At 45.7% G+C, this 144179-nt stretch overlaps 2 protein-coding genes across 4 annotated transcripts; both read left to right on the forward strand.

Annotated features, from left to right (window-relative positions):
• Positions 1–18306: 18306 nt before the first annotated feature.
• LOC147011453 (uncharacterized) lies at positions 18307–105206 on the forward strand. Of its 3 annotated transcripts, XM_085857467.1 has the most exons (4): positions 18307–18606; positions 81787–81991; positions 87507–87559; positions 104649–105206. In XM_085857467.1, the coding sequence occupies exons 1-4, from the start codon at positions 18532–18534 to the stop codon at positions 104814–104816; spliced, it is 501 nt and encodes a 166-aa protein (XP_085713593.1). In that variant the 5' UTR covers positions 18307–18531; the 3' UTR covers positions 104817–105206. The 3 variants fall into 3 exon arrangements, 1 of the variants encoding a protein (XP_085713593.1); XR_015051772.1 differs by lacking the exon at positions 87507–87559; XR_015051773.1 differs by lacking the exons at positions 87507–87559; positions 104649–105206 and adding an exon at positions 85669–86530.
• A 25663-nt stretch (positions 105207–130869) lies between these two features.
• LOC147011454 (uncharacterized) lies at positions 130870–141943 on the forward strand. Its single transcript, XM_085857878.1, has 2 exons — positions 130870–131995; positions 141885–141943. The coding sequence occupies exons 1-2, from the start codon at positions 130870–130872 to the stop codon at positions 141941–141943; spliced, it is 1185 nt and encodes a 394-aa protein (XP_085714004.1).
• The last annotated feature ends 2236 nt before the right edge of the window (positions 141944–144179 follow it).

Here is a 144179-nt window from a genome sequence, read left to right on the forward strand (position 1 = left end):
TTTTGGGCTTTTGGGGCTTGAGTCAGTAAGTTTTTCCATTTTCCCCCATTCATTTGAATGGTTGCCTCAGAAACCCCATTTATCCTCTACTGGCAGGGTGCCAGACTGTGTCTAAAGCATGCGATATGTTGAGGGATATGGCTCTGATTTCATGTCTACCAACAAGTACCTCCATCCATTGTTGGGAGAGCAGAAGCATATCCAGGGGAGAGTGACCTGGTCTGAAACCAAATTGATGATCGGAAATCAAGCCATTGGAGAAAGGGAAGGATTTAATGTCTGAAATGATGGTGAATTCCATAACTTTGCTGATGATTGGGAGAAGGCTGATTGGTCTGTAGTTGCAGAGATCTGTTTTTGCACCTTTTTTATGCAGAGCAGTAATGTTTGCTGATTTACAAGCAGATGGTAGATGGCCTTGATAAAATGAGAGGGTGAAAAGAACTGAAAGAGGGTGAGCAAGAGCAGAGGAGCAGGTTTTAAGGACACGTGGGCTGATGCCGTCTGGACCGGGTGCAGAATCTGAGTCGAGGCTTGACAGAAAACTCTCCACCTGGTCAGGAGAAAAAGACACAGAGTCGAGTTGGGTGCGACTGGGTAAGGTGGGTACAGAAAGCAATGGGTTTCAGACACAAGATTTTGAAGCTAACACAGAGTTTTGGCATTCAGCCTTTTCACGTGCGGTATCAGCAGTGCGGCCATTTGAGGTAAGGGAGGGGATGGAGTGGTAACATTCACCAGAAACAGATTTGATTAGATGCCACCGGGATTTGGAGGAGGGAGAGAGGTTTGAGAGTTCAGACTTGAGATTAGAAAGATGTTGTTTTCTGGCTCTCCTGAGGGTGGACACACACTTGTTCCAAGCTTTATGGAAGGACTGAGATTACCCTCAGTTGTGTTTGTTTTCCATGAGGTTAAGGTGAGTTGTTTCAGGACAACTGCCTCGCCACAAGCTTCAGTGAACCAAGGGCGGGAGGAAGGGTAGGACAACTGAAGACGAGAGGGGATACATCTGTGCATGAGAGAGAGCAAGCTTCTTTGAAAGAATTCCCAGGATGAGTTGATGTTGGAGAAAGTAGCGATGGGACACCAGTATAAAAGTTTGATGGCTGCTTGGAGACCCTGCCAGTCGGCTTGAGTGAAATGCCAGACTCGACTGCACTGAGGTGGTTCTCTGACAACAGCCAGAGAGATGTCCACTTTGACAAGCACGTGGTCAGAAGAACCGAGTTTCTCTTTGTGAGTTTCAAAGCAAATATATGTTTGATACAATCCAATTTTTAAGCCTTTTGCCATATTTACTAGTTTTCTTCATTACCGAGGCAATTTTTTTTTCCATCCATTACACGCAGCTGTTTATAAAGATTAATATTTGTGAACATCTCGTTGAAAAGTCTATTTCACTGTAATGTTGTTTTTCGGTGAAAGCTGGTTTCTGGGTTGTTTTCAGTACATACTGCAGTCAGTAATCACACTGACTCCTAACTGCCGATTCCCGAAAAATTGCCTTTATCGGCCAAGTGTGTGTGTGTGTGTGTGTGTGTGTGTGTGTGTGTGTGTGTGTGTGTGTGTGTGTGTGTGTGTGTGTGTGTGTGTGTGTGTGTGTGTGTGTGTGTGTGTGTGTGTGTGTGTGTGTGTGTGTGTGTGTTTTTGTGTGTGTGTCTTGTTCATAAAAAGCATAACATATTCTCTCTGCTAACTCTCCTTCTCTCTTTCTCTCTCTGTCCCACCCTCGCTCTACCCATTCCCAAGACAGTGCAGCACCCTCCTCCCACACCTCTCTCACTCTCCTCTCCCCCCCCCCCCACCCCATTCTCTACCCCCCTCTCTCTTTCTCTCTCTCCCGACATATGACGTATCCGGATGGTGGTTATCTCCATACATGTCTGAATGGATGTTACGTCTGGGCGGTCTCTGGACTGTGTATGTCTCTGGACTGTGTATATCTCTGGACATGCCCGGACTGTGTTTATCTCCAGACATGTCCGGGCGGTGTTTGTCTCTAGGTGGTATTTATTGTCTGGCCGGGAGAAAAGAGATTTCAGACATTATTTTGTTTCCATCTTCACTGTTAGTCTCTGCAGGATAAGATTAATGAGATGGTAGGAATCCTAATTAACACTCCATCGCATGTCTGCCTTCCCTTCCCCCACCCCTCACTCCCACATGCATCCTTGCTCCCCCTCGCTCCTCTCTCTTTCCTCCTCCACCTTCTCACTATCTCCCCTCTTTCTCTCCCCCACCACTCTCTTCCACCTCTTTTTCTCCCCCCTCTCAGTATTTCTAGAGAGAGAGAGAGAGAGAGAGAGAGAGAGACCTTTCTTGCAGCAATGGCAATGGCTGATGAGATTGGCTGAACGTGCTAATTTGTTCCCACTGATCACACCCCATTGTCGATTAAAAGCCTGGTGCTGGCTTGGGATCTTCGAGTCCCGAGTCTGAGCCTTGTTGGCCACTGAATTCACAGCAGGTGGGATTGACTCAGCCTGTCACCTTTTCGAGGTCAGCGAAATGAGTACCAGTGTACTGGTATAGAGGCACAGCATCAGCAGCAGAGTCGTGCACTTGTGCCCCAACAAAATGATAGCTACCCAGCATTTGCAAGAAGAAGAAGAATGTCCATTACATCCCATGCTTCTTGTCCCTTCATTGGAGGAATTCAAACATTCAGCTGGTCATCAGGTCATGTCAATTCAGCCTGTGACGTGGAAATTGGCCCTTTTGAAGCACGTGGTTCAGTCTTTAGAGAACATTGTACTTTACGGTAATTCTACATATCGACGGTCCCCTGGGCCAGTGCGCATGCGCAGCCTGACCCGGAGCCAGGGATGTTGTGGGTGTTTCAACCTGTTCAATACTTGTTTGATTATTGTCGTTCCACGCTAATAAAGTGGTCGAACAAATTGAACTCTGTTCTTATTTATAATCAAACAACTTGATGCAGTCGAGTAAAGATCGTCGGTGCTGAGGAGGACACGACTGGGTGAAAACGGACCACGAGAACGTCGACAGTGAGTTTGGATTTCTCGGGTTCTGTACCCAATCTTCGCCCCCAGGACACTGTACACACGTGTGCATCACCGAAAATAGAACGTTTACTCCAGAATAGCTGTTCCTATGGCGCCGGTGGAAGCAGAGTGCCCGATCGAGGGTTGTGACTATATGGCTACACACGCAGAGGCGGCAGTGGTGGCCGCCATGTTGAGTATACACGCCACTGTGCACGTCGCCGCCCCCAGGGCGGCGAGCTCGAATGCCAAGATGGAGAAACTCAAGCGTCCCTCCATAGCACTGGCCGGAACGGGCGAGGCCTGGTCGTACTTCATAACCCGCTGGGGCGAATACAAAACAGGTACTAAGCTTGTCGGACCTGACATAGTCGCGCAGCTACTGGAGTGCTGTGAGGAGGAGCTGAGAAAGGACCTCACTCGCGCGGCGGGTCGGAGCCTCGTGGGCAGCGATGAAGAAGACGTCCTCGCCGCCATGAAGGCGCTCGCCGTCCGGACGGAGAACACGATGGTGGCTCGAGTGGCCCTGTCTAACATGCGGCAGGGACACGAGGAGCCCGTCCGGTCGTTCCACGCCCGCATCAAGGGGCAGGCGGACACGTGCAAGTATGAAATGAAGTGCACCAAGGCGGGGTGCGATCAGGTCAACGACTTCACCGAAGAGATATTGCGCAACGTGGTTGCCCGTGGCATCGCGGACCAAGCAATACAACTTGACCTACTCGGTGAGAAGAACCAGGACATGCCATTAAAGGACATGATAGAGTATATCGAGGCCAAAGAGTCTGGAAAACGCTCGGCATCGCGCCTGCTTGACACTCAGAGCACGGACGCGATCAGTAGTTCGTATCGGCGGGGAAAGCGACAGGACGTCCGCGCCAAAGTAGGAGCCAGGCCGGAAAAACGGAAGGCCAAGCCCGAAGGAGTATGCATCTACTGCGGCGAGGTGGGCCACGGCAAAACGCCTCAATGGCGCGCCAGACGCGCCGAGTGCCCCGGATACGGTAAAAAGTGCCGGAAGTGTGACCGCCAGAATCACCTCGACAAGGCGTGCCTGGGCGGCCGATCGGCAAGACCCCCATCTAAGGAGACCGACGGGATGTACGACGAGCAGACGGCAGCCTTCGTCGAGCTATGCACGGTCACCATGGCCAGCACAGAGGACGAAATGCGCACGCTTCCCCTCGCTCACCACCTGTACGATGATATGTGCGATAAGTGGATGAAACGCATATCCGACCCGCAGCCATACGTCAACCTCACTCTCACCAACAAGCGCGAGGATTACAAAGCGCTGGGTTTTAACCTCCTGAAACACACCCGCGCGGTAACCCTACCCGCTATGGCAGACACGGGGTGCCAGAGCTGCCTGATCGGCATTAAAGTCGTCCAACAAATGGGCCTGAGTACCGAGGACCTCATACCTGTATCCATGACCATGAAGGCCGCAAACAACAGAGGAATTCGTATCCTCGGAGCCGTGGTAGTCAGATTCGCCGGTAACAGTGACGACGCTCGGAGATTGGAGACGCGCCAAATCGCGTATGTGACGGACTCTTCAGACCGCATATTCCTCTCCCGCGCGGCCTGCATGGACCTGGGAATGATCTCGGACAGATTCCCGACACTCGGAGAGGTGAATCTGACGACCTCGGAATTGTGCGACTGCCCGCGACGCGCGGAGCCGCCGACCAAGCCGACCGCACTCCCCATGCCAGCGACCGAGGCCAACAGAGAGGCACTACAGTCACATTTACTCAGGATGTATGCTCAGAGCACATTCAACACGTGCCCACACCAGCCACTACCGAGAATGACCGGCCCGCCACTACGTCTTATGCTCAGTGAGAACGCGACACCGGTTGCCCATCACACTCCCATCTCCGTGGCCATACATTGGCAAGATGAGGTAAAAGCAGGCCTCGACCAGGACGTTCGGCTCGGCGTGTTGGAGGAAGTACCCGTCGGCACGCCGGTGACATGGTGTCACCGCATGGTAATTTGCGCGAAAAAGAATGGCAAGCCGCGACGCACCGTCGACTTTCAGGCCTTGAACAAGCATGCGTTCCGCGAGACCCACCACACCCAATCCCCGTTCCACCAGGCGAGACGCGTACCTAACAGGAAGCGCAAGACAGTATTCGACGCATGGAACGGTTACCATAGCGTCCGCCTACACGAGGACGACCGCCACAAGACGACCTTCATCACTCCATGGGGCCGCTACCGGTACCTATCTGCCCCACAAGGGTATATGGCATCGGGGGACGGTTACTCACGACGATACGATGAGATCGTCGCGGACATTGGTAACAAGACCAAGTGCGTAGATGACACGCTCCTATGGTCAGACACGATTGAGGGGAGCTACTTCCAGGCGGTCCAATGGCTGGATATATGCGGCCGGAATGGAATCATCCTCAACCCGGAGAAGTTTGTCTTCAGCGCACCCACGGTGGACTTCGCGGGCTTCACCATCACCATGACCGACGTGCGACCGTGCAGCCGCTACCTGGAAGCAATCCACGATTTCCCACAACCGCGTAACATCACCGACGTCAGATCGTGGTTCGGGCTTGTCAACCAGGTGGCATACGCCTTTAGTATGGCCGAACGAATGCAGCCATTCCGGAAGCTCCTGAAAAGTGGAGAACGCTTCCAGTGGTCCATGGAGTTAGAGGACATATTCCGCGAGTCGAAAGACGTGATCGTACAAGAAATCGAACACGGTGTCCGCATATTTGACAAAACTAAGCCAACATGCATCGCCACGGACTGGTCGAAGGAGGGAATCGGATTCTGGTTGCTTCAAAAGCACTGCCGATGCGTGCCAGTTAGACCATTCTGCTGCACTGATGGATGGAAAATAACCCTGGTCGGCAGCAGATTTACACACGCGGCAGAATCCAGATACGCGCCCATAGAGGGCGAGGCTCTCGCAGTCGCGGACGCCTTGGACAAAGCGCGCTACTTCGTACTGGGCTGCGAGAACCTGATCGTTGCGGTAGACCACAAACCACTGCTGAAACTCCTTTCGGACAGAGCACTTGACGACATACCCAACCCCCGCCTCAGGAACCTCAAGGAGAAGACCCTGCGTTATCGCTTCCGCATCATACATATCCCGGGAATGAAGAACAAGGCGGCAGATGCCATGTCGCGCAGGCCAGTTGGCACCACGCGACCTCCACTCATGAACCTTCCAGATGACAATGCCACCATAGCGACCCACCTCCAACCAAGCACGCACACCGACGTCCTGTCCCTCCTACGCCAAACTGAGCCGGAGTATGACGACGACGTCGAGGACAACCTGGCATGGTGTGCCGCGGGCCTCGAATCATTGCGATCAGTAACATGGGATCGCGTCAGGGAAGCCACCAGCAGCGATGGCGATATGCACATATTGGAGGGAATGACAATGAACGGCATCCCCGACTCAAAAATCGAGATGCCAGAGACAATTCGCGACTATCACCAGTACCGCGAGAACATTACATCGACAGATGGAGTGATCCTATACAAGGACCGAGTAGTCATACCACCCTCACTCCGCGGCGATGTGCTGAGCGCCCTACATGCTGCCCACCAGGGCGTATCAATGATGACCGCCCGCGCAGAATCCTCTGTATTCTGGCCAGGCATGTCGGCCGACATCAGCGCCACTCGGAAAAACTGCGAACACTGCCACCGGATGGCACCATCACAGCCTGGAGCGCCACCAACTCCACCTATTCCGGTCGTTTACCCCTTTCAGGCAGTGTGCTCGGACTTCTTTGTACACAGGGGTGCACACTACCTTGTGACGGTGGACAGATACTCGAACTGGCCGATCATCTCAAAGTCGACGGGTGGCGCCGCCGGACTCATAAACCACTTACGTCGCGCCTTTGTGACGTACGGGACACCAGAAGAGCTCGCGTCGGATGGGGGACCGGAGTTCACCTCCACCGAGACCAGGTCATTCCTGCACAGATGGGGCGTACACCACCGCTTGTCATCGGTGGCCTTCCCTCACAGCAACTGTCGCGCGGAGATTGGAGTTAAGACAATGAAACGACTTATCACGGACAACACCAGCCCGCAGGGAGAACTTGACACTGACGCTGTGCAGAGAGCGATACTACAATATCGCAACACGCCTGACCCTGACACGAAGATCTCCCCGGCAATGTGTGTCTTCGGCCGCCCGATACGCGATTTCATCCCAATTATCCCCGGGAAGTACAGACCGCACGACACTTGGCATGAGACCCTGAAAGCGAGGGAGGAGGCCCTCCGCAAACGTCATATCCGCACAGCCGACACCTGGGCAGAACACACCAAACGCCTTCCGCCACTTGCTGTAGGGGACCAAGTCCGCGTACAGAACCAGACAGGATTCCACCCAAAAAATGGGACAAGACAGGCAGTATCGTGGAGGTACGCCAACACGACCAATACGTGATCAAGATCGATGGCTCGGGCAGAGTCACACTTCGGAACAGGAAATTCCTGCGCAAGTTTAGCCCAGTTCGCAATGACCAGCTGCCACCCCGGTCTATCTATGATGATCTAGCAACCCGAATCACTGTACCTGCACCCGTTGTAACACCGCAACTGCCTGACCTCGACAGCGAACCCGTGACATCTGCGACGCCAACGGGGCCCACGCCGGCACTGACGTCAGTATGCACACCCCGGCGCAAGACGACACCCGTTTTAGACACGCCAGCAGCACCAGGACGAGGCACACCGAGGCGCGCGATCCTTCAGACGCCACCATCGGCCCCTGAAACCCCGAGAGCCCCATCCCCACTGGGGCCCGATGTGACACCACCAGCACCAGCGATAGGTCAACGCCGATCCACCAGAGCGACCAGCGTGCCTGCCTGGCACAAGGACTACTCCATGGAATAGTCACACGATGGGCGATATAAACTTTTGTTCATTCATTAAACTTAATATTTTCTCAGCCTTTATCTATTAACATAATAAAGACTCGGAGGGAGATAGAGAACATTGTACTTTACGGTAATTCTACATATCGACGGTCCCCTGGGCCAGTGCGCATGCGCAGCCTGACCCGGAGCCAGGGATGTTGTGGGTGTTTCAACCTGTTCAATACTTGTTTGATTATTGTCGTTCCACGCTAATAAAGTGGTCGAACAAATTGAACTCTGTTCTTATTTAGTCTTTGCCCCACCTCTTGCTGTATGGACTTGATCCACAAGCGTTTGGAAGAGTCGCGAAGGTCATGAGCAATGTTTCCATCCTAATTTGCTTCCTGACCTGCACTTTCACCCAAAGAGCATTCCTATTTGTGAGTGTGGGAAAGGGGGGGGCATAGATTTATCATGTGTGCACAGGGGATTGGAGGAGGGGGTGGGGTGTAAATAGAGAAAAGGAAGAATGATAGCAAAGATTAAAAAAAAACAAAAGGATAAGGAAGTCAATGATGAAAGGAGGGAAAGAAGGGTCATAGAAAACCGCAGTGAATGAGGTTGTGTGGATAGTGCGGTATGAGTTGGTGGTGAGGGGTGTAACAAAGTTCCATCACATTTGTGTACTCATTAAGTGGATAGTCCTACTTTTCTTTAGTATGTTCAATCATGCAAGCAAGTGGAGAACCATGCAGAAACGAACAAGTTGGCACCAACACAGACCATGGTAAAGCTTCAGCACACACCACCATGCTTTGACGACCCTCCATATCGGGTAAACGTTACCAACCAACCTTCTACCCGTACCCTTTAATGGAGTGAACTGCGATTAACACCACCCAAAACCGATTTCATCCACCTGCATTCGTTATGTGGAACTTTCAGCAAAGGTAAGGTAGGCCTCCTGGCCTGTTGAGCCTGTGCACCATATAAACTGGACCCTCGAACATCCGCCTCCAGTCCACAGTTGTTCCTGTACCTGAGCCATCGAGATTTAGGACGAGTGGTGGTTCGAGAGCGGTTCCGTAGCTCCAACTGCGGAGTTGCTTAAAATACCCAGCTCCTTCATGAGCCTCGACTTTCTTTACAAAAAATGGGGACACGCATCTTCCAAAATGGCAACACCATTTCCTTTGACTTTAAACATGGCTTTTCTGCCAATTAATCCAAAAATCCTATTTGCCTTCCTTCCTTTATCTCCTGAAATGATGCTCATGGCTTTTCCCTTCCCTCCACGGTATTACATAAATCCTCTTCCACTGAACCACCATAAAAGCTTTACTTATTCTACACACACTACTATTTATTTTAATTATTACTATTTCAGCCAAAGCCTACAGTTTAACATTTATCTGCGTTTAACCCCGAAGGCAATCCTTCGATAAATCCTCCGAAAATGTCAAAACTTTTTGCTTCAACCGGTAATTCCTTGTTCCAGGATTTTGTGGCTGTCGTATAAACAACCACAATCCTCAAGACGTATGGCCTGAATTATTGTGACAAAGCTGACCATTTTGACGTCACTGCCTCAACATTAGATCGGTTGAAAACCACTCTTTTTGGTTTACCACCTCTCCTCCTAACTCGGTCCCTCCGCTCTCTCGAACCTCCAACCCTCCCAACCGGATACAAGACACACCTGTTCTTCCAGTAACCACTTCCTGGTTAAACCCCCACAATCCAGGCTTAACCACACACCTCCAATCCTTTGTACCTCTTTTATCCTGTTTATGGAACTGCCTTCATAAGGCTGCTCAATCCCACTCTTCCCTCCAGGACATCAAGAAGGCAGTGCACTACCATCTCATGTCATCCCCCATCCCTATCCACAATCTTTATTACTCCCATTGACCCTTCCCCAAACGCAACTCTCGTACTTGCATGTTTTGCCTGTTTCGCATGCTTTTTTTTACTTTCTCACCTCTTTCTTCCTTTCCTCTTCGTTAATTCTTGACTTTTTGTGTCCACTTGTTGCTCCACTACCCCAATTCCAGTTCATAGCCTACATCACCTTGTTCTTACATGAGCCTCGATCTTGGAAAGAAATAAAGATAACACCTTGGAAGCAAAGCCCACATCTTGTCACTCTGATGTCGGTATCTTTGCGGTGCTTCTACTCTATCCAGTAGTGCTAAAGAGTTTCCATCTACCTGTTTGCTGCCTGTATGTACTTCTCTTAAAGCAGAGACACAGATGTGACAAAAGGTCATTGTGCCCATCCCACCTGTGTTACTTCCTTTCATGTTTCATCCGTTGGCAGAATCTCGTCGTTGACCGTGGCAGTCAGCTGTCTTTGGGAAAATCGCGTCAGTTGCCTTCTTGCCCACAGTCTTGGATAGCCATGGTCATGATCTTGCGTAAGCCTCTTGTGAAATTTCCATTGTTGTTACTGTATGGGATGGGGTTGAGAAGATGGCTAAGATAAACGCACCCTCGCCTTTAAGCTGTCTCGCCTGGGTTCGAATCCAGACCCAGCTATAAACTGTCCTGGTGTTTCACTGGAAGGGCGATTCATCAATCATGAACAAATTATTGCCATGACATATTGGGGGAACTGCGTCGGTGACAGCCACATCCTCAGCCGCTGAGGCAAACCCGCAGCCTTGTGCTGCATATGAACAAACAAAGAAGATAGTATGGGATTCAGTGGTGTAATGGATACCACTGGGGAACATACCTGGTAGACCCCAAAGTGAAACGAGAATTGTTTTTGGAGTGTATCTTTGGAAACGTTTGTAAAATGTAATCTTGGGTCGAGTGAATCATGAGTTTGAACAAAACAGTGACAGACATCTCGGCCGTCTAACGCGAGGCAGGATGGAATTAGGAGGAACTTGAAAGGGTGGGTCAATAATAACCCCCTCGCCCCTTTCCCCATAATCCTGTCAACACTGACCAAACCGATAGCCATACTCGCTCGGCAAACCAAAAGCACCGATTCCCTGATGACCACTCATTCCTACTTTCCACATCGTCCTGTCATCCTCTGTTTTGGGGTTTTATGACCCTGGCTCAAGGGTATTTGACCATCAGGATCTATTCCAGTTCTATAAGTACCCAGTTCGATGCCAAGAGGATTTAAAATCCAAATACCTGGCTGTCGTCTTTCTGTCTGCCCAAAATCCCTGAGTCTCTAATTCTATACCAATGAAGCTCTGCTCACGGACTATGAAGATCCCGAGGTAGTTCCACACAGCTTTGCCTTTAAAACTTGGAAGCAAAGACAAATGTGATCCAGCCATGAAAGTGACCTTTCCTCGACGTTGAAAGTTCCTCGATCACATAATCTACCCGATGAACCCGTAAAGGTCTCCGACTTCGGAAGTGTACTCACGCCTGAATCGGACGTCCATTACCACACACCGGGCGATTCCTTCCAAGGCACAGTTTGGTCTCGGTGAACCTGCCTCGGCCTGTCCACACCACTGAAGTGCTCAAACAGTACCTGCTATTGAAAGGTGTCGTAATGAACACACTTGTTCCTGCTGGTCATGGCACTGGCCATTAAGATCACCGGGCCATGTTGGAAGGAGAGTCTTCCTGACAGCAGGGCAGGCATTAGGGTTTACAGTTCTTCCGCAGAGTGAAAACATGTTTGAAACGTTATTGTAGGTGGCATGTGTAAGCCGGGTGTTGCCTCAGTGGTTAGGGTGGCGGCTTGGGATCCTCGGGTCTTGAGTTCAAGCCCCGTCAGCCGCTGAATTAATACACCAGGGGGTTGACAGCCTGTCATCCTTCCGAGGTCGGCGAAATGAGTACCAGTTCCAGTGTGTGTACTGGTAGAGAGGCACTGCATCAGCGACACAGTCGCACTTCAAGAAATGATAGCTACCCCGGCAGCTGAGCTGCCATACGACCACCACCATCACCACCAGGTGGCAAGTTGTCTGGGTCTGGGACAGAAGGTAATGACCAAGGCAGGGTGTTCACTTCCATGATCAAGACCTTTGCACCATGCACTCTCTCTGCGGTGAAGTAACGTTTCGGATTTCACAAAACCTCGCAGGTTTCAACAGAACTTCCATTTCGACTTCAATCCCTGGATGATGATGGTCTTCGGTGTCCGTGGCGGAGATTACATGTGGTGGTGCTCGTTTTCGCAGACCCTTCCGATTTCTGACAATTGGCGCACGTGGATTCGGTGAACATATCCTCATCCCTCATGGGGGAGTGGGTTGGTAGCGGATGACTGGTTCACTGGTCACCTGGTTATTTGTTGGTCGTCACCAAGCTCGGCACATTTCACCGGAGATTTGAGTCCCAGCCGAGTCGATGCGGGTTATAAATTCCCAGAATTCATGCGCCATTACTCGAACGCTCCGGGAGCAAAATGGCCTCATGCTTTAATTGCGCTCGATGCGAATTCGGAGACCGGTTTGATCTACCTCGCGTACCTGTGAGTGACCAGGTGCTACGCCGAGCCATTCATCGTTCCCCCTCAGTCTCCAAATCCATTTGTGCGCTTGGTTCACGGAACGCTGCACTATACAGCTCATGGCATCGTAAATGTCCGATGATCCATGAGGTCCGCCTACAGAAAATGTCCCAATATTATAGTTCCCTTCGGGAAATCCTTACAGCTTATCAATTGAGGGAAACATTTATTAATCTGGGGATCGTTATCACTCTGCGCATTGGCATCTAAAATGGTGATGCCTTTCACCGGCCTATGAAGTTCCCCTTCGCAATACAAATGGCTGGCCGGTTCACCCTCTTCTGGATGTACCAGGGCGGCGATGTGGCGGGTCATTGTGAGAAAATGAGAAACAGAGGCCACCTTGGGAGATATTTACTCACTTACCTCCCGTGGGCCATGGTGGGATGAAGAAGATCGCAAACACGAAACGTGATCTATCTTCCCAATTTGGAGAGCCGGTATTCATCTTCTCGGGATTGAGTGTGGACATGACCCAAAAGTGTGGAGGAGTTGTACTTTACTTCACTTCTGTTTCATACTTTTTGTGGGTTTTTTTACTCAAATTACTCCTGTGGATCTTCCTTGGAGATTAACGGCTTGCCATTGGAATCTTAATTTGTCCGCAAGCCATCTTGTGCTGTCTACCTTGAGCGTACAAAGTCTCTGCCTCTGAAACCATAAATTACTTGTCCAAGCAGAACTTGGAGGAAACAGAAACTGAGACGGAACGTCGTTGAAAGGGAAAGGGTTTTGAGACTATGAGGTAGTCCACGGACCATCACTCCAATCAAGAAGGGGGTACACAATGAAGAATGACTAATCACGTGTATGCAGCACCTGGATGCTGGTTGCATCATTTATGGTGGCATCGATGGGCCACTGATACAGTTCCCCCCATATAGATTATTTATGTTGTTGGAACTTGGAATATGGTGAGGGTACCGCCACGTGATGGCCTAGTTTTATCTAGAAAGGCCCAACTCTCTTGCAGGTCACACGTGATCTGCACCTGGCTGCCCTCTCCTAAGGCCATCCTGGGTGCTCACTTACCTTCCTTTATCACAATTTACTCTTGGCCCAGGAGCCAACCCTCTATGGCAGTTGTCTCATGCGCTTCACTCTAGTTTTTCCAAGGTCATAATGCACCACCTTGTGCTTTCTCCCACAAAGGAAACCCCGATCTCTCCCACTGACCCTCATAACCCCTCCTCTGTACATTTTTTAATCTGTCTGTGTCCTTCTGTTCATTTTTCCACCATCTGTCATTTTGCTCCTATCTGAGCCTCAATTTCCATATAAATTTCCTCTGCTCTCCATGCTCTGCCCTCCCCCAACCCCCAGGTTTCTGCAGGGAAAACAAGGTCGCCAACAACCCCCTTCTGGTGAAAATTCCCAAATCTCGGATCGCTGTTCACCTCCACTCATTTGTTCCTCCTTTATTCCACCTGTAGAACCAACTTCCACATTCTCTTCAATCTCATTCTTCCCTCCAGGTTTTCAAGACAGCTGTTCACCACCATCTCAGATCATCCCCAATCTCAAACCATGATCTTTTCTCCACTCGTTAACCCCACCACGCAAGCTCACCTACTTCCAAGTTTCCAGTTTTTCCTTCCTGAGAGTTTCCTTCTGTATCCATCTTCGCTACCCTGTGCGTCCTCCCCGAGTCCTCATTCTTCCCCACATGCCTTATCTTTGAAGTCTCTTTCTGTTACGCCCCTCAACCCTTCTGTTGTGTGTTTACCCCCCTCTTTCTGCTGTTCACTTTGTTCTGTTGTGTCCTGATCCATTCTAGGTCACAGCTCTTCCATGAGCCTCGATTCTTTTTATTTCTTTTTTTTCAAACAATGATGGGATCTTCAACATCCACCAGCAAGTGCTCGCAGTAGAGACAGCTGTCTTCATATCCTTCTGAAGAGCGTTTATCCACTGATGAAACGGGCTGCTCGAGATCGAAGCACCAGGATGTAGTTTCGAGTCGGACTGGGAATCGAACCCAGGTTAGATAGATAAAGTTAAGGGTAATACCGACTACCTCGGAGCCATCAGGTTACCAGCAACGTGGAGGTGATGCGAATAAATGGGCACAAACCGTCACGCATCCCTCTTCCTTACCTGGCTTTCCTTGAGCTTATTCCATGCACACGAAGATAAACGTAAAGAGGAATCAATCATCTCAGAATCTCTCAGGAGTCTTAGTGACTGCTCAGACAAGCTACGTGTACACCCGGACATCGATAGAGGCTTTCGCATCCTCAGGTGACACCAGGCGACAGGTGGTGACTGCTTTGGAAGAGAGATTACAAATTCGTCCGAGTCCGAGGCACTTCATGCCGTTGGATTGACGTTCCATCGATTTCTGCGCGCACCGTCCACAGGTATCCCACCTCGTCTCTTCCTCAGCATTCACACGTCAGTTCCTCCCGGAGATCTGCGATCGAAATGCCTTGCGGTAACGAAGGGTGCTCAGCTCGTGATCCAGAAAGTCAATAACGGTATCCTAAAGTGTTTGTTCATGCTCATGCCCTTGCACATCGAAGGGAAAAACTCCATGACGTCACAATGATTGCTTCGTTGGTGAATTCGATGCGTGACACAAGTCTCTGTCCCAGGGAACTCACAACCCTCTCGTAATTATGACTGCAATCATTTGTTGTTACTCCCACCAGCAAGATGGGCCGAGGTTATGTTTTCATTCCTGTCTGTGTGTTTGTTTGTTTGTGAACAGGATATCTCAAAAAGTTGTCGATGGATTCGGACAAAACTCGGTGGACGAGTTGGGTAGGTGACAAGAACAAGCCGATTCGATTTGGGTTCAGCTCCGAATCCAGATCCAGCCTATCAGTGGGATACTAAACGTAAACTGTTCAACCTGGTGGAGGTGTGCACTCCACCGAGTGCCGTTGTAGTTATTGGTGCTGTTCACAAGAGACGTAAGAATGTTTATTTTGTTCATTAAAAAAATCCTCGTGTTAATATATTGTTGTGGTCACCAAATTCGCAAACCACCATTCAGGTCCCTTAGGTGAGGTATCTCGGTAAGTACATGTGTAGTTAGGCCCAAACCCGTTGTCTAGTGGGAATACATGTCATTTATGCGTGCTGCGACTCTTCAGGATAGCCGTTTTTCTTTTGCTATCTTTATTTTGGACCAACCGCCATGATTACCACCACAACCACAACATCAACCACCACCAACGCCGCTTCACCACAACCGCCACGACCTTCCCGTCACACCTCGCAACCGTCGCATCGCCACCGTTCTTGCCCCGCTTGTGGGTACCGGTGTTGGACTCGTGCAGGGCGCGCGCCGAACAGCGTGTACAAAATCACGGATTTTGTGCTTCAAAAACGGATCAAAAACGACACACGCCCACTTTTTGCCGTCCAATCGGTGAGCGAGGGGCGAATTGGCCCCACCCCCAGGGCGATCGATATATGCAAATTTATGGATCAAAAAGCCTTCACGCCCACTTTTTCTCGGGCCAATGGGGAGCGAGGTGAAAGGTCGAAGGGAGGGGGTCAAAGATGAGAGGGCGAAGCTACGGGGCGGATAAAAGGACCGTGTTCGTCAGTCCAGGAGAGTCCAGAGGCGGAGAGTAGGAGAGTAGGAGAGTCGGAAACAGAGAGTCAAGACTTCGCGGGCGGTGGAGCTGCTCGTCGTGTGCGTTGGAGTCGGAACGGAGGGGACGGAGCTGTGGAAAGGCGGCGACACCAGACGAGGGGGTGCTCGCGTCGTGCAGGAAGCTGCACCCGAGGGAGGCCGACAGCGCGACCTGGCCGAGGTGGAGACGCTCGTCGCGGGATAATAAAGATCCTCTATACCCCGAGCATCAGCAACCCCCTCCTGTTTCCCCCCGCGCTGAGATAGTGCGACCAAGGGGGCCCCTTTCCCACCCCCTACCAGACACTGTCCGCGAGGCCCGCGGAGTTGAGGCGCCATCGCCGCTCCGCGTCTCATCACCAGACGGGTAGGCCGACCCGGTCTCGGCCTCAGGCCCGCCTCATCCTTGAGGGTATTTCTTTTCCTTGGTTTTGGGTATGTGTTGTCGGCGCCGTCTGTGAAGTAAAATTGTATAAGTGTTGCCGTGTGCTCGGTAGTCGGTATTAGCTCTGCATTGTGTTTTCGCTTTTATATTTGCTTTTTGTGTAAATGGAATTGTGTTTTTCTTTTCTGTGTGCTTTTGGTGGAATTGAATATGTGTGCTTCCCGTGTGCCGCGAATAAATGTGCTTTGTGTTGAACTGTTTCCCGCTTCGCTTCGTCATTTCTCCCATTGAATCCTCATCTTGCTTCACGTAAAGGGTTGGTAGTGGGCTGAATACGCCCGATAATTAATCGAACCGTCGAGGTCGACGATAACACCGCTCGGTTATTCTGATAGTACGGAACGGGTCGCTTAAGTGGCCCGTGTCCGAAGTCGACCTGCGGCGAGGTGCGATCGCCCGGTCTACCCTCCGCGTGGGTACTTAGGTAGGTCGAATTTGGCGAGCAACCCTATCCCACGCGGGGGCTGATTGGCTCGATCGCGGTGAGACCGAAAGGTCCACCCGTGACTGGTTCCCGGCTTTAGTCCAAGAGGGTCACGACTGGATTGTCCGTCCGGTGGGCGACGTGCCGCGATTCGAGTTACGTGGCCCCCAGCACGCCGGCGGGCGCGGAATCCGCAACAATATTAATAATAGTTTATTACTTATATTTTTAATCCATACGATGAGAGCCATGTATGTGTGTGTGTGTGTGTTGTGTGTGTGTGTGTGTGTGTGTGTGTGTGTGTGTGTGTGTGTGTGTGTGTGTGTGTGTGTGTGTGTGTGTGTGTGTGTGTGTGTGTGTGTGTGTGTGTGTGTGTGTGTGTGTGTGTGTGTGTGTGTGTGATGTGTGTCATGTCATCATTTTTATCAGAGTTGGTTGAACGGATCTTCATTAAACTTTAAGAGATTCATCAGTGAGTGCCAGGGAGTGTTTTGGGGGGAAATTTAAAGTTTTTATTTTTTTATTATTACAGCGCGTGCGCTGTATACAATTGCACCGAGTTTGAAATGTCCCCGGTGTCTACCACGTCTCCGGTGTCCCCCCCCCCCATCCCCAGGTGCCTCAAGTGAGCCAATGACAGCCGTCCGGTAGATGGCAGTGCGTAACCTTGACGGAAATGGTGACAATTGACGGAAATACCCGAGTATTTCAATGGAAATTTGTGAAACTGTGTTACATATGTGAATACCATTGAATTTATTGCTTGACGGAAAAAAAAAAACCAAGAAAAGCTCCCCTCTCATGTACAAACGAACGAAAGACGTCATTTCCACACACACCATGGCATTTCGCGCCGAACGCAAAAAGCTGTTCTTCTTATGCCATCATTCTCTTTAATATTAGCCATAAACAAGTGTTTCGTCATGTATTAGTAGTTGAAATTTACTTACAACAAGAACGACAAAATAATCTCCTCAGATTCAACAAGAACGAAAAAAAAACCCGAAAACATCACGTGCAGGACAAGACCAATCGAGCTGAAGGAAACGATACTGTAACTGCACTGCTCCTGATTGGTCAAAAGACACCACGTGTGTTGTGTAGGCGGTGTTATGCACGAGGATTCCAGGCTAAGTTCTTATGCCATCATTCTCTTTAATATTAGCCATAAACAAGTGTTTCGTCATGCATTAGTAGTTGAAATTTACTGACAACAAGAACGAAAAAATAATCTCCTCACAGATTCAACAAGATCGAAAAAATAATCTCCTCACAGATCCAACAAGATCGAAAAAATAATCTCCTCACAGATTCAACAAGATCGAAAAAATAATCTCCTCACAGATTCAACAAGATCGAAAAAAAAAAACCCGAAAACATCACGAGCAGGACAAGACCAATCGAGCTGAAGGAAACGATACTGGAACTGCACTGCTCCTGATTGGTCAGAGGACACCACGTGTGTTTTGTGGGCGGTGTGATGCACGAGGATTCCAGCACAAACAGGACTGGACCAATCATGTTCGTGATGTACCTCATGCTGCATCGCCAATCCTCGACGGCACGTGATACCATTGGACCAATCACGTTCGGCGATGTATCTCGTGCTGCATTCTGACGAGCTCTGGATCGGAGCGAGCTTTGATTGGTCAAAGTAGTGGAGAGGCGGCGATAACCTCTGACAGAAGGTAATGACCAATGAGGAAAGGCGATGCGTCGTTTTGATTGGTTGAAACGTGGAGGAACTGAAGGAATTCTTCTCCTCGGATCCACTTGCAACACACAGGTATCTGTTTCATAACCTGAATCACTTCACTGCGTCATTAATAATAATATTTTTCTCCTTATTTTAATTTGTACGATTTTCTTTTTTTGATCAACGTTAAAAAGCTTCAGTGACGGATTTCGACATTTTCTTCATCCGCGGAGTCTTCATCGATATTTGTGAAAATTTGATTTCTGTGGTAATGTGATCTCACTGTGAACGGCCGTCCTGGTTTTACATCATTGTTTTGCGGCCCCCTGGCCCTGCCACGCTTTCTCGAACGATTTCATTCCTTCTGTTGTGTATATATAAAAGGTGCTTATCACAATAATAAGATTTTTACATTTCAAATATTAAGTACGCTTTTTAATTGTCTTTCAACTGAAAAAGCGTAAATTCAATATTTTAACATTAGTGCACTCATTTTCTTCACCACACGCGCTGTAATGAAGGATTTCACTTGTTATATTTTTACCTCTCTATTGTGCCTAAGCCTTTGTAGTTATATGAAAGGTAATTATTATATGATCCCCAACTCCATTCCTTCGGAGATGTAGGGAAAGGTTTTCAAACCCCACAAAAAAAAACAAAAAAACATTTATTTCTTCATAATGCCAACAGGGATAGAACAGCACCGAGCAACATCGAGTACCCATTGGGCAATGTCCGGTACCCACCAGGCAACGTCGGGTACCCACCGAGCAAAGTCGGCTACCCACGGGGTAACGTTGGGTACCCAAGGGGCAACGTCTGGTATCCACGGGGCAACTTCGGGTACCCACCGGGCAATGACGAGTACCCATGGGGCAATGTCGGGTACCCACCGGGCAACGTCGGGTACCCACTGAGCAACGTCGGGTACCCCTGCGAGTACAGCGACAAAAACACAAACAGCAACAAATCGTAACAAGTAATCTTTTTTTCATGACATTTAAAAATAATTAATACACTTATGGAAAAGCAGTTAAAATCCCATCCATGCCTCCCGCAGTCTTTTACCGTACGGTACGGTGCTGTGCTGCCCACATGATTCATTACCCATCTGTTAGTCGTCACGTGATCACACGATGTGCGAGTTGATGGAGTGTAAACCGGCGATTACTAACGGCACAGTCTTTCTCTTACACCAAGTTACATTCATTGGTGAAAAATAATTATCAAATACTTACATCCCCAAAACGAGCATGTATGTTTGATTCACGGTATGTCTCCAGAGCAACACGATTAATGAGTCCAGACTTGATAAAAGAGGACACTAGTGATGGTGGTGGTGACCTGGTACACAGATATTTCATTAACACCTCTTCTATGTCGATATTAAGGTCCCTCTGAAGTTATCCGCAATAAACCGGGACACTTGTTAATGAGAAACACCCAGCCGGTCCGAGAATTGCTTTCGTCTGTAATGACGTCACCTTCGAGCAAAATCAGGCTGGAAAACCGGAGCCGTCGCACGAACCATTGATCGGCATGACGAGTCCTTCAGTCCTCGGAGGAATGAGGTTCCCCGAGTAATTGAAATCAGTAAGTTACACGACAGTTGGTTTGGTTGTTTGGTTTCGTGAATTGAAGAGGAAAAACCAGGAACCAATTAAACCAAACGAGTCGCTTCAACGTCATCATGGATCAAAACTTCGAGATCAACACCAGACGAGCTCAACACGCACCCAAACACCAGGTCCAGCGTGCGTCACACACACACACACACACACAAACGTCCAGCATCCCGAGAACGTCCGACGGTCTTCACACACCTGTTCTGATGTCTCAACTCGAAGTTCGAAAGTACCTGCGTGGAGGTGATCGAGCGTTTATGTTTACCTTGGTGTGACAAGCTCCTTCACAACACACCTGAGCACGCCGCAGGTGAAGGTTTGTCCCTGTTAGATGGAATCCCATCGTGTACCCGCATCCTCACAACAGGTACAACCGCGAATATTTGATCCCACCAGGTGAGCGGTGCACGAACAATGAGATGCTGCACGTGGTTCGAGTTCAAGTTCCTTCGTTTTCCGATTTGTTGGAAGATTGTTAATTCGTTTCGGTGGGAAAAGATGGGGTTTGATGATCAACGTTGTTCGGTTTCGTGGGATGAAGTGAGGGTTGCAGGTTCGAATCCTGTATTTTTTACCGATTAATTAAAGATTGCAAAATATTTGATTGTTAATTAATTAATTTGAGTAAATGAGGTTGGTTGAGTGGGTTCAACACTCCTGACTGCTGAAGGTTGAGTTCGAATCCGGTCCTTTTGATCCTTTATTTAATTATGCGAAGGTATATGGTTGATTAAGAAACAAAAATAATAACTTGCCGTGAACGGAATTGGTTTGAGTGTTTCAAGACTTCGTTCTTCACTCGAAGAACGTGGGTTCGAATCCCACGGCTGTTCCTTTGATGGTTGGTCTTGCACGTCTAACTTAGTTCGTTCCTTAACCTGCCCGATAATTATTTAAGGGGATGGCTTGTGGCTCTGTGCAGGCTCTTCTAAGCTTTCATGACCTCCTTTGTGTCGTTGGAGGAAGTGTTTGCTCCGCTTATCTAAATGACTTACAACATTTGATCAGCGTGGAAGATAAGTATGAACAACTTGCAGTTGCAGATATTTCTCCAACCATCACGTGACGTCATCTCCAACGGACTGCGTGCTCCCAGATGCAGCGCCTATTTTCGTGTAATATTTTAACATCAGGAGCAATTTGCGCACAGCACGGGAGGAGGGCCTGTGCTCCTCTGGAGGGACACTTGGTCTGTTGCTCGATTCGACGGGCAAGTGTTATTGTAATGAGAATAATTGTTATCACCATAATATGCGCAAATTGTCCGGAGAGTTACCGATGGAGAGCGCAGTATTTTCCATGATCAAAGCTCGCCATCTCAACATGCTCGAGCATGCAGTGCGAGGTCTTTGCACACAATGCGCTACCAACACCCCCCCTCCCCCAATCCCCTCTCTCCCCTTGCGATGGCACGTTAATTGCTCGACGACCGGATTTGCTTCGGAACGAGGCTCGAATGGCCTCGGTGCAGATGAGATAGCGATGCTGGGCTTACGAGGATGGGATAGAATGGGATGGGGTGGGGTGGGGGGACGAACCCACTGGGGGAAGATGGAGAAACACGGAGAAGGACAGCTGTTGACGCAGAAACACATCCACCCTTTAATTATCGAAGGTCCCGTCGGATCCATCGGTGCGCCGTTCTCATACCCGGGGGGGAGACCCTGAGTCTGTCGGAACCGCTGAGTTATAATGAGGGGATTAGCTGGGCATGTGTGTGCGAGGCTGAGTGTGCCCCTCATTTAAACTCACTCATGCTGTCAATTTCGAACCCGAGGATGAGTGTGCCCAACATTAAAACTCACTCATACTCTCCATTTCAAACCCAAGAATGAGTGTGCCCCCCATTTAAACTCATTCGTGTAGTTCAGTTTGAACCCGAGGTTGAGTGTGCCCCCCATTTCAACTCACTCGTTCATGCAGTTTAGTTTGAACCCGTGCTTGAGTGTACCCAGTGCCCCCCAATTACACTTACTCACATAGTTCAGCTTGACCCCGAATCTACCTGTCACTCCAAATATCACAAGACTTGAGGACCTCACTACGAAACCCAAAAGTACATTTTCTCCTCGTACTTGCAACAGGTGCGGTTAGGATGGCACCAATACGCAGAGCTGGAACTATGCTCCGCATATCCACGATCTTGTTTGGAGAAAACTAGAAAGTTGAATTTGGCAGAAAATTCGTCAATCGATATTTGCCTTTGCCCACGTCAAATGTCAACCCACTGTTGTGTTTAACCTCAATTAAAGGGGCCATGAAAAATGAAAGGTCTCTTGAGGGAGACGGAGGGATAAGAGATATAGATTATAGTTTTTGGATGTAAACATAACCATCTTTATACTTGATGATGTAAACGTAACGAATATTGCACTTATTGGACGTAAATATAACTGCTATTAAACTTATTGGATGTAAATATAACTACTATTATAGTTCTTAGAAGAAAACATAACTACTATTATCCTTATTGGATGTAAATACAACTACTATAATAGTTCTTGGATGTAAACATAACTACTATTATACCCATTGGATGGAAACACAACGACTACAATACTCATTGGATGTAAATATAACTACTATTATAGTTCTTGGATGTAAACATAACTACTATTATCCTTATTGGATGTAAATATAACTACTATTATAGTTCTTAGACGTAAACATAACTGCTATTATCCTTATTGGATGTAAATATAAGTACTATTATAGTTCATAGATGTAAACATCACTACTATTATCCTTATTGGATGTAAATATAACTACTATTAGAGTTATTCGATGTAAACATAACGACTATTATACCCATTGGATGGAAACATAACGACAACAACACGCATTGGATTTAAATATAACTACTATTATAGTTCATGGATGTAAACATAACTACTATTATCCTCATTGGATGTAAATATAACTACTATTATAGTTCTTAGATGTAAACATAACTACTATTATCCTCATTGGATGTAAATATAACTACTATTATACGTATTGGATGTAAACATAACCACTATAATACGTATTGGATGTAAACATAACTACTATTATACTCGTTGATGTAAACATAATGACTATTTTACTTACTGTAAGTAAACATAACTACTATTATACTCATTAGATGGAAACATAACTATGATTATACTTATTGGAAGGAAACAAAATTACGATTACACTCATTGGATGTAAACATAACTACTATTAAACTTATTGGATGTAAACATAACTACTATTAAACATATTGGATGTAAACCTAACTACTATTAAACTTATTGGATGTAAATATAACTGCTATTATAGTTCTTGGATGTAAACATAACTACTATTATCCTTATTGGATGTAAATATAAGTACTATTATCATTTGTGGATGTAAACATAACTACTATTATCCTTATTGGATGTAAATATAACTACTATTATAGTTCTTGGATGTAAACGTAACTACGATTATCCTTATTGGATGTAAATTCAAGTACTATTATAGTTCGTGGATGTAAACATAACTACTATTCTCCTTTTTGGAATAAATATAACTACTGTTATAGTTCTTGGATGTAAACATAACTACTATTATCCTCATTGGATGTAAACATAACTACTATTATTATACTTATTGGATGTAACCATAACTATCATTATACTTATTGGATGTAAACATAACTTCTATTATACTTATTGGATGTAAACCTCACTTCTATTATACTTATTGGATCTAAACATAACTTCTATTATACTTATTGGATCTAAACATAACTACTATAGCTCTCGTTGGATGGAAACATCACAGCTATTCTCTTGGATGTAAACATAATTACAATTATACTCATTGGATGTAAACGTAACTACGATTATGCCTAGTGTTGGCTTCAGGTTAGGGTTGTGGGCTTGGGATCCTTGGATCATGAGTTCAAATCCCACTAGGCTGTTGAATTAATTCCAGGTGGGGTAGAGTCTGCCTGTCATCCTTCCGAAGTCGGCAAAGATGAGTGCCAGCTCGCTGGTATCCTGTGTCGGAGTGGCGACCTGTCCAGGATTGTGTCCAATAGCCAAGGAGACTGCTTAGGCAGCACCAATGTTCTGCACATAGTATGGTCCCAATGGATGAATAACTACTATTATACTTGTTGGATTGGGGGATGCATGTCAGGAATGTGGAGGTGAGGTGAGTGCTAAAGAGTTGAGGAATGTGGAGGTTAGGTGAGAGATTAGGTGGAATGGGGTCTAATTATTGCAGATGTGCATGTAAGGTGGGTGCTGCGGAGTTTTGAAATGAATTGGGATGGGGGCTGAGGGAGTTGAGTCGGGGATGGAGAGGGATTTCGGGTTACACCTGCACTCAAATCTCTGGAGAACGTGTTTTCGCTGTGGAAAGTAGATTATCATCGCAGAGGTGAAGCCTGCCAATGAAAGATGTGATGGATGTGTGGTAGTCATCTGAGTAAGTTCTGTGTCGGGTCGATTGATACAATGCTTCCAAGAAATGTGAAGGCTCTGCGGGAAGTGGGTTGGGTGGGGGGTAGTGGTCAGGCAGATGAAGAACTTAATAAAAGTGTTTCATCGCCGGTGGTGATAACCAAATCAATCCACAGACTAAACGTCCATCCTCCTTCACGTATTTCAGGATGTCGTCAAAATACGAATAGTCACTATCTCCTAGTCTAGTCATGCTGATTTGTACACATTAAGAAATTTATCAAGAAAAATATCCAATAATAGAAGGTCGATGGTGTCCATGTACAGTCTGCAGACTGAATGCTGTGTAGTGTACACCATGCATTGGTGCAATCATCCTGTTTTTTTGTAATTGTTCAACTTTCTTGCCTCGTGATTGGTGGAAATTCCCTCGAGCATGTCCAGTAAGTCCAGTCGGTCTGGGTACTCAGAAGAAATGGACCACAAAAGTGGAAATATGTTTCAGAAACGAAGAAACGAGGCGGATTCAATTCCATGGCTGAACTCCTTTGAATGCAGCATCCTTTCCCATCACGTGAATCACTTGCCTTCATGTGGCGCTGCTGGGATGTCACGGAAACTCAAATCCAACTCCAAGCACAAAACTCTGAAAGCACCACATTTTGCCTCTTATATGACACTCTGCTGTAACTCCTTGGAAATACGATGTGCATGACAGAAGGAAGAACCATTTGAAAGGTGTTACACTCTGTGGACTCTATGATGCAAGGAAAAATACTGGAAAGATGTAAAAGAGCACTCATACAGAATTCCTGGGGAAAGGTTCCTGTGGCAGCCATCTTGACAGGCACTTGGGATGAATGTTAAAGATTCCATGTTGTCTTTCACGAAGAGTAGGCGAGTTATCGTCGGAACCCTGACCAAATGAAAAATTCCTGCCTAAAGTACCTTTGGCCGAATGTCAGGCCTGCTCACCAGCTGACTCGTGAAAGACTTAGGCCAAAATCTTTCTCCTTCCTCTCCTACAAGAAGGTGGGAATGTTGGGTCCTTTAATGTAATGGTAGTGGGAGTAGTAGTTGTTGTCGTAGTAGTAGTAGTGGTGGTGGTGGCAGTCGTACTTTTGATAGAATAAGAGAATGGCTGCAAAGGTTTGTGCTCAGGCAAGCACAAGTTTTCTGTTTAGTCTCACTCGACAATTAATATCACTTGGCATCCCCATATTCTGCGAGTCCATGGTTAGATCTGCAGTGCGTGCGTATAGGTCATGATTTTGCATGCGTGGTTGTGCACGCGCACACACACACACACACACACACACACACACACACACACACACACACACACACACACACACACACACACACACACACACACACACTAATGGAGGTGGATACTCTGAGACCTGATATATCTCTGTTCCACGTCCTGAAACCCACCCATGTGTGGAGATAGCAGCCAACAACAGCAGCTTGTACACACACACACACACACACACACACACACACACACACACACACACACACACACACACACTCCTAAAATAGAAACACCCTGGTTAGTCTGCGGAAACACCCCAACTGTGTCTGCAGACATCCTCCTGCAGTTGGGTTACTTCTTATTTGGAGGGTGGTGGCAGGATTTGCACTTCGGCAACCGTGAAACACTTCATTCTGCAAAACACTGTCAAAGTAGAACAAAAAAATCTGAAACCCACTCCGTGGGAGTACCTCCTGTGCAGCTTCCCTTCACAGGGCAGCTCACTGGATGACGGGATTTGGGCAAAGCCTTCGGGACCCCCAATCTTTGATGATAGGAGGGAAACCACGGGGTAACATTGCCAGGTCAGATTGCGGGAGAGTGTGTCGGAGTGGTGCTGAGGTGTCGTCCACCAGACGGTGGTCTCCTTGGGTTAACCTGAGGCGGTCCCTTCGGGTGGGTGCCTGGAATGTCCTATCCCTAAGAGAAGATGATCACCTGTCTCTGTTATCATCTGAGTTCAAGCATTTGGACATCAGTATTGCAGCACTCTCTGCGGTTCGGAAACCAGATTGCGGCAAGATCATGGCGGGTGGTTTCACTTACTGTTGGTCTGGTCACTCTGATGGTTACCATGCCCAAGGAGTTGCTGAAGCTCTGTCCAATAAGCTGACTCCAATGATAATTGAGGTAAGACTGGTCAACGAGCGTATTATGAGACTAAGGATTCGTCACTCCTTGGGTGTCGTTTCCCTGGTCTCTGTTTATGCTCCGACTGAGGTAAGTGATCTCACCGTAAAGGACACATTCTATGCCACGCTCGAATCTGTGGTTGATCAGTGCCCCCAGGTGAGATACACTTCTTGTCTTGGGGGATTTCAGTGCATCGACTGGAACTGATAGGGATGCTATGAGACATGTATTGGTCCTCTTGGGTCTGGAACTGTGAACCAGAATAGCACTAAGTTCCTTGATTTTGCAAGAAGTCATAGACTTAGGGTGGCTGGTTCATGGTTTCAGCACCCAGAAGCTCATCTCTGGACTTGGTATTCCATCGCTGGCAGTGTGGCAAAGGAGATTGACCATGTGCTCGTTAATGGTCGCTGGAGGATGATCCAGAACTGCAGGTTCCACCGGAGTGCAAAGTTCCTCAATACTGGCCACAGGCTTATTGTAGCAACTCTTAAGTTGCACCTTAAATTCAGGAGAATGATACCATCCCAGCCTCGGCTGGATGTTGGCAAGCTCATGGATGAGAGGGTAGCCGAAGAGTTTGCGAACAGGTTGAGTGGAGATTTGGGAGGTCTGGGTGCTTTGGGAGATCCTGAATAGTTGTGGATTGCCTTCATGACCACCATCCTTGATGTTTCCAGTGGATGTCTTGGAACTCACCATCAGGCGAAGAAGAATTTTATCTCTCAAGGGACACACTGGATACCATTTACCAGAGTCGCAGGGCCAGGCTGAGTGGCAGAGCTGAGCTGTTCAGGGAGCTGAGGCATAAAACTGTACGTGCACTAAGGGTGGACAAGGAGGCTGATGTGCGAGGAATCTGTGAGGGGGTAGAGCATCACCTGTGGACAGGTGATTCTCCTCCGGCTTTCAGGGGAATTTGCGCATTGCATTCATCAAAGCCCATCCCTCGGTGTACTGCAGTTAGAGTGGAGGGTGGTGAGCTCTTGACAGTTTAGTCCCGAAGTGAAGGCCCGCTGGGTCAGTTACTTTTAGCGGTTGTACCTGGCTGATCCACCAGCTGTTGAGTTGGACATCAGGGGTGTTACAATCCCTGTTGCTGGCCCTCCAATCAACTGTGGTCCACCTTCGTTTGTGGAAACCCAGGCTGCGGTGAACCGGTTGAAATGGTGTAAAGCTCCAGGGATCTGTGGCATCCATGCTGAACTTCTCAAGGCTGGTTGAAATGCTGCACTCGTGTTGTTGCATGCAGTTCCGTGCTCTGCCTGGAACACAGGCATCATCCCAACTGACTGGAAGAGGGGCTTTGCTGTCCCTCTCTGTAAAGGGAAGGGTGATCGCCAGAACTGCAACAACTACCGAGGGGTGATGATGCTCTCAGTGACGGGCAAGCTCTTTACTCGGATAATTGGTGATAGGGTTTGCCACCATCTGCTTGAGCATCAGTGTCCAGAGCAGTCAGGTTTTACACCAAAGAGGTCAACGATTAACCGTGTCCTTGTTCTTCGGGTCCTCACCGAACGCAGACGAGAGTTTTGGCAGGGGCTGCTTGCAGCTTATGTTGATCTCTGTAAAGCGTTTGATTCAGTGAATCGGGATGCCCTCTGGAGGATTCTTGGTCTTCGTGGGGTGTCACCAAAACTGATCGATCTGATGTCTGAACGAACCTCTGGTACTGAGAGTGCTGTGAGATGTGGTGGTACCATCTCTGACTCATTTCCAGTTGTTAATGGAGTTCATCATGGGTGTGTACTGGCCTCCACACTTTTCAGTACTTGTATGGACTAGATTCTGGGGAGGATGTCAGAGAGATCAAGCTGTGTTGCATCATTTGGGAATGTCAAGATCTCTGACCTTGATTTCTCAGATGATGCAGTCAGCTTTGCGGAGACTTTAGATATCTTTTTGGGGGCCCTCGAGGTGCTGAATGAGGAGTCTGAGCAACTGAGATTACGGGTTTCCTGGGTCAAAACTAAGATCCAGGCTTTCAATGAAATCTTGGATGCTACTGTCCTGTCTGTTCCTGTTTGTGGTGAGAATGTTGAGGTCGTGGAGAGATTCACTTACCTTGACAGTGATATTCATGTCACTGCTGGCTGTGAGCCAGAGGTTAACAGACATCTGGGTCGGGCCTGGGGAGTCATGGATTCACTGGATCATGGGGTGTGGTGCTGCCACTACCTGTGCAGGAGGACAAAAGTCCAAGTCTTCAGGTCCTTCGTGCTTCCAGTCTTGCTCTATGGATGTGAGACTTTGACTCTGACCAAGGATCTGAGACGTAGACTTAATTCCTTTGGTACTCGGTCTCTTCGGAGAATCCTTGGCTATTGCTGGTTGGACTTTGTGTCCAACGAGCGGTTGCTGAAGAGACTCAAATGAGATTTGTTACTTGCACAGTCCATGAGCATTAGCTGTGGCTGTATGGACATGTGGCTCATTTTCCTGATGCTAATCCTGCTCACCAGATTCTCTCAGCGAGGGAGTCTCGTGAGTGGTGGAAGCCAGTGAGCCGACCATGTGACTCCTGGTTGCAGCAGGTTGATCGGCATCTCAAGGAGATGTGCATGGGCCAGGCATCTGCCTGGGGGATCGCCAGACAGAAGCCCTTTGAGTACCGGCGGAAAGTGGAGGCAGCGATGCGCTGCTCCGGCGCATGCTCCCATACCTGACCAGACCTGGTTTGCACTTGATGCGAAAAAGATAATAAACCTGATCTGAACTCGAAGGTGAATATCCATCTTGACATCTTGTCTGTCTCTCTCTCTCTCTTTCTCTCTCTCTCTCTCTCTCTCTCTCTCTCTCTCTCTCTCTCTCTCTCTCTCTCTCTCTCTGTCTGTCTGTCTGTCTGTCTGTCTGTCTGTCTGTCTGTCTGTCTGTCTGTCTGTCTGTCTATCTCTCTTTCTATCTCTCTCTGGATATCTCATGCAGTGAACGCTAAAGCTGAACGAGGAGCCTTTGCACTCCAGCAAGAGAACCAGATCTTCCGTGACGTCATAATCCACGTTCACAGTCCAGCAAGAGAACCAGATCTACAGTGACGTCATAATCTACGTTCACACTCCAGCAAAAGAACTAGATCTACAGTAACATCATATTTGCATTTGGGTCCCAACCACGTGATCTGCTGTGACGTCACAATCGGCGTGGATGTAGCGACCACTGAATCACGTGCCAAACAATTGGTCACATGACTTGCTTATTGTTCTTGTGCCTCCATAAAGCCTGGAAGAGGGAAAGAACAGTCACTTTGTATCGAGCTCTCTTACTCGATGCACCTTTCAGGGACTCGGAAACTTATGGTCTGGTGGTCAGGTACGTATCATGGCTTTGTTTCTTCATACCCTTCTTTGTTCCTACTTTTCTTGTCCTGCCTTTTTCGATGGAAGGAAGATGGATGAACTGAGGGAGGAGATTGGTGTGCAGATGAGCTTGACAGGCAGATTAGTAAAAAGCAGGTTGAAGTGGGCTGCTCACTGTTGGCTCGTGGGCTGGAGGATGAGAGATTGGCAAATAGAGCGGATAGGTTGATGAAGCAAGGAATAAAGAAAAGAGGTGGACTGCGGTTGAATCACTGGTGGCTTTAAACCTGTTGCTTTGGGTATCTGGAGTTCATTAGCTTTAGTAGGCAGCTCATATAGGAGAAGGTGCATCAAGAAAGGACGTGAAGTGGCTAAATATCAACTTGCAATGGCAAGCAAGGAAAGAAAAATGAATATTTCAGAGAAATGCATAGAGATAGAAAGTGACAACAAAGCAGCAAAAATAAGACGTCTTTTTAAAAAGATCAGAGAGATCACAAGATTGGGGTCCTTTAGACTTTAAGAGTGGAATATGAAAAGATCTGACTGAAGAAACCGGTGAAACAAGTGGTGCCAGGCACAACAAATTCCGCCCATTTAAGGCATAAAGTTATTTTGGGGATCAAATTTAAATTTGATATATCCTTAACCTGAATGTTGATTATAAGGAATAGAATAAGGAATATTTTAGTCTTAGTTTGAAGACAATTAAACCATTTTTGACGAAGTTATGAGCAAAAAAGATTTTGACCTTTTCGTAACCTGACCTTGACCTTTGACCTAATTGGACCTAAAAGTTAATGGGGTCGTCCGAGGTTCATTACCCACCTGTGGATACAATTTAACAGTGTTTGAGCCAGCCGTTTTCCCGTAAAGTTGTATTTTCGTAACCATACTTTAGTTTTAATGGAAAATTTGTAATTTTGACCGATGGCCATGACCCCCAAAACTTCGGACCCGACCGATCTTCACAAATATGCATTTTCACTAAAGGAATGGGTAGGATTATAAGTGACAAATAGAATAAGGTTCACTATAAGCTTAGTTTGAAGTAAATCAGATCATTTTTGACGAAGTTATGAGCGAAAAACGATTTTGATCTTTTCGTGACCTTGACCTTTGATCCAGTTGGACCCAAAAGTTAATGTGGTCGTCCAAGGTTCATTGCCCACCTGTGGATTAAATTTGATGGTGTTTGCTAAAGCCGTTTTGCTGTAAAGTTGCTAACAGACAGACAAACAAACCGGATGATTACAATATCCCGCTTCCTCCCTCCGGGAGGGGGCGGGATAATAAATATGGAACTATACAAAACTCCATTGATGAGTGTGTCCTGTCTGCCGGCATTAGTTGATGGAGGTTAAATATCCCACAGTGTCATTCACGAACAGTCGGTGAGGTATCGCCGACACCTTGAAAAAATTACAAATTCCTGCCATAACTACTGCGAGAAGAGGAATGGCAAACCGCCCAGCACGACCCCTGGCTCTGCACCATCCTATCAGACATTTACTTATCAACAACTAGAGAGTTCATAGAACACAATACCCCGTGCAGTGTTCAAATTTATACTTCAATTTCAATACAATATAATGATTTTAAAGATCGTTAAAAATAAATCAGGAAGTTTAGCTCCACTGAAGAAGTCTTTTCCATCACCCTTACACACTACCCTATAAAATTTGTCTAAGTCCTACAAAACTGGAGGTTATTGGACGTACTCTGAAGGCGATTTGTGTTGTATAGTGTTCAAGTATATGATGCAATATGAATAAATGTTTAAAAGCGTATAAATTAATTAATTCTGGGTGCCTGGTGTTTGTGTTCTTTGTGATGTCCTTAAAACAGTAAGTTTCCTGTTTGGAATGCTTTTCAATTTTGTTTGATTGCCAGACAGGCAGAGAGAGTAAAACATTATCTCACGACTCTCTACGCATGTGCGATCAGGATAAATTCAGAGCCAAAATACTGTAAAACGGCAAACTTATCTTCCTATTCATGTTCCTATTTGTGTTCAAAATATAACATTCGATTTAATTAAATTGTTTGACGATCATAAACTGATAATACGGACGGACAGATATGAACCAATTGCTTAACGTCGCTTTTCGCTTCGTGTGGGCAGAGTAACCAGTTACCATACCTTGTCAGGGAAAAAATGCCAAAGCACATCATTTATGACCCAGATTTCCTGAAACCTTTGAATAGTCAGAATATTGTGCCACCTTGAATTCTGAAACGACACGTGAGCATAATAAAGCTTTCAGGCATGCAAAACGATGTTGCACTACATTATTTTCAATCTGCCTTTATGGTTTTGTATATTGCAAATTTTGCAGGGGCCAAAAATAATATTTGCAAGATCCCGTGATTTACTTTCTTCCTTTATGAGGTGTCCAAAAATAAAAAAAGTGTTGGAGAAAAATGAAGCCAGAAACGTAATAGCAGAATTTTCACCAGCAGGAAAATTGGTTGACGATGACAGCATTGCATGTTTTTGTGAAAGATGGTTTCCATTTCACCACGGAAACAACATTTATCAGGAAAGTTTGTGAAGTGTTGAAAACAGAGTCCCAGAACTCAGTGCCCCATGAAGCAATCTCCAACTTAGGTCACCAACCATTCTTGATGTTGGGGAGAGATAAAAAGACTCACTGTGGATGGGCAGGCAAGGGTGGCGAAAGGACCTCATGCCAGAGAACGTCAAGCCGATCTGCAGGTGTAATAAAATTGAGTGACTGGACAACTTGCTCGTATATACAGGGGCCTGCAAAAGTGTTCACCCCCCTCCAAGGTTTTCAAATTTTGATGCCACCTGAGCTTATTTCATGATGCATTCAAGTCAAATCAAATCAAATGTATAGAGTCTTCACAAACTACTCCAAAGTGATAAAGCTAAAAAATGCAGTTAAAATGCAAATAAGTTAGATTAACAGAGAAAATCAGATGATTCTCAGTTCTCTAAGTATTTTCCAAAGTTGTATTTTTTTTTTTTTTTTTTTGCCAAATGTCAAACCCTTTGCCTAATTATACCTAAATCACTTCAGGAGCAAATTATTTGTTTGAAAAGTTACAAAATAAGTGTAATAGTTTTCACCTGCATGTAATCAGTGGTTTAACTTAAACATGAAGCTCCCCGACTTATCTAAGGAGTTATAAGGTGCAACTCACTTCGTCAACCAACAAGGCAAACATGAAAACCAAGGACCTTTCCAAAGAAGTCGACATAAAGTGGTGGAGAAGCACCGTTCAGGAGAGGGTTATAAGAATATTTCAGTCACTCATTGTCCCTTTGAGTACGGTGAAATCCATCATTAAGAAGTGGAAGACGTTATCATACCACACAGACTCTACCCAGGTAATGCTGCTCAACTCAACTCAACAGCCAGGCAAGCAGGAAATCAGCATGTCACTGTAAATCCAACAATTATTGAAAGATCTGCAAGGTTCTATGTCCGAGATGGGGGTCAGTGTTCAGCAATCAACAATATCCCGTTCATTTCACAAAGCTGGCTTCTATGGATAGGTGGCAAGAAAAGGCATTACTGACAAAGTCGCATCTAAAAGCTCATATGGAGTTTGTGAAATAGTATCTTTATGATACTGCAGGCATGTGGAGCAAAGTTTTGTGGTCAGACGAGACAAAAATTGAACTTTTTGGTTTAAATTCAAAGCGTTACATCTGGTGCAAGCCAAACACTGCACATCACCCAGTCAACACCATCCTGACTATCAGGCATGGTGGTGGCAGCATCATGTTATGGGGCTGATTTTCATCAGCAGGGACTGGCAAGCTTGGCAGGATAGAAGGTACTGTTACGTTTGAGGGGGTGTATGCATTCAAAGGGTAATTAGGATGTTTAATTAGGTATGCCATGCTGTTCGAGTGTACCAGGATCTCGATGTAATAAGTAGCAATTCAGTGGTGATAAGTTGTCTAGTAAATGTCCATTTCTTCAAGGGGGAAATGATAATTGTCACGTAATTAGATAGGGACACGGGATAGGGTAAGTGTGTCTGCGTAAACCCCTTTTATTAGTCCCTGGAGGCTTGCCGTGACGTCACAGGACAGTGCTGCGGATGGCTCCGCCCCGTGATCACGATTGGAGGAAGGCGATGGCGGTGGGCCAATAAAACGGCTCGATTGGAAGTGACGAGGACGGGAGGATAAAAAGGTTCTGTTCGGGGTCGAAAAGGAAGAAGAAGAAGATCGGGACAGAAAAACTGTTCTGGTGGAGGCTGTTGTGCTGGGAGCGTGCTGGGTTGTTGCGCTGATTCGGCCCTGGTTTCATCGTGTCTCGAGGCCTTCCTGAGCCTCGTGCCTCACCTTGGTTGGCTCTGGTGTTCTGCTGGCTCGGAGTACGGGGTCGAACGGCGGGCGGACCTGCCTCCCTCTCCTGCTCGCAACTTGGCGCCAGAACTGGTTCCCTGGCGGCTGTGAGCGGACTTGGGCCAAGACTAGGAGGTCGACAGCACCACGGTGTCTCCTGCCCCCCTGACGAGAGCAAGGCCAGCTCGTCCAACGCCAATCCAGGGACTGTTGCGTTTGCACCACGGGCCAGCCTGACCACCAGGACCAGCTACGTTTTGTGTGTGTGTGTGTGTGTGTGTGTGTGTGTGTGTGTGTGTGTGTGTGTGTGTGTGTGTGTGTGTGTGTGTGTGTACCTGGCGCCTTAGAGGGTTTTAGATTTGTATATTCATTGGAATTGTCTGTGTTTTCCCCACGCCCGAACCCACACCACCATCCCGTCGAATCGCCCCGGATCCCTCCTCTTTCCGAGTCTTGTTTTTTCTGGTTCGAGGAATAAACGTTATCAACTCAGTGAAAAGTGACTCGTGCCACCTTCCTCGTCCCGTTTGCGGTAGAGCGATTAGAACCGCCATCTTTGGGTTATAAAAATAAACCGCCTCCATCGTTTCGGCTCATTCTATGTTGGCGGGACTGTTCAAGTCCCGTGGACGTCACAGTACAATGGATGGTGCAAAGTACAGGAGAATTCCTGCTTGAGTTAGCCATGAATCTGAATCTGGGTATAAGATTCTCATTTCAGCAGGACAATTATCCAAAGCAAAAAGCTAAACCCATCGTGGAGTGACTGAATAATAAGAAAATAAATGTTCTTGAGTGGCCCAGTAAAAGTCCTGACTTGAACCCAATTGAACATTTATGGCGAGACTTGAAGATTGCAGTCCATTGACGATTTCCATCAAACTTGCAGAACTAGAGCAATTTTCACTTGAAGAACGGGCAAAGATTTCATCATCTCACTGTGCAAAGCTGGTGGAGACCTACCCACAAAGACTCGCATCAGTCATTGCTGCAAAAGGTGTTTCCACCAAGTACTACCCTAAGGGGCTGAATACTTTTACAACCAGTGAATTTTGATTCCTGACACGTAACCTCCTTCAACTATAAGTGTTTCGTTTGATCTCTTCAGTTATGCAGAAAAATTTTGATTTTGAGAAATTGTTTCTACATAATTCGAAATTAATCTAAATGTGGTATTAATGGAAGAGGGTGAATACTTTTATAGGACACTATATCCTTCCTTGATAGTCCACAGAAGGATACTCCAGTTGCACTAGGGACCTTAATGCTCATTTTGTGTGCAGATGGTGGCTGGGAGTGATCGCAACCTCATGGTTGATTGTAAAAGCTAACATCGGGGCAATCTTGTACAGTTCAGTCACTATCACAATTATTTTCCAGATAAGCCAAACGATCAGGAGGCAATGAGTTCGTTACTTCCTTGAGTATCCTATAAGGAATTCTGATCATCCGTAGGGCTATTTTTGTTGCAAATTTCTCGGGTGGGAGAATGCCTCTCTTCCCGTCATTCAAGAGATCTCCCACTGTGGATATATATTTAAACCATTACAAGTGAGTTTTTACCTCTGCCACCGAAGGTGGATGGAGGTTATGTTTTCATCCCTGTTTGTCTGTTTGTCTGTCTGTGAGCAGGATATCTCAAAAGGTTATGGATGGATTTGAACGAAACAGCATACAGGTTGGGTGTGTGACAAGAACGGATTGATTTAGACTAGCGGACACTCCCACCCTCCAGGCAAGACTACCTTTCTCGGGCCACCTTCAGTGATCAATGGGCTACAGCACATTCTTGGACATGCACTATATAATTTTTTGTCATTTTTGAAAAATTTATTCATCACAACATATCATACTCCATATCATAAGATAAAGGAAGCTAATATTTGTAATACCGGCTACAACCAAAGGTGGCGCTATTTCTACCATATGTCAATTTTGGAGTTTTGGTGACATCCACGTTTGCTCCATTATGGAAAGACAATCTGGAAGCCTGTGGTAAAATACCACGATAGAAAAGGGGGGAGGGGGGAAGGAAGCCTTTTATTCTTGCACTTCTTTTATTCTTGAAAGAACTCAAAACTTAAAAGGGATGCGGGAAAGGGTATGCCTGGTGTTGGGTTAATGGTTAGGGTTGGCTTGGGATCCAAGGATTCCGAGTTCAAATCCCACTCTGCCGTTGAATTAATACCAGGTGGGGTTGACTGCCTGTCATCCTTCCGAGGTCAGCAAAATGAGTGCCAGCACGCTGGTATACTGTGTCGGAGTGGCGACTCCGACATGGGAAAGGGTGGGAATCTCAGAGTAGGGTGACAATCTGGGAGGATGGGGATGTCTGAGAAGTGGATGTCCCCCCTCCAAGAGTAGGGAAATTTTGGAACCCAATTTGAACTGAGGATCGGTCCAGTACTTTGATGATGTAAAATGAACTAAGGATCGGTACTTTAATGGTATAAAATGATCCAAGGTACCAATTTGAACCAAGGATCAGTGCTTCAATTGTGTAAAATCAGTTAAGGTACCAATATAAACCGAGGATCGGTTCCGAGAGAGAGAGAGACAGAGACAGCCTGAGATTTTTGCCTTTTATCGGTAAATATTTCCTTTATAATGCCCTTAAAAACAGTAAGTTTATTTGATTTAAAAAAAAAAATTTGCTTGACTGCCAGTCAGGCAGACAGAGTAAAAATATTATCTCACTCCTCTGTGTGCATGTGTGATCGGGACAAATTCAGAGCTAAGGTACGTTAAAATGACAGACTTGGTAATTTTATTCATGTTCCGATTCATGGTCAAAATGTAACACTCAATTTAAATAAGTTGTTCCTCGATCATAAGCTGATTAGACAGACAGATGTGGAAACATTTTATCATGATGGATTTGGTGGTGATAAAATAAATATATTGATGATTAAAACTTGATATTGAAATATAATATATGAATCCTGAAATATAATGTACTCAAATATAATATGATGTTTTAAGTATGTATCCATTTGGAATTAACATAATTATATATCTCTGTATGGAAAGATAACCTGTATATTAAATAGGTTGAACTTTTCCAGTAAATTGAATATTAAGAAGAATCGCCTGTCATGTAGAACTATCTTGAGAATTTTGTGTGAAAGACACAAACAAGTTGGAATGTGGACTTAAGAAAATATTCAGGTGTATCCACTAAGCTCTGGTCACTTCAAGATAATATATCTTCCCAGTTTTGGGAGAAGCAGACTGACTTTTAACCTCCATAAGATGGAAACTTGTTTTAATGGCCATTAGAGTTGGCGTTTGATGTCATTCTAGCATTCTGTGCGATTAATATGTCTGGGTTTGAATATGCGTTACAACCATTTAAGCAGGAGCTGTCAAAGAACACTGAAGATAAGGGTCACCTGGAAATTGTCAAGACCGGGCGAACTGGCGTCAGTGTCAGAAAATTATTTTTAAAAAAACTGTTTTACTGGAAACTATATAAAGACAAAGATTCTCCGGTTATGTTGAGAGATCTGGAGTAAATCTGTCTGTCCAGAATCTCCTGTGCTAGCACATATAATCTGTTTGTTTGTTCAATAAATGTTTTAAAATTGTACTGACGTTGTGTATCTGTATACGCAATTGGTGAGCCAGGGGATTCTGGACAGATAGATTTTATAAAACCCATCATGATAAAATGTTTCTACATTCCAGTTTTTTTTTTAAAAACAACACAACATTTATAAATTTTTAAAACAGGCTACATGGGCAATCTTTGAATGAACATCTCATATCCCAAATACATTAGCAATCTATGTACAAATCATCTTTCCCAACTCTCCCAGCCAATAAAGTTCCATTACTTGCTATTTTCCTTTGGAGGTAAACAGCAATGCAAGGATAGAGGTGCTGGTCCAGTCTGGCCAGACAAATGTTGCACACCTCATGCTGCCATGGGTATCAGTCTTGATCTTCTTCCATATATGGCTTTGATACCTGGGCATATGTAGTACCTCGAGGAAGGGCAGTGTTGTCTCACTGCAATATTACATTTCTTGATCAGGATCAGTTTGTTTGGTTTTTCGTCTTGGGCGTTTTAAGAAACTTATGGCATTTCTCCAACCAAGAAGAAACAGTAACCACAAGCAATTTCTTTCAGAAGTCCAACGCCAGCTTGCAGAATAGTATCTCTCCTGAGCCTCCTTTTCCAGCACCATCTCACGATCCATCATGTTGAAAAGGTAACCACGTTTTACGAAACTTGGTGGATGAAAGTGGGCAGGGAGAATATGTGGAGAAGAGTAGCATCTCATGCAGAGTACTGTTGCCAAAGCCCCTCACACCACATGCAGTGTAGCCAGAGGCATATTGGCACGAAGTGGTCAGGGTGGAGAAGAGTGTAGAGAGTACGAAGTCTCGAGCACAAACTACTTCGTTGCACCCCACCAACATTGTCCACTCTGCATATTCCAATGTCATAATCACAAGGAATTTGTCATTCAGAAATTTCATTTATTGATTCCAGCCATAAAAGGCCAGGACGTGTTGTTGTTCTTGTTTTCGTTGTTGTTGTTTTTAAAATAAAATAATGATATCCCACTGACAAAGGACAGCAGGATCGATGACTGTCTCAGAGATAGCATCTGCCTATGGTCATTTAACATGCTCATTCCAAATTGCCCATGTATTTTCAAACTTCATTGTTGCACAGATCATTAAATTTTCTCTCTGTATTGGAATTCTCAAATGGAAATGATGCTTGAACAACCATTGTAGTGACCATGGCTCTTCTCTTAAAACGACTAAACAATGAAGATAAGACAGTTATAGTACATTTGAAGAGTACAATAATAATCGCAGGCATTATTATTCCAACGAAATCCAATGTAATAATGTTGCCCATGTATTTCCCTTCAGCCAAAGCCCAACTTTAATCTTTTGTAATCATATAATTATTTATCCTCTGCCTTAATTTTGACATATTGGCCAGTATTTCTGGTCTAAATTACCAGAAATTTAAATTAATTAAAAATTAAATTAAAGTAATATTGTTGCGGGGCCGGGTATCGGTGGCGAGCACGACCGCTCGAGGGAGCAGTAGAGTAGGCTCTTCCAAACACCGGAATTGAGGTCGTGCCTTTTGGATAAGTCCGAAAGGCACGGGTCCCTTACTGCACCATGAATCGCCAAAAATTTGACCGCGTGGGGTAGGGTCAATTGCCAAACTTCAATATACCTAATTACCCACGAGGACAAAGCTACCGGGGAATTCACACCCTCGACGGACCTCGAGCGGAATGAGCCGTTACCGAGCCCGAACTGTGCGTAACCCGAGCGGAGATAACCAAGGCCCGTCGGACCAAATTAACAATTTACGGCCTCGCTATTTCTCAATACACACCGTGCCAAGCCAATGAAAGAAACACAGAAACAAGCTGGAACATTTAACAAAAGGGATATTTATTTATAATGGGGCAGGGGAGCACGCAAGAAGGCAGAGTTAACCGAATAATGAACGAATAGCAATTTATGTACAAGCACTTATGCAGTTTTACTTAATAGACTGTTGCCACAAACACACACACACACGTACACCCAAAAAGAAACGGACCCGTCAGGTCTTTATTGGAGGCCTCCAGCTCGAGGAAAGGCGAGCTGGAGGTCAGAGCCTATTCTTGGACCTTTCCGCTTCGTGCAGTCTTCGACGATCCGGTGTGGCAGGACTTGAACCCGCCACACAATGCCGCTCCAAGCCCAGGCAGGCGATCCTCACGGGACAGGCTCGCAGGCACACAGGCCACAAGAGAAGACGCTCTATTGGCGGGACCCCAGGAAGGCGACGACTGGCTTCAGAAGACCACCAGATGTCCGAAGACCAGAAGACAACTGTCCTCCCAAGACCAGAAGACAACTCCCCTTCGAAGACCAGAAGACAACTCTCCTCCGAAGACGAGAAGACAACCACTCTACTCTTTCGAAGACCAGAAGACAACCACTCAACTCTCCCTCGTTTTGCCCACCCAAGCTTCTCTTATCCCATGCTCGCACTCCCTCATTGGGCAGAGAGAACGCTCGATGCCCATATTTGGAGCCAAGCCAGAACGAAATGCTTGTGCCCATATTTGGGGCGAAGCCAGAGCGTAACGCTTGTGCCCATATTTGGGGCGAAGCCAGAGCGCATCGCTTGTGCCCATATTTGGGGTGAAGCCAGCACACCAACGCCCAGAGAAACCCCACCTAGCACACTGGACTCCGCCCACGTACGTGCTGACACGCATGCGTGCAATGGTGCAGGTGGATGTTGGTGGAAGGAAGCGAGGGCAGGTGTCGTTGTTGTTGTTGGTAAATTAAATCCGAACTATCAAAATAACTCGCAGCGCACATACAATTAATCACCCATTAAACATAGGACGGGACCCTGACTAGAAACACATACTTACCCACATTGCTGATCTATACTCTAAAGGACCTGGCTGTTGTGTGCGGTAAGCTTCCAAATTCGCAACAATATTTCTAAATTACCAGAGGTTCATATTTACTTTTAGTAAAAATAATTTGTTATATTTCTTCAATTACGATAATGCTAACATGAAATTTGTGTGCATGTTATCGTTACAAAACACAACTTTTGAACAGAACATCAATTCAAATATTTCTTCAGTGAAGCACTAAAATTTTCTTTTACATCATTTCCTCTCGATAAAATATACAAGCATAATTTCATTTGTCAGATAATTTTACCCTTGCCTATGGCACACCTAATTAATCCCAAAATCCTACAGTATGTTGACCAAGTTCCCAATATTTCTAGTCATAAACAATCTCATGAGTTCAGTCTCAGATAAGCATTGCATCATCATAATCGTATTTTCCTTTCATCTATACTTCATTAGTTACTTAAAATCAACAGATATTGCTGATCGTCATTATTATCAGGTCTTAATATCATTACAGTAGTTATCTATCCTGATCTCACGTTACATATTTTCCAGAAAATATAAAAATCATCGTTTTGTTCTCTCAATGAGAGATGCATGAAACTTGTGTGATCATTGTCTTGGTAATGATCTTCTTCATGCAAATCGCAAGCATATGAGCCATACATTTTGGAATAATCATTTTAATACAGACAGTAAAACTACTACAAGTTCTTCACAGACAAACAGAAATGAATCAATTGGGTAACCCGGCATTTCGCTTCACATGCACAATATATCTATGTAACTATGCACATGCCAAATAGCCAAAGTAACAGCTATGCTCATTGTTTGTCATATAAAAGACCTTATAATTGCTTCCTTCAAAGAGAATAACAAAGGATTCCTCACATTCAGTATCATTATACAGTTCAATGGAAAGTTGTATTTTAAAAGACAAGATGTGGCTAATGGTAGGTTTATGGCAACCTTGAGGCACAGGGCGACTCGGTCATCCGAATAGGAAGGGAAGTGTTTTCACCCCCCCCACAAAAATAGAAAAACCAGAATGGCACTTGGTAGAGTGCATAGCACTAACTTTGTCAAGATGAACAGTTTACACTTTGTATCCCACGAGAAGGCCGGATCTGGATCCTGATCGTCACCAAAAACGAATCATTTCGTGTTTGTCACACACCAAACTTATCCACGAAGTTTCATCTGAATCTGTCCATAACATTTTGAGATATGCTGCTCACAGACAGACAGCCAGGAGTGAAAACATAACCTCGGAAAACTAGTGGTGGAGGTGAAAAACCAAATTTGATTTCTTCGAAATGCTAACATCAACAGGATAAGAACAGCACAGGCACAACATCAACAGGATAAGAACAGCATGCCAGGTACCCAAGTTGCTAGTATTGGAAAAACTAATCCGTGTACCAAGACTCGAAAGTAGTTCCACTTGGACAGTGAGGACCTATGTATAATGTATATGTATATATATATATATATATATATATATATATATATATATATATATATATATATATATATATATATATATATATATATATATATATATATATATATATATATATATGGTAGTCGATCTAGTCTACCCTTATTATCAGTATTTCCATCGATATGTCTGTCTGTCTGTATGTATGTCTGTTCGGTCCAGTGCTCCGTTAATACAATGGCGATTTCGATGAAACTTGGTTGGTAGGTTCATACCATGACCTGGTTGTGTGCAAATGAGAACCGTTGCTATGGACCCATCTGTTGCCGAGCAATGGACCTTTAAAATCCTCAAAAAAAACTCAAAAATTAATTTTTTTCAAAAATCTGGCCACGAGCGACTGTGGGCAGTACATTCAGCCATATTGTCAAAAATTTCCAGCCGGATCCTATGAAAACTGTCTGAGAAGATAGACTTTGAATGAACCCTGGTCGAAAACAATAACAAACGAAGTTCGTTATATCTCAGCGACTATGAGTCAGATATACATGAAACTGGTATGGTAGGTTCATGGTATGTCCTAGTTATGTGTGAGAAGGAACCGTTGCGATGGACCCCTCCGTTGCCTAGCAATGGCCGAAAAACCTCTAAATGTGGGGGTATTTTAATGAATAAACAATCTTCAGCATTAACCCTTGAAGCTAGAATCATGAATTTTCTTGTGCTTAATCCTCAGGTCATTCCCGATCGAACGGGCCCATCGCGTCAGGTTCTATTGGGTAGTCGACTACAACCACGCTCCAACTCTCAGATGACAACAAAGCCAACAGCCATGACCTTTACCTTCACAACTCAATCCCACATCATCGCATCACCGTCATTCCCAAATGGCACCATAATCATCCAACCACCACCGATAAACCCTCCACCACTCTCACCTCTCTCCTTCTACGGCCATTCCCGCACCACCTGTGAACACTGAGCGTCGGACTGTCTTGGACTCGTTTAGCGATACGCACCGAGCCACGAGGCAAATAGCGGCCTTTCCGAAGGAGAATTCTGATCAAGAACGCTACACGCTCACTTCTGATCCGTCCAATTAGCAAGCGCGGAGTGGCTTGGCCCCGCCTCCAGGCGCGTCTGTGTGAAATCGATATATGCAAATTCTCGGATCAGGGGAGGTTCACGCCCACTTTTTCTCCGTCCAATTGGCGAGCGTGGCTCCGCCCCCGAGGTCATCCTGATCCGGATATTTGCATATTGTTTTCTCCTGCCGGCCTATAAAACGGCGAGCGCAAGGCGAATCGTGGCAGTAGCATTGTGTGTCGACAGGGCAGAGTGAGTTGAGTCATCGGTGTGGCACAGACTGGAGTCGGGTGGCGAAGGCATCGAGTTGGGTTCTGCAGTCGGCTGAGGAGAGTTGTGGGAAGAGGCCAAGGAGCTCGGGTCCAAGGCGAGAAGGACGGCGGTCGGCGACGAGGTCGCGGTGTGGGATCGCTCGTCGAGGGACCCAAACCAGCCAGCCATTCTCCCTCCCCCAGGGCATCAACAATTCCCCCTGTCTCCGCGCTGAGATAGTGCAACAAGGGGGCCCCGTTCCCACCCCACTCCAAACGTCGTGCCAACGAAACCCACCAAGGAGCACGGAGTCGGGGCACAGCCACGCGGCCACATCTGCGGCTCGTCCGCCAACGCGTCACGAGGACGCGGGTAGGACCCCCCGGTCTCGCGGACCTGGCCGCTCCTTCAGGTCACGCGCGCATATTGGCCTACAGGCCCGTCTGCCCCCTTGTCTATGAGGGTGGCTTCTTTCCTTTGCTTTTGAGTTTGTGTGTTGGCGCCGTCTGTAAAGTAGAACTGTATAAGTGTTGCCATGTGTGTGCGTAGTCGGTAATAACTCTGCGTCGTTGTTTCTTTTGTTTTAACTGCTACAGGTGCATTTTGACTTTGGCTGTATATGTGTGCTTTCCGTGTGTCGCGAAATAAATGTGCATTGTGTGAACTGTTTTCCCATTTCGCTTCGTCTTTTATTTATTGACCCTCCATCCTACTTCACGTAAAGGGTTCGTAGCGGGCTAAATACGCCCGGTAATTAATCTTAACCATCCAGGTCGGCGATAACACCGCTCGGTTATCCCGATAGCATGGAACGGGCCGCCCAAGCGGCCCGTGTCCGGAGTCGACCTGCCGCGAGGTGCGATCGCCCGGTCGACCATTCGCGCAGGTACTTATGTAGAACGAATTTGGTGAGTGTCCCTATCCTGCGCGGGTGGGCAATTGGCACGATCGTGGTGAGGTTAAACCCCCACCCGTGACTAGCTCCCGGCATTGGTCCGAGAGGGTCACAACTGAATTGTCCGTTCCGGTGGGTGAGGCGGCCGCCATTCGAGTCGAACGGCCGATCGCACGCCGGCAGGCGCGAATTCGCAACACTGGTGTCAGGAGTTGGATACGAACTCATCCCCCTCCTCGCAACACTGGTGTCCGGGAGTGGGATTCGAATCCCTCGCGCCTCCAAGCTAAATTCACGGGGAATCGGTCCAGGGGTGAGAGGAGCGACCCCCGATTCCCTCCAAATTACGAGCAGGCCAAATTAACCCGTTACGAGAAATAAGATGGAGTCTCAAGGCGAGCGGGAGCCGGTGGTGGTAGAAATGGATTTAGAATGTGCAGAATCCATGGCCCAGGATGAGATCCCTGTGCAGGAAATGCTTGTTGTGCAGGACGAACTCCCCCAACCAAACCCAGAGCCCGAAATGGGTGCGGCGGCGGACGCGGTGTGTGAAACCTCCCCTCCCCCTCTCCACCAAAACCCCCCGACCAAAACCACAAAACCCTTGCCGAATCGGCTCAGCCGAGCGCACCCAACATGGCCCAGCTATGCGCCATGCTGGCGGGAATGAACGCAAATGTGCAACAAATGTAAAGCGGAATGAACGCGAACTTGAAGGAAGAAATGAGAGAAATGCGGGGTGAGATGCAGCAAATGGGTCGAAGCCTGCAGGCGGGCATGAAGGCAATAACTTGAGGCGACTCACGACCAGGCGGGTTCGGTCGTGTCGAGCGAGTTCGAGGGGAGGAGTGCTGCGAACGGTTGCATGCCGAGCTTGGGGGGTATAGAGGCCCCGGAAACCCTTGGGGTGGCACAAATCCCCAGTGTGGTTGTCCCGGTGTGTGTGATGCAAGGTGTGAGTGCGCCCCCGTGTGTGGAAGCAACCCCGCATGTAAGTGGTGTGGTGTCAAGTGTGCCGAAGGGAGTGCTTCCCAGCACGCCGTGTGTGAGTGAGACACCTCGGGTGAGTGCCCCCGCGTGTGTGAGTGGTATGGTGTGTGTGAGGGAAACTGCACGAGTGAGTGGGCGGCCGAGTGCAAGGCAGACCGTGTGTGTGAGAGAGCGGTATGTAAGTGAGATGTCGATCGGCATGCGTGAGCATGCAGCCGCGTCTCCCGGGGTGAATGTGACGGAGTGGAGTGTGAGCGTCATGACACGCAGGTGTGTGTGGTTTGAATGGAGATGACAACGGCGACAAAAAGACAAGGGCCGGGTAGCGGCCGTAGCTATTTTGGGGATCGTGTCGGGTTCACCCAGCGGTGAGCGCGCGGTCCGTGCTGTGCAACGCACGTGGCCGCCACGTGCTCGCTTGCGGGAGTGAAGCCCGGTCCGGAAACGCCAGCGGTGGATGTTGCCGATCCCGCGGACGGACAAAGTTTTGGCAGGATTTCGGATTCGGACCGGATGGGTTCTCCACGCGGGCGTGTGTGTTAAACTCCAATGGGCAGAGCACATGTGTTCGCGTGGGGAACCCCTCGAGACGTGGCGCTTGTTTTTTTTATGCGCCGGGTGACGTCATGGTTGCGTGCATGGTTGGAATCCGGCAGGAGGGTGAATCCCTGCCGGATGATACCGTCCAAGAGGGACGAGGGACGCGAACAGCTGCCATGACGTCACGCCACAGGTGCGCGGCTGTGAATTGCCGTGCTGGTGCGCAGGTTGCGAGTTGCCGCGCTGCTGCTGCGCGAGAAAAAAAAAAGCAAGCCTCGCTTTCGGGTGAACAGGATTCCCGGGCAAGGGGTGGAAGACCCCCTTGTCCAGGGCACAGGAAGGAACTAGCTAGGGGGAAGGGTTAGCTTAGCCAGACCGGCTTCATGGGGCATGGGTAAGTCCTCATGGGACCTGTGGAATGGATTAGTTAGAGGGATGTTAGTGAAATTTAGGTTGGGAAATGATTATTTTGGAGACAGTGACAGACAGTGAATGTCTAGAGGGGACGTAGCTTAGCTACGTTGTGTTAAATGGAACGTGCTGTAGTGTAAGGGATGACGTGGGGAGCACGAGGTAGAAAGAAGGATGGCAGAGTTCAGCGGTGTGTGTGTTGAAGACTTGTGAGGTGAGTACATGATGAGCGAGTGAGGCCAGCGCGTCTGTGAATGGAGCGAATGGGGAATGCATGGTGCGATGAGTGATTGGGGGGAGGAGTGATTCCCACCCAAGGGACCCCGGGGTCAGAGTAATGTGAGTTAGGGGGTTAGACAAATTGACAAAATTGAGGTCGTTTTGTTGTTGGTGGGAGTGTAGGCTCGATACCCATTTGGAAGGGTGCAGGAGCCCTGTTGACGGGTTGGGAGCATGGCTGCGAAAGGTGAGTATCGCTGAGTGGATACCCCGGGCACCAGGCGAGTCGGCTGTAGTAGGCCAAGGGCCCATGGGGGGCCGGGATAGCGTCGTTGGCACGGGTGCGCCCGCATGATGCGGGGATCCAGGGGCGCCGTTAGCCGCGTGGGCAGTGTTGTGGGCACGGGTGACCCTCGGAAAGGGGCCCGGGAAGCCAGCCTGCAACGTGAGCATTTCAGGGGAGTCGCCAGGGAGGGCACTCCCCGGTGTTTAGGGAGCTGGTAGGCTCGGAGGCAGTGTAGTGCCCGGGGGTGCCATAGCTGGAGAATCGGCGGAGGGTAGTGCCTGCCAAGGGGAGCCACGCGTCCCAGCCATGAGACCGTGTGAGGGCACAGGAAGAAAATTGGGGGGCGAGGCACGAAATTGTGAGGACACCAACACAGGCGACGGGAATCTGGGTTGTTGGAACCAATAGTTTAAGCACGAGGCGCTTGTTGAAAGCCCCGGGGTAGTTTAAGAGATAATGGTTAGGGTAGATTAGGAGATGTACCCCTCCGCACCATCCATCCCTTCGCTCTCGTTGTGGGCCGCTGGACCCACTTTGGGTTAAAGATCGCTGAACTCTGGGGAGGCCATCCTGAGGCTTCGTTGGGCCTCGACACATGACGCTAGCTCTCCCTCATTCCCCTCCAGGAAGGGAACGTAGGGGTTGGGAGTAGGCTAGGACAGGATAGGTTAGCCGAACGAGGACAGTACAGGGGGTTAGGGGACGATTTATAGTGGGGAAGTAAAGAAAAAAAAAAAGAAAAACAACAAAAAAATAAGTTGGGGCGAAATTGGTTTTGACAAATTAAGGGAGTTGGTATGGACAGTGACAGGCAAAGGCGATAGGTGGGAGGGAGACAGTAGGCAGGTCCAAGCCCGCCTCCTGAGTGGCCAGCACCACCGCACTCCCTCCACCAACCTCCACTGAAAGGCAAAGGCCGGCCAACTTTGTCTGCTGGCTGTTGGTTTTGCTGCGAGGTCTGTACCGGCCGGATCGTCTGCAGCTGTTTTCTGCAAGGCCTGTGCCGGTCGGATCATCCTCCGGCTGTGTTTGCCTGCAGCGGCCCTGTTCTGCCGGCTTTGTATGCCTGTTCACCTTTGCCATGCCATGCCCACATCATAAGTTTGCCCCCGTTCAATTTTGCTTTGCCCCCCTTGTTCATTGCCATGTGCGCCAGGATCGTCGCAACAGTTTGCAAGCTGCAGGGACTGCCCTGTGGGCAGCCGCATCACGGGACCGCATTGGCGGCCCTTGCAACGTTGTTTGCTGCGTCAGATCGTCGCGCGTACTGCAGGGACTGCCCTGTAGGCAGCCGCACAAGGAGACTGCATTTGCGCAGCCCATGCGCCGTTGTTCGCTGTGCCCATTTAAAAGGGGGAGGCCTAGGACTGCGTGTGAGCAGCCGGCCACGTTCCCTGCCACCTGCATTGCATGAGCCAGAGACTGCATGCGAGCAGCCTGGCTCCCTGCTAACTGCTTTTCTCTTTGCAGAGTCCATTGATCCTGGGCCATGGTTGAGTGTAAATTAAAAGGTTAAGTTGTTAAGATGGACTGTACATATGAGTGCGCCCCGGGCATGTCTGTCTTGCGCCGGCAATTTTATTTAAGTCGTCCGTATGAGTGGGTTTGTTTAGTTAGTTACTCAGCCCTCAGGTTATTTATTTTGGGGACACGAATACCTTGAATGTCACACTCAGGGATCCCTCGGTAAAACGTACTCGGGGAGAACTACACATGATGGCACAAGAAAATTTGACGACTCGGGACGAGTCTGTAAAAAGGGGAGGGGGTAGTGTTATGGCTGTGGAAATTCGCAAACCACCATTCAGGGCCGGTAGGTGAGATAACTCTAAGTACATGTGTAGTTAGCCCCAAACCCGTTGGTTAGAGGGAATTTATGTGATTCATTCGGGCTGCGACGCTTTGAGATAGCCGTTTTTCTGTTCTATCTTTATTTTGAACCAACCACGTCTCAACCGCAATCACACAACAACCACCATGCCAGCCATCGTCACCAACTGCAACCACGCTCCAACCCTCGGACAACAACAACGCCAACAGCCACGACCTTTACCTTCACAACTCAATCCCGCAAACATCGCATCACCGTCATTCCCAAACGGCACCATAACCATCAAACCACCACCGATAAACCCTCCACCACCCTCACCTCTCTCCTTCTACGGCCATTCCCGCACCACCTGTGAACACTGAGCGTCAGGCTGTCTTGGGCTCGTTTAGCGATACGCACCGAGCCGCGAGGCAAATATCAGCCTTTCCGAAGGAGAATTCGGATCAAGAACGCTACACACCCACTTCTGATCCGTCCAATTCGCAAGCGCGGAGCGGCTTGGCCCCGCCTCCAGGCGCGTCTGTGTGAAATCGATATATGCAAATTCTAGTATCAGGGGAGGTTCACGCCCGCTTTTCCTCCGTCCAATTGGCGAGCGTGGCTCCGCCCCCGAGGTCATCCTGATCCGGATATTTGCATATTGTTTTCTCCTGCCAGCCTATAAAACTGCGAGCGCAAGGCGAATCGTGGCAGAGTGTGGCAGTAGCAGTGTGTGTCGGCAGGGCAGAGTGAGTCGAGTCATCGGTGTGGCAGAGAGTGGAGTCAGGTGGCGAAGGCATCGAGTTGGGTTCTGCAGTCGGCTGAGGAGAGTTGTGGGAAGAGGCCAAGGAGCTCGGGTCCGAGGCGAGAAGGACGGCGGTCGGCGACGAGGTCGTGGTGTGGGATCGCTCATCGTGGGACCCAAGCCAGCCAGCCATTCTCCCTCCCCCAGGGCATCAACAATTCCCCCTTTCCCCCGTGCTGAGATAGTGCAACAAGGGGGCCCCGTTCCCACCCCACTCCAAACGTCGTGCCAACGAAAACCGCCAAGGAGCACGGAGTCGGGGCACAGCCACGCGGCCACATCTGCGGCTCGTCCGCCAACGCGTCACGAGGACGCGGGTAGGATCCTCCGGTCTCGCGGACCTGGCCGCTCCTTCAGGTCGCGCGCGCATATTGGCCTACAGGCCCGTCTGCCCCCTTGTCTATGAGGGTGGCTTCTTTCCTTTGCTTTTGAGTAAATGTGTGTTGGCGCCATCTGTAAAGTAGAACTGTATAAGTGTTGCCGTGTGTGCGCGTAGTCGGGAGTAACTGCGTCGTTGTTTCTTTTGTTTTAACTGCTGAAGGTGCATTTTGACTGTTTGGCTGTATATGTGTGCTTTCCGTGTGTCGCGAAATAAATGTGCATTATGTGAACTGTTTTCCCGTTTCGCTTCGTCTTTTCTTTATTGACCCTCCATCCTGCTTCACGTAAAGGGTTCGGAGCGGGCTTAATACGCCCGGTAATTAATCTGAACCGTCCAGTTCGGCGATAACACCGCTCAGTTATCCCGATAGCACGGAACGGGCCGCCCAAGCGGCCCGTGTCCGGAGTCGACCTGCTGCAAGATGCGATCGCCCGGTCGACCATTCGCGCAAGTACTTAGGTAGATCAAATTTGGCGAGCGACCCTATCCTGCGCGGGTGGGCAATTGGCTCGATCGTGGTGAGGTTAAACCCCCACCCGTGACTAGCTCCCGGCGTTGGTCCGAGAGGGTCACGACTGAATTGTCCGTTCCGGTGGGCGAGACGGCTGCCATTCGAGTCGAGCGGCCGATCGCCCGCCAGCGGGTGTGAATTCGCAAATATATATATATATATATATATATATATATATATATATATATATATATATATATATATATATATATATATATATATATATATATATATATATATATATATATATTGTTGCGAATTCGCGCCCGCCGGCGTGCGAGCGGCCACGTAACTCGAATTGCGGCACGTCGCCCACCGGACGGACAATTCTGTCGTGACCCTCTCGGACTAACGCCGGGAACTAGTCACGGGTGGGCCTTTCGGCCTCACCACGATCGTGCCAATCAGCCCCCCGCGTGGGATAGGGGTGTTCGCCAAATTCGACCTACCTAAGTACCCACACAGAGGGTAGACCGGGCGATCGCACCTCGCCGCAGGTCGACTCCGGACACTGGCCACTTAAGCGACCCGTTCCGTACTATCGGGATAACCGAGCGGTGTTATCGTCGACCTCGACGGTTCCGATTCATTATCGGGCGTATTAAGCCCACTACCAACCCTTTACGTGAAGTAAGATGGAAATTCAATTAAAGAAAAGACGAAGCGAAACGGGAAAAACAGTTCAACATGAGGCACATTTATTCCGCGGCACACGGAAAGCACACATATACAATTACAACAATTATGCACCAAAAGCAATTGCAACAAAAGAAACACAACAATGCAGATCTACTACCGACTGCGCGAGCACAAGGCAACACTTACACAGTTTTACTTTACAGACGCCGCCGACAACACATATACTCAAAAGCAAAATAAAAGGGCCACCCTCAAATACAAGGGGACAGACGGGCCTGTGGGCCGCGAGACCGGGTGGAGCCTACCCGTCTTGTGATGAGCCGCAAATGTGGCGGCGGTGCCCCGACTCCGCGCTCCTCCGCGGGTTTCGTTGGCACTGCTTGGAATGGGGTGGGAACGGGGCCCCCTTTCCGCACTATCTCAGCGCGGGGGGAAAAAAGGGGGGAATTGTTGATGCTCTGGGGAAAGAGGATAGCTGGCTTGCTTGGGTCCCGCGACGAGCGACTCCACTGCGACCTCGACCGCGCTCCCGGCTTCTCCTCTCTGCAGCTCCCCGACAGACTCCGAACTCCGACAGACTGACTCTCCTCCAGACCCGTCTTGACTGCTGCTGCCACACTCTGCCGCTGCCGCACTTCTCCAACTCGCCTTGACTCTTCTCCAACTCCCTTGACCGAAAAACTCTCCCGCTGCCACACTTCTCCAACTCGCCCGAGCCCAAAACTGAAACTAAATTCGCCCCGCGCTCGGCGCTTTATAGTACGGCAGGAGAACCCATATGCAAATTTCTGGATCAGAACGAGCTCGGGGGTGGAGCCACGCTCGCCCATTGGACGGAGAAAAAGGGGCGTGAATCTCCCCTGATCCTCGAATTTGCATATATCGATTCTACTCCGACACGCCTGGAGGCGGGGCCAAATCGCCCCGCGCTTGCTGATTGGACGTATCAGAAGTGGGTGTGTATCATTCCTGATCCGACTTCTCCTCGGAAAGGCTGCTTTTTGCACCCGCGGCTCGGCGTGCGTCCCGCACGAGGCCAGGGCAGCCTGAGGCTCGGCGTTCACAAGTGGTGCGGGAATGGCCGCAGAAGGAGAGGCGAAGGTGGTGGAGGGTTTAAAGTGGTGGTCCATGGCCACGGTGATGCTTGGAATGGTGGTGATGCGATGTTTGCGGGAGCGAGTTGTGAAGGTAAAGGTCGTGGCTGTTGGCGTTGTTGTTGTTGTGAAGCGGCGTTGCGGTTGGTGGTTGTTGTGTGATGGCGGTTGAGACGTGGTTGGTTCAAAATAATGATAGAACAGAAAAACGGCAGCCTTAAAGGGTCTTAAAGGGTCGCAGCCCGAATGAATGACATTTATTCCCTCTAAACAACGGGTTTGGGGCGAACTACACATGTACTTACAGAGATATCTCACCTACGGTACCTGAATGGTGGTTTGCGAATTTCCTCAACTGCAACAATATGTGTATATATATATATATATATATATATATATATATATATATATATATATATATATATATATATATATATATATATATATATATATATATATATATATATATATATATATATATATATATATATATATATATATATATATATATATATATATATATATATATATATATATATATATATATATATATATATATATATATATATATATATATATATATATATATATATATATATATATATATATATATATATATATATATATATATATATATATATATATATATATATATATATATATATATATATATGCACGACTGGTCGAAAGTATTAGAACATCTCCATTTTTCCAGTTTTTACTGAAATTTAAGCAGTTCAGGTCCAGTGAATTACCTCAAATGGTACAAAGCTAAGCGGTAAACTGCCAGAGATTAATAAACAAGCTCATATGAGCAAAGATCCTCATCCTCTTCATGATGATGTAATAAAAACGAATATGACGTCATTGTGATGTATCAGGTTTGCGATAAATTTTTTGTGCTAATGCCCGGCTTTATTCCCGCAAACAAAATTCAAACAGCTTGCCTAGTTTCAGAGATAATGGTATAGGCGATTTCCATTGGGGCCCTGTCACACCTTGACGTTTTAGCCAGCAATCTTCTTCTTCCTCTTTCGGCTTGCTCCCATTAGGGGTCGCTACAGCGGACCAACCGTCTCCATTTCGCTCCAACCACCCGCATGTCCGCCCTCACCGGATCCATGAACCTCTTCTTTGGCCTTCCTCTTCTCCTCCTGCCTGGCGGCTCCATCTTCAACATCCTTCTCCCGATATACTCCGTTTCCCTCCTGTGCACATGTCCAAACCATCTCAATCTCGCCTCTCTCACTTTGTCTCCAAACCGTCCTACCTGCGCTGTCCCTCTAATATACTCATTTCTTATCCTATCCATCCTCGTCACTCCCAACGAGAATCGCAGCATCTTTAACTCTGCCACCTCCAGCTCCGCTTCCTGTCTTTTTGTTCGTGCCACCGCCTCCAAACCATACAACATAGCTGGTCTCACTACCGTCTTATATACTTTCCCCTTCACTCTTGCAGCTACCCTTCTGTCACAAATCACTCCTGCAACTCTTCTCCACCCACTCCATCCTGCCTGCACTCTCTTTTTCACTTCTCTTCCACACTCTCCTTTACTTTGGACAGTTGATCCCAAGTATTTAAACCAATCCACCTTCCCCACCTCAACTCCTTGCAACCGCACCATACCACCACCCTCCCTCTCATTTACGAAAATGTACTCCGTCTTACTCCTACTGACTAACATTCCCCTTCTCTCCAGTGCGTACCTCCACCTCTCAAGGCTCGATTCAGCCTGCTCCCTACTCTCCCTACAGATCATGATGTCAACGTTTTAGCCAGCAATGGCAACGTATAAAAATGTATGTAAAACGTTGGCGCACGCTGAAATTTTGAAATATTTTTTAAAGTTTTTGGCGTATTCATAATGTGTTGGTCGTTTCCATAACATATTAGTAACGGGCACAGAACGTTTCGTTGTGTTTCCATAACTTTTACCAACGAATGCTTACGTAATGGTCGGCGTTCAATACCAATGACAAACGATAGTTTAACTTACCCTTTGCGTGCTATACATATCGCCGGCGAACTCGTGGCGTAGCCAGTTAAGAACTTGCCGGACGCCGATTGAAATCAAAACTGCCTGAGAATTTGAAGTGTCAACATCGCAGTCACACCTTGACGATTTTGCCAGCGTATGCCATTCTATGAAAAATGTGTTTACATCGCTAGGCACACTTCAAATACGCTATGGGTAAGTTGTGTATACGTTTAGAGTATGCTGGAAATCATTGAAGTACGCTGGCATATTACCTAGTCCATTTGGTACGTCGTGAAATTTCAAGCATGCTGAAAATTTTAAGACTTACTCGACGTAAGGCTCACACGTTTCGCATGCGTTGGCATCTGTTCCTAGCACGTTCCACGATCGTTTAAACAAGACGAACACATATTACTTGAAGGTTACTCATAAGTCGAAGCACGTCAAGGTAATGGCTAACATACTGAAACCAAATTTTTAACCGATGAGTAACGTCCTTTGAACAAATGAGTAGCGTCAGCTTAGCCTATGTTTAACGTGCTTAGAAACTATGAGTAACGTGCATTGAAACTATGTATAACTGGCCTTGAACCAATGACGAGCGTGCTATGAACAAAAGAGTAATGTGCGTTTAACCTTTGAGGAGCATGTTTTGAAGCATGTTGAACATGTTTTGGAGCATGTTGAGCATGTTTTGGAGCATGTTGAACCTAAGTAAAACGTGCTTCTAACCTTTGCGTAGCATGCTATGAACCTATTTGTAACGTATGTAAAACGCACATTGTCGTATGTAGACGAATTAAATTGACGTCTTCCGGACAACCATAGAACTTACTGAAAGTGCTTCTAACTTCCATCTACCGTGTACTGGCGTATTGGCAGTGTTTAGGGGAATTGGTATCTACAAATGGGCTTCACAATAAAAACCCATCATTGTTCCAGACTCCATGGTGAGGAGATGTGAACGCCGGTAGTATCAATAGTAGCAGTACTATTACTAGTAGTAGGTGTGCGTGACAGTAATAATAGTAGTAGTAGTAGTAGTAGTGGTAGTAGCATTGGTTCGTAGCTGTATGTCTATGTCAGTAGTAGTACGTGAGCGTGATGTGGGGGATGATGGATCCTCGTTGCATGAACGAATAGGAGAAAACTTTGCACCATTGTTCGATGTTCTGTAAGGGCTAATTTTTTTTCCTCATTCCGAAGATGAAACATTTCTTTGTTTTACTATTGAAATTATTAAAAAAGACTTTGACAAATGCATAATGTACTAGTAATGAACACAGAACGCTTCGATAACCTATAGATTAGTTATACCAACGATTGCTTATCGTGTTTTAGGCGTCCACAACCTATGCCCAACGATAGTCTAGCGTATGCATAACGTGGGAACGCATCGTTTACGATTACGTGACGTTTGCTTTCCATTGACTGCCACTAAACTATTTTAATAAACTGCTGTCACTCGCCTATTGTTTTTGGACGCTGGTGCTCAGCAATTGAAATAGTTTCCATTGAACGAGTTAAATCGCTTCCACTGGACTATTGAAATGATTTAATAATAATGCTTGGTTATCCTTGGACCCACTCTGGTTAGCAGCTCGTCAAACATCGCTGGGGGCATTCGCAGGAAGTTGATGAAGGATGCATGGTCCTCGTTCCGGAGTTCTACCATGAGCTGGTCATATATGCCGTAATGGCATCACCTCCCGATCCATGGTCTCACCCAGTTCCTTCTCCTCCGTTCACGTCTTCTTCTCCCGGCTCTATTGGCACGCAACTGGTGCAGTGTCAACTCGATGAGGTCATGTTGATGTTCGAGGACAGGTAGGTATTGTCGTCTCAGCGTTGCCGTATCCTCCATCTCTCGGAATGACATCGACATGTGCTCACCACGAAGTCTAAAAAAAAAGACGGGGTCTTCCTGCGAAGGCCCTTTTTATATACCAATTTCCCGAATAGCTGCGAATACGTCATTCTACGTCAGCTGTTTGTTAGAAACGCGTTCAGTAAGTTCTGTGGTCGTCTTGAAGACGTCAAATACGTCTACATACTTATTTGTTTGTAGGACATGCTCTACAACTAATTCCCAAGCACGTTACTCGTACATTATAAATAAGTCACGGGTTTCCTAAACATTACTTTGATGTGTTTCGATGTATGAGAAACTTTCTAGTAGCGCGTTGCGAGCTGGTGTTGGCGCAGAGGTTAGGTGTTGGCACAGTGGTTAGGGCAGTGGCTTGGGACCCAAGAGGTCCTGAGTTCAAGCCCCGTTGGGACACTGAATATATATATATATATATATATATATATATATATATATATATATATATGTATGTATTGTTGTGGTTGACGAAATTCGCAAACCACCATTCAGGTCCCGTAGGTGAGATATCTCTGTAAGTATATGTGTAGTAGCCCAAACCGGTTGTTTAGAGGGAATAAATGTCATTCATTCGGGCTGCGACCCTTTTAGATATCCGTTTCTCTTTTACTATCTTTATTTTGGACCAACCGCCATTACTACAACCACAACCACCACCAACCGCATCTCGACAACCACAGCCACCTTCTCCAGAACCGCCTTCACAACATCCACCTTCTCCACAACCGCTTTCACACACCAACCACCAACCGCAACGCCGCTCCACAACAACAGCAACGCCAACAGCCACGACCTTTACCGTCACAACTCGCCCTCGCAACCATCGCATCACCGCCATTCCCGCGCCGCTTGTGGGCACCGATACTGGACTCGTACAGGGCGCGCACCGAGCAGCGGGTGCAAAAACACCAGCCTTTCCGAGAAATCGGATCAAGAATCATTCACGCCCACTTTTCCTCTGTCCAATGGGGAGCCAGCCAGAGGTGAAGGGTCGAAGGTGAAGGAGCGAAGCCCCGGGGGCTATAAAGGGCCGCGTTCGCTCGCCGAAAAGCAGTTGTTGAGGGAGTTTCTGAATCGGGAGAGAAAAAGAGTTTCTGAATCGCAGTTGGACGGAGTTGAGAAGAGTGGAGAGTGGGAGAGTTGCAGAGTTGTGGCGGCGGCGAAGGCAGTCGAGAGGGCGCTCGTGTCAGAGTCGGGGAGCTGCGGAAAGGGGAGGCCGGTAACGCGACCGAGGTCGCGGTGGAGTCGCTCGTCGCGGGACCCAAGCCAGCGAGATATCCTCATTCCCCCGAGCATCAACAACCCCCTCCTGTTTCCCCCCGCGCTGAGATAGTGTGAGAAGGGGGCCCCGTTCCCACCCCATTCCAGGCAGTGCCAGCGAGGCCCGTGGAGTCGGGGCGCCACCGCCATTTTTGCGGCTCATCACCAGATGGGTAGGCTCGACGCGGTCTCGGCCCTAGGCCCGTCTGCCCCCCTCATCGTTGAGGGTGGTCCCTTTTTCTTTTGCTTTGAGTATATGTGTTGTCAGCGCCGTCTGTGAAGTAAAACTGTATAAGTGTTGCCGTGTGCTCGGTAGTCGGTAGTAGATCTGCATTGTTACATTTGCTTTTTGTGCAGAATTGGTGTGCTTCTTCTACTTTTGCATTTGCTTTTGGTGTATAATTGTATATGTGTGCTTTCCGTTTGCCGCGGAATAAATGTGCTTTATGTTGAACTGTTTTTCCCGTTTCGCTTCGTCTTTTCCTTTATTGAATCTCCATCTTACTTCACTTAAAGGGTTGGTCGTGGGCTAAATACGCCCAATAATTAATCGAACCGTCGAGGTTGACGATAACACCGCTCGGTTATCCCGATAGTACGGAACGGGTCGCTTAAAGTGGCCCGTGTCCGAAGTCGACCTGCGGCAAGGTGCGATCGCCCGGTCTACCCTCCGTGTGGGTACTTAGGTAGGTCGAATTTGGCGAGCAACCCTATCCCACGCGGGGGGCCGATTGGCACGATCGTGGTGAGGCCGAAAGGCCCACCCGTGACTAGTTCCCGGCGTTAGTCCGAGAGGGTCACGACGGGATTGTCCGTCCGGTGGGCGACGTGCCGTGATTCGAGTTACGTGGCCGCTCGCACGCCGGCGAGCGGCCACGTTTTTATATATGTGTATATATAAAAACCAAGTCGAAAACACCAGGGGGTTGACTCAGCCTGCCATCCTTCCGAGGTCGGCGAAATGAGCACCAGTTGTACTGGGCCCGGTGTATGCCCCGGTTCGAATAGGTGTACCATATCCCTGTGTGTCGTAAGAGGCGACCAGGGTTGCGTCAGGAAGGGCATCCGGCGTAAAAACCTATGCCAAATCATTATGCGGACAACAAAACGAATTTCCATACCGGATCGGTCGAGGCCCGGGTTACCAACAACCGCCACCGGTACCGGTGGTCAGCAGGGTACCAGTGGAAATTGTGCTGCTGCTGGGTGAAGGAGGAGAAGGAGACGGGGAAGGCGAGTCCGGAGGCAGTGGGAGAGGGGGAAGGGTAGAAGTGTGGAGGTGAGAGTTGTAACTCTGAATGTTGGAACGATGACTGGCAAAGGGCGAGAGTTGGCTGATATGATGGAGAGAAAAAGGTGGACATACTGTGTGTACAAGAGACCAAGTGGATGGGGAGTAAGGCGAGGAGCATTGGAGGTGGTTTCAAACTGTTCTACCATGGTGTGGATGGGAGGAGAAATGGTGTCGGGGTAATCCTGAAGGAAGATTGTGTATATGAGTTAGTGCATATGCATCAGTGTATATGTGTACATCAGTGCATATGCCCCACATATGGGGTGTGAGATGGAATATAAAGAAGATTTCTGGAGTGAGTTAGATGAAGTGGTGGAGAGTGTATCCAAGGATTAAAGAGTGGTGATTGGAGCAGATTTTAATGGACATGTTGGGGAAGGGAATAAAGAGGATGAGGAGGTGATGGGGAGGTACGGTCTCAACAAGAGAAATGTGGAAGGGCAAATGGTGGTAGAGTTTGCAAAAAGAATGGAAATGGCAGTGGTAAATACGTATTTCAAGAAGAAGGAGGAACGCAGGGTGACATACAAGAGTGGAGGAAAGTGCACACAGGTGGATTACATCTTAAGTAGGAGATGCAACCTGAAAGAGATTAGTGACTGTAAGGTTGTGGCAGGGGAGAGTGTAGCTCGACAGCATCGATTGGTGGTCTGTAGGATGACTTTAGAGGTGAGGTTGAGGAAGAGAGTGAGGGCTGAACCAAGGACCAGATGGTGGAAGCTGAAGGAGGAAGACTGTTGCGTGGAATTTATGGAGGAGGCGAGACAGGTGTTGGATGGTGGTAAAGATGGGTGGGATGATTGGGCAACGACAGCAGAAGTTGTGAGGGAGATAACTAGGAAGGTACTTGGTGTGACATCTGGACAGAGGAAGGAAGATAAGGAGACTTGGTGGTGGAATGAGGAAGTACAGGAAAGTATAAGGAAGAAGGGGTTGGCGAAAAAGAAGTGGGATAGCCAGAGAGATGAAGAAAGTAGGCAGGAGTACAAGGAGTGGCGTCAAAAAGCAAAAAGAGAGGTGGCAAAGGCCAAGGAAAAGGCATATGACGAGCTGTATGAGACGTTGGATACAAAAGAAGGGGAAAAGGATTTATACCGATTGGCAAGACAGAGGGACCGAGCTGGGAAGGATGTGCTGCAGGTTAGGGTGATAAAGGATGCAAATGGGAATGTGCTGACGAGCGAAGAGAGTGTGTTGAGAAGGTGGATGGAGTACTTTGAGGAGCTGATGAATGAAGAAAATGAGAGAGAGAGAAGGTTGGAAGAGGTGGAGATAGTGAATCTGGAAGTGGGGTGGATCAGTAAGGATGAAGTGAGGACTGCTATGAAGAAGATGAAAAGTGGAAAGGCGGTTGGCCCAGATGGTATACCAGTGGAGGCATGGAAGTGCTTAGGAGAGATGGCAGTGGGGTTGTTAACCAGATTGTTTAATAAAGTCTTGGAAAGTGAGAGGATGCCGGAGGAGTGGAGATTAAGTGTACTGGTTCCGATTTTCAAGAATAAGGGTGATGTGCAGAGCTGTGGAAATTACAGAGGGATAAAGTTGTTAAGCCACACCATGAAGTTGTGGGAAAGAGTAGTGGAAGCTCGGTTGAGAGGAGAGGTGACGATCTGTGAGCAGCAGTATGGGTTTATGCCAGGAAAGAGCACTAGTGATGCGATGTTTGCTTTGAGAATGTTGATGGAGAAGTATAGGGAAGGCCAGAAAGAGTTACATTGTGTATTTGTGGATTTAGAGAAAGCTTACGATAGGGTGCCAAGAGAGGAGTTGTGGCATTGTATGAGGAAGTCGGGAGTGGTGGAGAAGTATGTGAGGATCGTGCAGGATATGTATGAGGACAGTGTGACAGCGGTGAGGTGTGCGGTAGGAATGACGGACCCGTTTAAGGTTAAAGTGGGATTGCACCAAGGATCGACTCTGAGCCCTTTCCTGTTTGCGATGGTGATGGACAGGTTGACGGACGAGATCAGACTGGAGTCTCCGTTGACTATGATGTTCGCGGATGACATCATGATCTGTAGGGAGAGTAGGGAGCAGGCTGAATCGAGCCTTGAGAGGTGGAGGTACGCACTGGAGAGAAAGGGAATGTTAGTCAGTAGGAGTAAGACGGAGTACATGTGCGTAAATGAGAGGGAGGGTGGTGGTATGGTGCGGTTGCAAGGAGTTGAGGTGGGGAAGGTGGATTGGTTTAAATACTTGGGATCAACTGTCCAAAGTAAAGGAGAGTGTGGAAGAGAAGTGAAAAAGAGAGTGCAGGCAGGATGGAGTGGGTGGAGAAGAGTTGCAGGAGTGATTTGTGACAGAAGGGTAGCTGCAAGAGTGAAGGGGAAAGTATATAAGACGGTAGTGAGACCAGCTATGTTGTATGGTTTGGAGGCAGTGGCACGAACAAAAAGACAGGAAGCGGAGCTGGAGGTGGCAGAGTTAAAGATGCTGCGATTCTCGTTGGGAGTGACGAGGATGGATAGGATAAGAAATGAGTATATTAGAGGGACAGCGCAGGTAGGACGGTTTGGAGACAAAGTGAGAGAGGCGAGTTTGAGATGGTTTGGACATGTGCACAGGAGGGAAACGGAGTATATCGGGAGAAGGATGTTGAAGATGGAGCCGACAGGTAGGAGGAGAAGAGGAAGGTCAAAGAAGAGGTTCATGGATGTGGTGAGGGGGGATATGCGGGTGGTTGGAGTGTCAATGGAAGATGTGGAGGATAGATCGAAATGGAGACGGTTGGTCCGCTGTGGCGACCCCTAACGGAGCAAGCCGAAAGAGGAAGAAGTTGCGAGCTGTGAACAACGTCCGTGTCGTGTGCTTATAAAACGTTACCCATAGTTTATGAATAAGTTTCTGGTACACAAATGTTACCTCAACGTGTTTCCACATATGAGTAACATATAAATAACGTGTCAACGATCGCATAACGTGCCTAAACCTTATGGCCAGTGTAGCGGAACGTGTGAGCCAAACGCCGAGTACGTCGTAAAATTTTAAGCATACGAAAATTTGACAAAAACCACAAAGTTCAACGATTAAAGCCAGCGTACGACTTATGGCATTGTTTTTCAGCGTGCTCTTAACGTATACAAAACCTACCCAAAACGTATTAGACGTGTGCCAGCATATTAGGCAAATTTTTCATAAATCGGCATAGGTTGGCTAAATTGTCAAGGTGTGACAGCCCCTTTAGTGGCAATATTATGACATCAACTTTTCTTCGAGGAAGAATTTCCAAAATCGGAGATGGTTACTGCCTGCGCGTGGGCTTTCTGCATATACATGGCAAGTTTCATGAAGATCCGATGAAAACGCTGGGTTGTGAAACAAAAAATGTCAAAAAATAGGAATGACGTCATAGTGATGTATCATATGTGCGGTAATTCATCTCTGCTAATGCCCTGTTCAATTCCCACAAACAGAATTCAAAAAGCTTGCCGAGTTTCGGAGATAATTTTTTTGGCGATTTCCATTCGCGGAGATATTTTGACGTCATAACTTTTTTTCTCGGAGGAATTTTCAAAATCGGAGATGGTTACTGTCTGCACAGGGTGTTTTTACATATATACGTCAAGTTTCAGGAAGTTTTGATGAAAACTGTAGGCTGTGAAACAAAAAAGTCCACAAGAACAACAACGTGAGTAAGACTTAGAGATCCTCCACGAGGATCTAAAAATGTTTCGGTTACCAAAAACTGAAAAATAATGTAAATTTCAGAGTTGTTCAAAAAATTCCCTTTTCAGGGAACAAGTAATGGGATAGCAACTGCAGCTCTTCTGCAGCAATGGAGGTAATTTAAGCCTTGAAAGTTGATGCAAACAATTCCTACAGGTGTCCCAACTTTTGTTGATAAGTTACAAACCCTCTGCCTGTATAAAACCATGTTTCCTCATCAAGAACTGAAACCGCTGTATAGCTAGCAACAGAACTCCGTGCTTGCAACAGCGACTACAGTTGATTCAAGATTATTATTGTGAATCGGAGGCATTATTAGTAATTAAATAATTATCCCCTCTTTTTTTTTAAAGCTGAAAAAATACACGTTATTTTAAAAAATGCGTTTGAACAAATATTTTTTCTCGTTCACCCATGTACACAAACCCAGCACGCGAAGGGTAATTAATCATTGACGTGAATAATTAACAACGGAAACTCGAACAATGTGTGAGTGATGTAACGCACACAGTCGGGCATGGCAACGGGTGTCCCGCTCAGCCTGAAAGCAAAAGATCAATGAGGTTAATCAACAAAACTGTGAAAATAAAATAAACAAATGAACCAACTCGGTCCAAGTAACCAATGAAAAACAAAAACCAAGTCGAGGTGCATTCAAAGTACACCGCCCTCATGCCAAATAAATAAATAACATCCCCCAGCACGCGACGTTGCTGGGGCACCTTTGGCACCGGACGATGGCGCCGTGCAGCACGTGGAGACGGAATTGGGAGGGAACAGTGTCCAATAATTGATTGATTGCGTAATTAAAATCGATAAATAATGATCGTAATATAATTAATTTCTTAATCAATTGGCTAATAGTATACCTAAACCACAACAGTTTCATCAAAGAAAAAAGAAGTAATTCATCGATTGATTGATGAATTAATAAATCAAAAATACCCTTTACAGCCAAATCCCACGGTCACTGTCATGTCCAAATATCAGCTTCCTCGCTCAACTTTCCCAGATGAGAAAGAAAATAAATAAGTAATTAATAAATCGATGATAATTAAATGATTAATCAAAAAAATTTAAAATACCGTTTTTGCCAAAGCACTTGTTCGCTATTGTGCCAAAATTTTAGCTTCTGAGGTCAAAGGATGCAGCGCCTGGAGATGGAACCGGGAGGGGAGGTGCACAACACCATTGGTAATGGAACCAGATGAGGGTGAAGAAGAATAGTGCATTGCAGAGCAATTTGAAGAGCAGAAAAACGCATGTGTTGTGTTGTGTTGGTGGTAGTGGTGGTGGTTGTGGTGTTTGTGGTAGTACTTGCAAGAGTTGTAGTCATATATAGCTACAGCTACATGAAAAAGCACATTTTAAATATATTGCTTACATGCGTGGGGACTTCCCAGAGTTGAACTCTGAGTTCCCACTGGAGAACGAATCTTGATTATTGTTGCCCTGGATTTGCATTCAATATTATAGGCGAGGAAGCCTGATGTTGACTTTGTGGTATGGGTGGCTGGCTTGGGATGCTAGGGTCCTGAGTTTGAGCCCTGTTGGCTGCTGAATTAACACCAGGTGGGGTTGACTCAGCCTGTCATCCTCCTGAGGTCGGCGAAACGAATACCAGTGTGGTGGAGGGGCACAGCATCAGTGGCACAGCTGTGCTCCAAGAAATGGTCGGAGTGGCGACCCGTCCAAGATTGTGCCAAATAGCCAAGGAAAAACTGCTTTGGCAGTTCCAATGCTCTGTTCAAGAGTATGGGTCGAAGAAGGAGAAGAAGAAAATTTCAGGCGAGTTCGTGTATTTATTCATTATGTGTAAGTCGTGCTGTCTATTACATTGCTACGTTCAGTATGAAGGAAGAGCACCGGGGATAACGACCCTGACGACCACCCATGTTGAGGTCCAGCTGTGAACTCTCACCACAAGCAAAACGCATGGCATCATGACCCTGGGACTCTTGAACCCAACGGGTCGATCTGTTTCACCATTGTCATCCGAATGAATGTCTCACGACGCTCAGCAACGTTCAAGTCCCATGCAATGGAAATCGTCCGCTGAGGTCATTGCGATTAATCTATGAACTGCCACTGAGGTCCACTAATGTCCTTGTAACTCTTGTATCGAAGTGCACCGAGGTCGACTAATATATACCTTTGTCCTGCACTCCTGCAGGTGATTTATGTCCAAGCTCTTCCATGAGCCACTTATTCATAACACTGCCTCAGCACAGATGTCACGTCGCGATAACAGCTATTGAATAAACAGCCCTGGCAGGAAATAAGGTAACCTGCACACTTTGACGGGGAAATTTAATCACCGAGTTTATATTTTTTCATTGCCAACTTCAGCAAAAATTCCCTTCGTCCTCCTGGGGCGGTCTCGCTGGATGATGTAACCCATGAATGGACCGAGGGTGGGGAGGGGGCTGGGGGCATGAGGGTGTATGCATATATATACACACATAAGTGAAAACGACTTCAGCACTTCCACGACTTGTGCGATGCAAAACGACTTGTGCGATGCAAGCACAACAGTATAAGATGGATGAATGTCTTCCACCCACTTTTCACCCCCACTTCCCTTTTTCCAGTCTCCTCCCCCTCGGTGCAGGTGCCCCACTCCCAAACAACTTGTTAACAGCTCAAAAATGCCGAGCACGATGCTCCGAAAATGGGAGCGCCTGCAAAAAAATTTTTTAAGGGAAAATCGTCCGAGCAATCCCCCCCTTCCAATCACCCGAGACCCCTGGAGACCCCGCGTGAATCCTCGAGTGAAGCAAAACTGATGATGAGATGCTCGCTCGACTCGCTCTCGTTCATCCTAACGACGTGCCTCGCTGTGTCCAAAATCATATATTGTGATGTCCGAACGTTGCCTGCACGAACGTTAACTTTTAAACACCGATCGCTTTGTTTGCAAAGGCGCGCGACGTGACCCTTTTTGCGCAGCAATGACTGCAGTCCCACGTTCGTCACCAGGGTTACGTTGGCTTTTCCGGCCAGGAATACTTTGTTCGAAGTGTATAATGAAGCCTTGGGCGCTGAATGTCATTGGGAAATGACGTCATGATGAAGCCGCCAAGCGACAGACGCGGACGATCGGAGGTTATAAAGTATCATGGTGGGATGTCATCACAATCTGAATGTGTGGAGGAAAGGCGTGTGGGTTGGAGTGGGTGATTCGGGACGTGGTAGCGGGTGGGACGTGGGAGTGACATGAGTCGGGAAAACATGCCATTGACGTCGAAAGGAGCCGGTTAACGAGATAAGTGAAAGTGCACCTGGGCTGTATCAGAACAAGACGACTCAATCTTGGCAGGTGTACACTTTTGGGGACACCGGAACACCCAACGGGGTGGGGGTAGATCTGGGCGGTGAGGGCGAACTGACATTGTCACGTCTCACGCGACACGATTCCATTTACATTTTGCCAAAGCAAACATGTCAGGAAATCGCGTCTTGAACGACAAACAGTTTAACGCCCCTGAAAACCCTCAACCACTCCATCCCCCATTCATTGCCCATTCCTCCCAATCCCCGTTCCTTCTCTCTGGAAATTCGACATCGATCGTTTTCCGTGTGTTGGAAAACTGCAGACCCGCTTAAAGCGACATGTGTGTGATTTCCTCAAGGTCGGCCGCGATTGCGTGCCCTATTTAATGCTCTGCCAGGTATCTGTGCCTTGAATCGCAGATGCGTCCAAAGAGGAATTGGTACCGTGGGTGGGGGCGATGAACCGTAGGTGGGAATTAGGGGTTCTGGAGACAATTTTTGAGACCCGTTTCCAAAAAGCTCCATTGGGTGTCCATTTATACGTTTTATAATTTTTGAAAAAATGGGGTTCCCGACATTGAAACCCTATATCCGATCCTCCACCAAGAGGTTATTATCATGCATTGGTCTTATGCTTCTTGTGTCGTGGTGACCTCTACTTGTTGTACCATGGTGGCTTCCACTTGATGTATTGGGGTAACGTGTTGTTTGTGTCTCACGGTGTCATCTCCACTTTGTATGTATATATATATATATATATATATATATATATATATATATATATATATATATATATATATATATATATATATATATATATATATATATACATATATATATATATATATGAAGACCACAAGGGGAAAATCAGAGATGTCACTTTTCATAAATTTCAGGGTTATTGCACCTGCCAATAGTTGGCAACATAAGCTTTCCTCTCACAATATTACTTTAACAAATAACCAGGGGTGTCACATAATTTATATGGTATAAAGTTTAGCCGTGCAATGAAAAAACAAGTGTTGTCAAAGCTGAACAAGTAGAAACCCAGAGTTGTCAGTACTTTACTCCTGGTTATCTCCCTTTCATTCATGTTAACTGTTCCACCATAATATTCAGAGTTGAGAAACTAAAAAATGAAAGGTTGTAAAACTTTCACAGCATAAACTCTGAGCACTACAATAGCCTATTTGGTTATATCATGGATCTATTTTTTTTGATCACAGGTTTTGTGTTCTGCAAAGTATTAAAATTAAAGTTTTCACTCAGACAAGATTGGCTTTCTGCGTCATTCATGTTAACTGTTCCATCATAATATTCAGAGTTGAGAAACTAAGTTATAAAAGGTTGTAAAACTATCACAGCATAAACTCTGAGCACTACAATGGCCTATTTGGTTATATCATGGGCTCTGAAGTTGGTGCATATTGTGGTTCAAGCCTGGTCAAACCTTTATTGTGACTTTTATGGGACCCACGCCGTGGCTTAATGGTTAGCGCGTCTGAGTACCCATCCTCATTCGATGTACCCACCGCCCAATCAACCTGCTTAGGTATATAAGGGAGTCACATGAGGTGACTTTGGCTATCGCGGGGGTGGTTTATCCTTGGTTTTCTCCTGGTTTTCCATCATATTAAGTAGTACGGAGTAAGAAATGGAGAATCCGTCGTCACGTAAGCGAAATACCCTTGAGTATGGCGTTGAACACCAATCAAACAAAAAAACAATGACCGTTTAATGCTGAAAAAAATAATCTGTGATCACCAAAGTCATGTAATGTATGCTAATAACCAACAAGCATGAATTTGCTACACATCCTGGGTTAAAATTGCATGGCAATTATTAAACAAGAGAATAACCAGTGATGTCAGTTTGCAACATTGATTCGTTCTTTGCTCTTTAAATTAAATTAAATAACACAGAAGCTTGGCAAATGCTACATGCTTAATTTGATCAGCCAATGACCACTCTTCCTTTTACTGGAAAAGAAATCTATATGACAGTTATTAAACAGTCCACCAAAGTCTTGAAACTTTGTTTTTCAGTTTCTTCAAAATTGACTTATCCTGACATCTCTGGTTTTCCCCTTGTGGTCTTCATATATATATATACATATATGTAATGTGATGACTCCACTTTGAGTATCATGGTGGTCTTCATTTGGTGTATCATAGTGTCCTCCACTTGGTGTATCATGGCGGCTTCCACTTGGTGTGTCATGATGTCCTTAATTTGGTGTATCATGGTGGCTTCCACTTTGAGTATCAAGGTGGTCTTCATTTGGTGTATCATCGTGTCCTCCACTTGATGTATAATGATGTCCTTCATTTGGTATATCATGGTGGCCTCCATTTGGTGTATCATGATGTCCTTCATCTGGTGTATCATGATGGCCTCCACTTGGTGTATCATGATTTCCTTAATTTGGTGTATCATGATGTCCTTCATTTGGTGTATCATGGTCGCCTCCACTTGGTGTATCATGATGTCCTTCATTTGATGTATCATGTTGGCCTCCACTTGGTGTATTATGTCCTTCATTTGGTGTATCATGATGTCCTTCATTTGGTGTATCACGGTGGCCTCAACTTGGTGTATCATGATGTCCTTCATTTGGTTTAACATGGTGGCCTCCACTTGGTGTATCACGATGTCCTTCATTTGGGATATCATGATGTCCTTCATTTGTTGTATCATGGTGGCCTCCACTTGGTGTATCATGTCCTTCATTGGTGCATCACGGTGGCCAACACTTGGTGTTTCATGATGTTCCTCATTTGGTGTATCATGGTGGCTTCCCTTTGGTGTATCATGATGTCCTTCATTTGGTGCATCATGGTGGCCTCCACTTGGTGTGTCATGTTGTCCTTCATTTGGTGTATCATGGTGGCTTCCACTTGGTGTATCATGGTGTCCTTCATTTGAGTTATCATTATGTACTTCATTTGTTGTATCATGGTGGCCTCCACTTGGTGTTTCATGTCCTTCATTTGGTGTATCATGGTGGCCTCCACTTGGTGTATCATGTTGTCCTTCATTTGGTGTATCATGGTGGCTTCCACTTGGTGTATCATGTCCTTCGTTTAGAGTATCATGGTGGCCTCCACTTGGTGTATCATGTTCTCCTTCATTTGGTGTATCATGGTGGCCTCCACTTGGTGTATCAGGTTGTCCTTCATTTGGTGTATCATGGTGGCTTCCACTTGGTGTATCATGGTGGCCTCCACTTGGTGTATCATGTTGTCCTTCATTTGGTGTATCATGGTGGCCTCCACTTGGTGTATCAGGTTGTCCTTCATTTGGTGTATCATGGTGGCTTCCACTTGGTGTATCATGGTGGCCTCCACTTGGTGTATCATGTTGTCCTTCATTTGGTGTATCATGGTGGCCTCCACTTGGTGTATCATGTTGTCCTTCATTTGGTCCATCATGGTGGCTTCCACTTGGTGTATCATAATGTCCTTCATTTGGTGTATCATGGTGGCCTCCACTTGGTGTATCATGATGTCCTTCATCTGGTGTATCATGATGTCCTTCATCTGGTGTATCATGATGGCCTCCACTTGGTGTATCATGATTTCCTTAATTTGGTGTATCATGGTGGCCTCCACTTGGTGTATCATGATGTCCTTCATTTGGTGTATCATGGTGGCCTCCACTTGGTGTATCATGATGTCCTTCATTTGATGTATCATGATATCCTTCATTTGGTGCATCATGGTGGCCTCCACTTGGTGTGTCATGTTGTCCTTCATTTGGTGTGTCATGTTGTCCTTCATTTGGTGTATCATGGTGTCCTTCATTTGGGTTATCATTATGTACTTCATTTGTTGTCTCATGGTGGCCTCCACTTGGTGTATCATGTCCTCCACTTGGTGTATCATGTTGTCCTTCATTTGGTGTATCATGGTGGCTACCACTTGGTGTATCATGTCCTTCATTTGGTGTATCATGGTGGACTCCACTTGGTGTATCATGATGTCCCTCATTTGGTGTATCATGGCGGCCTCCATTTGGTGGATCATGTTATCCTTCATTTGGTCTATCATGGTGGCTTCCACTTGGTGTATCATGATGTCCTTCATTTGGTATATCATGGTGGCTTCCACTTGGTGTATCATGATGTCCTTCATTTGGTATATCATGGTGGCCTCCACTTGGTTTGTCATGATGTCCATCATTTGTTGTATCACGGTGGCCTCCACCTGGCACATTATGATGTCCCTCATTTGGTGAATCATGGTGGCATCTACTTGGTGTTTCATGGTGTCCTTCGTTTGGTGTATCATGGTGGCATCTACTTGATGCATCATGGTGTCCTTCGTTTGGTGTATCATGGTGGCCTCCACTTGGTGTGAATGCACTCCAGTTCGAGCATGGTGGAGAGACATGTTTCGGAGAGGTCGGTTGAAGTGGCAGGGCCTTGGTAGTTGGTACACACACACTTTCGTGTGCAGCCTGTGGCTGCTGGTTGCATCATTGGTTTGGGACGCGGCTATGCCGCTGATGCAATGCCCCAATCATCAATACACTGGTGCTCATTTTGCCGACCTCGGAAGGATTACAGGCTGAGTCAACCCCACCTGGTGTTAATGCAGCGGCCTAGGATCCCAAGCCAGCCACCCTAACGGCAAAACCAATGCCACGCTGAGGGCCTAGGTAAAGTGTGATAATCCTGTCACAGGAGCATCGGTACAAGTTTAAAAGGATGATGTGCAATGGCGTCATTGTCTTGCATCACGGATCCATCACAGGAACATTCGACTCACCTTACAACTGACTGCAGGTCATGTACCAGGTTATCCTCCACAATACCCAAGGGGATTAAGTGGGTGCAGAATCTCATATGCCACGAGTCAGTTCAGTATCTTGTACCTGATGAGTTGTTTACTTTTACGTTCCGTACCCTAACCCTGACCCTAACACTACCCCACATTAATTAGTATTCTGCTTTGACAGTTATCTATTGCAAACTAAAGGGATCACCGATCGCTGATGGTTCCCGGTATAGCCAACTCGTAATGTTAGCCAATTGGTAGTACTTGAAATTCTGCCTCACAATGAAAACAATGGGAAAATGAAATAAAAATTGAAAAATATTTAAATAATTGAAAACTGAAAAAAAATAGAAAATTAAATAATCGAACAATTAAATCATTGCTAATTTTTAATAAAAACTTGAAAAGTAGGGGTAGGAAAACAATTGAAAACAAGTGGTGCCAGGCACAACAAATCCTGCCCATTTAAGGCATAAAGTTATTTTGGGGATCAAATTTAAATTTGATACATCCTTAACCTGAATGTTGATTATAAGGAATAGAATAAGGAATATTTTAGTCTTAGTTTGAAGTCAGCCATTTTTGACGAAGTTGTGAGCGAAAAAGATTTTGACCTTTTCGTGACCTGACTTTGACCTTTGACCTAATTGGACCCAAAAGTTAATGGGGTCGTCCGAGGTTCATTACCCACCTGTGGATACAAAGTGTTTGAGCCAGCCGTTTTCCCATAAAGTTGTATTTTCGTAACCATGTTTTAGTTTTAATGGAAAATTTGTAATTTGTACTGATGACCATGACCCCCAAAACTTCGGACCCTACCGATCTTCACAAATATGCATTTTCACTATAGGAATGGGTAGGATTATAAGTGACAAATAGAATAAGGTTCACTATAAGCTTAATTCGAAGTAAATTAGATCATTTTTGACGACGTTATGAGCGAAAAACGATTTTGATCTTTTCTTGACCTTGACCTTTGATCCAAATGGACCCAAAAGTTAATTGGGTCGTCCAAGGTTCATTGCCCACCTGTGGATTAAATTTGATAGTGTTTGCTGAAGCCGTTTTGCCGTAAAGTTGCTAACAGACAGACAGACAAACAAACCGGATGATTACAATATCCCGCTCCCTCCCTCCGGGAGGGGGCGGGATAATAAAAAAAAATTAAAACATTAAATGGAAAAATTATTCTTGAAAAAGCGGAGACAACACGGACTCCACGACAAAACACTTAATGCCTCCCTCCAGGAACCACAAATAGTATACAAACTGCAACTCATGCAGACAATATATGTCCAAAATTTATATGTTTGTTCATGTATTGTCTCATGTTTTATATATATATATATATATATATATATATATATATATATATATATATATATATATATATATAAAATTTATATATATATATATATATATATATATATATATATATATATTTTAGAATATCCATACTCCATGCTAACAATCTCCCACAAGCCCCAAACCAACCCAATAACAATTTCGCAGTTTAATGCACATTCACATTAGTAAATCGGAGAGCACAAGTGGCAAAATGAAACAGACAAATGCCCCACACATCTCTCCCACATCACACTGACATTACCATACATACACAAGGCCATACAGTCCGTGGCCTAAAATGCCAATTCCCGAAACATTCTCTATGCCCTGCATAAGAAATCGGGAGCCATGGTGCATTTCCCACTCCGTGGGTACTCCATGCACTGCATCACGTCGAATAATTTGGCGATCCATCGCCTGTCCCGTCGCTCCAATTGCTGTAAACCTGCGACCCAATTATAATACTTGTTGAGATTTGCCTGCGATGGCGTACGGGTGATGATGATGCTTCTCATGGTTACGATATCATGTCCTCCGGCGCGGATGACTCAATGACACCACACACCACGCCGCAGCTTATTACATGTCGAAGTGACTGTGAAGGTTGCTTTGCCACAAATGCAATCACAAATATGCAATTTGGCCCAAAACGGGTCCACTGTGGGAGATGAGCTTCCCATTTCACTTCCCTTCACAAATTGGTCCAATTTCACTTCCCTGCACAAATTTCACTTCCCTGCCTAAAACAGCTAAAATGGTGAGCATAAATTATATCATCCCATGTTATTATTCACGTCGTTATTATATATCTTAACTCTGAAAGACGACACAAACCGTGCAACGTTGCTTGACCGTTCATTCATGCCCTGGTTTATTCCCATGACCCATACGACTTGGACTCCTGACTCCGCTACTGACTTGTTGCGTAAGTTGACGCGTACCATAATGACTGTTCAGGATTTCAAAGTCATTGCATGCAATATATATATATATATATATATATATATATATATATATATATATATATATATATATATATATATATATATATATATACACACACACACACACACACGCAAGAGGGTGGGGGTAGATCTGGGCGGTGAGGGCGAACTGACAAGACAATATATAGTTGTGGGCCGGGGTCGGTGGCAAGCACGACCACGAGGCGGGTAGGGTTCGTCGTCTCCCACCAGACTCCTGGAATTATAGGCCGTCGCTCTGGATAACTCCGAAGCCGGCGGGTCGATTAACCGACCGTGGTCGCCAATATTTCAACCGCGTAACGTAGGGTCTATTTGTCTATAACCAATTTACCTAATTAACGACGCGATTTAAACTACCGGGGAAGCCACGCCCTCAAAACGCCTGGTTGAACCGGATTTACTCTACCGGCAGCGGTAAATTTACACTACCGACCACCGCTTTGCCATCTACCTTTCCGGCTCGTTGCAGTCGAGCGGGGCCTGCCCAGGACGTCCCGGCTATGTTAAACCGATTACCGGGGATGAAACCCCATCTGAACTCAAACCCGGACCATGCTGGACCAAATAAAGAAAGGATGAAAACGAGCTGGGAACATTTGTAATAAATTTATTTACAGTAAATAAAAGACAACAGAAGCGAGACTTAAAGCAAATATATAAGCAAAGAATATTTACAATGATGCAAATAAAAACACTTAAACAATTCCTACTTAAAAGACGGGCCCAACACACTCAGACGCACACACAAAAGAAAAGAAACCAGGATATTATTGTTACGTTTGAGGAGGGGTGTGCATTCAAAGGGTAATTAGGATGTTTAATTAGGTATGCCATGCTGTTCGAGTTTGCCAGGATCTCGATGTAATAAGTAGCAATTCAGTGGTGATAAGTTGTCTAGTAAATGTTCATTTCTTCAAGGGGGAAATGATAAATGTCACGTAATTAGATAGGGACACGGGATAGGGTAAGTGTATCTGCGTAAACCCCTTTTGGTATTCTCTGAAGACTGGCCGTGACGTCACAGGACAGTGCAGCGGATGGCTCCGCCCCGTGATCACGATTGGCGGAAGGCGATGGCGGTGGGCCAATAAACGACTCGATTGGGAGTGACGAGGACGAAGGATAAAAAGGTTCTGTTCGGGGTCGAAAAGGAAGAGGAAGAAGATTACAACAAAAAGATCGTGTTTTTTTGGTGTGGTTCCCTGTGGCGGCAGAGAGCGTCCTTGTTGTTGTGCTGAATCGATCATGTTCTTGATCGTGTCTTGGAGCCTTGCCAAGCCTCGTGCCTCACCTTGGTTGGCTCTGGGGTTCTGCTGACTCGGAGTACGGAGTCGAACGGCGGGCGGACCTGCCTCCCTCTCCTGCTCGCAACTTGGCGCCAGAACTGGTTCCCTGGCGGCTGTGAGCGGACTTGGGCCAAGACCAGGAGGTCGACAGCACCACGGTTTCTCCTGCCCCCCTGACGAGAGCAAGGCCAGCTCGTCCGACGCCGACCCAGGGACAGTTGCGTCCACACCACGGTCCAGCCTGACCACCAGAAATAGCTACGTTTTGTGTGTGTGTGTGTGTGTGTGTGTGTGTGTGTGTGTGTGTGTGTGTGTGTGTGTGTGTGTGTGTGTGTGTGTGTGTGTGTGTGTGTGTGTGTGTGTGTGTGTGTGTGTGTGTGTGTGTGTGTGCTTGGTGCCTTAGAGGGATTGAGAACTGTATATTCATTGGAATTGTCTGTGTTTTTCCCTACGCCCGATCCCACACCATCCCGTCGAATCGCCCCGGATCCCTCTTCTTGCCGAGTCTTGTTATTTCTGGTAATAATAAAAACAAATAAACATCATCAACTCAGTGAAAAGTGACTTGTGCCACCTTCCTCGTCCCGTTTGCGGTAGAGCGATTAGAACCGCCATGTTTGGGTTATAAACAAATAAACCGCCTCCATCGTTTCGGCTCATTCTACGTTGGCGGGACTGTTCAAGTCCCGTGGACGTCACATTATTGTTCCCCTTGCAGCCGTGTGGAGAGACGAGCTGGAGGTCAGAGTAAAAGAGTACCTGCTGTCGCAGGGAAGCGTGCTCGGAAATGCGGCACCTGGTGGCTAATGGTCGTCGGGGCACGGTCCGGGAGCTCATACCAGGCTCGTGGTTCGGGACGGAACCCGCGTGGCGAATTGTCGGGGCACTCGGACTCTGATTCGTCCATGTGCCCACAAAACCGCCTTCTCTGTGCAGCCACCGACAAGCACAAAACAACAACCACGGCTCCTTTTGTCCACTCCACTCCTGTCCATAGAACTCTTGTCCACTAAACTCTTCACGCCAACGACACACGACCTTCCGTCCACACCACTTCCATTTTTCCACCCTCGTCTCGCACTGCCTGAGGATATATCTCCTCCCACACGGGGCGGAGCCTTGGCGAGAATCATCTCGCCTCATTGGCCCACGGCTGCACCCTTCCGAGGTGGATCCGTGGCCCCTGCTCGGTGGCCCCGAATATTCCTTGTGGCCACTGGCCTCGCTCGCGCAGAGTAACAGGAACTGCCCTGAGAAAACAGTCGTACCAGAGGAGTTCGTCTGGGGGATGGAGCGTGATGGGCTGGTTGGGTCGCGCAGATGGGATGGTAGATGTAGATGGCTGATGTAATAACCAGACTAAAGACGTCACAACGCACATTTTCGACTCTCCCACCAGACAAAAAGGAAAGGGACCTGTCTCGCACGTACTTACCAGCATAACTAAATTTGGGACCTGAATGTTGAGTGCGCATGGTTTCCAGATTCGTAACAATATAAATAGCAAGGGTACCCACGATCACAGCGAACAAAACATTCATTACCTCATTTCCTCTGCATGAGTTGTAATCAAAATGTACCTTTGTTTCCTAAAAATGGAACCTTTATTTAATGATAGAAGACACGTTGTTCAGTCTTCAAATATACACCAGAGACCTATGAAGCCTCAAAGATATGCGGAGCGAAAAAAAATCACGGCAATTTCTTAGCTGCTGGAGGGAAAGGTGTGGCCCAGCTAATGGACGGTGCTTGTGACGTTGGGGGGAAGAGTGGAGGCGTGGCTTGTAAAATGGGTGGCGCTTGTGACCCTCAGACAGGAACTGAGCTTAATATATGAGATACAGATCAAACCCCCTTACTTTACGAGGCAGCAGGGCACAGATCGCATCCCATCACAGCACCTGCTGCATGACCTGCCAGCACCTACCGTCGCCTGCCTCATTAACGCATTGTCTCTGCCCTGCTGATCACCAGTCAGGAAGTTTGCAGTCAGGAATATTAAATTTAACCAAAGAAGCACACGGACCCTATGGTATGATGCTGATGTCATGTGCATAAATTATGCTGACACATCACTTTGTTCCTGGTGCACAGCCACATCTTTGAAGTTACAAACTCCAAACTCGGTACAAATACAACTTTGTGTGTGTTTGGGGGGAGAACATGGGCTATGTGGCCGCGCTCTCACGTGGGGGTTTGGGGGGCAAGCGAGGGGGGCATAAATTATCTATATAAATGTGTACTGTGGAGCACTACATTGTGGTGGTGGGAGAGGAATTACAATTTCATTTTTTATGTGTGCAACATTGAGGTTAAAGCACTCTTCGCATGGCTAAATGTGTCCTCCTTCGATGCTCCCATTCCCCCCCCCCCCCCCAAAAAAAAAACAAAAAAAACGGAGTCTTGTTTTGTCAAAGCCTGTCATCATGTGTAAGACATTTCTAGCGGGAATGGACATCAGGACGAACAGGGGCCAAAGGGGGAGGAGTGGGATGTGAGGAGGGAGAGAGGGGTTGGGGGGGGGGAGCGGTTAAAGCACTCCAAGCATGGGTAACTTTGTCTTCCTTTCCTTCTCCTTCTCGCCCAAATTTTTTGGCAAACACGATGACCAATTGGTCCGTCAGCGAAGTGACAGGTAGGCTCTGCTCGTAAATATATCCTATAATAAGCTCGAAACAGCTAAGATCCTCGTCCTCTTAATGATGACGTCATTAAAACGAATATGACGTCATTGTGATGTATCAGGTTTGCGATAAATTATCTGTGCTAATGCCAGGCTTGATTCCCACAAACAAAATTCAAACAGCTTGCCGAGTTTCAGAGATAATGGTATAGGCGATTTCCATTAGCGGCGATATTATGACGTCAACTTTTTTTCTTGAAGAATTTCCAAAATCGGAGATAGTTACTGTCTGCGCAGGGTATTTTTACATATATATGCCAAGTTTCAGGAAGTTTCGATGAAAACTGTAGGCTGTGAAGCAAACTAGTTTCGGAGATAATGGTATACGCGATTTCCATTAGTGGCGATATGACGTTAAACTTTTTTCTAGGAAGAATTTCCAAAATCGGAGTTGGTTACTGCCTGCAGTGGGCTTTCTGCATATACAGGGCAAGTTTCACGAAGATCCGATGAAAACTCTGGGTTGTGAAACAAAAAATGTCAAAAAATAGGAATGACGTCATAAATATTGATTGACGTCATAGTGATGTATCATATGTGTGGTAATTCATCTCTGCTAATGCCCTATTCAATTCCCGCAAACAGAATTCAAAAAGCTTGCCTAGTTTCGGAGATAATTTTTTAGGTGATTTCCATTAGCGGAGATATTTTGACGTCATAACTTTTTTTCTAGGAGGAATTTTTTTAAATCGGAGATCGTTACTGTCTGCGCAGGGTATTTTTACATATATACGCCAAGTTTCAGGAAGTTTCGATGAAAACTGTGGGCTGTGAAACAAAAAAGTCCACAAGAACAACAACGTGAGTAAGAATTAGAGATCCTCTACGAGGATCTAAAAATGAAACGTTTCGTTTGTGTAAGTTTCTTCAACTATGTCATTGGAGTGCTTGCTTGGAGTGCTCTTCAAGCTTCGATCTCTACAAGCTTCCAAGGCGATACCATGATGTGGTTGTCCATTTGGACATCTCCAGCATTGAGAAGGCAAAATATTGTTGTAGTTTTCCGCCCCGCCGGTGTGCGAGCGACCGCTTTTAGCTAATCGCGGCCACGCGCCCACTGGACGTGGCAAACCTAGTCACAGCTTTTGGATCAATGCCGAAATCCAGCCACTGGTGTGTCTTTAATCACACCGAAAATCAGCCAACTATTCTGTCCGCGCACGACAGGGTCCGATAGCCGAATTGTCGATTTACCTAAATATACGCGCAGACAGAAATTCCAGGAATTTACACCTCGACGGGACCTGCTTGGAAACGAGCCGCAAAGCAGCTCGCTCCGTTTGCAATTTACCGAGCGGTGTATATCGCCAAGCGCCGCCGGATCCGATTACTTTATCGACTATTTAAAAACCCGTTAATATCCCGAATGCAATACGGCAGCTCAATTAAGGGAAAGGACGCAACGAACAGGTCAACATTCACACAAGGACATTTATTCACAAATCACATATGCAGGCATGCACGTATGCAATTATACAAGGCAAACACGCATGCAATTATGCAGTCAACAAAAGCAACGCAGGTAATACAAGCATGACAAAAGAACTACTACCGTTCTATTATTTATTTACACGCACTTAACAGTTCTACTTATGGACATGGCGCCACAAGATTCATTCAAAGAAACCCCAAGAAAGTCAAGGGCAGAACTGGACCTCGTGGGTCTTTATAGTTCACGGAGCCGTGGAGACTGCAAAAGCTCCGAGAGGCCGCGCTGGTTACCTGTCACCCTCGTGGTGACTCGCTGGGCCCTGGTTCAGCGACCCTCGGTGGCTCTGCCCACACTCCGCAGGACTCCACCCGTTCCTGGTCTCAGTCAGCCTCCGTTCTCTGTCAGCCTGCAGCTTTCCAAGCTGCCAACTCGACCTGAACCTGACGTCCCCGTTTTCCTCTCTCCTCGAGCGAACGCGCAGTTTTTTATCCCCGCCCTTCATGCCCTGCCCTTTCCGGCACGCGGCGGGGGGGGCGACTTTTCTCTGGGGGACACGCCCCCAACCGTCCTTTCGGGGCGGGAGTTGAGTTCCAACCGTCATTTCTGTTTACCGTGGATATCGGGGCGGGAGTTGAGTTGAGTTGCTGGTTTCCAACCGTCATTTCTGTTTACCGAGTAACCACATTGCTTGGGTGGCAGAGATGTTATTCGTTGGGGAGGCCGTTGTCTGTGGAGATGTCGGCAGTTTTGGAGAAGTTGGTTGTGGTTGTTGTGGCGGGCGCTGTGGTGGGGATGGCGTGGTTGTTGAGATGCGGTTGTGGAGAAGGTGGTTGTGGTTGTTCCAAAATAATGATAGCAAAAGAATAATGGCTGACTCAAAGATCACAGCCCGGTTACACGAATAATACCCTTTAGACCTCGGTGGGGAAATCTAATCTGAACACACACTTATCAACATAACTGATCTCTGGGATACCTGAATGGTGTTCTGTGAATTTCCACAACCGTAACAATATATTAGATGATTACAATGAGAAAAAATGTTTTCAGTTACAAAGCAATGAATCATCACATCACAGCAGGATAGCCGAGAGGAACACATGCTCACTCTCAGCTGTCTAGCCTGGGTTCGTATCCTGACCCAGATATAAACTGTCATCCCGGTGTTTCACAGGCAGGGTGATTCATCAATGTGTGTGCCGTTTCTCGGATGGATATCAAACTGGTCGTCACATCTGCTGGAATCCCTCCCCCCTCTCCTCTCCCCCTCTACCCCTCTGCACTCCCCCCTCTCCCACCCTGCACTCTCCCCTCTCCCACCCCGATTCCTCTCTCTCACCCCCCTCCTTCTCCCACCCCTCTCCCTATTTCACCCTAATCCCACCCCTCTCCCTCTTTCCGAACCCTCTTCCTCTCTCTCACACCCCTTCCTCTGCCAGACAAACAGACAAACATGACAGAACAACATACTTGGCTTAAAGTTTTTTTAACCAACTAACAAGAAAGATGTCGTGTGTAGCACGAGACTTGTGAAATCCTTAAAACAAATTTTACCTTTAAAATAATTGATGTTTGAATTCAGTGACCAAATATGCAAATCCTCTTCAAATTTCAAGTCAATTGAATGAAAATTGTCAATTTTGCAAATTTGGCTGATGTTGACTTTTTGGCCTATGCTGTCCATTTGGCCAGTTTACCTCAAAAATAATTGGAGGTTGAATTCAGTGATCAAACATGCAACTCCTCTTCAAATTTCAAGTCAATTGGATAAAAACTCACAATTTTAGAAATCTGGCCTATGTTGACCTTTAAAATAATTGGTAGTTGAATTCAGTGACTTGATGCGCAAATCCTGTTCAAATTTCAAGTCAATCGGATGAAAATTGAGGCTTTTTGGAATTTGAGAAATTTGTTGACCTTTGGCCTATGTTGACCATTTGACCTCAAAAATATTAGGCTTCTGGCTTATGAGGAACTCTACCAGGTGGTGATGTTTGTGAAGATCGGTTTAAAATTTTGACCTGTAGCTGCTGCACGTCTTCCCGCCATAGAGGTCAAGCTCAATCTGCTGTTGCACGGAGCATGTCCTCCTGCCACGTGTGCGAGTCCAAATTGTGTCCAAATGGGGTTTTTTGCAGGAATTGAAAAGAACAGCTCTATTTATTTTCCATATGTACAGCACCAGATTAAGAATCTTTTGTGAGTCAAAAAGTAATTTTTGGTCCATTGCATCAAACCAATAAGTGTTTCATGATGTACATAAGCCTAATGTTGGCTTAATGGTTAGAGTGGCTGGCTTAAGATCTTAGGGTCTTGAGTTCAAGCCCCTGTCTCCTTTTGAAATAACACCAGGCGGGTTGACTCAGCCTGTCATCCTTCCGAGGTCAGCAAAATTAGTATCAGCATGATGGTAACAGGGGACATTGCATCAGCAGCACAGTCATGCCTCCAGAAAATGTTGCAGCTTCGCAGCCATAGGCTGCATATGAATAAATAAGTAATGATGTACATGGTGGGGGGATGGTGTTCGGGAGTGGAATGGAAAAGGAGGGAGGGATTTTAGATTGAGGAACAACAGGTGGGTTCAGGTGACACGATATGTGTTTTGGAAGTGAACATGGCGATGGACCGGCGATAGAGGAGCAGTTGGAGCCATAGTGGGATCCAAAGATGGATCAAAAGATGAAAGGATAAAAGAGAACCCAAACATTCTAACTCACAGAAGCATATGCCTTCCAAACTCCATCTACACCAAAGGTAGGATGTCTATCTCACATAAACAAAAGAAATATCTGTTTGGGGGAAATCCTGTGTCTGAATGCATACGGAGGTCTTTTCCATAAGCGCATCAACAATATATATTACTCAAGGGGTATGCTTACACATTGTAAGCGATAATGAACTTTCCTTCCCATTGTCTCTGGTCGCTCACTTGCATTTTTTTTCATTTTTTTATTTTCATTTATTTATATTTTCATTTGCGGACGCTTTCCAATAGTTCGGTGATGTTTCCCGATATATCAGCTTCGATGTCCTTTGGCACACAAAATTACCGTGCTTCCCCATTGTCTTGGGCAGTGTTGGGCACCGATAACGAAAAAGTTAACTTTGATAACGATCGTCCGATAACGATAATCCGGTAATTATCATACAAAGTTATCGGAAGTTAATGATAATCCGATAACGATAACTACTTTTTAACAAAAATTCAAAAAAATCAAGGAAAAAGCTTCAAAACCCATAGAAAAGGCTTATTTATGCTAAACCCAAGAATAAAATAAGCATTATGCGTCTTTTTAGAGTCTATGACACTATGTGCTGGTTACCCTTGAGGAAGACCAACTTCTCAAAGTTAGGCCCAGCTAACAGTCTTGACCTCTTGGGCGATTGTGGGCCTTTTTACTTTTTCAGCCTTGGCGGCATGTCCAGGGGCATGTGTGGCACTGTGGGCAGTGATGAGTGCGGCCACGATAGCAGGATCGAGGTCTTCAGTGGTGTAGTCACAACCGGCGATTGGGTATCCTACAGCAGGCACCGTGGCCTTGGTCAACTTGCACCGTGTTCATAAATAAGACTGTAGTTCTCTTTGTTAATCCAGTTGGCGATTTATTACAACTTCAACAATGAACACGGTCTGAAAGACATAAGAATGAATGAACATGATGATTCATAATGATTAAGAATCCTCTCATTATTTCGTTCTTTACGTGACTGGGGCGGCGCGAATCTGCCGCTGAGAAACCGTGATTCGATGACTTTCGTGATCACGTGGTTTTATTTCATCAGAATGTTTCAGGCTCTCCAGTCGTGTTCAGCCTCCTCCAGTCAGGACGATGTACGATGATCCGAGATCTCTCTGTGGAAGATCACAAAGCAAACACCCTGGGATCCACGAGCGACTTTGATGGAGGACACACGGTCGATCCGAGAGGCCGTCCCTCACACAGCAGGTCCATGGTCTGTTCACCCAAGGATGAGGAGCCCGGACCCGGTACGTGACGTTCACTCCGTCAAATTCACTCGCCAAATGTTTGTTTAGACTGCCGTTCGACCTTGACCATAGTCTTGTAAGTTGCAAAGAATGCTTGGTAACTGGTAAGCAAGAACTGAACACTGTCAAGTTGACGATGATACTGAAGAACCTGAAACAAAAGTAAAACGATAAAAATGTTATCGGACATTATCGGACTAAAATCGGATAAATCAAGTTATCGGAAGTTAACTGGTCCGATAACGATAAATGGAAGTTAACTTCCGATAATAGTCCGATAAAAAAGATAACTTCGATAATTATCTGTTATCGGATTATCGCTTTTGTGCCCAACACTGGTCTTGGGTGGCTCATCTGCATTCTTTCATTTTCTTTCATTTATTTATTTTCATTTATTTATATTTTCATTTATGGATGTCTTCTGATGGTTCTGTAAATGTTCCTGGTGTACCAGCATCGATGTCCATTGGCACGCAACATTTCAGCTTTCTACATCACCCAGAAGGTACTGATCTTTAATATCAGTCAGTGAGTCAGTGGTTAGAATGAGTTATATATTGTTGCGGGCCGGAGGTCGGATGAGAAGACCACAACAAGGGGGGAGGAATTGTAGGCCGTCACACACGGATAATTCTGTGACGCAGGGCACAGATCGCTAACCAACCGTGGGACCTAGGGTCCCTCCCGTCAATGGGTTAACCGGGTTACCTAATTAATCACGTGATACAATCACGGTAGACCTTGTCCGAACCGGATCACTTTATCGGATCACTTTACCAGATAGGATGCAGCCGAGCAACACTGCCAAGGACAGACCAGCTAAAAGGAACGGATCGTTGGGAATAAAGTCCCGGCTAAGCTAGGATTCGGACCATGCTGGATCAATGCAAGAAAAGACGAGAACGAGCTGGCAACATTTCTAATCATAAGATATTTACAAGCAAGCGAGGAAAGGTATGTGGAACAGAGAATTAGTTATTAGGGTGTGTTGTGCAGGGATAGAAAGAAGCGTGAGAGGTGCTGCAATATACATGCAACTTACAAAAGCAGACACACAGCAAACTTAACCCGAAATAGTAATAATAATATTCTGAAATCTTACTTTTGTGGACAGGCGCCAGGACAACTCGCACACACACAAACACAAACACAAGCACACCTCGATGAAGAGGAGTTATTGAAGAAAGAAGGGAGAGGAGTTGAGGCTACGGTCTCTCAGTACCTTGTACAATTGACTGCCCGAATGTGCCACCAATAGGCCTTATTCAGATGACGCCACCGGTCACGTGATTGTGGCAGCTCCGCCATATTGAGTGGCAAGAAAGTATTACCGCGTCCATAACAACTGATAGTCTATCTTCAACGACACCGTTATTTCCAAGCAAGCATTTTTTTTTCTGCAAATGGGTAAGAGTTGTTGTGCCCCAGGATGTACTCAGCGATATACTAAAGGCTCTGGAGTGCAGTTTTACCGCTTTCCCACCGAAGTAGACCGACAAAATATTTGGATATCGGTTCTGAGAAGAGAAAAATGGCGACCTGGCGAACATGACTGGTTGTGTCGCCTTCATTTTGTCTCCAGTATGTAACTAATTTCTGATACGTTATTTCAGTAGTTGGTATTAAATAGCTTGTGGTTACAAAGTATTGTCTGATTTGTATCATTAAAATGCATTATATCCCTTGTTTTATTGGCAGAACGAGATAGGCGAGATCGCCTTTCTAACAGCTGTCTAACGCGCACAGTTCTGAGTTGTTTCCTCGAAACTTGTCCTATTGCTATGACATCGCAGATTAAATTAAATCGTTTTTTAAATAGCATTTTAGAAATTTTAAATAAAAAATCAGTGTAACATTTTCACTACAGAAAGTCACATCGATATGTATAATACATAAAAAAACTAGCACTTGGAAATATCCACAGCAGTGTGGCATTACACCGGATGTTTGTCATGGAAAAAATATAATGTATCTCTAAGCAAACTGACGAACGAAGATTTTCTACAAACTTAACATTTAGACAAGAGCTTCACTTGAAATTAACTTGTGGCAGCAGTCAGGTTAAAAAGTGAAGCTGGTTTCTGAACAAAACAAGCAACAACGATAATACAATAATAGTGAAATGAAAGAAAACAGGCTTAACCTTTGCCCTCTCGATAATACAGTTCTTGTCAGCTTTCGTCAAGGTTATGTCACTCACAAACCCGGCGACATAATATGAGTAAGCGTTCATACTGTTGAAGGCTTTCAGGCTGGCTTGAGTGTAAGGACTCGGCGTTTCAACGAGATAAACATAAATGTCAGGGAAAACGATTTGAGGTCAAAATTTCCTTTCTCTTGTCCATTTATCCTTTGAAATAATATAAAAAATCTTCACTAAGACCACAGCTTCAGTTTTTTGCAGTACCTCTTCTTAGAAATATCATCTAATCCATGGAAATCGTCCAGAAGTTCGCGTGACACGTGCGTGGTAGCCATGATTTTTGGTCACTCAATGTGGCGGAGCCTTACCTTCCACTGTGACGTCACTCGCAGCTGTGACTTTAGGGGGGGGGGAAGAATTGTCTCGCTCACCAGAAAGTCGTCCGTGAAGTCAAAACGTCCTGAAATGTGTGAGTGCTTGTCACGTCCGTCGCCAGCACCCAGCTTTGCCATGCACCCTCTCGCGAACAGCCTTGAATGCCAGTCAAAGTCTGGAAGGCACCAAGATCGTCTGTCGTGGGTTTAGATCCTGGTGTTGTTGGTCACCGACCCGTGCCTCACTTGTTGGCAGCACTGCTCACCCACACACGCACCACACGCTCGCTTGCCCAAGCACTGGGAAGGATGAATTGTCTCATTGTTGGCACTGGTCAGACACCCGCTTCTTGCTCGCTTCTCAAGCTTACTTCTCGTTCTCTTCTCACTCCCTGGCCTTCTTTCGCCCCGCTTTTTTTCATCCCATTTTCTTTCGCCTCCGCTTTCCCTCTCGCTTTCCTCTCTCCCGCTTTTCTCCTCACAAAACGTACCTCCCGTTCGTTTTATATCTCCGGGCCGTCTCCTTGGGTGCAGTCTGCCTCAAGCTCACCCCGCCCCACTTGCGCACAGTTACCATGACGACCTGTGTGCTCTCAAAAAAGGCCAGCGTCTGAGCTCGCGAAATAATGTTGCTGAGGAAGAATGGGGGCGGGCTTCAGAGCTCGCAAAAGAAATGTGTGTAAACGTGTCTGTCGTAAAGAAAAAAGCTTCCCATAAGAGAGGGGATCTATTCTTTGCCCTTCTCAACGCATCACATTTAAGATCCCATTTGACATGGGGATGGGGCTAATCTGAACATGTATTTAAGGAAATAACTATCTGAGGACCTGGATCTGTGGATGCATTCATCAGACCGGATTCTGAAATCCGTAACAATATATTAGATATACTGTCGGACACTACTATTCGTGGGTTCGCTATTCACGGACCCCGCCTGTTCGCAATTTATAAAATGTGACGTGCTTCAATATTCGTGGCCCCGTGCTTTGTGTATTTGCGTCTTTTTTTGCATTTTGGTAGTTTTTTGTGGGAGTATGTGGTTCGTGGTTTTCTTGGGTGTATTTGTGGGTTTTTTTTCACGTATTTGCAGGCATATTTGCGTTTTTTCTTTTCTTGTGTTTTTGCACGGTTTTTATGGATGTATTTGTTGTTTTTTCAAGGTTTTTCACGAAATTTTTGATTTCCCCTCATGAAATCTTCAAGCTGTCAAGTGGTCCATTGAGAAAACTCCCTGTTGCAATGCAGCAGATGTTGCAGAGGATGTCAAAGTTCGCTCAAGAACTGTTGTTCGGTACCTTCATCAACTGGGCTACCATGGGAGAGCAGCTGGGAGAAAACCTCTTCTTTGACCAGCCAACATTGAAAGGAGAAAGAAGTGGGCTGATGAGATGGTCAACTGACCCTTGGAGTTTTGTCAAACTGTAAGTTTTTTCAGATGTGTCCGAATTTGCTCAATTTTCTGACAGTGGACGCGTATGGGTCTGGAGACTTCCCAGTCAAGAGTTCTCTTTGAACTGATTGCAGCCAACTGTCAAACACGGTGGTTTTTCAGTGATTGTGTGGGAATCGATGTTTCGTGTGCTGGCAATATCAACTCTACAATATACATTTCTGTCCTTGAGGATGGACGTCTCCCTGTCTTCTCCACTGGTCAGATGGTCACAAAGAACACTCTCTTTTTTCATGGAAGATGGAGCTCCATGGCACACTGCAAAAAAGACCAAAGAATGGCAGGACAGAAATGGGATCAAGTGACTTCCATGACAAGTCAGTCTCCTGACATGAATCCCATTGAACACCTCTGGGACATATTGGATTGAGCTGTGCGGAAAATGTCCAGGCAACCAACATCACAGGTAGAATTGCTAACCCCTTTGCATGAAGCCTGGGCAGAAATCCCACAAGATAAAATTTCAGAACTCATTAGTTCTATGCCTGAAAGAGTAAAGGTGTTGAAATCTACAAATGCCAAGTCTACCAAATACCAGTGTTTGTATTAAAATGGATCAAATATACTTCAAATGTTCACTAAATAAATTCTTTCAAAAACATGGTGTTATGTCCATTTACTTCCGTAATGTCTCTGTGTGTGTGTGTGTGTGTGTGTGTGTGTGTGTATGTATGTATATATATATATATATATATATATACACACACACACACACACACACACTAATAAAAGGCAGTGTTTTGTGTGTGTGTGTGTGTCCTCCATAACTCCAAAACTATAAAAACCTAGCAGCCTGAATCTTTACATGCATACTAAGAAAACTCCAAGGAAGTGCAAGAGTGAAAATTGGATGTTTGGGTTAATTAAAACAACCCTTTTGAAGAAATTTAACAGCCTTATTTAATTATATCCTTCATCAGACGATCCTCGGCCACCTCGCTGTCTGGGGTCGAAAGGTGTTTCAGGGGTAACCTTGCTGCGGTCTGAAGCCGCCATGTTTTTGGACTGCTCAACCATGCCTTGACTTGGAACAGGCTGCAATAATTTATTTACAATAAAGTTGTTGTTTTCACTTTCTTCACTCATTATTGAATGCCCGTTCACAGCTACGAATCGCTGGGTACATTGCATTGTCATGCTTATAAACATCCGGAGACGTCAGCGTTCGTGGCTTGACATTTTTGCATCTCCAGCAGGTGTATGTTTAATATGTTTCTAATCACGTGCCAAACTCACCGATAGTTATTAACGATAAAGTTGTTGTTTTCACTTTCTTCACTCGTGTGCGTGTTTGTGTGGGCGTGTGTTTTGGTTGTTGGTGGTTATCTCCATATGCGGGTTTCAGAAGGTGCAATGGATCCCTCCCAGGTCTCAAAGTATCCATCGCCGTGTGTGTGTGTGTGTGTGTGTGTGTGTGTGTGTGTGTGTGTGTGTGTGTGTGTGTGTCTGTGTGTTTGTGTGTGTGTGTGTGTGTGTGTGTGTGTGTGTGTATGTGTGTGTGTGTGTGTGTGTGTGTCATTGATTGGTATCTACATATGTGGGTTTCAGAATGTGGAGTGGAGTCCTCCCAGGGCGGCCTCAAAGTATCCACCTTCATTTTGGTAAGGGCACACGATTCACAGACCAAGATGTGAAGTTTTCTGTCTTCAAAGTTTTGTGCCAAGGGCTCTCTTCAGGATCGTTACTGAGCCCAGGACGGCTTCCAACTCTAGTTCGTTTGCAGTGATATTCCCAGGGATGTTTTTTTTAATATCTCTGTGGGTCCTTCTTCATCATTCCCATGAGGTTCTTTGTCATCACTGGTACAACTTTGGCATTCTTCAGCTTCCAGGATCTTTTCACTTCATGACTGAGGTCTTGGTATTTGATCATTTTCTTGATTTCTGCACCGTTAGTCCAAAATCACCGATCAAATAGATTAAAGAGGGAACTTTATGTATTCCCGGGTATTAACACCTCGATTAGCAATGCCTTCTTCTCTTTTTTTTTGCACCGAATTATGATATCTGGTCGCAATGCTTTGTTTTCGATGTTCACGCCTGATGGGATCATTAGGTTTTACGTGAGAGGTACTTCAATGTTTTCAGTGATTGCTTTTGGTTCATTTTCCCACAAATTTTCTGGAACTGGAATATCAATGTTTTTGCAGAAATGCCAGCGGATTACTTTTCAAACTCTGTTGTGTTGTGTGTGCAGCTGTTCTGACACGTTTTTTTTTTTTCATGTTTGTTCATTTAGCATCACATATTCTTTTTGCTCACCCCACCTCCACCCATCCCCTGTATTTTTTTCCTCCTCTCCACCACCATTTCCTCTCACTCTGTGCCCTCCTCACTCCCCCCCCCCTTCTCATAAAATGCAGCACTCTACTCCCACACCTCTGTCGCTCTCTCGCTGTCTCTGCCTATGTGTCTGTGTCTGTCTGTCTGTCTGTCTGTCTGTCTGTCTGTCTGTCTGTCTGTCTGTCTGTCTGTCTGTCTGTCTGTCTGTCTCTCTCTCTCTCTCTCTCTCTCTCTCTCTCTCTCTCTCTCTCTCTCTCTCTCTCTCTCTCTCTCTCTCTCTCTCTCTCTCTCTCTCTCTCTCTCTCTCTCTCTCTCTCTCTCTCTCTTGCAGTGTCCCCCTTACGAGTACACTGGTGCTCATTTTGCCGACCTCGGAAGGATGACAGGCTGAGGCAACCTCCTGGTGTATTTTAATTCAACGACCAACGTGGCTTGAACTCAGGACCCTAGGATCCCAAGCTGCCACCCTAACCACTAAGCCAACACCAGGCTTGTCTATCAGTCTAGTAATGTACCAAGCTTGGTGTTGGCTTAATGGTTAAGGTGGCTGGCTTGAGATCTTAGGGTCTTGAGTTTGAGCCCCTGTCCTGACGATGAATTAACACCAGGTGGATTGACTCGGCATGTCATCCTTCTGAGGTCGGAAAAATGAGTACCAGTGTACTGGTAACAAGGTATATTGCATCAGCAGCACAGCTGTGCTTCCAGAAAATGATGCAGCCATGTAGCCACAAGCTGCATTTGAATAAACAATTGGTAATGTACCAATTAAAGGCCCTGTCACACCTTGACGATTTAGCCAGCGTATGCCTGACGTATGAAAAATTTGGCTAAAACGCTGGCACACGTCGAATACATTATGGGTAAGTTTGTATACGTTAAGAGCACGCTGGCATACGTCGTAGTACGCTGGCATACGTCGTAGTACGCTGGCATACGTCGTAGTACGCCGTTAGAGCTGTTAGACAAATTTTCCATGCTTGAAATTTTTCGACGTATGCCAGCGTATGACTCACACGTTCCGCATAACGCTGGCCATAAGTTCTCGGCACGCTCCGCGATAGTTGTCACACGTCGGACACACGTTACTGGTAAGTTACTCATAAGTCGAAACACGTTGAGGTAATGTTTAGCGTACCCGAAACTTATTTCTAACCTATGAGTAACGTGTTGCAGGCACGTTACGCGATCGTTGACACACGCCCACACACGTTACTTGTAAGTTACTCATAAGTCGAAACACGTCAAGGTAATGGTTAGCGTCAGTGTTCCAGACTCCGTTTTTTTTTGTTTTTTATTTTTGTTCGGTATGACTGTGATGTTGACACTTCGATTTCTAGTGCAGTTATAATATAATATGATTAATAGGCTGCCGCTCAACGATTTAAATCATAACCGCACTAGAAATCGAAGTGTCAACATCACCGTCATACCGAAGAAAAAAAAAAAACTAGGGAGTCTGGAACACTGACGCTAACCATGACCTCGACGTGTTTCGACTTATGAGTAACGTGGGTCGATGTGTGTCAACGATCGCGTAACGTGCCGACAACTTATGGCCAGCATATGCGGAACATGTGTCATACGCCGAGTACGTCGAGAAATTTTCAACATGCTGAAAATTTTTTGACGTACTCAGCGTATGATGACGTATGCCGGCGTACTACGACGTATGCCAGCATGCTCTTAATGTATACAAAACTTACCCATAATGTATTTGACGTGTGTCAGCTTGGTTCGGCAAATTTTTCAAATGTCAAGGTGTGACAGCGGCTTCACACTTCGATGTCTAGTGCAGTTATGATTTGAATCGTCGAGCCGCAGCCTATGAATAGCCTACGCCACGTGATCGTCGGCGATACGCTGCCGCGCTATGCATAAGTTAGACTATCGTTAGGCATAGGTTGTGAACGCCGACAACACGCTCAGCATTCGTTGGTATAAGTTATCTATATGTGATTGAAACGTTCTGTGTACTTTACTAATACATTATGCATACGTCCAACACGTTATTATACGCCCAAACCTTTTTTTAAAAAACATCAGTAGTTCAGCGTACGCCGGCATTTTACAAACATTTTGAGACCTTGCCATACGCTGGCTAAAACATCAAGGTGTGACAGCTCCTTAACATAGGTTATGATGTGTTTTCATCTCAGCTTATTAGATTTGCTCGAATTTGTTCTTTAAAGGAGGATTTTGTGGTTCGTGCTCCGAAGATCTATACCATTATGTTAGAGAGGGTATGTTTTGCTAATAGTTTGATTCGGTCATGTGGGAATGTTTTTAGACATCATTGTAATCTCTTGTTTAAGTTTGGTTGGCTTTCATATGAACAGATTGCCATTGCATTGACAGTTGTGTGAAAGAATTTAATTAATTAAATGCAAATATATACTTTTTTTGTGTTTTTATATTTTATTTTTAATAATTAATTGATTCGTTAATCAACCGCAAGTACGTTATGAGTGTTTTGCGGAATGGGAACTTCACTATAAATAGAGAGCCTGTGTATTGTTTTGTGCGATGGTGGACTCCTGTGTACATTCTGTGGTGGGAAGGTAAAATAAATAAAAAGGTATTTATGGATAATGAATTCGTGTGGTGGTTGTTCTATCCAAATGCGGGTTTCAGAAATTGGAACAGAGCCCTCACAGGACTCAATGTATCCGTATATGTGTTTGTGGGGGCAGAGGGTTAGGGGGGGTGGGTTCTTCTTTTCCTCCATCTCTCCTTGCTTTTTCTTTGTCTATGGAGGGGTGAATCTTGCATGTATGTAGTTTTTGCAAGGTTCACCTGGCTGTACCTGAACATGGGTTTCAGGGTAGAGGAGTTGCATCCGCATCCTATCCAGGTTGCTTCCTGATGACTACATATTTGTCTATTTGGGTTCCTCCTGATAGTCAAATGCTGTTTCTGGTCGGTTATTTGATTACAAAGCTTAAATTTATTATGTCTGTATGTAGGATATCTATGTATGTCTGTATGTCACAGGATATCCCTGTGTGTCCTAAGAGTCGACCAGGGATGCGTCAGGAAGGGCATCCGGCGTAAAAAAACCTTTGACAAATCATTATGCGGACAACAAAACGAATTTCCATACCGGATCGGTCAAGGCCCGGGTTACCAACGACCGCCACCGGTACCGGTGGTCAGCAGGGTACCAGTGGAAATTGTGCTACGGCTGGGCGAAGGAGGAGAAGGAGACGGGGAAGGCGAGTCCGGAGGCAGTGGGAGAGGGGGAAGGGTAGAAGTGTGGAGGTGAGAGTTGGAACTCTGAATGTTGGGATGATGACTGGCAAAGGGCGAGAGTTGGTTGATATTGTTGCGGATTCGCGCCCGCCGGCGTGCGAGCGGCCACGTAACTCGAATCGCGGCACGTTGCCCACCGGACGGACAATCCCGTCGTGACCCTCTCGGATTAACGCCGGGAACTAGTCACGGGTGGACCTTTCGGCCTCACCACGATCGTGCCAACCGGCCCCCCTCGTGGGATAGGGTTGCTCGCCAAATTCGACCTACCTAAGTACCCACACGGAGGGTAGACCGGGCGATCGCACCTCGCCGCAGGTCGACTTCGGACACGGGCCACTTTAAGCGACCCGTTCCGTACTATCGGGATAACCGAGCGGTGTTATCGTCGGCCTCGACGGTTCAATTAATTATCGGGCGTTTTAGCCCACGACCAACCCTTTACGTGAAGTAAGATGGAGATTCAATAAAGGAAAAGACAAAGCGAAACGGGAAAACAGTTCAACATGAAGCACATTTATTTCGCGATGAACGGAAAGCACACATATACAATTACACCAAAAGCAAATGTAAAAGAAGAAACACAATAATACACAAAAAGCAAATGCAACAATGCAGATCTAACCGACTACGCGAGCACACGGCAACACTTATGCAGTTTTACTTCGCAGACTGCGCCGACAACACATATACCCAAAGCAAAAGAAAAGGACCACCCTCAAGGATGAGGCGGGCCTGGGGCCGAGAACGCGTCGGGCCTACCCGTCTGGTGATGAGCCGCGAAATGGCGCTGGCGCACCGACTCCACGGGCCTCGCTGGGACTGCCTGGTATGGGGTGGGGACGGGGCCCCCTTCTCGCACTATCTCAGCGCGGGGGGGAAACAGGAGGGGGTTGTTGATGCTCGGGGGAAGGAGGATATCTCCCTGTCTCGGGTCCCGCGACGAGCGTCTCCACCACGACATCGGTCGCGCCGCTGGTGTCTCCCTCCGCAGCTCCCCGACTCCGACACGAGCACCCCCTCAACCGCCTTCGCCGCCGCCACCTCTCCACAGCTCCGTCCAACCGCCCTCTCCGTCTCCTCTCTTGACTCGTCCCAACTCTTCACTGGCTCCGAACTCTTCACTCCCTCCCCTCCGAACTGAACTGTTTGGCGAGCGCGGCCCCTTATATGCCCCGTGGCCTCGCTCCTTCACCTTCGACCCTTTACCTCCGACCCTTCACCTCTAACTGGCTCCCCATTGGACCGAGGAAAAGTGGGCGTGAATGCTTTCTGATCCATGAATTTGCATATAGCGACCACACTCCAACGCCCCTAGAGGCGGGGCCAAATCGCCCCACGCTCGCCGATAGGACGGAACAGAAGTGGGCGTGAGTCGTTTTGGATCCGTTTCCTTCGGAAAGGCTGTGCCTCTGCACCCGCTGCTCGGTGCGCGCCCTGCACGAGTCCAGTATCGGCGCCCACAAGCGGCGTGGGAATGACGGTGATGCGATGGTTACGAGGGTGAGTTGTGACGGTAAAGGTCGTGGCTGTTGTTGTGAAGCGGCGTTGCGGTTGGTGGTTGTTGTGTGATGGCTGTTGAGACGTGGTTGGTGGTGGTAGTAATGGCGGCTGGTCCAAAATAAAGATAGTAAAAGAAAAACGGCTATCTAGAGGGGTCGCAGCCCGAATGAATGACATTTATTCCCTCGAAACAACGGGTTTGGGCCTAACTACACATATACTTACCGAGATATCTCACCTAAGGGACCTGAATGGTGGTTTGCGAATTTCGTCAACCACAACAATATGATGGAGAGAAGAAAGGTGGACATACTGTTTGTACAAGAGACCAAGTGGATGGGGAGTAAGGTGAGGAGGATTGGAGGTGGTTTCAAACTGTTCTACCATGGTGTGGATGGGAGGAGAAATGGTGTCGGGGTAATCCTGAAGGAAGATTATGTCAAGATTATTGGAGGTAAGGAGAGTGTCTGACCGAGTGATGAGTGTGAAGTTGGAAATTGAAGGGGTGATGATGAATGTCATCAGTGCATATGGCCCACATATGGGGTGTGAGATGGAGTATAAAGAAGATTTCTGGAGTGAGTTAGATGAAGTGGTGGAGAGTGTATCCAAGGATGAAAGAGTGATGATTGGAGCAGATTTCAATGGGCATGTTGGGGAAGGGAATAAAGAAGATGAGGAGGTGATGGGTAGGTACGGTCTCAACAAGAGAAATGTGGAAGGGCAAATGGTGGTAGAGTTTGCAAAAAGAATGGAAATGGCAGTGGTAAATACGTATTTCAAGAATAAGGAGGAACACAGGGTGACATACAAGAGTGGAGCAAAGTGCACACAGGTGGATTACATCTTAAGCAGGAGATGCAACCTGAAAGAGATTAGAGACTGTAAGGTGGTGGCAGAGTAGAGTGTTGCTCGACAGCATTGATTGGTGGTCTGTAGGATGATTTTAGAGGTGAGGTTGAGGAAGAGAGTGAGGGCTGAACCAAGGACCAGATGGTGGAAGCTGAAGGAGGAAAACTGTTGCGCGGAATTTCGGGAGGAAGTGAGACAGGCGTTGGATGGTGGTAAAGATGGGTGGGATGATTGGACAACTACAGCAGAAGTTGAGGGAGATAGCTAGGAAGGTACTTGGTGTGACATCTGGACAGAGGAAGGAAGATAAGGAGACTTGGTGGTGGAACGAGGAAGTACAGGAAAGTATAAGGAAGAAGGGGTTGGCAAAAAGGAAGTGGGATAGTCAGAGAGATGAAGAAAGTAGGCAGGAGTACAAAGAGTGGCGGCGAAAGGCAAAAAGAGAGGTGGCAAAGGCCAAGGAAAAGGCATATGACGAGCTGTATGAGAAGTTGGATACAAAAAAGGGGAAAAGGATTTATACCGATTGGCAAGACAGAGGGACCGAGCTGGGAAGGATGTGCTGCAGGTTCGGGTGATAAAGGACGCAAATGGGAATGTGCTGACAAGCGAGGAGAGTGTGTTGAGAAGGTGGATGGAGTACTTTGAGGAGCTGATGAATGAAGAAAATGAGAGAGAGAGAGAGAGAGAGAGAGAGAGAGAGAGAGAGAGAGAGAGAGAGAGAGAGAGAGAGAGAGAGAGAGAGAGAGAGAGAGAGAGAGAGAGAGAGAGAGAGAGAGAGAGAGAGAGAGAGAGAGTTGGAAGAGGTGGAGATAGTGAATCTGGAAGTGGGGTGGATCAGTTAGGATGAAGTGAGGACTGCTATGAAGAAGATAAAAAGTGGAAAGGCGGTTGGCCCAGATGGTATACCAGTGGAGGCATGGTAGTGCTTAGGAAAGATGGCAGTGGGGTTGTTAACCAGATTGTTTAATGAAGTCTTGGAAAGTGAGAGGATGCCGGAGGAGTGGAGATTAAGTGTACTGGTTCCGATTTTCAAGAATAAGGGTGATGTGCAGAGTTGTGGAAATTACAGAGGGATAAAGTTGTGAAGCCACACCATGAAGTTGTGGGAAAGAGTAGTGGAAGCTTGGTTGAGAGGAGAGTTGACGATCTGTGAGCAGCAATATGGGTTTATGCCAGGAAAGAGCACCACTGATGCGATGTTTGCTTTGAGAATGTTGATGGAGAAGTATAGGGAAGGCCAGAAGGAGTTACATTGTGTGTTTGTGGATTGAGAAAAAGCTTATGATAGGGTGCCAAGAGAGGAGTTGTGGCATTGTATGAGGAAGTCAGGAGTGGTGGAGAAGTATGTGAGGATCGTGCAGGATATGTATGAGGACAGTGTGACAGCGGTGAGGTGTGCGGTAGGAATGACGGACCGGTTTAAGGTAAAAGTGGGATTGCACCAAGGATCGACTCTGAGCCCTTTCCTGTTTGCAATGGTGATGGACAGGTTGACAGACGAGATCAGACTGGAGTCCCCATGGACTATGATGTTCGCGGATGACATCATGATCTGTAGGGAGAGTGGGGAGCAGGCTGAGGCGAGCCTCGAGAGGTGGAGGTACGCACTGGAGAGAAGGGGAATCATAGTCAGTCAGAGTAAGACGGAGTACATGTGCGTAAATGAGAGGGAGGGTGGTGGTATGGTGTGGTTGCAAGGAGTTGAGGTGGGGAAGGTGGATGGGTTTAAATACTTGGGATCAACTGTCCAAAGTAACGGAGAGTGTGGGAGAGAAGTGATAAAGAGAGTGCAGGCAGGATGGAGTGGTTGGAGAAGAGTTGCAGGAGTGATTTGTGACAGAAGGGTAGCTGCAAGAGTGAAGGGGAAAGTATATAAGACGGTAGTAAGACCAGCTATGCTGTATGGTTTGGAGGCGGTGGTGCTAACAAAAAGACAGGAAGCGGAGCTGGAGGTGGCAGAGTTGAAGATGCTGCAATTCTCGTTGGGAGTGACAAGGATGGATAGGATAAGGAATGAGTATATTAGAGGGACAGCGCAGGTAGGACGGTTTGGAGACAAAGTGAGAGAGGCGAGATTGAGATGCTTTGGACATGTGCACAGGAGGGAAGCGGAGTATATCGGGAGAAGGATGTTGAAGATGGAGCCGCCAGGCAGGAGGAGAAGAGGAAGGCCAAAGAAGAGATTCATGGATGCGGTGAAGGCGGACAATGCGGGTGGTTTTTAGTGTCAATGGAAGATGTGGAGGACAGAGCGAAATGGAGACGGTTGATCCGCTGTGGCGACCCCTTACGGGAGCTCGCCGAAAGAAGAAGAAGTAGGATGCCCCGAGTTGTTGCTTGCAGTGTGCAAGCATGCCCCACCCGTATGTATATATATATATATATATATATATATATATATATATATATATATATATATATATATATATATATATATATCTGCAGCCCGGAAACATTTGACGTCATCCTCAAGATCCCGCGTCCTGAGAAACGGAGATGTTGAAAGCGCGGAGGGTAGTGTGATTACTATAAATGCATGAATTACCAAAACGTATCAAAATATTGTAACCAGCACAGCTGGAGTGCCTCTGGGAAATTCAGTGCGAAACTTCGTGTGGATTGCAATTAAACGCTGTACGTACAAATCTCACGTACACGCTTTCTACACAGTCAGGTGTAATGGATACTATGTTATTACTAAGACGTGTTGAAACTCAAGAGAACCCCTCAAGATACGCCAACAGCAGGATGGTGCAGAGGTGTAGTAGAATTTCCTGGGTTCGATTATCGACTCGACAATAAACTGGCGAATTGGAGTTTCGCAGGCAGGGTGTTGCAAGCCATCCCTCACATGGACGTTATTACTCGAGTGAACCGTCCGCTCGGATTCGCTGGTGGATGTTAAATATCCGACCGTGTCTTTTGACAGAGTAGGCTGTTCGGTGCCGGTACCCCGAACCAATTAGAAATTTCTTGTGTGGCAAGTGGGTACTGCGTCGGCAGCAAAGCAGCAGTTCAGTAATGATACAATCATGGGGCGATTTTACATCGAGTACCCACATCTAGCCATTCTTTGTCACTCCATTGTCGCTACAATAAATTAAATTAATTAACTTTCCTTCTTCTGTCTGTTGTTCTGATGTTATAATGATCTGATGGAGTTCTGAAAGTGGGAGGTTTTGTCTCAACGTTCAACAGATGCAAGTGGAAGTTGATATGATGTTGAAGCCAAGAAAGGATAAACAAGAAGATGACGTCGTGCATAGCATGACACTTGCAAAATCCATAAAAACAAATTTGACCTCAAAAATAATTGGTGCTTGAATTCAATGACCAAATATGCAAATCCTCTTCAAATTTCAAGTTAATCGGATGAAAATTGACAATTTTATAAATTCGGCCTATGTTGACATTTTGGCCTATGTGGACCTCCAAAATGATTGGTTGGTTTAATTCAATGACCTGAAATATAAATCCTCTTCAAATTTCAAGTCAATCGGTTGAAAGTTGAGGATTTCAGAAATACCACCTTAGTCGTTGACCTTTGGCCTATATTGACCCTTTGGTCCAGGTTGACCTCAAAAATAATTGGCTGGTTGAATTCAGTGACCTGAAATATAAATCCTCTTCAAATTTCAAGTCAATCGGATGAAAATTGAGGATTTCAGAAATCCCACCTAAGTTGTTGACCTTTGGCCTATGTTGACCTTTTGACCTCAAAAACAACATGCTTATTCCTCATGAGACGCTTTACCATGTGGTGAAGTTTCATGAAGATCGGTTTAAAATTGTGACCTGAAGGCGATAAACGGACAGACAGAATAACAAAATCGACTCACCAATACACTTGAAAAATCTTCGATTTTGCAAGTAATAAATCTGTGAAATTATCTGGATTTGAATTCGAAAGTTGACGGGTTAACAGAAACACTGACTATACTAACAATACCTACTCTCCAGAAAAGCACATGAAGAAACAAATGAAACAGTGGAGTTGAACCATTTTACTCCCTAATCATCTTTTCCCACCATCAGTCACCAAACGTTTGCCTTCAAATTCACAACCGTCTCTGTCGCTCTTCGTTTTTCCACCAGTGACACCTTCTGATAACCCTGTCATAGACAACCACAGGTGAACAGCATGCTGTGGCTTTGTATATTTTATAAGAAGCACCGCTCATTCCGGTTTGAATCCGAACAGTCGCATCAAACTGATCGGAACAGGAAACCGCTTCAAGACCACCCTGCCGGATATGCGTCTGACAACTGCATCACCGTGCACATTGGAAGTCTTGAGGCGGCCCAGTGCTGCTGAGATAGGCATCAAGTGAGCGATCTAATTTAGGCCGAGCAACCTAAGTTACACGAAGCGATCTTCTAAGCGGTGTAGAGACCGCAACCAATGGTCCCTTTAATGGGGCTTTAGAAAAGCACCAAATAAAGCAGCCATCACAGACAGAATTCACCCGAGACCAAATCAGGTTTATTTATAAGGAAATACATAAATGGTCACGGGGAGGGAACAAATGGAAGCAATGCAGTCAATGGCAATAAACAATGAGCTCAATAATCAAAACCACTTACCCTTACCGAACCATACACGCCCATGAACCAACGGGATTCCTTACGTAGCTGATGCCTTAACTGGGCCCACAGACATTCCACGTAAGATAGTCACAGTTGGGGCGAGACAAGACAGAAAGAGATGGTCGGGCTAACCCGATGAGTCATGAAGAAGATAGCACAGTTCAGGGATCCTATGCAGGCAAACATCCTGGCATCGGGGCGATTAGAGGGGAGGGCATGACACTGGCTGAGTGGGTGCAGCGTCGGCCGGGTACGACATGGCTTCTGCTCCGCGAGCTCCTGACAAACAAAGCCTCCAGGTTTGTGTCCCAAAGATTCTCTGCCCCTGAACTTTCCTGGCCCCACCTTTTTTAGGTCTACCATGCACATCACTGATGACGCTTTATACCCCTCCCCTCACACTTACCATTTGCCCGAATCTCTGCTGGTGGGTGGGGCAAACACCTTCCCCAACCTTTCACCCAATCTTCCGAGGCATCCTGGCCTCAAAGTGACGATGAGGATAGTTTTGCTGCCGACACTTGTGCTCACAGTCTTGCGAGTTCTGTAATGACACATTGAAGACAGATTCCAAAGGGAAAAAAACATAAAATGTAAGGTCAAAACGGATAATAATTTTAGACACACACATATGAGGAGGGGTGGACATAAAAGTGATGCATATTTAATTACATCACGCTTATGCTAAACAATCACTTGAAAGTGATTCTCTCACCGCTCTCACCGCAGGCAGATCGGTGGTCTTTCTGTCTTCTACTGTCTCCTCTCCAGTCTCGCCCCCCCCCCCCCCGCTCTGTCTGTGATTTGTCTCCACTATATTTCCGCAGGACGCTCAAGGTCCGCCAACAACCCCCTTCTGGTAAAACTACCAAAATCACGAATCACTGCTCACCTTCACTCTTGCATTCCTCTTTTCTCCCACCTTTGGAATAAACTCCCTCACTCTGTTCAATCTCATTCTTCCCTCCAGGCCTTCAAAACAGCTGTTCACCACCACCTCTTATCGACCCCCATCCAAATCCTCGATCTTTTCTTCCCCCGTTAATCCACCCAAACCCACTTCCTTCAAATTCCCTGCTTTCCTTCCTGAAAGTCCCTGTAATGTCCATCTTGTATTCCCCATGTTCCCCATCCCTCTCCCTTCCACAGATATCCTAATGTTTCTGTTCCCCCACTGTTTTATCCTTCCCACTCCTGCCCCTCTTGTCTCATGCCCCCCCCCCTTGCTGTGTGTCGTGTGTTTGCTCTCATACGAGCCTCGACAAGGTATACAAAAAAAAAGGAAATAACTGAATTATATTAATCATATTTAACTCCTCAAAGTCATTTTCACAACACTACCCCCACCTTCCTCCTTCAGACTCTCCTGAATCTGCTCTTAGAAAGGGAGGTGGGGGGGGGCAATGCTGAGCATGACTGCACTTACCATACAGAACTACTCCCCAGCCTAGTCTGGAAACCTGCATGCAAAAATTCAACGAGAAAGTTCATCGAACACCATAGCTCACGCAGTCATGAAAAACAAGAACATGGGTGGGGTGAGCCTGGTGTTGGCTCAGTGGGTAGGGTGGCGGCTTGGTCTCCTAGGGTCCTGAGTTCAAGCCCTGTCGGCCATTGAATTAATACACCAGGGGGTTGACTCAGCCTGTCATCCTTCTGAGGTTGGCGAAATGAGTACCAGTTCCAGTGTGTGTGCTTGTAGAGGGGCACTGCATCAGCAACACAGTCGCACTTCAAGAAATGATAGCTGCCCCGGCAGCTAAGCTGCCATACGACCACCACCACCATGGGTGGGGTCTGTGAGTGGGAAATTTGATTGGTCGTGATGATGTAAAATGTTGCAATATTTTGTCCAAGTACTGTACTGCTAAACGAAAGGGTTTTGAAAGTGCCAAAAAGGTAAGTTGTGTTCTCCAGTGTTCAAGTATATAATCAAATTGAAATAAAATAAAGATTTTAAAGGTTGTAGAAAAAATAATTCCAGAAGTTTACTGCCGTTGATGCAACGTCTTCGACAACACCTTATCTTACAAGTTACGCTAGTTCTTCATGCCTGTTGTTCGTGTCCTTTATGACTTCCTTAAAACAGTAAGTTTCCGATTTGGAATGATTTTAATTTCTGTTTGACTGCCAGACAGGCAGACAGAGTAAAATAATTATTATCTCACTCCTCTCCGCCCATGCACAATTGGGACAATTAAGATTTTGTACAATTTGCCAAATTCAGAGCCAAAGTACTGTTAAACTACAGGTTCGTTTTGCAATTTGTGTTCAAAATATAAAATTCAATTGAAATTAAATTGTTCCTCAATCATAAAATGATGTTTGCGTAGACAGACAGACAGACAGACAGACAGGCTGAAAAGTGAACCAATTGCTTAACCCCACTTTTTGGTATGCGTGCGTGGGGTAATAAAAGGCCAAAAGGGATGATAATTTTGGAGACACACACAAGAGGAGAGGCGGAGGGGTGGATGGTGTCTAACTCTACATAAAAGCAATGCATATTTAATATCACAATTAATTACTTTCGCTTATGCTAAACATTCACTGAAAGGAAATAACTGTATTGTATTAAGCATCTTTAACCCCTAAAAGTCATTTCCACAACAATATTATGGCGTCACCTGCATGAGGTGTGTGTATATAAAAGGTGGAGTATTTTTGTTTGTTTGTTTACTTGTTTTATATTTCATCAATGCCTTAGATGCTTCCATTTCCCCTATTTTGGGGAAAACTGCGTGATATACAATTTTGCTGCTCCGGCGGCTTTATAGTACTGTGGGGATCACGTGTCACGTGATCACGCTCATTCGCATTGCCAGTTTGCTGCAGTGTTTATCAACCTATCAATAACGAATGTATATGAGATAAGCGAGACTGCGGTTGGCTGTGCCAAAGCAAGTCGAGTCAATATGTGACCCAAAATATGTTCCATCTGTGCCGCTGAGACACGGTTTCTTCCCCGTGTATTCTGAGCACGAGAGACATGCTCAAAGCAGGACAAAGATGGCTGAGATGAAATCCAATTAATGGGAACTGTGCAAGTTGAGCTTCTGACCCCAGGCATCAAGAACACCCAGGGAATGGGGACTTGACTTAATGAGTGGAGATTCTTTACATTTCTGAGCAGTCGATCTCGGGTCCACAAAAACGTAAGGTCTCCTGCGTTTCTGTTACTTCAGGGTGGTGGTGGTCCACCGTCTCTCCCTAAATTAGTATTCCTTTTTGTTGGCGTCCTCCCCTCCATGCCCATGTCCGACATCATCCCTCTCCAGTGGTTGATCTATACTCATGTTAATCATATGCGGAGATTGTAAACACATGTGAATTTATCTTTCCTGGCATTTCTGCTCTCTTATTACCTCTGCAACCGAAGGTGAAGGAGGTTATGTTTTCACCCCTCTCTGTCTGTCTGTCTGTCTGTCTGTCTGATTCTGTGCAGGATATCTCAAAAAGTTGTAGACGGATCCCTATGAAATTTTCTGGACAGGTTTGGTGTTTGACAAGGACAAACTGATTAGATTTTGGTGAAGTTCCGGATCCAGATCCGAGGACTAAAAATTTTAAAGCAATTATTCACCATTGAGAGATAGGGCCAAAAACGATACATAGCACAAATATCTCAAAAGGTTGTCGACAGATTCGGATGAAACTGGGTGGACATGTTGGATGTGTGACAAGGACGAATTGATTCAATTTTGGTGAAGATCCGAATCCGGATCTGGGTACGAGAATAATTTAATTGCGAAAGTGATTTTTCACCATTGAGAGATCGGGCCAAAAACGATATATAGAATGATATTTCAAAAATGTATTGGGTCCGATATGTTCTCGTGGATCAGGCATTACGTGGTGGTGGTATGCGCTGTACCGAGTGTCCTAGTTTTGTGCTTTTTCTTATTTCCCTTGTCTTTACTCGATTTCTTATATCTTCTTTCCATTGCTACTTGTATTTTTCTACCTTTCCATTGTCCAAGCTTTGACAGAAAAGATTTTATGTTTCTGCATCCTTTCATTCATGGTATCCTTTGGTTTTAAACCAGGCGTGTGTTTTTTTTTTAATTTCATTTTCATTTATTTACTTATGGGGAGGGAGGTAAACCTCCACATTTCTTTATAAAATTATTTCATATTCATTGCAGCCATACTGATAATCTTATTAAGCCAGAAACAGTGCTGTCCAGGTCGTGTTAATGAGCTTATGCAAATCTCTCTAACCAGTGGACACACTGCCCGTTCAGGGTGGTGGTCTGTTGTAATGCCCATGGGGGTTTCTCCTCTCCGGTGCATTTAATGGGAAGCATGAGTGCAATTTAAAACAAAATGAACACTCAGTGAACACACACAAAATAAACACACACATACACACACACCACAAAATGAAAACTCACTGAACAGACACAAAACTAGAAGGACACTCGGTAGAGTACATACCTCCTCTACGCAATGCCTGACCCATGAGAACATATCTGGCCCAATACATTTTTGAGATTTCGTGTTATATATCGTTTTTGAGCCCCATCTCTCAATGGTAAAGAATCACTGAAAAAATTCTAGTCGTTGGATCCGGATTCGGATCTTCACCAAAATCTAATCACTTCGTCCTTGTCACACACCGAACCTGTCCACAAAATTTCATCCAGATCTGTCCACAACTTGACATATCCTGTACACAAACAAACAAACAAACAAATAAGACGTCATGCAGAGCAAGATACTTGCAAAATCCATAAAACAAATTTGACCTCAAAAATAAATGGTGGTTGAATTCAATGACCAAATGTGCAATTTTTCTTCAAATTTCTAGTCAATCAGATGAAAAAATGACAAGTTTACAAATTCGGCCTATGTTGTCCTTTTGGCCTTTGTTGACCTCAAAAATAATTGGTGGTTTGATTCAGTGACCTGAAATGCAAATCCTCTTCAAATTTCAAGTCAATGGGATGAAAATTGAGGATTTTAGAAATACCTCCTTAGTTTTTGACCTTGGGACTATGTTGACCTTTTTGTGCTTGTTGACCTCAAAAATAATTGGTTAGTTGAATTCATTGACCTGAAATATAAATCCTCTTCAAATGTCAAGTGAATCAGATGAAAATTGACAATTTTAGAAATTTGGCCTAGATGTTGACCTATTGGTCAATGTGGACCTCCAACATAATTGGTGGTTAAATTCAGTGACCTCAAATATAAATCCTCTTCAAATTTCAAGTCATTTGAATGAAAATTGAGGAATTTAGAAATGCCACCTTAGTTATTGACCTTGGGACCATGTTGACCTTTTGGTCCATGGTGACCTCAAAAATAATTGGCTGATTTAATTCAGTGACCTTAAATATAAATCATCTTCAAATTTCAAATCAATGGGATGAAAATTGAGGATTTAAAAATCTCAACCACGTTGTTGACCTTTTGACCTTTTGACCTCAGAAACAATAGGCTTCTTCCTTATGGCAAACTCTACCATGTGGTGAAGTTTCATGAAGATCGATTTGAAAATGTGACCTGTAGGTGACAAATAGACAAACAGACAGATGAACAAAATCAACTGACCAAAATACTTGAAAAATCTTCGATTTTAAAAGTAACGAACAGAAAGAAAGGGGTGAAAACATAACCTCCTTCACCCTCAGTGGCGGAGGTAAATATCATGCTATATATCGTTTTTGAGCCATATCTCTCCATGGTGAAGAACCACTCAAAAAATTCTAGTAGTTGAATCTGGGTTCGGATCTTCACCAAGATCGAATAATTTCGTCGTGGTCACACACCCAACATGTCCACCAAGTTTCGTCCGAATCCGTCCACAACTTTTTGAGATATTGTGCAATATATCGTTTTTGGCCTTATCTCTCAATGGTGAAGAATCACTTTTAAAATTGTAGTTGGCGGATCCGGATCCAGATCTTCACCAAAATCTAATCAGTTCGTCCTTGTCACACACCGAACATGTCGACAAAATTTCATCTGGATCCGTCGACAACTTTTTGAGATATCCTGCACACAAACAAACAAACAGACAGAAAGGGGTGAAAACATCACCTCCTTCACCTTCAGTGGCAGAGGTGATAAACACACACGCACCACAAAATGAACACTCACTGAACACTCACTGAACACTCACTGAACACTCACTGAACACACACAAAATAAACAAAATAAACTGACTCTGCCTTTCCACTGCCCACCTGCCTGCTTCTCGCCGCAGGCTCCACCGACCCGTCTGGCTCCGCCTACCCTCCTTCCTCATGCCAAATGGCCTCGCCCTTTCTCTGGATCGGTGCATGCGCTGCGCCGACATCGTTATCAAGCAGGAGACAAGGCGCCAACCCTCGAACTGGGTTCGCTCGGCGAAGCGTCCCCCAAAACGTACTGAGTAGCACGGTCGGTCAACCCTGCTATGTATTACAAGACCATTAGCCTCATCTCCTCTCCTTTCTTGAGATTATCTCCTCTTCATCAGGGTGTGTGTGTGTGTGTGTGTGTGTGTGTGTGTGTGTGTGTGTGTGTGTGTGTGTGTGTGTGTGTGTGTGTGTGTGTGTGTGTGTGTGTGTGTGTGCGCGCGCGCGCACGTGTCAGGGCACCTGTCCTCACTTCAGTTAAGAGTGTAGAAGAATTATAACGGGATAAGTCTGCTCTGTGTCTGCTTTTGTAAGTTGCTTGTTTTGTTGGCGCACCACACTTTTCTTTCTATCCATGCTTACACACAACAATAAATCCATTCATTGTGCCGCATATTTTTCCTCGCCTGCCTGTAATAAATCCTTATGCAGAAATGTTCCCAGCTCGTTTTTGTCTTTTCTTTCATTGATCCAGCATGGTCCGTATCCTTGCCTTGCCGGGACTTTATTCCCAACGATCCGTTCTTTTAGCCGGTAAGTTCCTTGGCAGTGTCTCTCAGTTGCATCTGATCAGGTAAGGTGACCTGGTTCGGACAAGGCGTACCGAGGGTGTGTCCCCCCGGTAATTAGATCACGTGATTATTTTTAGGTAACCGATTTAGACGGAGGACCCCAAGTCACATGGTTGAGTTATTGGCGTTGACGGTCAGTTAGCAACCCACGGCGTCACAGAGTTATTCTTGTGCGTGGCCTGCAATTCCGGGGAGTCTGGTGGGAAGCCGAGATAGCTTCCTCCACTATAGGCCATCAGCCATGGCTCAGGAAGTGCCTGAAAATCAAGTTTGGGTCCACTCATCGGGGGGTGGGGAGACAAAACCTTGATAATATGATAGTATATATCCAAATACATACGTATGCAAAAGTTCTCCACTCAAATTGCTGCAGTTATTGTGTATTTTCATCTTGAAAATCGATGCATTCCCTGCGCTCTCTCATTTGAATTTTCTCCACTCGGATCACGTGTAGTGGGCCATGTGACGCCTCGACAGCCAATAGATTGGCTGACATTGTATGCAAATTTCGTCACACTGTCATGTGACCAGCTAAGTTGTCCAAGATGGCAGCTTCCTGCAGGGAGGAAATCATCGGCAGCTGATCGGCGATTTATCGGTAATTTTTGATGAATATGGCCAGTGGGGATGCTCTCCAGTGTATTATTCACCCGGACAATGTTGCGAATGAAGAAGTCAAACGTTTTACGTCTGTAAGATTGGGATAAATGGAGAGAAAGTGTCAACGAACGGCTCGTCTTAGACGGTCACGGACGACGTTTAGCCGAGAGTGCCGGCGCGGGAGGACTAACCTCGATCATGGGCCTATTGTACCCGGAGTGCCGGCGTGGGAGGACTAACCATTGTGCATCGCCAGCACATCGACCCATCGAATGAACGCCATTGACCCTGCCTCGGACAGCTTTATATATAGCCGGTCAGCCACAGCCAGACATTACATACATACAGCGGGTGGAGCAGACAACTGGGCAGTCGAACCGGTGCTGATCGACACTTGAGGCGCACCCAGTCAGCGCGAGTATTGACTTTGCTGCATTGCTCGTCTTGTGGCATCTTCAGCTCGGAAGAGCAACCCTCGCCTTGCCATCGTCAGGGTGGCCTTGGGCCAGCCCCGCAGGGTTGAGTCGATGTAACAGGGCGCCGGGCGGTATCATGTGTCGCGGAGAATTGATTCAATTATATTTCTATATTTTACACCCATGTAGTTTGGCTCTAGTGTTGAGGACGTTCCAGACCTCATGGGGTGGGGACCCAGCCTCCTTACCCGTCACCGCATCAGCCCCGAGACGGCCCCGACTACTACAATAGGGAAAGCGGGGTAACCTAATTTTGGCTTTTCGTGGGAGTTGCAGGTATACAACATGTCCAGCAATGTTCGATGCAGAGTGCAGTTTTTTGGCGATGGTTCATACATGCAATCATCAACAATCGCAGTCATCATCATGCATGGTTTGTGAACAACGTTTCTCAGCCCCACGTATTCCTTTTTGCATCGATGAAGCGACGGTAGCAAGTGTCGTGATAGCCCAGATGACTGGGGATTTCTTCACACTCAATATACACTCGTGCACTCTCGGCTAAACGTCGTTCGTGACCGTCTAAGATAAGCCATTTGTTGACACTTTCTCTCCATTTATTCCATCTTACAGACGTAAAACGTTTGACTTCTTCATTCGCTACATTGTACTGGTGAATAATACAATGGGGAGCGTCCTCACTGGCCATATTCATCAAAAATTATCGATAAATCGCTGATCAGCTGCCGGTGATTTCCTCCTTGTAGGAAGCTGCCATCTTGGAAAACTTAGCTGGTAACATGACAGTCTCATACCTGCCAACCCCTTTTGAAGGAAAAGCGGCAGGCTGGCGTGCGACGCAGTTGCACGCGTCCCGAGGGGTGTCCTGGGGCCTGCCCCCCCCCGGGAAATTTTCAAAAAAATGAAGCAAAATGGTGCAATCTCCTGCATTTTGAGACCACAGTTAGTTGAAATATATCAACATATTTTTAGAGTGAAAAAGAGAAAACTTAACATGGTTGATCTACTCACCAATCTTTATTTTTCAAAGATATCACGATCATCAGTCACGTTTCCATAAATTACTCACTGTCCAAGCTCTACATGTATGTGCCCATACATGTACACAAGAGTTTACATTAACTCACTGATACATCTTTATGAATGAAATGACTGGCCACTCTGATTTCATAACATATTTACAGTTTTCAGGTTTGAACAGTTAAGATGCACATTTAGCTATTCAGAGCCTGGTAGGTGGCAGATTTGGCCTTCGTAAGAAGGTCGGCATCTGGCTTCCACGAGAAGCAGCTGACTCCATCCGGCTTGAAGATGTTAATCTTCCCTGCCAGCAAACAACACAGAGTGTTTCTGACGACATGGCTGTCCTCGTACACGCTTGACTTGGCGTGACCTTCCTTGCCGTGTCCCAACGTGCTCCTCTGATCAGTTGTCATCTTCTTGACCATGCTGAAAAGGGACACACATTCGGCGTTACTGTGAGGGATCAGCAGGACGTGTTTGGCCAGTCTACAGAGCGATAGGTAAATGGGCTGGCTGGTGCCAGTGGCAGGGTCCGTCGTCATCTCCATGGCCACCCAAAACACATCCACCCTCTCATCTGGGTCATATGCTGGCAGGATGACATCTGACTGATATGTGCAGAACTCTCTGCACAGCGCATCTCTGTTCTCTTCTGGGGCAACAGATGCAGGGAGCTGTTCAACCAGTGTAAGTAGCTCTGCAGGGAAGCTGTCTTGTAGGAGGCTGGGTCCACGATGACCGCATTCCTGATCAAAGGGTCCTGGAATGGGAATTTGTCCGTCATGTAGGTCAGGGAACCAACGTAGAACATTCGGACCTCTGCTCTGAATTTCCTCACTCCACTGGTCCCCTCTCGGGTGGTCTTCACAATGAGCTGCATTGCCTGGAAACCGACAAATAGCTCCCTGTTCGACCTCTGGTTGTCCTGTTCAGTGACAGCTTGTATCCCCCATGACTGATGGAGAAGTCTGATCGACACAGATCACAGAAGGCATGTCCGTCTCCCTTACGCGAAGCCTTCATACACATGAACTCTGTTGTCCAATTTGGCTTAAACTCGTTGATCCAGCGTCTTCTTCTTCGTCTTCTTCTTCCGGCTGCTCCCTTTAGGAGTCGCCACAGCGGATCATCCGTATGATCCGCATCGTGATTTGGCACATGTTTTACGCCGGATGCCCTTCCTGACGCAACCCTGGTCGCCTCTTACGACACAGGGATATGGTACACCTATTTTAACCGGGGGTATATACCGGCCCAGTATACTGGTACTCATTTCGCCGACCTCGGAAGGATGACAGGCTGAGTCAACCCCCTGGTGTATTAATTCAGTGGCCGAACGGGGCTTGAACTCAGGACCTTTTGGATCCCAAGCCGCTGCCCGAACCACTGCGCCAACACCAGGCTACTCGTTGATCCAGCGTGGGGGTGGTTATTTCTTTTCTGCTGTTTGCATTGTTGTCGTGCACTGAAGCGATGAGTACTCTCTGTTAACTGCAGCCTTTGATCATGAATGGAAAATGGCGCGTTGTCTTGAAATGAATGCCCTCTGTTTCCTGTCGTCCCATTTGATTGGTCATGGTTAGTTTGGAAGCAATAACCAATCGCTGATGAGATAAGAAATCAAAGTCAAACTGAAAAAACACAACTATTTATTTTTTTCAAATAACAATTTCCAATTGCGGTATGTCTAACGAATAAAATCGGAAGGCGTTGGAAGGTACGTAGTCTGACGTAATTTGCATACGATGTCAGCCGATATATAGGCCCGGTCACACCTTGACGTTTTAGCCAGCGATGGCAACTTATTAAAATGTATGTAAAACGCTGGCTTACGTTGAACTTTTGATGTTTTTTTTTTAAAGATTCAGACGTATTCATAGCGATTTAGTCTTATGTATAACGCATTGGTAACGGACACAGAACGTTTCGTTGTGTTATAGATAACTTATACCAACGAATGCTGAACCTGTTGTCGGCCTACACAACCGATGCCCAACGATAGTCTAACTTAGGCATAGCGCGTTGCACGCATCGCCGACGATGTCGTGACGTAGCCTATTAAAAGGCTGATGCACAACGATTCGAATCATAACTGCCGTAGAAATGGAAGTGACAACATCGCGGTCACACCTTGGCGATCTTGCCAGCGTATGCCGACCTAAGAAAAATGTGTCTAAAACGTTAGGGCACGTCAAATACGGTATGAGTAAGTTTGGTATACGTGAGTAGAACGCTAAAGTACGCTATCATACGTCGTAGTAAGTAGAGTACGTCAAGAAATTTTAAACATGTTCAAAATTTTACGACGTACTCGGCGTATGACACACGTTCCGCATGCGATGGGGATAAGTTTTACACACGATATGCGGACGCTTACACACGTCCACAAACGCTACTTATAAGCTACTCATAAGTCGAAACACGTCGCGGTAATGTCTTTTTTACGCGAAACTTATTTCTAACTTATGTTTGACGTGCTTTGAACCAATTCTTTACGTAGTCCCAACACACATCGACGTATGTAGATGTATTCCAATGACGTCTTCCGGTCGACAAAAAAAATAAATTAACGTGTTTCTAACTTACAACTGCCATATAAACACGTGTTCCCAGCGGTTTTGGGAATTGGTATATAAAAATGCTGCTCATAAAAGGGGAACCCAACAGTGTTTTCGAGTCCTTTTTGAGTCGATGTCCATGTCAGCAGTAACAGTATCAGTAACAGTATCAGTATCAGTATTAGTATTAGTTTGTTCATGTTGGCAGTAGTAGGTGAGTGTGAGGGGGAGGGTGTGGGTTATGATGGATCGTCCTTGCGTTTAACGATTTAACGATTTAAATGATAAACTCAACGATTTAAATGGCTGCATCTCCACTATTGAAAGTAGACGCTTGCGCTCAACAATTGGATTTTTTTTAACACTCAACGACTTTTTAACGGTACCACTCAGCTATTTTCATTGTTTACAATGAACGATTTAAATTGCTGTCACTCGCCTTTGTTTTTTGACGCTGGGGTTTGGAAATTTGAAGCGTTTCTTCTGAACGTGTTAAAACGCTCAAACTCGACTATTTTAAATAGACGCTGCCGATGGACAATTGGAATCATAGCCAAGCTAGACATCGAAGTGTGAACATCCTCGTCATGCCGAAGAAAAGTTTGAAGAATGCTGCAAATAAGTGTCCTGGCCGTGGCCGTGGACGCTGACGCGAGGACGATCCATTATACCGACGTCTTTCAGCCTATGAGTAACTTAAAAGTAACGTCTGTCGATGTGTGGCAACGATCGCGTAACGTGCCAACAACACGTTAATCATAGGTTAGAAATAAGTTTCGGGTACGCTAAACATTACCTCGGCGTGTCTCAACTTATGATTAACTTACAAGTAGCATGTGTTGACGTCTGTCAACGACTCAGACCGTGCATACAACTTGTGGCCAGCGTAGCGGAACGTGTGAGTCATACGCCGGCATACGTCGTGAAATTTCAAGCATGAAAAAATTTGAGGACAACCAAAAAGTACAACGTTTAAAGCCAGCGTACAACGACGTATGGCAGTGTTTTTCAGCGTGCTCTCAATGTTATCAAAACTTACCCATAATGTATTCAACGTGTGCCAGCGTTTTAGAAAAAAAATTCAAAAATCGGCATACGTTGGCTAAAACGTCAAGGTGTGACCGGGCCTTATTGGCTGTCGAGGCGTCATGTGGCGCACACGTGATCCGAGTGGAGAAAATTCAAATGAGGGAGCGCGGCGAATGCGTCGATTTTCAAGATGAAAATACACAATAACTGCAGCTATTTGAGTGGACAACTTTTGCATCCGTATGTATTTAGACATATACGATCATATTATCAAGGTTTTGTCTACCCTCTCCCCCCCCCCCCCCCCCGTCGATGAGTGGAACGATACAGCTTACGGCTAATGGCCTACTCGTGGTCTTCTCACACGAACCCCGGCCGCAACGATATTAAATATTCCCATCTGTATGTTTGAAATTACCATCTGTATATTTGATATCCCCACATGCATATTTAATATCCCCATCTGTATGCTTGAAATTCCCATCTGTATGTTTTATATCCCCACATGCATATTTAATATCCCCATCTGTATGTTTGATATTCCCATCTGTATGTTTGATATGCAGATTTAATATCCCCATCTGTATGTTTGATATTCCCATCTGCATGTTTGATATCCCCACATGCATGTTTGATATCCCCATCAGTATGTTTGATATCCCCACATGCACATTTAATATTCCCATCTGTATGTTTGATATCCCCACATGCATATTTAATATCCCCATCTGTATGTTTGATATTCCCATCTGTATGTTTGATATCCCCACATGCATATTTAATATCCCCATCTGCATATTTAATATCCCCATCTGTATGTTTGATATTCCCACATGTATATTTAATATTCCCATCTGTATGTTTGATATCCCCACATGCATGTTTGATATTCCCATCTGTATGTTTGATATCCCCACATGCATATTTAATATCCCCATCTGTATGTTTGATATCCCCACATGCATATTTAATATCCCCATCTGTATGTTTGATATCCCCACATGCATATTTAATATTCCCATCTGTATGTTTGATATCCCCACTTGCATATTTAATATCCCCATCTGTATGTTTGATATTCCCATCTGTATGTTTGATATCCCCACATGCATATTTAATATCCCCACATGTATATTTGATATCCCCACATGCATGTTTGATATCTCCACATGTATGTTTGATATTCCCACATGCATATTCAATATCCCCACTTGCATCATTGATATCCCCATCTGTATGTTTGATATTCCCACGTATGTTTGATATTCCCACTTGCATGATTGATATCTCCACATGTATGTTTGATATCTCCACATGTATGTTTTATATTCCCACATGTATGTTTGAGATCTCCAGATGTATGTTTGATATTCCCACATGCATGTTTGATATTCCCATCTGTATGTTTGATATTCCCACATGCATGTTTGATATTGTTGTGGTTACCAAATTCGCAAACCACCATTCAGGTCCCTTAGGTGAGGTATCTCGGTAAGTGCATGTGTAGTTAGGCCCAAACCCGTTGTCTAGTGGGAATACATGTCATTTATGCGTGCTGCGACTCTTCAGGATAGCCGTTTTTCTTTTACTATCTTTATTTTGGACCAACCGCCATGATTACCACCACAACCACAACATCAACCACCAACCACAACGCCGCTTCACCACAACCGCCACGACCTTCCCGTCACACCTCGCAACCGTAGCATCGCCACCGTTCTTGCCCCGCTGTGGGTACCGGTGTTGGACTCGTGCAGAGCGCGCGTCGAACAGCGTGTACAAAATCACGGATTTTGTGCTTCAAAAACGGATCAAAAACGACACACGCCCACTTTTTGCCGTCCAATCGGTGAGCGAGGGGCGATTTGGCCCCGCCTCCAGGACGATCGATATATGCAAATTTGTGGATCAAAAAGCCTTCACGCCCACTTTTTCTCGGGCCAATGGGGAGCGAGGTGAAAGGTCGAAGGGAGGGGGTCAAAGGCGAAGCTACGGGGGGATAAAAGGACCGTGTTCGTCAGTCAAGAGGAGAGTCCAACGAGGAGAGTCCAAAGAAGAGTCCAGAGTCGGAGAGTCCAGAGGCGGAGAGGCGGCAGCGGCGAAGGCAGACGAGGGGGTGCTCGCGTCGGTGCCGGGAGCTGCACGCCCGAGGGAGGCCGGCAGCGCGACCTGGCCGAGGTGGAGACGCACACCAGGGATAATAAAGATCCTCTATACCCCGAGCATCAGCAACCCCCTCCTGTTTCCCCCCGCGCTGAGATAGTGCGACCAAGGGGGCCCCTTTCCCACCCCCTACCAGACACTGTCCGCGAGGCCCGCGGAGTTGAGGCACCATCGCCGCTCCGCGTCTCATCACCAGACGGGTAGGCGCGACCCGGTCTCGGCCTCAGGCCCGCCTCATCCTTGAGGGTATTCTTTCCTTGGTTTTGGGTATGTGTTGTCGGCGCCGTCTGTGAAGTAGAATTGTATAAGTGTTGCCATGTGCTCGGTAGTCGGTATTAGCTCTGCATTGTGTTTCGCTTTTACATTTGCTTTTTGTGTAAATTGCATTGTGTCTTTTCTGTGTGCTCTTGGTGGAATTGAATATGTGTGCTTCCCGTGTGCCGCGAATAAATGTGCTTTTGTGTTGAACTGTTCTCCCGCTTCGCTTCGTCTTTTCCTCCATTGAATCCCCATCTTGCTTCACGTAAAGGGTTGGTAGTGGGCTGAATACGCCCGATAATTAATCGAACCGTCGAGGTCGACGATAACACCGCTCGGTTATTCTGATAGTACGGAACGGGTCGCTTAAGTGGCCCGTGTCCAAAGTCGACCTGCGGCGAGGTGCGATCGCCCGGTCTACCCTCCGCGTGGGTACTTAGGTAGGTCGGGTCGGCGAGCAACCCTATCCCACGCGGGGGCTGATTGGCTCGATCGCGGTGAGACCGAAAGGTCCACCCGTGACTGGTTCCCGGCGTTAGTCCGAGAGGGTCACGACTGGATTGTCCGTCCGGTGGGCGACGTGCCGCGATTCGAGTTACGTGGCCGATCGCACGCCGGCGGGCGCGAATCCGCAACAATATTCCCACATGTATGTTTGATATTCCCACTTGCATGTTTGATATCCCCACATGTATGTTTGATATTCCCACATGCATGTTTGATATCCCCATCTGTATGCTTGATATTCCCACATGTATGTTTGATATCCCCATCTGTATGTTTGATATCTCCACATGTATATTTGATATTCCCACATGCATGATTGATATCCCCATCTGCATGTTTGATATCCCCATCTGTATGCTTGATATTCCCACATGTATGTTTGATATCCCCATCTGTATGTTTGATATCTCCACATGTATATTTGATATTCCCACATGCATGATTGATATCACCATCTGCATATTTGATATACCCACATGCACATTTAATATCCCATCTGTATGTTGATATCCCCATCTGTATGTTTGATATCCCCACATGCATATTTAATATCCCCATCTGTATATTTGATTTCCCCACATGCATATTTAATATCCCCATCTGTATGTTTGATATCCTAATCTGTATGTTTGTTATCCCCACATACATATTTGATATTCCCATCTGTATGTTTGATATCCCCATCTGTATGTTTGATATTCCAATCTGTATGTTTGATATCTCCACATGTATATTTGATATTCCCACATGCATGATTGATATCCCCACATGCACATTTAATATCCCATCTGTATGTTGATATTCCCATCTGTATGTTTGATATCCCCACATGCATATTTAATATCCCCATCTGTATGTTTGATATCCCCACATGCATATTTAATATCCCCATCTGTATGTTTGATATCCCCACTTGCATATTTAATATCCCCATCTGCATATTTGATATCCCCATCTGTATGTTTGATATTCCCATCTGTATGTTTGATATCCCCACATGCATATTTAATATCCCCATCTGTATGTTTCATATCCCCACATGCATATTTAATATCCCCATCTGTATATTTGATTTCCCCACATGCATATTTAATATCCCCATCTGTATGTTTGATATCCTAATCTGTATGTTTGTTATCCCCACATGCATATTTGATATTCCCATCTGTATGTTTGATATCCCCATCTGTATGTTTGATATTCCCATCTGTATGTTTGATATCCCCACATGCATATTTAATATCCCCACATGCATATTTAATATCCCCATCTATATGTTTGATATCCCCACATGTATGTTTATCCCCACATGTATGTTTATTCCCACATGCATGATTGATATTCCCATCTGTATGTTTAATATTCCCACATGCATATTCAATATCCCCACATGCATCATTGATATCCACATCTGTATGTTTGATATTCCCACATATGTTTGATATTCCCACATGCATGTTTGACATCCCCATCTGTATGTTTGATATCTCCACATGTATGTTTTATATTCCCACATGCATGTTTGATATTCCCACATGTATGTTTTATATCTCCACATGCATGTTTGATATCCCCATCCGTATGTTTGATATTCCCACATGTATGTTTGATATCTCCACATGTATGTTTGATATTCCCACATGCATGGTTGATATCCCCATCTGTATGTTGATATTCCCACATGTATGTTTGATATTCCCACATGCATGTTTGATATCCCCATCTGTATGTTTGATATCTCCACATGTATGTTTGATATCCCCATCTGCATATTTGATATCCCCACATGCACATTTAATATCCCATCTGTATGTTGATATTCCCATCTGTATGTTTGATATCCCCACATGCATATTTAATATCCCCATCTGTATGTTTGATATCCCCACATGCATATTTAATATCCCCATCTGTATGTTTGATATTCCCATCTGTATGTTTGATATCCCCACATGCATATTTAATATCCCCATCTGTATATTTTATATCCCCACATGCATATTTAATATCCCCATCTATATGTTTGACATTCCCACATGCATGTTTGATATCCCCACATGTATATTTGATATCCCCACATGTATGTTTGATATTCCCACATGCATGATTGATATTCCCATCTGTATGTTTAATATTCCCACATGCATATTCAATATCCCCACATGCATCATTGATATTCACATCTGTATGTTTGATATTCCCACGTATGTTTGATATTCCCACATGCATGATTGATATTCCCACATGCATGTTTGATATCCCCACATGTATGTTTGATATCCCCATCTGTATGTTTGATATCTCCACATGTATTTTATATTTCCACATGCATGTTTGATATTCCCACATTATGTTTTATATCTCCACATGCATGTTTGATATCTCCACATGGATGTTTGATATCCCCATCTGTGTGCTTGATATTCACACATGTATGTTTGATATCCCCATCTGTATGTTTGATATTCCCACATGTATGTTTGATATTCCCACATGTATGTTTGATATCTCCACGTGTATGTTTGATATCCCCATCTGTATGTTGATATTCCCATCTGTCTGTTTGATATTCCCATCTGTATGTTTGATATCCCCATCTGCATGTTTGATATCCCAATCTGTATTTTTCATATTCCCACATGTATGTTTGATGTCCCCATCTGTATGTTTGATATTCCCACATTATGTTTTATATCTCCACATGCATGTTTGATATCTCCACATGGATGTTTGATATCCCCATCTGTGTGCTTGATATTCACACATGTATGTTTGATATCCCCATCTGTATGTTTGATATTCCCACATGTATGTTTGATATTCCCACATGTATGTTTGATATCTCCACGTGTATGTTTGATATCCCCATCTGTATGTTGATATTCCCATCTGTCTGTTTGATATTCCCATCTGTATGTTTGATATCCCCATCTGCATGTTTGATATCCCAATCTGTATTTTTCATATTCCCACATGTATGTTTGATATCCCCATCTGTATGTTTGATATTCCCACATGCATGTTTGATATCCCAATCTGTATGTTTCATATTCCCACATGCATGATTGATATCCCCATCTGCATGTTTGATATTCCCACATGCATATTTGATATCCCCATCTGCATGTTTCATATTCCCATCTGGATGTTTCATATTCCCACATGCATATTTGATATCCCTATCTGCATGTTTGATATCCCCATCTGTATGTTTCATATTCCCACATGCATAATTTAATATCCCCATCTGTATTGAAAACAGCATTTGATTGTTGAAATTGTCCCAATTGGAGAATAGTCTTTCATCTTCTGTTGTCATGATAACCATCACTTTGTTTGAGGCTCTGAGTTCCTTTGGTAAACTTCGAAGAGGTTTGCGGTATTTTTGGGTCGAGGGGAAGGAGGAGGGATTGGGGGGTTTTCCAGTTTAGTGGCATTGCTGCATGCACCCCACCAACCCACTCCCCCTCTCCCAACCCAAGGTAAATTGCTGGCATATTTATGCGATCCCGATGCTTGGTGCACACACAATAAAGCCCATAATATAAGCTTTTAAACCTTTTCAAACCTGAAGCAAATAACAAACTTCTCAAGAGAAAGACACATAGACCGTGTGGGACTGGGACCTGCTTGGTGTTAATAAGATCAAACATTCCGATGAAGGTAAAAGAAATGGTGGATTTCACCTTCGTCTGTGCTTCACAGCATCGAGCCCTTGATGCAATATCTCCCCTTTCTCCCACAAAGGCATCAAGCCCCATTCCTCAGATTCAAAACAACAGTCGACTCCACAACTCGACCACTCACTTCATCTCACACCCCCCCCCCTCTCTCTAAAGGCACTCTCAACCAACCCATCCCCCCTCACTCTCAATAGCACATTCATTCGGATATTCTGCTCTCCCCCAAACCCCGACATTTGACCCATTTGGTTCCTTCCTCCACAACGTACCCCACCTATTAAACCCTCTCCACCCCCCAGCCTCACAAGAATTCACAGACCAGTCCACATACACCCTCTCATCCAAAAACATTGATTCCTCTCCAAACCGGAAATGCTCATCTTGCACACCACTGAATCCTCATCAACACACACACACACACACACACACACACACACACACACACACACACACACACACACACACACACACACACACACACACACACACACACACACACACACACACACACACACACACACACAATCCAAGATGCCAATCACTTCCAAGCTCTCCACATCAGTGACCTTCATGAGGTTTATTTCCTGCTCCTGTTTTCCACCTTAAAGCTCATACCTTGCCTTATTAAAAGGTTCACAGAATCAAATAATCATGTTTGGTTTAATCAATAGATATGGCTTCACTTTACGCTTTATCGTTGTTCGTTTCTTTAATAAATATCTTGAAAAGGAAAATTTTAATGTTATTTTGTGCCTTTTTATGCTCGATTGCCCCCCCCAATTATGCTCGATTGCCCCCCCCCAATTATGCTCGATTGGCCCTGTCCCTCCAATGACGTCATCTCGACCTTGGGTTCATACATGTGCGCAGGGGCATTGAGAAGTGAGCAACTCAGGGTGGGGGAGGAGGGGGTCGCAACCTTGGGGCCTGAGGTCTGTTGAGGGCCCCGAGCTTCTCCTGTAACTGCAATTTTTAATGCAAATGTAAGCGAGAAAGGGTGGGGTGGGGGGCCCTAGGTTGTTTGCCTCGGGGCCACTGCTGGCTCTCGATGCCCCTGCATGTAAGGTCTGACAGCACCTTCTACATTATGATTTTGACTATAATTGTAATCTGGGGAATCTTGATCAGAACATTCTTCATCAAATTCACTTTCTGACGAGTTTGAAGCGAGTTTTGCAGCCATTATCCTTTGCGTGCTGACAATCTTTCCCTCCATTACGTCATGACAGTTTATCTGGAATTTTTTGGGGCGGTACCTGACGGGTTTGCTTTTTTAACAAAAATTATTGGAATTAAAAACCATGTTTAGTTATTTGTTTCTGACATAAAAATCAATATAAGCACATCACATTTTTTTCCTGATGCTGGTGTGTGTGTGTGTGTGTGTGTGTGTGTGTGTGTGTGTGTGTGTGTGTGTGTGTGTGTGTGTGTGTGTGTGTGTGTGTGTGTGTGTGTGTGTGTGTGATGGCACCTGTCCTTGCTTAAGTTAAGAGTGCAGAAGAATTGTATCAGGATAAGTCTGCTCTGTGTCTGCTTTTGTAAGTTGCTTGTTTTGTTGGCGCACCACACCTTTAAGCATAAGGGAGGGTAGGGGATGGGGAGAACGCATCGAGTTTAGCTCCACCCCTCCCTCCCTGGGGGTGGGGCTAAATTCACGGCTTTCATGACTCGCAACACACTCCCTGTGTGTCCCATTAAATCCAGGCTGGAGGTCTTCCATCTCTCTACCCTCCACCCTCTCCCACCACTCATGGATCTCTCAGGATGTAAATGTGCAGAATATGCCTGCCCAGTGTGGGAAACACCTTCCCATGCTTCGAAACTCGACCCTACACTGAATGATAGCAGCCGATGCATTGTGGGGTGCCTGAAACCGATCAAATGTCAACTTGCGGAATTTCCCCTCCAAGCGTCTCAGAAGAGCCACAGCAAGCATGTTGAGGCACTCAAGACATATCGATGATAAAAAGGCACCCTCCCCTCCACCCCCACCCCTACCACCCCTCTGCACATGAACATAACGCAGTCAAGAGTTGGCCTGAAGTCGAGGAAGAGTTTCATCGACTCAAAAAGCCCCTTAAAGATACTCCAAGACAAACACAGCTGGAAGACTTTGAACGATACTCTTGAGGAAGCCCTTCAGATGCTCCTCCAACCAGATGAACATCTGGCCCATCTGGAAACAACTAGGCCTCGAGGAGCTGGTGTTGGAAGGTCCAAAGCAGGAATGGTCACATGGGGTTGCTCCACACATCCCGACACGTGTGACTGTGGTGAGAGAGAGACCACGAACCATGTGCATGGACAGTCGTGTGCCCCCCAGTGTGGAGTGGACTGTGCTGTACATTAGGCCAAGATAATGCTACACACAAGGCCCTGGAATGTACAAATTATTGGGACAATATTGAGTGTGTGATGATGAGGAGGAGAAGGAGGAGGGGGAGAAGAATGAAGAGGAGAAGGAGAATGCAAATGAGGAATTTACTCAAATGATCCTTCACAAGTCATTTCACAAAAGGTGTACCAGGACCACAAAAGGTGTATCAGGATCACAAAAGGTGTGGCAAGCTCCGTGTTGTAAACTGATTATATATATATATATATATATATATATATATATATATATATATATATATATATATATATATATATATATATATATATATATATATATATATGATATATGATATATGTACTTGTACTACTCGTACATATCACGTATGGTACTCATGCTGATAAAACCTTGTGGTGCTGGATAATTCAGTAGCGACACACAATGGCCTACAATGGCCTACTGTTGCCCAACGCCAACAAGCAGCCACCAGACCAATGGGTGGTGCTATACGCTCGCTTGTGATTGGTTACGAGACCCAGCGATCATGATGCATGATGATGGGTCAACTGGTGAAAGGAAGGTGTCACGGGGTTCACCTTTCCAAGGAAAAGTGTCGTTTTGACCAAAAGAGTCTTCTGTGATTGAAGTTGTTAGAAAAAGCATCAAAGTATCGACGTTTGTCTGAACATATCCGGTGTGACACTGTCCATCTCATGATGTATCCAAGATATTTTTTCATTTTTTTCAGTCCATCTCATGGCCTTTCTCGGCTTTTCATTCACTCAACGTAAGTAAAACACCTTCAGGTTTGCGGTACGTTCATGTAACTTGGCGGTCAAAAATCGATCTGGTACTGGGTTCGAATTCAAGGGGAATCAGAGATCCGATTCAAAATGAAAAAGAGAAACTCTATCGTTTGAAGCCATAACAACAGTGGGGTACAGCATCATGAATATTGCCAACCTTGGAAAGCAACTGAAAGACGTCTGTTTCATCGTGCAGTATGGGAGTTAAGGTGCTGGGAGGATAGCCTAGTCCCTTGAGGTGTGCACACTCACCTCTGAACTGTCGAGCCTGCCTGGGTTTGAATCTCGACCCAGCTATAAACTGCCATCCTGGTGTTCTGTCTGCAGGGTGAGGGATAGATGTATCAAGTGCACGTTAAACTGGGTGGCCCGTCTGTTAGCATAACTTCGTAGGTGTTAAAGATCGTAGGTAATCATAACCTTACATTAATTACTTCGGATGCCATCAAAACCAAACCACACACCTCAACCAAAATGTCTTTAAATTTGAATTTGATTTTGTGAAGAGTAGAGGTGCTATCGCCACCACCCTGGACAGATTACAAATTTTGCCCTCACTTATGCTGTGAAGGCAACGACAAACCATCCATCACAACTAAACCACCCATCATAACCAAACCACACATCATAACTAAACCATCCATCACAACTAAACTATCCATCACAACTAAACCACCCATCATAACTTTACCAACCATCATTACCAAACCACCCATCATAACTAAACCACCCATCATAACCACACCACACATCAGTACCAAACCACCCATCATAACCAAACCACCCATCATAACCAAACCACCCATCATAACCAAACCACCCATCATAACCAAACCACCCATCATAACCAAACCACCCATCATAACCAAACCACCCATCATAACCAAACCACCCATCATAACCAAACCACCCATCATAACCAAACCAACCATCATAACAAAACCATCCATCAATATTCCACATATTATAACTAAACCATTCCTCAATCAAACCACTCATCATAGCCAAACCACCCATCATAACCAAACCACCCATCATAACTCAACGACTTCATAACCAAACTACCCATCATAACCAAACCACCCATCATAACCAAACCACCCATCATAACCAAACCACCCATCATAACCAAACCACCCATCATAACCAAACCACACACCAGAACCAAACCCACCCACCATTCCTCTCACCCTTGCTCAGGAACTCCGTTGGCAGCACTGAAGTTCTCTGTAAAGAGTTTAACACATTTATAACAATGATGATGATATCCACCACTGAGGACATTCGCACCTGCTACCAGGTATGAACTCTTCCCTATAATCAAGGTGTCATTCCGCGTAGGACGGTCCCAGTCACCCCACCACCACTGCATATTCACACTAAATGGCCATTTGGACTCCCCCAGCCGTGTCACATCACACGGCGCATGGATATCGACATTTGGAGGGCACGGGATGGGAGAAAAGAACCATGAATGGAACAGCAAATCAAATCCAGTACAATTAACTTTGAACTCATATGAGTGTTGTAATATTCCGACATTGTCACTCCTATTTACAGCTTGAACTAATGAGTTCCTCGCTATTAGAGTTAAAATTACACTTTCATCCATTTTTCATGGCGTATTTGAGCGCGGGAACGGCTCGGGACAAACAAAGCATTAATCTCATTGCCAAACACATTTGTTTCCTCCTGTTTCTCCGCCGCTATCAAATGAATATTTAATCTTATTTTGCGGATAAGTCATTTTATTGCGGCTTGGGTGGATTTCTCTCCGCCGAGTTGAATTTGTCTTGATTGAACGCTTTGGATGAACCGTCTCTGGTCGACGTCATCACGTACTGCCCCGACACTCAACGGCTGTTAAAGGTCACATGGAGGTCACCACCCCCTCATCAATTGCGAATAGTGTACCGGGTATTGTTGGGAACAAACGTCCCTACTTTGTCAGCCATACGTGTAATGTCACATTCGGTACACGGTATCGTGTTCTTGGACTGTCTTGCGAACCAAAGCACACCTTCGGGCCGGTTTATGTGTTCGTGAGTGTTAACGTTTGAGCGTAAGGGTCCCTGGGCAGTAGGCCAGGGAATCTAGTGATATAACCACCACAAATTGCAATAAAAACCATTCAAGTGTTTTTTTCACTCTAAATATACTATAGAATGACATGCGAAAAGTCACCGAAAATCCAAGTAGGGGAACATGTTTATTTTTCAAAATGGCCGCCAAAACTGATAATTTTAGAATCAGCCTGATATCAGCAAGTAGTAGTGCTAAAAAAATATATGTGAAAAACTTAGGTACATGTTATCTATCTATAATTCCAGGTGTGTGTGTGTGTGTGTGTGTGTGTGTGTGTGTGTGTGTGTGTGTGTGTGTGTGTGTGTGTGTGTGTGTGTGTGTGTGTGTGTGTGTGTGTGTGTGTGTGTGACCGCTGTTTCTCGACAACCACTGGTCTGATCTAATTGAAACTAGCCAGGTATATTGCTGGGGAGCTGATGATGTGCCTTTTCAAGGTTTGATTTAATCGGACAAGTGATTCCCAAGTTATGGCCATTTATTTACCAAACCAATGACAGGACACGTTGCTGCGGCCATTTATTTACCAACCAATGACAGGACACATTGCTGCGTAGGCGTGGCCGATGGGGAAGAGAACTTCAGCCGCGTTCGCCATTACGGGTTTTTTCTGTTCTCTTCTCTTTGTGTTTTTCCTTGCGAAAAGGCAAAATACGTTGGCGCTAATTGAATAATAATTGGCCATTAAAACTAATAATTTATCAAAACATTGGCAGATCCAGTAGCCTCCGCATTCTTGCCCTGGACTGGAGCAAAGGGAGCAAAGAAGAAGCGCCGTTTCCTCAGCAATGTTGTTTATGAAGAGGTGCTAATGAGATAAAGGTGTGCACATGGAGACAATTTTTATTATTTATTTATTGAAGAAAAATTGTTCCGAAAATAATTTATCAAAAAAAGTGCACAACTTGTCTTTCGTTTCCAAGTGTCAAAACGGTGTGGCCTTTGGCAGTGTTAAGGAATTCAGCTCCACTCAACATGCATGCCTACGAAATACATGTCTATTTGGTGGTATGCTTTGCATACTATTTTTTTTTTTTTTAACTGTTTTCAAACTAAAACAATTCGAACATGGAATACCTCATGACACTACTTTCAGGTCTCCGACAAATCCTACCCTGTCGCCTCACCATGGCATAAGAGTGGCAATGGTCAATGGCAGCGAATGTCATGGCAAGCAAAGACAGGGAGGTAAACTTGATTTTAATTTGGATTTTAATTAACTCTGTGTGTGTGTGTGTGTGTGTGTGTATCACAGCAGTTGTTACTTCAATGAAAGCAATAATTCGTGGAATGATGTGAACATTCCGTACGGGCACATACCACTTCTGGATAGTGATGACTTACTGTATCTTTCTATAATTCCAGCAATCTCTGTCTGTCTGTCTGCGACCGCCGTTTCTCGACAACCGCCGGTCCGATCTGATTGAAACTTGCCAGGAATATTTCCGGGGGCCGCAGATGTGCCTTTTCGAGGTTTGATGTCAATCGGATGAGCGGTTCCCAAGTTATGGCCATTTTACTGCTTTTTCAGTGTTGAAAAGGTGTATATATGGCAGCTGAAGGTGTCGTTCCACCTTCTCACCTTATCATGCAATTTTTTTCTCAAATTATTAAGAACCGGACGATCACCGGTCCGATCGGATTTAAACTTGCCAGGAATATTGCTGGGGACCCGCGGATATGCCTTTTCGAGGTTTGGTATCAATCGGACGAGCGGTTCCCAAGTTACGGCCATTTATCTGTCAACCAATGACAAGACACGGTGCTATGACGTCACGAATGACGTCACAATTAATGTTTATTTATTTTTTATTATTTCTTTTTTTTTTGCACGATTGACGGTCCGATCTGATTGAAACTTGCCAGGAATATTGCTGGGGACCCGCTGATGTGCCTTTTCAAGGTTTGATATTAATCGGACAAGCGGTTCCCAAGTTACGGCCATTTATCTGTCGACCAATGACAAGACACGGTGTTATGACGTCACAATTAATGCTTATTTATTTATTTATTTATTTGCACGATTGACGGTCCGATCTGATTGAAACTTGCCAGGAATATTGCTGGGGACCCGCGGATGTGCCTTTTCGAGGTTTGATATTAATCAGACGAGCAGTTCCCAAGTTACGGCCATTTATCTGTCGACCAATATCTGCAAGAGAGGGGGGGATGAGAGTGGGGGCGAGAGAGGAAGGGCGAGACTAGGGGGGATAGAGGGGAGAGTGGGGGGGCGAGAGAGGGGGGCGAGAGAGGGGGGTGAGAGTGGGGGGCGAGAGAGGGCTGCACATACTGGCACTCACCTACGGGCACTCACCTACGGGCCCATCCCTACGAGCCCGTACTAGTTCTAATAATTTCTCGATCTCTTCTGCACATTTATAGATAAACACAATGCCCCAATCCAGTCGTCGTTTACAAGAGCGAAGGAACGGCCTGTGTGGCTGTTTGAAAGTTTTTTTTGTTTTTTTCTGCATGGACGGGCACGCGAGATCGAAAGAACGGCCTGTGTGTTTGTTTCTGGCAAGCGGTTTTAAACTACAGTAGACTACTCGTAAGTCGTCACCATCGGGACCGAGAAAAAAGTGAGGACTTAGACGTGTGACCACTTACGCGTATGCGAACATTCATGACTGTCGGGTAAAGGATGAAGTCGCACGTGGCCTGGACAATGAGAGGGTGCAACAATCTCTAAGCCGGCTATTGTTCCGAAAGGGAAACACAATCCTCGGGGCGTAGGTGGGGGTTCATTGGTGAGTTGGAAAGTGATCAAGCAAAGATGGAATTCATGAATCAGTTTATCAAAAGTAAAGATAATGAACAACTGCATGACAACTCATATACCATCGGTGATGGTGTCTCACCATCGACAAATGTGGAATGAATTGCTGTTGGAATTCATTCTTTGGCATGAATGTAGAATGAGTTTTCATATGAAATGAAAACTCATATACCATCGACAAATTACATGACACACAGTCATCGTGGTGATGACTACCACTCAATGCCTATGTATAAGTGAGTGCGGTGATGTACAAAACAAGCCAATATAAAACCATGATTGGACTTCAACACGAAGCTTGATCGATCCTTTACTCCTTCGCCAGACTGCATTGCGCAGCCTGCCTACCTCTTCTGATGCATGTGGGACGGTGCGCTGACTGAGCTGAACGCAGCGCAGTTATAAATAGCCTATCACTGGCGGTGTACACCAATGAGCGTGCATCACGATTCCATGAAATCTGGCTTCTTACGAGGCAGCAGTTCCGTATGACGAGTTAGGCGTGGTAATTTACTTGAGTTTCCATTACGCGGGAACAGACAACATCTGATGACTTAGAGATGACCACTTACAGACTTTATTGAAAGGGATTTAACATTAGATTAATTTGGGACTTTTTGACGCTGCCGACTTCGGCGAAGTGACGAGTTACACGCTGCCAACTTACGCGTAGTCTTCATATATATATATATATATATATATATATATATATATATATATATATATATATATATATATATATATATATATATATATATATATATATATATATATATATATATATATATATATATATATATATATGCCTGGTGTTGGCGCAGTGGTTAGGGCAGCGGCTTAGGATCCAAAAGGTCCTGAGTTCAAGCCCTGTTGGGCCACTGAATTAATACACCAGGGGGTTGACTCAGCCTGTCATCCTTCCGAGGTCGGCGAAATGAGTACCAGTGTACTGGGCCGGTGTATACCCCGGTTAAAATAGGTGTACCATATCCCTGTGTGTCGTAAGAGGCGACCAGGGTTGTGTCAGGAAGGGCATCCGGCATAAAACATGTGCCAAATCACGATGCGGATCATACGGATGATCCGCTGTGGCGACCCCTAACGGGAGTAGCCGAAAGAAGAAGAAGAAGATATATATATATATATATATATATATATATATAATATTTTGCACGTACGGTCACGCACCTACGGGCACATGAGAGTGAAGGAATGGCCTGTGTATTTGTTTCTGGTGTGCGGTTTGAAAGTTTTTTTTTGTTGTTGTTTGGTTTGCACGTACGGCCACGCACCTACGGGCACACACCTACAGGCACGCATCTACGGGCATGCACGAGTTGGACACAATAAACTCATTTCTGACATTTTTAAACTTGTCACAGACTTCACATTCAAAATGGCCACTAAAATGGCGCCAAAACTCGCATATTTAGAAATAGCCAAATATAAGCAATTACCTGGGATTCATATATAAATAAAAGATCTTGAAATTTCCTTGGTTCAGACATTTCGTAAATGAATGAAATTCTAAGATATGTTGAATACATTGTATTGTTGTTGTCATAGCGCTAAAGTATTTCTTTCTTTTCATAATATGGAATAGGCAAAGCCTAGATGCGAACGTAGAATTCTTCTTACATTCGATGCTGCAATTTCTGGTTACTTTGGCCTGGATTCGGGATCAGTGATCAAATAATGTAAATCACGATTAAAAATTCATTTTTGATGATGCGGGAGATATCTTTATTATAAAACTAGAACGGGCATTCATAGAGCGCATACCTTCGCCGCCACTACTTTTTTGTTCTTGGTATGAGTGTGGGGAACTGGTTTCATATGAATGGTCTTATGACACAAACCACATATCTATAATGTCATGACCCCCCCCCCCGACTTTCGGGGGCTACGGACTAAACAACAATCAACTCACGTCGTTTTGGCGAGTCTTCACTCGCAAGCTCGGTGAATACAACGTTTCAACAAGAGAAGGTAATCTCGTTTGATGCTGGTTTCATGCAACTCGAATAAGAATTGACTGAGTTATGCCGAAAACCGCATATTATTCAAGGGCGTGACCCCCCCCCCCCCGACATTTTACCCCAACCGGTGACATGTGTTTTGACGTCATTGTGTCACAAGATTGGGCATTAAATTCTGAACATTTTGGTGCTGGGTTCATGTAAAGCGGACAAGAATTGACCGCGTTATGACAAAAACCGCATATTTTTCAAGGTCGTGACCCCCCTGACCTTTGACCCCTAACCGGTAACAAGAGTATGGGCGTCATTGTGTCATATTGCATATCACAAGATGAGGCGTTGAATTCTGAAGATTTTGGCGTTAGTTGCATGCAAATTGAATAAAAATTGACCGTGTTATCGTAAAAAGACGATTTTGACCTTTTCGTGACCTTGACCTTGACCTTTGACCCGAACGATCCCAAAATCTAATCGAATGCTTCCTGGCTAATAACCAATCATCCCACCAAATTTCATGCAATTCGGTTTTATACTTTTTGAATTATACGAATCACAAGATTACAAATAAATAAATAAATAAATAAATAAATACACGCCGACCAAAACATAACCTTTCGCAGAATGCGAAGGTAATTAGGTGGACTTAAAACTGCTAGAGGATTTACTCTCTTGTTTTGTTGTTAATTTTTTAGTCATAAAGGTGTGATTGGGTATACTATAGATCAAATTAATTATTTGTGCATTTCTATAACCGTGATAACACCACTTTTTTTTTTTTTTTTTTTTTTTTTTTTTTGTATACCTTGGTCGAGGCTCGTATGAGAGCTAACACACAACTCACAGCAAGGAGGCATGAGACAAGAGGGGCGGGAGTGGAAGGGACAAAACATTGGGGAACAGACACAGGTGAACTGTGGAAGGGAGAGGGATGGGGATGGGACGGGGAACATGGCGAGGGGAAGATGGACATTAAAGGGACTTTCAGGAAGGAAAGCAGGAGAATTGAAGGAAGTGGGCTTGGGTGGATTATCGGGGGTAGAAAAGATCGAGGATTTGGATGGGGGAAGATAAGAGGTGGTGGTGAACAGCTGTTTTGAAAGCCTGAAGGGAAGAATGGGAAAGAATAGAGTGAGGAAGTTTATTCCAAAGGCGGGAAAAAGAGGAATGAAAGAGTGAAGATGAGCAGTGATTCGTGATTTTGGTAGTTTTACCAGAAGGGGGTTGTTGGCGGACCTTGAGCGCCCTGTGGAAATGTGGTTGGGACAAATCGCAGAGAGAGCAGGGGGCAAGGCTGGAGAGGAGTCGGTAGAAGACAGAAAGACCACCGACCAACCTGCGGTGATTGAGTGAGAGGCCCAAAGACTCAGCTTCATTGCGGGAGATGCCAATGATCTTAAAAGCCCTGGTTTCGACAGCGTGAAGTCGAGAAAGGTGGGAGGCAGGAGCACCAGCCCAGAGGGGAGAGCAGTACTCCATCAGGCTACGGACAAAAGCTTTGTAAGTGGTCAGGAGCTCAAGAGGGCCGAGGAAGGACTTTGCACGACGGAGGATTCCCAGTCGGCGACTGGCTTTTGAGGCAAGGTTGGAAATGTGACTTTCCCAGGAAAGGTCATGGCAGATAGTGAGACCCAGAAGCTTGAAAGAAAAGACTTCTTCCAGAGGATTGTTGAGAAAGTGGATGGGGGGTTTTGTAAACGGTCCTTTCGAAGAGACATAGTGAGAGTGTGAGATTTGTCTGGATTGAAAGACATGTTCCACGTGTTGGACCAGTTTGTGATTTTATCCAGATCTGCAGTGAGCGAAGAAGCTGCTGCTTGCCGGGCTGAGGGATGACAGATGGTACGGCAGAGGGTTGAGTCATCGGCAAAGAGAAATAGAGGATTTTCCAGAGAGTCCGAGAGATCATTGATGAAAACCAGAAAAAGAACAGGGCCCAGAACGCTACCTTGAGGAACTCCAGCCTGCACAGGAAGAGGGGATGAAAGAACTCCATTTAGGGCCACACGTTGACTGCGACAGGAGAGGAAGTCTGCGAGCCATGAGTGGAGATGGCCTTGAATACCATGGGCAGAGAGTTTGGTGAGTAGGGCAGGGTGCCAGACTGTGTCAAAAGCACGTGATATGTCCAGGGATACGGCTCGGATTTCCTGTCTGGCATTGAGGACCTCCATCCATTGATGGGAGAGCAGTAGTAGCATATCTAGGGTAGAGTGACCTGGTCTGAAACCAAATTGATGATTGGAAATCAAGCCATTGGAGAAGAGGAAGGATTTCATGTCTGAAGCGATGATGGATTCCACCACTGCATATTACCTCAACATTACCTTCACAACGACAACTACACCGCCTAGAACAGGATCTCATCTAAAAAAAAAATATTACCTCAACATTATACCTCAACATTACCTTCACAACAACAACTACACCACCAAGAACAGGATCTCATCTGAAAAAATAAATATTACCTCAACATTATCCTTCAACATTACCTTCACAACAACTAGAACAGGATCTCATCTAAAAAAAAAAAATATTACCTCAACATTATACCTCAACATTACCTTCACAACAACAACTACACCACCAAGAACAGGATCTCATCTGAAAAATAAATATTACCTCAACATTATACCTCAACATTACCTTCACAACAACAACTACACCACCAAGAACAGGATCTCATCTGCAAAAATTAATATTACCTCAACATTACCTTCACAAAACAACTACACTGCCTAGAACAGGATCTCATCTGAAAAAAAAATTCCTCAGCATTACCTTCACAATGACAACTACACCGCCTAGAACAGGATCTCATCTAAAAAAATAAATACTAGAAGCGAACGTAGAATTCTTCTTACATTCGCTTCTGACTTTACCTATAACTTGTTCACAACTGCATACGCAATTTCCGGTTACTTCGGCCTGGATTCGGGATCAGCAATGAAATAATGTAAATCACGATTAAAAATTATTTTTTGATGATGCGGGAGATATCTTTATTAAAATCGGTGGACAAAATATACACCATGTCTGATATTTGGGTCTTTCATGTCTCCGACGATGCCTTTATTTCCCGGCATGCATCATTCCCCATGACAAAAACCGGAAGCAAAAAAAAAAAAATGGAAGCAAAAGGGTCATCGCCAACGACACGGATTCTAAATTGCCAGGGTATTGTGTTGTTGTTGTTGTTGTTGTTGTTTCCTATTCTCTCATGTGCACGCGTTAAGTATGAAGCTCACTACATTCGCTATTACAGTGTAATTAGCTGATCATGGACAAGTGTGTTTTCTGTGAGGAACCTCTATCCAATGGAGAGCCAACTTCCAAATTACACATCAAAGGATGTGAAGGCATTGCCAAGGCTAATGAGTTGCGGAACAGAAATATTAGTACTGTGCCCGGCCAAGTTGTGCATGTCAAGTGCAAGCAGGACTTCTGTTCCCCACAGTGCATAGTCAGTGAAAACAAAAAGCGAGGACATGACTCCGCAGCTCCCAGTAGTTCACCATGTGTGCATCGATCCACAAGTATGGCATTCAATTACAAAGAAAACTGCACATTTTGTGGTGTTTGCGATGCAAAAAACAACAACAAACCAACACATAAACTTATCTCAGTCAGAACAATGGATTTCCAGAAGACCATAATGCAGGTATGCAAAGAACGCAATGATTTGTGGTCAGACACTGTCAGAGGTAGAATTGAGTATGCACAGGATCTACATACTGCAGATGCGGTATACCACAATCTCTGCAGCACAAACTTTAGAACAGGAAGGGAAATACCAAATGAGTTCGTTGCAGAAGAAATGATCCCTCCCAAACGGCCTAAGCAGGGCAGACCCTCCAATTCAGTACGAGCAGATGCTTTCATTAAGGTAGCCGAGTATCTGGAGGTCAATGACGATGAACAAACAACTATACAAGATCTAATACATAAAATGGATGAATTTCTGGATGGCACTGACAGTGAATCATATGGATTTACTTACATGAAAGATCAACTTCAAAAACACTTCGGCGACAACATAACGATCACCGAGATCAATGGAAGACTAAATGTGGTTGCATTCCGCCACAAAGCATCCGCTATCCTCCACAAATTCTACAGTCAACCCAAGAAAAGCAACAACACTGCAGAGAAAATGAGACTCATTCAGACTGCTGCCAAACTGATTAAAAGTGATGTCAAATCGGTGGAAGAGACAAAAGAGGTATACCCACATTTAAGTACAATGACATCTCCTGACGAGGCAATGTCATTCTTACCTGAATCATTGAAACTTCTGCTTCAGAAGCTCGCAGTTGGGAAGGATGCCGATAAGAAAATAGCATCGTTGAGCCAAGCCATTATGCAATGCATTCGACTAACAGTTCTAATTGCTCCCTTACAGATAGGTTTAGGCATACAAATGCACCACCATTTTGGGTCTAAATTTCTCATCGACTCTCTTTATGCACACGGAAATATCAGAAATGGGTTTATTATGTCCAATAACATGTACCTAAGTGTTTCACATATATTTTTAGCACTATTACTTGCTGATATAGGGCTGATTCTAAAATTATCAGTTTTGGTGGCCATCTTGAAAAATAAACATGTTCCCCTACTTGGATTTTCGGTGACTTTTAGTATGTCATTCTATACTCTATAGCATACTTGGATTGAAAAAACACTTGAATGGTTTCTATTGCAATTTGTGGTGGGTTTGGCGATATATTTTCATAGATTCCCTGGCCTACAGGGCCGGTAGCAGGCATACAATTGCGTCTGTCTTTGGAGACTATACCGGGCAGCTTCCAACAGGGATGCACCTGAGAGGCACCTGGGCGCTCTTCCACATGTCTCGGCCAGTATTTTATTCTGATACAAGCAAATACAACCAGTCGCTTCGCTGACGGGAATATTAAGGGGTGGAGGGGGGGGTGATGGAGACAGAGGAGGGAGGGAAGTGAGAGGAAGGAGGGAGAGAGAGAGAGAGAGAGGAGGGATGGGAGGGAGAGAGGATGGAGGAGGGAGCAAGGAAAGGTGGGGGAGCTGGGGGGGTGAGGATGGGGGACCTAGCAATGGGGGAAGTGCAAGGAAGGGAGTGGGGGGGAGAGCAACGCTTCACCAAATGTCACTATCCACTCCGCAAAGGAGAGTGGGAGCGAGTTGGATGGGGGAGAGAGGAGAGAGGAAGTGGGGAGGGTGAGGAGGTAAGCGTGAGGGGAAGGGGAGGGAAGGCAGCGTGATGGGAACGGCAAGCGCCATGAAGGGAAAATAGGGAAGGCAGCATGAAGGGTAGGGAAGGAAGTGTGAGGGGAGGGTAAGGGAAGGCAGACATGCGGCGGAGCGTTAATTACGATTTATACTGTCTCATCAAAATGCTTCTGCATAGAATAACAGTGAAGATGGAAACAAAATAATGTCTGAAATCAATTTTCTCCCGGCCATACTCTAAATAACACCCGGAGACAAACACCGGCCAGGCACGCCCGGAGACAAGCATCGTCCAGACACGTCCAAAGACAAACACAATCTGGACACATAACCACTATCCAAGAAGTGCGGGGGGGGGGAGAAAAGAGAGAGAGGGGGCGGGGGAGGGTGCTGCACTGCACTGGGTGAAAAGAAGGGGCGGAGTGAGGATGGGACAGAGAGAGGGGTGGGGGAGGGGAGTTGGCAGAGAGAATATGTTATGCTTTATGAATATGTCAGCCTGTCATCCTTCTGAGGTTGGCAAAATGAGTGCCAGCTCGCTGGTCTCCTGTGTTGGAGTGGTGACCCGTCCAGGATTGTGGCCAATAGCCAAGGAGACTGCTTTAGCAGCACCAACACTCTGTACAGAGTATGATCTCAATGGATGGATGGACCCTGCCTTTATCCAATCCAAAGTGGATGGGTGGTTTCATAAATTTCTCAATCCAATTATAATTTTAATTTACGATCCGCATGAAGGGTTTTGTGTCTGCCCTTTCTCGCCGGCAGATTCGTCTGTATCAGTTGTCACGTGGGAACGGTGTCTCTATTTATTTACCTCACGAGTGTTTGTAATGTTGTATTTTGTTATATTAATGGTGTAATATTAATTTGTCATTGGAATGATGCTGTTTGGAATGAAAATGTTAAAGATTGAGTTGAAAGGAGAATCAGGAACGAATGTGTGTTTCCACCCGTGACATCAAGGAACTATTGGTTCGCAGGCGCCAGCAGTGACCACTATTTTCCTTGTGTCTGTCTGTCTGTCTGTTTGTGACTCTCTCCAGAGCATAGCTCTGTGACGTTTGATGCGATCTTGATGAAACTTGGACACAATCTAGATATCATGGTCTAATTGTGTTTTTGTATGAGGGGCGTCCCATGCCCCTTGTGGGCGGAGGCACGCCCACTTGAACTTTTTATTTATTTTTATATTTTTTCTCGATTTTTTTTTTCTTGCGGTTTCATTTCCTCGAAGCTGTGTGTAATCTCCATAAATGCAACATATAAAAAAATCCGATTTGATTTGGTCAATTTTGACGGAAGATAGGTTTTTACGGTAGGGCTTCCTCAAAAGCTTCCACTAACTCAATAGTACCTATCGTGGCATTGTTCAATAATGCCCGCGAACCATCATCGCCACAGGGCTTGTTTTCCACCTTACTTTTGTTGGGGTGAGCAGCAGGAAAATTTTTTTTGCCCAAGTCCTTCACGAACGTGCTGTCCATGCCTGAAGTTTGACTGAAGGTGTCGCAGGAATGTGCGATTTCTTGGTTCATGGTTTGGCATTCACCATTTCCTTGTTGTCTGTTTCCCGGTTCCCTCCCGCACGGGTATCTCGCCAGTATTATATATATATATATATATATATATATATATATATATATATATATATATATATATATATATATATATATATATATATATATATATATATATATATATATATATATATATATATATATATATATATATATATATATATATATATATATATATATATATATACACATATTATGGTTTTGTAAAACTTACCCCATGGGGAGAGCATACATGGACACATAGGTTACCCGAGAATCAGTTATTTCATTAGTCTCTGTATAGATAGTCCTTGGTCCCGTGCCAAAGGGCTGTTCGGTGGGGGGGGGGGGGGAGGCATGCATTGGCTCGGCTGTATTTGTCTTGTCTTGTGTAACTTCTCCCCCCCCCCCCTCTCTGCTACTTTCAATCTTAACTCCTTTACCCCATCGGCCCGTTTCAACGGTCCAACAATAATCTCCCCTCCATTAAACATCCTTTCAACAGTCCCTCCTTTACCCCCATCGGTCTTGCATTCGGCCCCACGGCCGTTCCGTCGTCCCTCGGTCTGGCGGAAATCCTCTCCATGTTCCCTCGATTCGCACATTGTTTAATTGGGAACGTTCGACCAATCTGTGGTCGTTAACCCATCGGGTGCTCTCACGTACGCATGTTCGTGTCACATCTCATGATGCTTGGTGCTCATAGTGGACTGCGAGATGCGGCGCTTCTCACAGGCATGGTATCGTACAGAACAGTACGAGTGGGCATTTTGCGCGCGAAGGAGGGGGCTGGGGGCTCTCGTCGCAGCTTTGGGCACGTAAAGGGAGGGGCAAGAGCTGCGATGAAAGTTATTTGTGGTATTTTCCACAAGTGACGTCATGGACCCACCCCCATCGACCGTGGACCAATGGGTGGTGGGTGGGAGAGAAAGCGTGTGGGAAGAGGGAAGAGAGCAAAGGGAAAGGCTAACAGCCTGAGCAGAAGACTAACAGACTGAGAAGGCTCGTGAGGGAAGGAACAAAAGCATGTGAGGGTAAAGTAGGGAAGGTTTCACGATCAGTTGGTGTGGAGCTCCTGTGGAAAAAGAACACTCCTTCCACGAGTGTCATCCCGCCCTCTCGATCCTGTCAGCCACGAAGGACGAGGAGGGTGAACAGCGGCACCTCATCAACGGGGGCCTGAGAAGGAAGAATCTGAGACAGACGAGTGCGAGTCGCGCATCGAGCTCACGTATCTGGGACGCTGAAGAGGACTTGCCGACTGTGTCTGGGCACCTCAGGGATGCAGTTGTGTGCCCCCAATGCTTGACATCACCACTGCCCATCTTCCCCATCCATTTTCCTCCGTGTTCTCCTGTATATTTGTGTGAGATGAGGGAGAAAGGAAAAGACTGCTTTCCTTTTCTCCATTCATTACTTTTATTTTATTTTCGTCCTTGTTTTATTCTTTGCCCCTTAGTGAATGATGGCCAAGTCTTTTGTTTAAGTAAGATGGAACAAGAAGAATACGTGTTCGGGTTAAATCTGCTCTAATGTGCTTTTTTGCTTTCTTGCTTGTAAATACTTGCTTTTAAATGATTGCTTCCTTGTGTGTTTGTAATAAACACACAATGTTTGAAATGTTTGTTGCTGTTTCCAATCTGTCTCGGTTGTGTTCTCCTTTATTTGTCCGATGCAGTGCACAAGTATAGTTAGACGGGACGTTCTACCCCAATAATTTGCTTTGTTAGCCAGCGCACACTATCTGTAATGCACGTCAGTAATCTGAGTGTGTAATCTGACCCCTGACCCCAATTAGCCGGCTGTCCACAGGTAAGGTATCAAGTGAAGTAGTGTAACCCTGCCCAGATTGGCCGTGCCAATGAGCGTTCGTGGTTGCCTCGCAACCTGCCGGTGTTCGGGAGGGACTCAAGTGCTCCCCCTCGTGGCAAGCCTCGAACCCCAGATCTGCGACAATGTATGTGTATATGTATGTATATATATATATATATATATATATATATATATATATATATATATATATATATATACATATATGAACAGGTATTTGATACACTGCCGATTTTGCAGGTTTTCCCACTTATAAAGCATGTCGAGGTCTGTAATTTTTATCAGAGGTACACTTCAACTGTGAAAGACGGAATCTAAAACAAAAATCCTGAAAATCACATTGTTTGATTTTTAAATAATTAATTTGCAATTTATTGCATGAAATAAGTATTTGATACATCAGAAAAACAGAACTTAATATTTGGTACAGAAACCTTTGTTTAAAATTACAGAGATCAGACGTTTCCTGAAGTTCTTAACCAGGTTTGCACAGACTGCAGCAGGGATTTTGGCCCACTCCTCCATACAGATCTTCTCCAGATCCTTCAGGTTTCGGGGCTGTCGCTGGGAAACACAGACTTTCAGCTCCCTCCAAAGATTTTCTATTGGGTTCAGGTCTGGAGACTGGCTCGGCCACTCCAGGACCTTGAGATGCTTTTTACGGAGCCACTCCTTAGTTGCCCTGGCTGTGTTTCGGGTCGTTGTCATGCTGGAAGACCCAGCCACGCTCCATCTTCAATGCTCTTGTTGAGGGAAGGAGGTTGTTGACCAAGATCTCGCGATACATGGCCCCATCCATCCTCCCCTCAATACGGTGCAGTCGTCCTGTCCCCTTTGCAGAAAAGCATCCCCAAAGAATGATGTTTCCACCTCCATGCTTCAAGGTTGGGATGGTGTTCTTGGGGTTGAACTCATCCTTCTTCTTCCTCCAAACACGGCGAGTGGAGTTTAAACCAAAAAGCTCTATTTTGGTCTCATCAGACCACATGACCTTCTCCCATTCCTCCTCTGGATCATCCAGATTGTCATTCGCAAACTTCAGACTGGCCTGGACATGCGCTGGCTTGAGCACAGGGACCTTGCGTGCGCTGCAGGATTTTAATCCATGATGGCGTCGTGTGTACTTATGGTTTTCTTTGATACTGCGGTCCCAGTCATTCAGGTCTTCAGGTCATTGACCAGGTCCTGCCGTGTAGTTCTGGGCTGATCCCTCACCTTTCTCATGATCATTGAGGCTCCACGAGGTGAGATCTTGCATGGAGCCCCAGACTGAGGGAGTGTGACTGTTATCTTGAACTTCTTCCATTTTCTAATAATTGCGCCAACAGTTGTTGCCTTCTCACCAAGCTGCTTGCATATTGTCCTATAGCCCATCCCAGCCTTGTGCAAGTCTACAATTTTATCCCTGATGTCCTTAGACAGCTCTCTGGTTTTGCCCATTGTGGAGAGGTTGGAGTCTGATTGATTGAGTGTGGACAGGTGTCTTTTATGCAGAGAACGAGTTCAAACAGGTGCAGTTAATACAGGTAATGAGTGGAGAATGGGAGGGCTTCTTAAAGACAAAACTAACAGGTCTGTGAGAGCCAGAATTCTTACTGGTTCGTAGGTGATCAAATACTTATTTCATGCAATAAAATGCAAATTAATTATTTAAAAATCATAAAATGTGATTTTCAGGATTTTTGTTTTACATTCCGTCTTTCACAGTTGAAGTGTACCTATGATAAAAATTACAGACCTCTACGTGCTTTGTAAGTGAGCAAACCTGCAAAATTGGCAGTGTATATACTTGTTCTCTCTTGTTCTTGTTCTCCCCACTGTATATATATATATATATATATATATATATATATATATATATATATATATATATATATATATATATATATATATATATATATATATATATATATCAATCATTCTAACCAACTCACTGACTCACTCATTGATGACTGATCTGAATGTTCGGTACCTTCCAGGTGACGTAGAAAGTTGAAATTTCACGTGCCGATGGACATGGAAGCCAAAATACCGGGAAAAATAACAGAACCGTCAGAAATCATCCGAAAATGAAAGATATCCAAAAATAAGTGCATTCTTGTTGTGCTCACTGCAGGTCAGTGACCCAAGACAATGTACACAGCACAGTGGTAAGTGTTACAATGGAAGTACTTTAATAAACATGTTAGTTTATACATTTATAAATACGAGTACGTGGCCATACGTGCAAAAAAAGCAAAAAACCTTTTAAACAACAACACAGGCCGTTCCTTCGCTCTCGTAAACGACGACTGGATTGGGGCATTGTGTTTATCTATAAATGCATATAAGAAATCGAGAAATTATTAGACTACAGGAAGTCATCACTATCCGGAAGTGGTGCGTGCCCGTATGGAATGTTCACATGCATTCCACGAATTATTGCTTTCATTGAAGTAACAACTGCTGTGATACTTACACACACAGAGTTAATTAAAATCAAATTTACCTCCCTGTCTTTGCTTGCCATGACATTTGCTGCCATTGACCATTGCCACTCCTTCGCAACGGTAACTAAGGCGCCCTTTTCCCCCATCGGCTACGCCTATGCAGCAACGTGTCTTTTCATTGGTTTGGTAAATATATGGCCGCAGCAACGTGTCTTGTCAATGGTTTGATAAATAAATTGCCATAACTTGGGAATCACTTGTCCGATTAATATCAAACCTTGAAAAGGCACATACTCAGGTCCCCAGCAATATATCTGGCAAGTTTCAATTAGATCGGACCAGTGGTTGTTGAGAAACAGCGGACACACACACACACACACACACACACACACACACACACACACACACACACACACACACACACACACACACACACACACACACACACACACACACACACACACACACACACATACACACCCACACACACATTGCTGGAATTATAGATAGATGCATTGCAGTAAACTGTGAATTAAAAACCTTGACTGATATCTAGCAGGAGGTCGGTGATGCTTGTCTATAATCATAAACCTTCTATTAATTATGTACGTACGTACGAAGCACGGTTCGTTATTTGTTGCAATGTGTATGCATACCCAACTGGTATATGTATATACTGTATAATGATAGGTATGCGGTGTACACGTGAAAAATATATGAAATGAAGCGAAACAAAAATTATGGAAAAATTTAGGTCACACCATAATTCCCATCGTGACGTCTTTCATTCGCCATAAGTCCCATGATGACGTCAGAGTTGCACTAAATGAAGCCCGGCGTGAATCGGACCGTGTGTGGTGGATAATGAAACCCTAATAATACACTGGGAATCAGCAATCCGCGGTGTGCACTTCATCGCCACTACACCTGGTACCGTATGTGTGTAAATCGAGTACGAGGAGTACAGAGAGTGAAAGAACGTGTACCTCGGACACGGCCAGTGCTCTACAACAGCCCGTGAGGATGCTTTCAATTCGAGAATAAACAAAGCCCATGGGGGTTTAGTGTTGCCTGTTAACGCTGCTCGTAATCGGATTGCTTTCAATTATTGTAAACCGGTGCAAAGTACAAAGGATAATAAAATGGCGCGAAAACAAGGTCTTCAGATCACGGCCGTGCATTATTCTCCAGGGTACATGAGGACAGTGGGGTATGGGTGGACACCAAGGAGGGACAATCGCAAGCTAGCTCGCTATCCTTGCAGCCATCATCTATTTACAAGCACTCGACGGGAAGAGTTGTGACGCCAAGATGGAGAAAAGGTCGTTTGGCTCACCACGACCTAGCCACACTCGCAATCGCCTTCAAACCGCATCCCATATTGTCCCATTCCGATCATGCATCTCATACTCAAATCTCATGCTTCGAACCTCTTCATTATCATCATCTCCTGATGTCAATCAGGAATGTCACCTCGTAATCTCCTCCCGATGCCAATTAACCTCCCTGACGTTCTCCAGCATTTGGCGACACCACTCGGCCCCACTCGGCCTGTCTCATCATTTTATGGACATCCTGCACACTCGCGTGACCACGTGTGGTTCTAATCTTTATACGAAATACATCGTGATTGTCCTCGTTTTGCAAACGAGTGTCAAATGCGTTTGCTTTCATGCATCCCCTCTTGTCACCAAGTTCATTCCCTTCCGGCTCAATGAAGCTCTTTTCAAAGTGAAACAATAAGTCGAAGAGCACTCGGTTGACCGCATACCACCGCCATGCAATGCCTGATCCACGAGAACATATCAGGCCCTTTACATTTTTGAAATATCATGCTATGGAATGGGTTTTTTTGGCACCGTCTCTCAATGGTGAAGAATTGCTTAAAATTAAATAATTCTCGTATCCAGATACGAATCCGGATCTTCTCCAACATCGAATCAATTAGTCCTTGCCACACGCCCAACATGTCCACCAAGTTTAATCCGAATCCGTCCACAACTTATTGAGATATCATGCCATATATCATTTTTGGCCCTATCTCTCAAAGAAGAATCACTTTAAAAATTATAGTAGTGGGATCCGGATACCGGGCGTAGTGGCGTGCGCCTGTAATCCGGCTACTCGGAGGCTTGGGTTGGAGGATCTCTTAAGGACGGGGGCTCTGCACTGGGCAGGGTGTAGAGCAGCCCGGAATCATGGCGAAACCCAAATCCTGATCCCTGTGTCGTAAGAGGCGACCAGGGTTGCGTCAGGAAGGGCATCCGGCGTAAAACCTGTGCCAAATCAGTATGCGGATCATAACGGATGATCCGCTGTGGCGACCCCGAACGGGAGCAGCAGAAAGACGAACAACAACAACAGTAGTGGGATCCGGATCCAGATCCGTCCACAACTTTTTGAGATATTCTGCAGACAAACAAACAAACAAATAGACAAACAAGAAAAAGACGTCATGTAGACCATGAGACTTGCAAAATCCATAAAACAAATTTGACCTAAAAAAAAAAAAAATGGTGGTTGAATTCAATGACCAAATACGCAACTCCTCTTGAAATTTCAAGTCAATCGGATGAAAATTGAGGATTTTAGAAATACCACCGAAGTTGTTGAGCTTTGACTTTTTGTTGACCTTTTGGTCGACGTTGACCTCAAAAATACTTGGCTAGTTGAATTCAGTGACCTGAAATATAAATCCTCTTCAAAGTCCAAGTCAATCAGATGAAAATTGAGATTTTTAGAAACCTCACCTAAGTTGTTGACCTTTGGCCTATGTTGACCTTTTGACCTCAGAAGCAATATGCTTCTTCATTAAGACAAACTCTACCATGTGGTGAAGTTTCGTGAAGATCGGTTTAAAATTGTGACCTGTAGGCAATAAACAGACGACAGACAGACAGATGGGTGAAAACATAACCTCGTTGACTTTCAGTGGTGGAGGTAACATCAAGAGCGAAGTAGATAGCGCACCATCGCAAATCCCCACGTTTCCCACCAAAACCAAAGTTGAAAGATGGCAAAAAGTTCCATCAGAATTGACCTCATATCAAATTTTGAGTTAAACTTTAGTTCATCCATTTTGACCTCTGTGACCCTCAGTCCCAACTCCCTGGGGCATGAACTGGGGGTCAAATCCCCAAATCGTTGCATATTTCATGCATTCCCAATGTTGATTGCATCCACAAAGTTTCAGTTAAAAACACTTGTTTTAAAATGTGCTCGTAATTGCATTTTCTGCTATTTAACCTTTTGACCCCTTTTGACAGGGCCCCAGGGGGCGGGGCAAAAAACGATGCTGCTCTCTCACCTTCGTGCCGTGTGGTGATCATAACTACCAAGTTTGGTGAATTTCTGCACAACCGGTTAAGATGAGACAGACAGACAGACAGGTAGAGCTGAATATAATATCCTCTCGTTTTGTTCAAAAAGCGTGGGGATAATGAAAAGATTCGAACCTGAGACCTTCCTTGTTGAGCCTCGACCTCTCAAGCCAATGAGACGTATGTACAAAGTTCAATGGAGTATTACTGTCCCTTGTGACCTCTAACCTCTGCACTTGACATTTTTACGACGCTTGGACGGCTTGTCTGTTAACGTGACGTTGAACTACAATTCCTCACCACTCGTTTGTTGTTGAGAAGAAGGAGGTTGTGTGTTCTCGTAAAAGTGGTTGCATAAGTGTTGTACTTTGAGGACGTTGTCCGTGTGATGCAAGACCATGATGGTGGACAGAATGTACGTCATAAAGAATGTGATTCACATGTTGAAACATCACCTGCAGGCTGCCAGGTGAGCCTCGAGGTGTGCACACTTACCTCTGAGCTGTCTGGCTTGAGCTTGAATCCCGACCCAGATATAAACCGCCGTCCTGGTGTTTCGCAGGCGGGGCGATCGGTCGCTGGACGTTAAACATCCCACAGTGTCCTTCACGAAGAGTCGGCGAGTTCTCACCGGCACCCTGAAACAAATGACCAGCCCACGATTGTGACCCCCTGCCAAGGAAGTGTACGAGAAGGACAAACAATACCGCTTGCAGCTGCTCACTCTTAGATAACCACAGGTGTGATGAGAATCTCTCCCGCGTCGTGTCATTGCAATATCGCCATAACAAGAGTAATGTATTGCAAACATGAATAACACCCCATCAGACGCACAAGGGGGTCATGACCATGCGGAGAAGAGGCCACGTACGAACAACATGGCCAACACGCATCGACACACCTTGCTGAGAGCGACCTTCCTTTCCTTATTCTGAAAATTCTGCGACATTACACCAATCTCCCATCAATTCATAACGCCAGAGCAATTAGTCTTCGTCGATGCTTTCGCATCAATTTCGGCATCCTCTTGGGTCTAAGACAGTGTGACCACTCCTTGGCTTTTTTCACAAGATCTTGGCTATTCGTTGTTCACCTTGGCGTCTTGGTTTTCTATAGGTTTTCTATGATCATCGCTTTTCCGAAACCTTGTGAATTCTTGGCTTTTTTTCATTGGCTCACCTTGGCATTTATGAAAATTAGGAGTGGTCACACTGGTCCAAGATGGTCTACCCAACCACGAAGGCCGTTTTTGTCTCGTCGAGCTGGCCAGAAGGTGCACACACATACGGGGCTCTGTGGACATCATTTCCATGCAATCAAGCGATGAAGTTCATTCCACATCGCCTTGTGTGAATGAAACAAAAGGGCAAATGGACAGCTGGTCGCTCAGAACCGACACAGGAATTTGCATCGCCAGGATAATGAAGTCTACCATCGTGACTGCATCAATTTTCTGCTCTCGGAGCCCTTGCCTCTTCCGAAACGGACACGCCGAGTGCATTTGACGAGCACGGGGCGTTTAAAAGCGGTCTCGCGTGATGCACCACTTCTGATAATTAGCCATCTTGCTGGAAAGGTGCTCATTTGGCATCTTCGGGACGACGAACCTGACACTCCGTTCCCAAATCCCGTCCACACCCACTGTGTAATGCCCGTTGTTGCACCACCGGATGAATGGCATTTGTGGATGCATGCCGTATGTGCGCGCACACACAAACACACACACACACACACACACACACACACACACACACACACCTGGATTTTATTATGCGCATGGTATGAAGGCTAAGGTAAGATATGTAACTCAACAGGTCATCCATGTTGAAATACCATCAAAACGTATCCATCTATCCATCCGTCCATCCATCGGGACCATGCTCTGTGCAGAGCGTTGGTGCTGCCTAAGCAGTCTCCTTGGCTATTGGACACAATCCTGGACGGGTCGCCACTCCGACACAGGATACCAGCGAGCTGGCACTCATTTTACCGACCTCGGAAGGATGACAGACAATCAACCCCACCTGGTGTAAATTCAACAGCCTGGGTGGGGGGGAGGGATTTGAACTCAGGATCCGAGGATCCCAACTGGGATCCCAAGCCCACCACCCTCTCCATTAAGCCAACACTAAGCATATGAAAACGTACGGATGTCTTTTTCTAACAGCTTACTCCTACTATTCTCACTAGAAAAGCACTAGGAATTGTCTCTCATACGCCACCTATGCATAGACCAGTGGA

Source organism: Eptatretus burgeri, chromosome 15 (genome assembly GCF_056783735.1).
Source record: "Eptatretus burgeri isolate ZD-2024b chromosome 15, Ebu_testis_v1, whole genome shotgun sequence".
NCBI lineage: Eukaryota > Metazoa > Chordata > Myxini > Myxiniformes > Myxinidae > Eptatretus > Eptatretus burgeri.

Bases quoted from the DNA above. Each gene is read 5' to 3' on its own strand.
- LOC147011453 (XM_085857467.1), top strand. From the start codon at position 18,532: ATGCGTCGTTTTGATTGGTTGAAACGTGGAGGAACTGAAGGAATTCTT. The intron at 18,607-81,786 runs GTATCTGTTTCA...TTATTTCATCAG, and splicing joins GATCCACTTGCAACACACAG to AATGTTTCAGGCTCTCCAGT. The intron at 81,992-87,506 runs GTACGTGACGTT...TGTGGGTTTCAG, and splicing joins GGATGAGGAGCCCGGACCCG to AATGTGGAGTGGAGTCCTCC.
- LOC147011454 (XM_085857878.1), top strand. From the start codon at position 130,870: ATGGACAAGTGTGTTTTCTGTGAGGAACCTCTATCCAATGGAGAGCCA. The intron at 131,996-141,884 runs GTTTAGGCATAC...CCCTTTTGACAG, and splicing joins AATTGCTCCCTTACAGATAG to GGCCCCAGGGGGCGGGGCAA.